At 43.8% G+C, this 144,179-nt stretch overlaps 2 protein-coding genes and 2 pseudogenes across 5 annotated transcripts; 3 read left to right on the forward strand and 1 right to left on the reverse strand.

The window, feature by feature from the left end:
• Window positions 1–22,094: 22,094 nt before the first annotated feature.
• On the forward strand, window positions 22,095–37,177 carry LOC147464021 (photosynthetic NDH subunit of subcomplex B 2, chloroplastic-like). Its single transcript, XM_086492443.1, has 4 exons — window positions 22,095–22,616; window positions 36,103–36,253; window positions 36,363–36,395; window positions 36,469–37,177. The coding sequence occupies exons 1-4, from the start codon at window positions 22,110–22,112 to the stop codon at window positions 36,522–36,524; spliced, it is 747 nt and encodes a 248-aa protein (XP_086348569.1). The 5' UTR covers window positions 22,095–22,109; the 3' UTR covers window positions 36,525–37,177.
• A 3,873-nt stretch (window positions 37,178–41,050) lies between these two features.
• LOC147464022 (uncharacterized) lies at window positions 41,051–42,121 on the forward strand (annotated as a pseudogene).
• Window position 42,122: 1 nt separating this feature from the next.
• LOC147464023 (putative pre-mRNA-splicing factor ATP-dependent RNA helicase DEAH5 pseudogene) lies at window positions 42,123–43,099 on the forward strand (annotated as a pseudogene).
• A 2,727-nt stretch (window positions 43,100–45,826) lies between these two features.
• Window positions 45,827–90,343, reverse strand: LOC147464024 (uncharacterized). Of its 4 annotated transcripts, XM_086492404.1 has the most exons (11): window positions 90,182–90,341; window positions 89,602–89,669; window positions 89,376–89,490; window positions 78,864–78,962; window positions 78,686–78,751; window positions 78,475–78,591; window positions 78,176–78,250; window positions 77,483–77,585; window positions 77,317–77,364; window positions 46,515–46,636; window positions 45,827–46,321 (listed from the first exon to the last, which is right to left on the reverse strand). In XM_086492404.1, the coding sequence occupies exons 1-11, from the start codon at window positions 90,290–90,292 to the stop codon at window positions 46,220–46,222; spliced, it is 1,026 nt and encodes a 341-aa protein (XP_086348530.1). In that variant the 5' UTR covers window positions 90,293–90,341; the 3' UTR covers window positions 45,827–46,219. The 4 variants fall into 4 exon arrangements, with proteins under 4 accessions (XP_086348530.1, XP_086348544.1, XP_086348538.1 ...); XM_086492418.1 differs by lacking the exon at window positions 90,182–90,341 and having other exon boundaries at window positions 89,376–89,461; window positions 89,540–89,662; XM_086492412.1 differs by lacking the exons at window positions 78,686–78,751; window positions 78,864–78,962 and having other exon boundaries at window positions 90,182–90,343.
• Window positions 90,344–144,179: the final 53,836 nt, after the last annotated feature.

Genomic DNA, 144,179 nt, shown 5'->3' on the forward strand with positions numbered 1-144,179 from the left:
AGTAGACCGCTCTCGCCATAGAGAGTGGAGCCTTCGGAGGAGGGTTTTACAACGTCCCTAGTGTCGTATTTCTCTTCGCTCTCTATCTCTCAGTCTCATACACTTTCACGCACAGTGTCCATTCACTTTGTTTGTGATCATTGCACTCTCTCACTAAAGGAACGGAAGGCTCTCCCTTCCGTAAGTAAAAGGAATCTATAAGCACAGTTCGGAGCACTCATATTGAGCAAAGTTCAAACATTCATTCCGCTATACCTAACATTGGTATCAGAGCTTTGACAGTGTTATGTATCACTCAAGGAAAGAACCACAAGAATCACAAGAATTTTTTTTTTGCTTGTTGCGGTCGCACGAACCAAGTTCGCTTGGGCGTGTCGATTCCTAATCGTGTTTTTGAAGAGTGACAAGAATCCCAAGAAAGAAGGGCTTGTCCAGCCTCCCCTTGTGCCTCTTTTCACTCATCGAGAGCGGACCGTGCACTTAGCGGCCGGCCAATCGATATAAGGTTGGAAAAAGCAACCTTGGTGTGAGCGCAAGGCCGCCAAGGGGTGCGCCCGCGGAAAAGAGCAGAACTCGGGTGAAGAGAAGATCCTTCTCTAACACAGATTGCATGCGAAAGAAGCACCCAAGAACCTCAAGAACCGCAAGAACCTCAAGACACTCAAGCACCCAAGCACCCAAGACTCCCAAGAACCCAAGTTCCCCGTGAACTTAAGAACCCAAGACCACAAGAACCCACAAGAACCCAAGACTTCAGTGGATGGTCATCTCTCGAAGCGGAATGGATACTTCGCTGGGAGGTGATGAGCATGAGGAGGCGAAGAAGAATTTTTTCCCTCTAGGAGGGTTTTCCGACCCTCCCTCTTCCCCATCTACACCAAGGATTGCACTAACTCCTATGGAGGAGTTGGAGCAGATGTTTATGGACAGGAAGTTAGAACGTGAAGCAAGAAGAGCAGAAAGAAAAGCAGAAATGAAGCGCGAACACGAAGAAAGAATGGCAGCCATAGCGCGTGAGCGCGAGCAAGCACGCTTGGAAGCCAAAGTAAGCAAACCAAATTGGATCGTGAGTGCGACGGAAGACAAGCAGAAAACAAAGAAAGACAAGCCGAATTTGATCGCGAGAAGAAAGCAAGAAAGGCAATGAATGACCGACACATGGAAGAGATGTTGCGACTATTTTCTCAAGTGCAGGCGCACTTTGCACAGAATCAGGAGAAGGAGACTCTCTCAGTCTCTTCTTCTCCAAACCATGACACACATGATTTGCATGATGATGATTTGAATGACAATGATAAGCATGATGATTGGATGACAATGACAAGCATGATGATTTGCATGAAGATGATGTGATTGTTCACAAGGATGATGTGTTAGTTGATACTGTTTCTAGCGAAGCTAACCTCGTTGCAAATTCGATCAGTCACGAAGAACCGATCTTGGCTCTCGAGCCTAGGTCCAAAGAACCCTCACAGGAAGTACTATGTGTTCGCATGATTGGTCAACATGCATTGTTCGAGTGTTTCATTCGCGATCGTTTCCTATATTTTCGTCAGCATCTTTATGTGATCCCTTTTCCTAGGCATGACATATTGTATGTTGAGCACGTTTCACTCATGGATGAGCAAGGATGTATACAGATTTTTCATGAAAAGCTGAAACGTATGTATGTAAGGAAGTCACATTCCATGTCTCTTCCTTGGCATGACACATTCATAGAAAGAGCACATAAAAGTATGAGCACCAAGCATGGGCATTTCCGTTGTGAATTGCCACAGTTGATTGCTTTAGATCAAAAGAGACAGATTCGATCTCATTGTTTGCGTGTGTGTGGTGAACGGTTTGGCACTCCGTCTATTTGTTTATCTACATTGCATGCACAGTCTTTGAGGAAGACAAGATTTTTTCCACTCACTTTACATGGAATAGGTATGTTCATGGTTTTGTGTTGGAAATGGGTTCAAGAATTTTCAGCCATGGAGATTCTTGAAGAAGAAAGAAGCATGACACTCGACGAAGTTGAAGCATCGAAGGAGCCACAAAAGACTTTGTCGCTTTCGGCGCGGCCCAAAGAAGCAAGCGTTGCAGACCTTTATGAAGTTCAAGTACCGCATGACCCACACATCAGAGTGGGCCTGCGAAGAGTCTCTTCCAGGATTCCGAATACTATTGGCAATCTCCCTCGACGCCATACAGTTCGGTACCAGTACCTCACTTTGAAAAGGAGGGGATGTCACGTGACACATCCAACCCTATGTGTCCGTGGACAAGCTACAACATAGCAAGAGTTCAGTTCAGTCCAGTCAGTCGAGATTAGCAAGTGATCTGGCACTTTTGTGAGTTTGTTCGCGGACTGTGCATGTCCAGTCACTTAGTGTAGATGCATATCCTCTGGTTGCACACAGCATGATCACAAGCATTCCCATCAGAATCCATCGGGGGAAGTGATTTTAGCCTATTTTACCTATTTTTGACATTTTTCACTTATTATTTTTAAGTGACTTTTGTTGGAAAGTAGGTAGGGAAAATCGAGTAAGTTTGTATATAAGCAAACCTAGACTAGCACTTTTTGGAAGAAGAGGCAGCATGAGCACACGCTCAATAGGCAGCTTCTCAGCAGAACCCCAAGCCTAGCGTTTTTGCTCCACAGCAACCACCTAGCGTTTTGGACCAGATCAGCCAGCGTTTTTGCACTTGCAGATCCCTGGCGACAGAAGACTCAACAAGAGACCTAGCGTTTTGCAGTTGCAGGCCATCCGGCGACAACAGAGCCATTTTCAGCCCTAGCGTTTTTTATTTGCAGATCAGTCCAGCGTTTTGCAGATTTACCGCGACGGAACATCAAGAACCATAAGCATTTTCAGTTTTTAGCCCTTAGACACCGCAGATCAAGTCCCGAACCTCGTAGACCTCACCTTCCCGCAGTAGTTCCTCGCTGTAAGGTGCAGCGGAATGAATGTTGTATTTTCTCAAGATTAGTGATCTTTATTGCTCAAGGTTCCTTTTAGTTCTTAGGGAAAGAGAGCTTTCTGGCTTATGGAGAGTGCTATGATCACGAACAAAGTGAGTGGATATTGTGCGTGCAAGTGAATGAGACTGAGAGAAGGAGAGAGAAGAGATACGACACGGAGAGGTTGTAAAACCCTCCTCCGAAGGCCCCACTCTCGTCGGCGAGAGTGGTCTACTTGATTGCACAAAAATGTACAATGCGAATGCAATGGACTGATGCAATGGGACTATGCCGATGACGACGACGGTGATGACGACGGCGACTTAGGCTGAAATCTGTGACTTTCTTGGTGGCTAAAAATGACTGTTTCTCGCTGTTTTAATGGCTGAAAAAATGACTGTTTTGTCGGGGTCGAAAAGATGATGAAAAACGCTGCTGTCATCTGCTCTTTGGCTGCGTTTTTGGGGGAAAATTCCTTGCTGAAAAACGCTGGGACAGCAGAGTTTTTCTTGCTGAAATTTGCAGGTTTTCAAGTGCTTAATAACTCCTTACCGGCTATGGTGATCTGCTGCAAATTGCTTGATGAAAACGTTGAATTGGCTGAGGTTTGTATGGCGTTAGTAGTTGCTAAAAACGTTGATCTGACCAAGGCGAAAACGCTAGCTCTCACTGCTTGCTGGCGATCTCTGCATGGGAGGAAAAACGCTAAGGCAACCAGAGAAATGGGCGATCCCAAGTTGAGGATGATGCGGGGGAAATGGGCCTCACCAAGATGCTTGGAGAGGGTCTTGCTGAGAGAGGGAGGGAACACATGTTGCTTGGTAGCCTGCTGTGCTCCTTGGCTCATCTGCCAATTTGTGCTAACTTGGGTTTGCTTATAAATTAACTTACCCAATTTGCCCTACTGAGTACCCAACAAAAGTCACTTAATAAATAAGTGAAAAATGTTAAATATAGGGAAAAAAATAGGCTAAAGTCATCTGAAAAATCCCCAAACCGACTCTGATGGAAATGCTTATGCTTATGCTTATGCAACCAGAGGATATGCATCTACTCTAAGTGACTGGGCATGCACGGTCTACGAATAGACTCACAAAAGTGCCAGATCACTTCTAATCTAACTTGACTGGACTTTGACGGAAACCCTGTTATGGTGTAGCTTGTCCACGGACACATAGGGTTGGGATGTGTCACGTGAAATCCCCTCCTTTTTAAAGTGAGGTACTGGTACCGAGCTGCATGGCTTCCTTGTAGTCTGCCAACAACTCTGGATAATCCTTGAAGAACTCTTCGTCTACCCACACCGCTTCATGGGTTCCTCGATCTTTGAACTTCAAAAAATATTGTCGTACTTGTTTCTTCGAACCATGACGAAACCGATGCAACAAGACTTGCTCCGGCTCCATGACTTCTACTTCATCGATGATCTCCGGTTCTTCTTCTTCCGAAACGTCCTTTGGAGGTGTTCCGTGAAACACTTTCAACCAAGAAACATGGAAAACGTTGTGCATTGACCATGAGTTAGGCAACTTCAATTTCATTGAACCTCATTAATCTTTTTGATGACTGGAAATGGACTATACATACGAAAAGATAACTTAGGACATTTCTTTCCAACTTGCTTGAGACGTTGTTTCATAATTCGTGTAGATACACCAATCTCCTTCCTTGATCGAGACCTCCTGACGATGCTTGTTAGCCTATCGAGAATAAGATTCTTGAGCCTTGCTTAGCCGAAGCTTCACACTCTCAGAAATCTCATCCAATGACTGACTCTCAGCATTGGCATCAGGCATTTGACTGACCGATCGAGTCAACAATGACTGGAATCGGCGGCCAAAAGCTGCCTCATACGGAGTTCGACCAATAGCAGAAGAGAATGAATCATTGAGAATAGCCTGTACCAATGGGAGATAGAGCTCCCATTGAGACTGCTGATCATGAACATAAGACTTCAACACATCAAAAGCCAATTGATTATAAATTTTCGTTTGACCATCTGACTGTGGATGAAAAGCGGATGAAAAATTTAACTTTGTGCCAAAATTTTCAAAGAGTGCACGCCAAAAGTTGGACGTAAACTTAACATCCCTATCTGAAACAATGGACTTTGGCAAACCACAGAGGGGGTACCAATGCTTTATGAACAATCGTGCAACATCTTGTGCAGTAACTGTGGCCTTACAAGGAATCAACATGCAGAATTTGCTGAAACGATCAACAATAGTTAAACATTGAGTGTTCCTTGAATGCTGACTTGGTGGTAAGTTAGTCACAAAATCCATAGAGATATCTTGAAAAGGTCACTTGGGAATAGGCAGCGGAAGCAAGAGGCCTTGCTGCTTACCCGAGGAGCTTTTACTTTTTGACATATAGTGCAATGTGTGACATAACTAAACACATCTTTTCGCATTTTAGGCCAATAGAAAAATCGTTCAATCTTTTCCAATGTGTTCATACCCCTGTGCCCACCCGTGAGAGAGTCATGTGCATCATGCAATATGACTGGCCTGAGAGAGGGCAACACACATAGATGCTGACGAAAAAATAACAATCCATCACGAATGAGATTGTTGCTGGGCCCTTGGGAAGCAAGAGCCTGCAACCAATACTTATCAAACTCCGAATCTGCATACTGATTCTTCATGCTGTCAAAAGACTCACCCTGTATACAAAATATGGTTCTTGACTCAAGAGCCAAAATCTGTCCTTTGCGACTCAACGCATTTGCAACAGGGTTAGCTTTTCCAGGCACATACTCAATCAAACCGCCAAATTGCTCAAAAAATTGTGTGACCACCGCGCTTGGCGATCACTCCAATGTGCACTAGGCATAGACTGTAGCCACTGAGGGCTTGATGATCTGTGCGCACTGTAAACTCTCTACCATACAAAAAATGCTTCCAATGCTTAAGAGAGTGAATGACAGACAAAAGTTCTTTATCATAAACTGAATAATTCTTTTCCGCACTATTGAGCTTCCCGCTAAGGAAAGCTACAGGACGACCATGCTGCTGGAGCACAGCGCCTATGGCGACATTGCTCGCATCCGTCCATACCTCAAAGGGATCATCCCAAGAGGCTAAGATAAGACACGGTGCTTCTGTCACCGCAACCTTGAGAGTTGCGAAAGCCTCAATGGCTGCCTCGGGCAAGTCGACGCGTTGACGACGAGTCTTTACCCCTTTCAAAACATCAGTCAGTAGGTGCAGCAATGCGTGCAAAATTCTCTATGTGCGAACTATATGCTTGACATAAACCAAGAAAAGAACGCACATCATATGCAGTTTTGGGCAAATCCCAATTACGAACCTGTTCCACCTTCGCGGGGTCTAGCTTGACGTCTTCTGTAGAAATGATATAACCCAGATAAGTGACTTCAGTAAGAAAAAATTCAGACTTCTTAGCTACAATGTACAACTGACACTCATCCAAACGAGTTAATACCCTTTCAACATCCATTTAATGTTGTTCCCACGATGCAGAAAAAATGAGAATATCATCTAAAAAGATGAACACACATACACCTACCATGTCGCCGAAATGACCTACCATGAGACGATTGAATGTACCCACGGCTCCTGTCAATCAAAAAGGCATAACAATATACTCCCATTGCCCTCGCTCGGTGCGAAAGGCGGTCTTGAAAATGTCGCCTTTGAATACCCGTACTTGATGGTACCCACTTTTGAGATCGACCTTGCTGAAAACCTTTGCCCCATTGAGCCTATCCAAGATATACTCAATGCGAGGCATCGGAAACTTGTTCTTGACGGTCATCTTGTTTAATGCGCTGTAATCAACACACAAACGAGACGAACCTTCCTTCTTGCGAACGAACAAAATAGGGGCAGCAAAAGGACTTACACTAGGACGTATGAATCCTCTAGCCACCAACTCCGTGAGTTGTCGCTCTAACTCTTCCTCCTGTGACTTGTTCAAACGGTAGGGAGTCTTACTGACCGGCTACGCTCCCTCCATAAGCTCGATGCGGTGGTCCTCCGGCCGCTTTGGTGGGAGACGAGGTGGAAGATCATCTTGCAAAAAGAGATGTTTAAATTTCGTAAACAACTCCGAATACTTACCTGGAGCCTGAATGCTCTGGGAATCTGGGGCGGCATATATGAATGCCGCTTGTGCTCCTCGTCGTAATTCACGCTTTACCTGCACATGCGAGATGAGAGGCAAAGAATGCAAGCCCTCCTTAGCACGAATGATGAGGGGGGAATCTGTTTTGGCATGCAAAGTGAGAGTTAGAGCCTCCCAATCAACGAGAGGGTTCAGTTCACGAAACCATTTCATGCCTAAAATCATATCACATCCTGAGAGAGGAGACACAAGAAATTTCCTACGAAAAGAAGCTTGTTGAACGGTAAACATCACATCAAGGCACTCCTTCGTGATGAGAGAGTCCATACCAGGAGCGAAGCCAGAAACCTCGATAGGAGATTTCTGACTAACCTCTAGGCGGGCTCTCTCAACAAGAGGGGGACATCATGCATACTGCCTGGATCAAACAATATGGTAAAACGCTGTCCTTTTACATGACCATAACACTTCATGAGAGATTCATCAATGTGTGTGTCAGAGTCATGAGAAGATGCAGGTTGTGTTGTGATAGAGTTTGTGGTAGTTGCGGGTGCCTTTGGTTCTTTAGGTGGGACTGTCTTAGGACAGTTTTTCTTAATGTGACCCTTAATGTGACATTGAAAACATCTACCTTCTTTAGCATAAATCACTTGTTCTTCAGCTGTGATGTATCCTCCTATAATTCCTTGTGAAGCTTTTTCATCATGGGTTAGCTTAGGTTTTGCAGGTGCTTTAGCTTTACCCTTAGATTCATTGTTAAAGTTCTTTTCCGAGGAATTAGAGGAAGAAGGGCTAGAAGAATTACCATTCTTACCGTTCTTTCTGTTCTTACCATTCTGTGTGTTCTGAGACTTCTGCGGGGTTCATTGAGAAGTCTTGTTTTCCTTAGGCTTTCCTTTGTTGTGCTTCATCTCGTGGGCGAGAGCAATTGCTACCGCTTTGTTGAGATCGATGGGATCGAGTACCTCGACATCATACTTGATACTCGTCCAATCCGTAAAGAAATGCCTCCTTGCGTTTCGCATCCGATTTGCGTAATTGAGTGCCAAGCTGCAAAACACGATTAGAGAAAGACATAACCGGCATACCATTTTGCTTGAGAGCTCGCCAATCGTCCTTCAATCGTGCAAGATACTGAGGTGGCATAAACCGCGCCTTGAGCTTGTCTTGGAAATCAACCCAACTAAAAGAGGGGCGTGAGATCGTCGGCTGCCTCTAGGTGCGCGGCTAGCTGTGCCTCTTGCCATGCCTGGTACCAATTTATGGCATCAGCGACAAGGTACATAGCTGCCGTCAAAACTTTGCTATTGCTTGTTTTCTTAGTTGTCGCAAAATAAGCATTAAATTGATGCAACCAAGAATGAATAACAGTAGCATCCATCTTACCGTCATACTAACTGAAAGTCAACTTCTCTGTGACTGGATTGTGTGAATCCGCATCGTGGCTTGTGCCACTTGACGAACTCCCACGATCTTTGGGTGGTTCAGTCTTCGAGGCGAGGAGTTGGGCAATAAATTCTTGATTGCGAAGCTCCCTTTGAGCTTTACGCTCGGCCTCCTTTTCTGCTTTTCGTTCATTTCATTCAGCGCGTTCTCGTTTGAGAGCAAGCCGATTTTCTTCTTGTTGTGCGGCAAATCTTGCGTTTCTTTCGTCGCGCTCGCGGTCCTTGGCTGCTTGATCTGTGGTCATTCTTGCAATTTTGTCATCGCGCTCACGGTCCTGAGCAAGGCGCTCGCGTTCTAAGGCAAGGCGCTTGTCTTCCTGTCTATCCATCATGGCCATCATCTGCTTGACCATTGCCTCCATAGGGTCTGGTGTAGATGGCGAAGGGGGAGGGTTGGAAAAATCTCCTGGTGGGGAGAATCCTTCGTCGCCTCTCTCGTACTCATCACCTGAATGAGAAGTATCCATGCCGCTTCGGGTGACGACCATGCACTATGATCTTGGGGTCTTAAGCTCTCGAGGAACTTGGTTCTTGAGGGTCTTGAGGTTCTTGAGGTCCTTGATTCGGGAGAATCTTGGGTTCTTGAGGATCTTGAGGTTCTTGAGGGGTTCTTGAGCTTGCAAATCGTGTTGAGAAGGATCTTCTCTTCACCCAAGTTCTACCCTTTTCTGCGGGCGCACCCCTTGGCGGCCTTGCGCTCACGCCAAGGTTGATTTTTCCCACCTCACGTCGATTGGCCGGCTGCTAAGTGCACGGTCCGCTCTCAATGAGTGAAAAGAGACACAAGGGGAGGCTGGACAAGCCCTTCTTTCTTGGGATTCCTGTCACTCTTCAACAAAACACGATTAGGAATCGCCATGCCCAAGTAAACTTGGGTTCGTGCGATCGCAACAAGCAAAAAAATTATTGTGGTTCTTTTCCTTGAGTAATGCAGAACACTACTAAAGCTCTCATACCAATGTAAGGTGCAGCGGAATGAATGTTGTATTTTCTCAAGATTAGTGATCTTTATTGCTCGAGGTTCCTTTTAGTTCTTAGGGAAAGAGAGAGCTTTCTGTCTTATGGAGAGTGCTATGATCACCAACAAAGTGAGTGGATATTGTGCGTGCAAGTGAATGAGACTTAGAGAAGGAGAGAGAAGAGATACGACACGGAGAGGTTGTAAAACCCTCCTCCGAAGGCCCCACTCTCGTCGGCGAGAGTGGTCTACTTGATTGCACAAAAACGTACAATGCGAATGCAATGGATTGATGCAATGGGACTATGTCGATGACGACGACGGCGACTTAGGCTGAAATCTGTGACTTTCTTGGTGGCTGAAAATGACTGTTTCTCGCTGTTTTAATGGCTAAAAAAATGACTGTTTTGTCGGGGTTGAAAAGATGATGAAAAACGCTGCTGTCATCTGCTCTTTAGCTGCGTTTTTGGGGGAAAGTTCCTTGCTGAAAAACGCTGGGACAGCAGAGTTTTTCTTGCTGAAATTTGCAGGTTTTCAAGTGCTTAATAACTCCTTACCCGGCTATGGTGATCTGCTGCAAATTGCTTGATGAAAACGCTGAATTGGCTGAGGTTTGTCTGGCGTTAGTAGTTGCTAAAAACGCTGATCTGACCAAGGCGAAAACGCTAGCTCTCACTGCTTGCTGGCGATCTCTGCATGGGAGGAAAAACGCTAAGGCAACCAGAGAAATGGGCGATCCCAAGTTGAGGATGATGCGGGGGAAATGGGTCTCACCAAGATGCTTGGAGAGGGTCTTGCTGAGAGAGGGAGGGAACACGTGTTGCTTGGTAGCATGCTGTGCTCCTTGGCTCATCTGTCAATTTGTGCTAACTTGGGTTTGCTTATAAATTAACTTACCCAATTTGCCCTACTGAGTACCCAAAAAAAGTCACTTAATAAATAAGTGAAAAATGTTAAATATAGGGAAAAAATAGGCTAAAGTCATCTGAAAAATCCCCAAACTGACTTTGATGGAATCTGATGGAAATGCTTATGCTTATGCTTATGCAATCAGAGGATATGCATCTACTCTAAGTGACTCGGCATGCACAGTCTACGAATAGACTCACAAAAGTGCCAGATCACTTCTAATCTAACTTGACTGGACTTTGACGGAAACCCTGTTATGGTGTAGCTTGTCCACGGACACATAGGGTTGGGATGTGTCACGTGACACTCGCTGCACGGTCAGTTTCAGCCCGGAAACGCAGATTTTAGCATCTGCGTTTTCAGCGCTTGGTCGTTGCATCGTCGCCCATCGACATCGTCACCAACACAGAGTCAGAATTCAGCAGATAGAAGATTTGCAGATTTCAGCCCTTAGCGTTTTCAGATTTCTGCCTGGTCGTCGTCGACATCGTCAGCAAGTCAAAGCATTGTAGAGATTTGTGCAATCATAAGTAGACCGCTCTCGCCATAGAGAGTGGGGCCTTTGGAGGAGGGTTTTACAACGTCCCTGGTGTCGTATTTCTCTTCTCTCTCTATCTCTCAGTCTCATACACTTTCACGCACAGTGTCCATTCACTTTGTTTGTGATCATTGCACTCTCTCACTAAAGGAACGGAAGGCTCTCCCTTCCGTAAGTAAAAGGAATCCTTGAGCACAGTTCGGAGCACCTAACAAACCTAGCTCTAATTTTTGGTGCAAGTCTCAAAATGGAAAGCCAGTCGTCTTTTCGAGTTCGATTGGCATTGAGAATGCGTTTTCATTTTGATTTAGCAGTTTTTTGAATTTTGTTTGAGAACTTATTTGGTGATTTTGTTTGAAATAAATGGTATCTATTTTAAACGTGTCTTGGTGATGATTTCAATTGTTCAATGCTTGGTGATTTACTCCCAATTGGAGTAGTGAAAAATGTTGTTTTGGTATTGTCTAAACCTTGGAACGACGCAAAGGGGATGTTTGGGGAGTGTTTCGTTGTATGCTTGATAACCTCGAAATGACGAAGACGGGATGTCTGGGGAGCTTTTGGTTGTATGCTGAAACCTCCAAGCGACACAGGCTGTCAACAGGAGGTGTATTTTTCCTGTTTCCTTCTCTAAATATGTGCTACTTATTTTTTATTTATTTATATTTTTACCTGTTTCCCCGAAACCCTTGAAAAGGTGCAAGTGGACATTGCATGGCCAGTGTGAAACGATTGCGGCCGAACAGGTTTCTCACATCGGGAGTCTAGGTCGGTTAGTTTGGGACTGGTCGGATCTGTTAGCACTGAATTCTGATGAGTATGGAACTCTGTGTGCCCCAAATGAAATCTGGGCCACTTGGAAAGTCACCTACAACTTTATAAGTGAGTGGGAACTAAGGAATTAACTCAAAGGGGCAAATTGGACACTTGGCAGTTGTAGAGCAACCTGCAGGGCACCTCAGCTGGAGGGGGCGCCCAAGAGAGAGAGGGGGCTGATTTTTGTTCATTCAGTGACCTAAAGTGTGTGTGTGAGTAGTGGGTGCAGGTTGACAGCTTTAATGGAAAGCTTGCCTTCTCCTCTGTCTCATGTAGCGCGATGATTTGCTCTCGTGCATCTCTCTCCCCCTTTGGCACATATGGTAATGCCTCACTAGTTAGGCTACTCAGATGAATATGTATAGTTCTGGGGGTTTATGCGCGTTTGCCAAGGCAAGAGCCTTTTGAACAGGAACCGGATTAGCTAACTAGTAACCCCCACAGGTATGCACAGTTCCATCGCGAAGATTGCGAGTTTGGAGAGTTCTCTCGCGTGAAAACTCGTCCAATTCACAAGGGAATTGTCCCATTGTGTGCGGGAGCCCTTGGGATACGTGTAGGCCGCTCCGCTAAAAATGATCCAAAATAGAGAATTACAGCCTGCTTGTTTTTCTGCAGGTTTAGGGTTTCGCACCTACATTGCAAGGGAACACCAGGGGAGCTTTGTGAGAGCCTTGGGATGCGTATACAGGGTTTTGGGCACCCGACAGCAGAAAAGGAGAGAATTACAGCACACTGAATTTCTGTGAGCTCACAAAAAAGCTCCTAAATTGCGAGGGAATCCGTCCTAGACAGGTGTTTTTTGACCTACAAGGGTTTTTGGGCCGTTGTGTTGCGACAATCAAGTCAAAAACCTACGTTTTCAGCCCTTGCCAGGTTTGGACAGCTTTGTGAGAGTTTGGCCTAAGTGTACGGATCGTCAACTGTTGATTAATAAAGAAGGGGCGCCAATTTTGGGCCCTAAAAGGTGTCGGTCTCGTGTGCACAGTGACATTCTAGTTGCTGGACGCAATTGTGTTCTGTGTTAACAGGTATTTGAAATAGTACCGTCCTCTACGTTGTACAGGTCGATTATACAAGCTACGTTCTGGGGAGCGTTTGGTTGTATCAATCCTTTGAGCTCATGGCCCGGACCTTTTTATGTTATTTGCGGGGGGGACTGATGAGGTAGTCATTGAGTAGCTTCATATCGTAGACCGTTTGTCTCGGGGGGTGTTATTCAAAATCTTGTAACATGCATATGTGAGCATTTGTGTTGCATTGTGATTTACCAACCATTGAATATTCCTAATTGGGTGAGATTGCCTAGCTATGTAATTTTAGTGCATCGACACACCTGTTTGAGATTGGGTGTGATGGCTAATTTTGCTATGCGAGAATATCAAGAGCTCCAATCTGGAATGAGAACATACTCCTTATTGGATGAGATTTTTCAGGGAAGCCAATGACCCAGGATATCAAGTGCTCTGTTCTGGAATGAGAAAATTGATTGTCTCTCGGAAATTTTTGAGCTAACTTGAGTTGTTTTGCAGATATATTGTAACCGCGAACGATTACTCTTCTTTCAAGAAGGGGGGATGTTACAAACTGTTGATGTGTCAAGCCACTGAAGAACGGAGCCAACTTGCAGATCTAAGTGGAGGGGCCTAAACCCTAAGAAGAAGCAGAAGAAGTTTTCACCAACTGAAACCGGCCCGTAGGGCGGTAGACTTTGGCTTTCACCCGTAACTTTACTTTAGACTTTACGACACAAAGGAACTTCACGAATAAGCTTCTCACTGGAATTCAACACTTCAAGACAAACCACGGCTTGGTAGCTAGAGCTCTACCAAGTAGACAACGACACCCTGTTTGCCCCAAATATTGGTGCCCCTTTCGGTATTTCTTTATTCTTATTATACTTGAGAAAAACCTGTAAACTTCTACAAGCTGTCCCACTTTTATCGGGCTGAAATTGCTCTACTCTAACCCGATTTCGGCAGCATAACCACAATAGAAGTCTCCACGGACAAAATCCCAAGTCCACTGTGACTTTCCACACACTTTAGAGCACTTTACAAAACCTGTCGAGAAATTACAGCTCTCTGAATTCTCTGTTTTGCGCTCCGATCTGCATGCCGATCACTTCTGTGGATAGCCCTCGAGCTCTCGCACTTGTAGGGTCACTTGTCCCTTGAATTAGACGAATTCCTCGCGCGAAATCTCTCTAAATTTTCTTGTACAGGCACCCAATGCTTTCCAGAGGCTCTCTTGGCAAATAAACGATCCAAACGCTTTTATCTAACCCTCACCAAGCTGTCCAAACCTGTCCATGGTTGTAATTGCAGGTTTTTGATCCGATTTCGCCAGCATAACGGCGCAAAACTCCCTGTAGGTCAAAAGTACACGTCAAGGACACTTTCCCCTATGGGAAGCTTTCTAGTGAGCTGCAGGTCAATTTCAGCATCTTGTGATTTTCTGTTTTGCCACTGTTAGGTGCCTACTACCTTATACACGCATCCCAAGGCCTTTCCGAGGCTCCCCAAGCGATTCCCTGCAGTTTAGGTGTGAAACCCTACACCTGTAGAAAAACACAGCAGGCTGTAATTATCTGTTTTGGACCGTTTCGAGCGGAGTGAGCACGCTTACACGTGTCTCAGTTGCTCGCGCACGCAATGGGACAGTTCCCCTGTAAATCGGACAAGTTTTCACGCGAGAAAATTCTCTGTTTTCGCATTCCTTGGCAATGGAACTGTGCGTACCTGAAGGGGATTAGCAATTAGCTAATCCGGTTCTTGTACAGAAGGCTCTTGCCTTGGCAAACACGCACAAAACCCCCATAATTGTACATGTTCATCTGAGAAGCCCAACTAGAGGGGCATTACCATATGTGCAAAGTGGAGAGAGAGAGATGCGCAAGAGCAAATCGTCGCGCTACATAGAGAAAGGGAGAAGACAAGCTTTTCATTAAAGCTGTGAGCACCTGCACCCACTACTCACGCACACTGTAGCACAAAAATCAAGTCAAATAAGCCCCCTCTCTTGAAATGGGCGCCCCCTCTTGTTGATGCTTTTGGCAGATGTATCTGGAGCCCCATGTGTCCCTTATGCTTCTTTTGAGTTAGTTTCCTAGTACCCATTGACAAGTGTAGCGGGGGCCTAAATAACTTTGAACTGAGCCTGGACACCCTTTTGCTGCTTGGATTCTAGTGCCGATCGGCCCGACCAACTCGTGGTGGCCCTTCCTGATTGCGGGTGAAACTCTCGACCATCAGCCGTTTCACACTGGCCATACAATTCCGGCCATTTGCAACTTCAAAAAGAGGGTCCCAAAAATTAAACAAAATCATCGGAAAGAAATCAACAACTCAAGTTAGCAATTGCCACGTCCTCGTGACACCAACTTACAGGTCCTGCCGAGTACGGGTGTCACGTGACAAGCTACAACATGATCAGGGTTCAATTAGTCCAATCAGTCTAGATTAGAAGTGATCTAGCACTTTTGTGAGTCTATTCGTAGACCGTGCATGCCCAGTCACTTAGTATAGATGCATATCCTCTGGTTGCACACAACATGATCATCAGTATTCCCACCAGAATCCATCAGATTCCATCAGGGGAATTTAGCCTATTTTACCTATTTTTGGCATTTTTCACTTATTAATTTAAGTGACTTTCCAACAAAAGTAGGTAGGGCAAATTGGGTAAGAAAATATATAAGCAAACCAAAGTTAGCACTAAATGGCAGAAGAGGCAGCAGGAGCTCCACCGCTCAACAAGCAACTTCTCAAGCAAGAACCCTTGGGGGCGACTCCCTCAAGCAAGATCCCCCATTGTCCTAGCATTTTTCAACAAGGAACATCGCCAGCCATCCTCAGTCACTAGCGCTTGTATCAGCATCGTCTTTCATCGCCGGAGGTCACAGAGAAGCTAGCGTTTTTTAAAAGACCAGCATCACTAGCGTTTTTGGTTTACAACAGCCTAGCGTTTTTGGTTTCAGCCTCAGCCTTGCAGATCCGGCACATGCAGTGATTGCAGCCCTAAAAGACCATCAAGATCAGCCCGAAAGGTAGCAGATTCAGCCCATGAAGAAGTAGCAGATTCAGCCCCAGAAAGACCTCAGTTTTCAACCCTAAACCTGCAGATTTTCAGCGTCAAAGACCCACAGAAAACAGCCCCAAAACAACGTTTTTGGCTCAGTCGCAGATTTCAGCCCATAGCGTTTTTGGATAGTAGTAAGAAGATTGCAGATTTCAGCCATTAGGTCGACTTCGTCATCCCCGTTGTCATCGTCGACATAGCCTAAACTTGCATCAGTTCCATGCATTCCATTTGTTCCAGGTTGTGCAATCATAAGTAGACCACTCTCGCCGACGAGAGTGGGGCCTTCGGAGGAGGGTTTTACGTCTCTGGTGTCGTATCTCTCTTCTTTCTCTATCTTAATCTCATACACTTGCACGCACAGTGTCCATTGACTTTGTTTGTGATCATAGCATTCTCTCATTAAGAACGGAAGGCTCTCTCTTCCATAAGAACAAAAGGAACCTTGAGCACAGTTCGGAGTACTCATCTTGAGCAAAGCGCAAACATTCATTCTGTTGCACCTAACATTGGTATCAGAGCTTTGGTAGTGTTCTGAATAACTCAAGGAAAGAACCACAAGAATCACAAGAATTTTTTTTGCTTGTTGCGATCGCACGAACCCAAGTTCTCTTGGACGTGTCGATTCCTAATCGTGTTTTTTAAGGGTGACAGGAATCCAGGAAAGAAGGGCTTGTCCAGCCTCCCCTTGTGCCTCTTTTCACTCATTGAGAGCGGACCGTGCACTTAGCGGCCGGCCAATCGATGTGAGGTGGGAAAAAGCAACCTTGGTGTGAGCGCAAGGCCGCAAAGGGGTGCGCCCACGGAAAGGAGTAGAACTCGGGTGAAGAGAAGATCCTTCTCAAACGCGGTTTGCAAGCGAAAGAAAACCTCAAGAACCCAAGACCCTCAAGAACCCAAGAACCCAAGTTCCTCGTGAACTTAAGAACCCAAGATCCCCAAGAACCCAAGTTCCTCGTGAACTTAAGAACCCAAGACCACAAGAACCCACAAGAACCGACGACTTCAGAATGGTCATCACTCGAAGCGGAATAGATACTTTGCTTGGAGGTGATGAGCATGAGAGAGGCGAAGAAGAATTTTCCCCACCAGGAGGTTTTTCTGACCTTCCCCATCTATGTCAAGGATTGCACTAACTCCTATGGAGGCTTTCCACAAGATGTTTATGGAAAGGAAGTTAGAACGTGAAGTAAGAAATGCAGAAAGAATGGCAGAAATGGAACGCAGACATGCAGAAGAAAGAAGAGCAGAAATAGAGCGGAGACACCAAGAAAGAATTGTAGCCGCCGTCAAAGGAAAGAGCAACCAATACAGGGAAGAGTTCTTGCGACTCGTTTCTCAAGCTCAGGCACAGATGCAAGAGATTCAAGAAAAGGAGACTCTCTCAGTCTCTTCTTCTCCAAAGCATGACACACAGGATTTGCATGATTGTGAGAAGCATGATGATTTGAATGACAATGATTTGCATGATGATGATTTGATTGACAATGATAAGCATGATGATTTGCATGATCAAGTTGTGATTTCTCACAAGCATGATGATTTGCATGATCAAGATGTGATTTCTCACAAGCATGATGAGTTGCATGAAGCTGATGTGATTGTTCACAAGGATGATGTGTTAGTGGATGCTTTTTCTAGCGAAGCTAACCTCGTTGTAGATTCGATCAATCACGAAGAACCGATCTTGGCTTTCGAGTCGAGGTCCAAAGAACCCCCACAGGACTATTCGATCATTCAGGAAGAACCGATCTTGGCTCTCGAGCCTAGGTCCAAAGAACCCTCACAGGAAGTATTATGTATTCGCATGATTGATACGCACGCATTGTTCGAGTGTTTCATTCGTGATCGTTTCCTATATTTTAGTCAGCGTCTTTATGTGATCCCTTTTCCTAGGCATGACATATTGTACGTTGAGCACGTTGACTCATGAATGAGCACGAATGTATGCGGATTGTTCATGAAAAGCTGAAAAGTATGCATTCAAGGAAGTCACATTCCATGTCTCTTCCTTGGCATGACACATTCGTAGAACGAGCACATGAAAGTATGAGCACGAAGCATGGGCATTTCCGTTGTGAATTGGCACCGTTGATTGCTCTAGATCAAAAGAGAAAGATTCGATCTCATTGTTTGCATGTGTTTGATGAACGGTTTGTCACTCCATCTATTTGTTTATCTACATTGCATGCACAGTCTTTGAGGAAGACACGATTTTTTCCACTCACTTTACATGGAATAGATATGTTCATGGTTGTGTGTTGGAAATGGTTTCAGGGATTTTCAGCCACGGAGATTCTTGAAGAAGAAGAAAGAAGCATGACTCTCGACGAAGTTGAAGCATCGAAGGAAACTCAAAAAACTTTGTGTCGCTTTCGGCGCGGCCCAAAGAAGCAAGCGTTGCAGACCTTTATGAAGTTCAAGTACCGCACGACCCACACATCAGAGTGGGCCGGTGAAGAGTCCCTTCCAGGATTCCGGATGTTGTTGGCGATCTCCCTCGACGCCATACAGTTCGGTACCAGTACCTCACTTTGAAAAGGAGAGGATGTCATGTGACACATCCAGCCCTATGTGTCCGTGGACAAGCTAGAGCATGATCAGGGTTCAATCAGTCTAGATTAGAAGTGATGTGGTACTTTTGTGAGTCTATTCGTAGACCGTGCATGCCCCGTCACTTAGTATAGATGCATATCCGTTGTTTGCACACAGCATGATCATCAGTATTCCCATTAGAATCCATCAGATTCCATCAGGGAAATTTTCCAGTGCATTTACCCTATTTTATCTATTTTTTGCATTTTTCACTTATTAATTTAAGTGACTTTCCAACAAAAGTAGGTAGGGCAAATTGGGCAAGAAAATATATAAGCAAACCAAAGTTGACACTAAATGGTAGAAGAGGTAGCAAGAGCTCCACCGCTCAACAGGCAACTTCTCAAGCAAGAACCGTTGGGGGCGACTCCCTCAAGCAAGATCCCCCGGGCCCCATTGTCCTAGCGTTTTTCAACAAGGAACATCGCCATCCTCAGTCACTAGCGCTTGCATCAGCATCGTCTTTCATCGCCGGAGGTCACAGAGAAGCTAGTGTTTTTGGAAAAACCAGCATCACTAGTGTTTTTGGTTTACAACAGCCCAACGTTTTTGGTTTTCAGCCTCAGCCTTGCAGATCCGGCACATGCAGTGATTGCAGCCCTAAAAGACCATCAAGATCAGCCCCGAAAGGTAGCAGATTCAGCCCATGAAGAAGTAGCAGATTCAGCCCAAGAAAGACCTCAATTTTCAGCCTTGAAGATCATCAGTTTTCAACCCTAAACCTGCAGATTTTCAGCGTCAAAGACCCACAAAAAACAGCCCCAAAAACAGCGTTTTTGCCTCAGTCGCAGATTTCAGCCCATAGCGTTTTTGGACAGCAGACAGTAGGAAGATTACAGAATTCAGCCATTAGGTTGACTTCGTCATCCCCATCGTCATCGTCGACATAGCCTAAACTTGCATAAGTCCCATGCATTCCATTTGTACCAGATTGTGGAATCATAAGTAGACCACTCTCGCCGACGAGAGTGGGGCCTTCGGAGGAGGGTTTTACAAGGTCTCTGGTGTTGTATCTCTCTTCTCTCTCTATCTCTCAGTCTCATACACTTGCACGCACAGTGTCCATTCACTTTGTTTATGATCATAGCATTCTCTCATTAAGAATGCAAGGCTCTCCCTTCCATAAGAACAAAAAGAACCTTGAGCACAGTTCGGAGCACTCATCTTGAGCAAAGCGCAAACATTCATTCCGTTGCACCTAACAACGGGGCAAATAAATAAAAGTCTACCAACTTATGGGAACCCCGTCTGATGGGGCCCAATCGACCCAAAGACAGTTAAAATTAAGCCAGACCCACCCACACACACACAAAGTCAATTGCGTATGAAGCCAATGATGTGGCAGACTTGTACGGATAGCCCGCAATTTGCGCTGACATGCTAACTAACACTGTACGGATTGCTGCAATTCGTGCTAACATGGTGACGCAGCACTGTATGGACTGCCACAATTCTCGCTGACAGGCTACTGACGTGGCGGTATGGATTTATGTGAAACGTGCTGACAGTTTTTTGGACTCCACCCTTTTGAGACCAGATGCTTTTAGAATTTGAATGCTTTTCATGTAAACTGCTTTTGGGCCTAGGGCCTTTAAATAAGACCCATGGGTTCTCACTCTAGCAGTCTACCCGCGGGAGATGCAGAGCAGAGCCATGGGAGTTGTACCATGTTGAAGAAATATAAAGAAACACTTGTAATGTGCAGTGGAAATGTTAAGGATATAGCTCGGATCTAGTACTCCACACAAACACAAGGTTACTTTACTTCACTTGGAAAGAGAAACTGAAACGAACACAATGAAGGAGAGAGAGAGAGAGAGAGAGAGAGAGAGAGAGAGAGAGAGAGAGAGAGAGGAGAGAGAGGAGAGAGAGAGAGAGAGAGAGGGACAGCACCATGTCAGGGGCCCCCTTGCTCTGTTGCCAGAGTGTGAGGATTAGTGGTGCTAATCCTATATTTAAGACTAAAACTTCATACTTAAGATCGAACTGAGACTCAAGAGACTGAATGTGTATTGATTGATTGATTGAATGCTTGAATGAATGAATAAAACTGAGCACAATAGGCTCCTTATATAGGAGACGAAGAGACACAAATGAAAAGACAGGTCTCATGGTGAAGAGACATGACTTTAGACGTAAAGACACATCCTTTCGGCAAAGAGCTGCAATCATTGGACGAAGAGTCGCAACAGTAGAGCAAAGGGTTGTGACAAGTCGTCGAAGGATTGTGGCTTTTGGCGAAGAGGCATGTCTCTTGAGCGAAGGGTCGTGACCATCCAAGCGTAGGGGTTCTCCTTGGCATAGCACTTTGTGTATCTGCAACTAGGAGTAGATGTAATACTGTAACATAGTCACAATCATGACATTCCCTCTCATTTAAAATGAGAGCCTCGGTTAAAGGAATGACTTGTGATGTTTATAGAACTCTGGAAAAGCATTGAATCTTCGAAAATCTTCAGTCTTTGACTGCTAGTGCAATTCAAACCCGCATGCAGTTTTAGGAGTTGGGGGGCTCAATGGCCGCTATAGTTCTTAAACGAAGCGTTTTTTGAGCCCTTGATGGGCTAGCCCACCCAATGATGGAGCATTTTTCTCTTGCTAGCCCAAAATTCCATTTACTAGTGAAAGTTGGTGCAGGTTGAGTGCTTTAATTTGCCTATCTACCATCGCAAAATTGGCCGGAACATAACTTGGCAACATAATTCGAGGATTAAGGTAGACTTTCATGCTGGTTTTCCTCGCTTTAGGCTTTTTTTTTCATACACCACAAAGTTAGGCAAAAGCTTGTGTTTACAAGACACTAGATTGTCCAATTAGAGGACAATCAAGTTGATTGTCCAATTACAGGACTAGTGTTTAAAAGCTATGAGATAGGGAGGCATCCTTTTAATTAAAAATCGATAGGCTGAATATGAGAGGAGCAGCAGCGTTAATAAAAGCGCAAGGTTGCTAGAGGGTCAACATTATCAAAAAGCTATTAGAGGGGATCAATAGAGCTAGTCGGCTGCAATTCCAAATTCCTCTTCGGGGGTGACCTGTGGTCTTGTCTGATAGAGCTGATCCAAGCCTGTGTTATCATCGTCTGCTTCACAAATGACCTCCTCCATCGTTGAGGATCACAAGCCGAAGACTTCTGATACCATGTCAGAATAGCGTGCGGAAGCATAGATGTGACACACATTCGGCACCGGACATGCACGAGAGAGAGAGAGAGAGAGAGAGAGAGAGAGAGAGAGAGAGAGAGAGAGAGAGAGAGAGAGAGAGAGAGAGAGAGCTCCAATCAACTCTGATCAGTTAGATACAAAGTAAGAGGCCCAAGGCCCTTATATATTTCCCACAGAAAGTTGCCCTATGCAACTCAAATAAATTATGTCAAATACATTGAGGCTCCCTTTAACAAGATTCTCCCCTTTTTTTCTTTTGTACTGTGTACCTTCTTGCTAGGGGAGATGTAGCACATTAGACAATTTCAAAACTCATAGAAGGATCTTTTCAACACAAAAAAATAAAATTAAAAAAATATGAATTATTGCTGCTGACTTTATATTGTTATTAAGTGGCAAAGACTATCATGTGAATCTCAAAGCTGCTCATAGGATGCAAATACTAGAGTTGTTCTATGTCTCAACTTAAAATTGTTTCATTGCGTGTGTGTTGCCATTATTCTTGCAGTCTGAGGGTTTCTACTGTGTTCTCTTCCTCTCTGGGTTAGTGATTTACAAAAGGTACATGGTTGAAGCTATGCAGGTGACTCTAAGGTGTGCCAATGAAAATCGAGATGACTGTCACTTCAAGCTACATAACATTATTACCCTTACTAATCAAGGACTTGCATCTGCTCTTACGCTCACTAATAAGGATAGAAGACCTTTGAGGTTTACTGCTTCTGTGTCAACAGCATTCGCAATCAGGTCTTCGCAAGCAGTTTGTTGTGTGGGATTGGATGGTTGCGAGTATTTTAGTCCAAGTGAAGCTGCTCTAAAGGCTGCTCAAGGCAATCAAAATGGGTCTTTCTTTGAGAAGCTGAAAAGGTTTGTGGTCCCATTTCAGCAGGATAAATCTAAACAGTCCGAGACACCAAACGGCATAAGTGAGGTGCAAAAACACAGTGAAGGCAACTCAAATGAAGATCAGATGCACTGGTTTACGGAGAAACCTGGGGAAATTATTTCTGTCACCAATGGAGTACATAAAGTCTACTCCAATCCTCCAAATAAGATGCGAATAACAGATGAGGTAAGAGTTTGATGTTTGTGGTACTGTCAAGGCTTCAGTACGGATTGACTCATGTACCTTTTGTTGGATGTATTGCAAATTCTTATGCTTTGTCTTTAGATTGGGCAAAGCAAAAGAGTTGCTTATTAGATAGTGTATCCATGTTACATATGAAAATCCTGAACAGATATATTATTGCATTGTTTTATTGAATCAAAGCATTGAAAAATTTGTTTTCACTCAACGTAGATAACTCTCGTCAATATCAGTGATCTCCATTTGCTTGAAGTGTATGTTTAATTATCAAAGCTTGTGTGTTTCTGTTTATGATGGTCAGAAATAGAGCTCAAGCTTTCATAAGCTATGATATGTACAAAGTTTAGGCTTTTTAGACCAGTGTGAGTTTGTGCAAGGTACACAATGCAGATCAGGCAGCTATTATATCGATATTTGTTTAGTGTATCAGTTATGCCATTTGGGGCATACCATTGGATGTAAGAACACCTTGAAGAGACAGAATTGTTGTATAAGTGATTTTACTCATGGCAATGTGGTGTGCTAGTGTTCTCGGGTCCTGTTTCTTGTGGGTGTATCGCCCATCCCCTAGAAATGGAGTTAGAATAGTAGTGTAATTCATTGCTAGCCACCTTATCTGTGTTTCCATCACCCCTATTGGGGCATTTTCTCTTGGACTTCATTGCTCTTTGACATCTTGGCTCGGCTTTATAGGCAAAATAGTATTTTAAAGATGCGTAGTCTGCCTTTTGCTGAATTGTGGGGCACAAGTAAGGCTCTAGGGATGGAACTCCGATGTTCCATGTGGACTCTCCTCTTCTGTCTCTCTCTATCCAAGTTCTGTTATTTGCAATTTTTATTTGTGTGTTGCGACTGATTTCTCGCTTGGAGTGTCCAAGCCTGTAACAGTGATATCAAAGCTCAGACGATTCTTCTTCTCCGAAGGATCCGATCCTTTTCTGCAGCACATGGGTTCTTGCAATGAATCCGATAGAGACAACACTCCTCTAACTCTTAGTCTACAGGGAGATGAAGAAAAGCAAAGTCCCAGCACGGGATTTCACGAGATTGTGACAAACACTAACCTTATATGTTGGTTTCCTTCCTTTGATTTTTATTTAATTTTTGGGACTCTTTTTGAAATCACTATACCCGAACATTGCATGGCCAGTGTGAAACGATTGATGGCCGAGAGTTTCACCCGCAAGAGTCAAGGCTAGGCAGCCACAAGACGACTGGGCCGATCAACACTGAAATCTGACTAGTAAAAGGGAGGCTAGGCTCAGTTAGTCATTTGGGCCCCTTGGCGAGACTTCGTAAGTTGGTGGGTACTAGGAATTTAAACCAAATGGACAAAATGGACACTTGGCAGTCTGTGAGCCATTTGCACGGACACCTCAGCAAGGGGAGCGCCCAAAATCGATTTCAACAAGAGAAGAGGTTGATTTAAGTTCATTGTGAGCTATTGTGTATGTGTGAGTAGAGTGTGCAGGTGATCACAACTTTAATGGAAAGCTTGGCTTCTCCTCTGTCTTATGTAGCACAACGATTCCGCTCTCGTGCACCTCTCTCCCGTTTTGAATACAGAATCGTGATGCCGAGCTCAAGGGCTATTCATCTGGCGAAATTTATGCTTGATTACCGAGGCAAGAGCCTCTTGCACAGGTATCGGATTAGCTAACTGCTAATCTAGAGCAAGTACAGGTTGATTTAGAGAGATTTCTTGCAAGAAATCTCATTTAAATCAAAGAGCAAGTAGCCCTACACCTGCAGGATCTCAATGGCTACCTACAGGTGCATTCGGCACGCAAAACGTAGCTCAAAACAGAGAATTATAGGTTGCTGTAATTTTTGCAGGCTTAGGGTTTTGACCCTTTTTTATGCCTAAAAGTCCAAGGAGCTTCGGGGAAGCTAGGGAACTGCTAAATAGGTGTTCTAGTGCATTTCAAAGGCTAAAACAGAGAATTCAGCGTGCTGTATTTTCTCGCCAGGTTTGTAAAAGCGCTCTAATGTGCGTAGAAAGGCACCTGCTACATGGCGATTTTGTCTCTGAAGCCTTCTATTGTCGTTATGCTGCCGAAATTTGACTAGAGTAGGAAATCTGCAGCCCAATAAAAGTGGGACAGCTTGTAGAAGATTACAGGTTTTCCTCCAAGTTCAATTGGAATAAAGAAATACCAAAAGGGGCGCCAAGCTTTGGGGCCAACAAGGTGTCATTGTCTACTTAGGAGCACTATAGCTACCAAGTTGTGGATTCCAGTCACGCTATTCGTGAAATTACTTTGTGTCATAAAGTACAGGTAAAGTTAAACACGTATAGATTGGGTGAAAGCCTAATTTTACCGCCCTTTAGTAAGGTTACAGGCCGGTTTCATGGTTCCCATCACGTTCCCCAGGCACCAGCCTGCGTGGTTCGAAGGTTTTCTAGCATACAACGGAACGTTGCCCCAGACAACGGCCTACGTTGTTCCGAGGTTTTCAAACATAGAACGAAACGCTCCCAAGGCATCGGCCTACGTCGTTCCGAGGTTCAAACAATACCAAAACAGTATTTTCACTTCTCCACCTGGGAGTAAAATCATGAATCAATGGTAGTAAAACCAAAGTCAAACATTTCAAATTGGCACCAAAACAGGTTCAAAACCGATACCATCCATTTCAAACAAATTCCAACAAGATCACCAAACAAGTTCTCAAACATTTTTCAAACTTAAAAAGCATTCTCAACATCAGTCGAGCTCAAAAAGTCGAATGACTTTCCATCCTAAAACCTGCACCAAAAATTAGGGTTAGGTTCATTCCATAAGGTCGTAGCCGAGCACAGCATGGTCCATCAGCTCTTGGACATACAGTGTTTTCTTTGGCGGCGATGGTAGTCCCAAGATAGCAATCACACTGGACCTCCAAGGTCATCTGCTCGTGAAGAGACATCTACAAAGAGATGTGGAGGAATTTTAAGTTATAATCTGCTAGGGTTTCCATGGCAAGCATTTCAGGATATCCCACTCTGCCAAAAGTTGCACTCCAAAGGAAGATGTCAGAAACCATATAACTTTGGGCAAAAATTTTCTTGAAAGCTTGCCAAGTCCTTGGAAGTGTGCAGCTTGGTAGCCATAGACATCAACATCTGCTTGGCACTGCTTTTGAGAAAAATAGTGACTCGAAACAAATCTTAAGTCCTCTTGCAAGTGATGTTTTTGGCTTATGCCCTGTAAGACATGAGCGGTGAAGACGGAAGCGCGCGTGATGTGCGATTTATGAAGGGTGGGAGTGGCGAATAAGTGCGGGGTCGAGGGCCGAAGATACTTCAAATAAATAAGCCCGGGGTCGGGGGCCGAAGATACTTAAAATAGAATTCCATCAGTCTTTGGTTTTCTTTGTCTCCTCTTTGGTAGGACCGGGATGCTTTCAGAGAAGCACACGACTGATGCTCTAATACCGTTGTCACAAGACGGGCACCGTGTGCCAATAGAAAAGAACAGATTGAACAACTTTAAGCACTACAAATAACAACTGAACAAAAAAAGAGAGACGACACGCGACATGGAGTGGCGGAATTCCACCCCAGAGAGTATTGGCCCCAAACCTTGGCGCCCCTTTCAGTATTTCTTTATATCGCATCAACTTAGTACAAGCCGGTACTCCAGACTTTGCACCTTCTCTAGGAGGCATGCCAAAGAATGAGCCCTTAGCACATATTTAAAGGCCTTTGGCCTATGAAAAGCAGTTTACATGAAAAGCCTTCAAACTCAAAAAGCTTTTGGTTCAAAAGCAATGCCAAAAAGCTGCCATCGTAAATCACGGAAATCCGTACAATTGCCACGTCAACAGTCAACGCAAAACGCGGAGATCCGTACAGTCTGCCACGTCATCAGCCATCAAAAAATCTGCAGTGTTCGTACAACTGCCACGTCATCAGCTCATGCGCAAGCCTTTGTGTGTAGGTCCTGCTTTATTTTAATCCGTTATGTCACTTGGGGCCCCCTCGGACGGGGTCCCCATAAGTTGGTAGGACTTCTTCTTCTGTTACTTGTTCTTCTTAGGGTATAGGCCCCTTGGCCGGCATCTGCAAGTTGGCTCCATTCTTCAGGGCTTTGACACGTCAGCAGTTCGTGACAGCTTCTTGATCTTTCACTTTGCCCCAAGCTTGGCAAAGTTCTTTACTTTCATCAATCGTGCTTGGGTGAGTATCCATGCAATTTGGAACCAGTCCTGCTTTCATCTTGCCTTTTCTGCCATGTTCCTCAGTTGCTCTTGAACTCTCTGACCTGTCTTCATTCTGTTCTTACTGTGCCTTTTTAGGGCACTTCGTGGAGATGTGCCCATGTTCCCCGCATCCAAAACACTTCCCCTCTTTGATGTAGTTGGCCCTCTCTCGAAGAGTGAGTCGGGGTCGTGAATCCTTGTCTTTCTTTTCTTGGGAACTCTTCCTCTTTCTACTTACATTATTAGAAGTCTGTTGGGTTCTCCGATCTCATCAGTGGGGTAAGTCAGATTGCTCGAATGTGTGGCAAAACCCCGTTTCGCATGACCCATCAATTCTTGAATAGAATTTGACTTTTGTTCCAAGCAGTAGTCTCGGATCTGTGTAGGAAGTTCGTAGCAAAACCGCTCAATCTGTTCTTTGAACGAGACCTTCTTAAATGAAGAGGCTGGTAGAAAAGAGCTCCGAAATCTATCGCAATAAGCGTCCAAAGAATCTCCCTTGGTCATTCGAAGATGATTTCAAGCAGTTCGTATATCTCGTTCATACTCCCGAGTCAGCCAAGAAGAAATTAAAAGCCTCTTAAACTTCAACCATTTAACTGGAGCTTCCTTTCTCAATAGAAGGGTGGACCACCATGTTCGAGCATTTCCCTTGAAGAAAGATGTAGCCCTCCGAATCTTGGAGTGCTCTGAGTAATGCCCTCTAGAGAAAGCTATGTCAAACTGCCGTATGAAGGCCAAAGCCCTTGGGAGCATCTCGAAATCCAGAAAAAGAGTCAAACTTAATTGATTGTCCACCTTCTTTGAATTCTCTTACTTTCTTGCTTTTATCTTCGAGGAAGTCATATTGGTTGGCTTTATGGAAATGCTTCTTCTTTGCATAAAACATGTGATCATCGGAGTCCAAACTGTCTGAGGACGAGTCCCCTATAGGACTGTCAGAAATTGGGCGAAATTTACGCTTCTTCGCCTTTTTCTTGCCCTTTTCAAAGCTTTGCTTTTTGCTTCGCTTTTTGCTTCGCTTTTTGCCTTTTCTGTCTTCTTCGCCCAAGTCAGGAGAGCTAGGACTGTCAGAAGAAGAAGAACCTGGGTAGTCCTTCAAATCGTACATGCTTCTTCTGCTTTCTCGCCGATGCAAAAGAAGATTGATGACCCAAACAACCCGAGAAGTCCATTCCTTTCTTATGCTTTTTATCGTGCTTTTTGGATTTTTTGTTTGCGTCCAAAAGTCGGCTAATCTGTGTGTGAACCACCTCTTCTAATTCTTGCTTTGTAAACATCGTTGGAGAAGGAGGTTTCTTGAGTGCCGGTTTGATGGGTGGCTTTGTGGCCTTCTGCCACCACTGGGTGTGTACTTCTGCGAGGGATTGCTGGGGCAAAATTTTGCAAATTTTGGATCCTTCGCAATTTTAATCATCTGCTTTGTTGCCTCGTCAACCAATTGTCGATGTCCCATCTCTTCAATCTCGAACTGAGTAGGCTGAGGTGGGCCGTACTCTTCCTCTGATTGCTCATAGAATCTTCTCCGTGATCTCCTCCCGCATTCGCAGATGCAGAAGAAGTCGATTGATTTCTGTTGGAATCCACAAGTGCCGCAAGTAAAGGATCGGATTTTCCGGTAGAAGAGAAATTGGCCGCGCTCTGATACCACTGTAACAAACTTGGACACATCAAGTCAAGATTCTACCGCGACATAACAGAGATCACTTCGAGACAATTTACAATCCACAATTAGGTCGACACGGCCCGACGTAGTTCCGTGCCAAGAGGTATTGGTCCCAAAGACCCCCTTTCCATATTTCTTTTTGTATTAATCTGTGTTCAAAGTACAAGAGAGTGGGTAGGTGCTCACTCTCCGACTCTGCGTCCAAATGCTCTGAGAAGTGAGGCCTTGCCCACTTATTTGAAGGTAAGGGATGCCCAAAAGCAAAGCCCCAAAAGCACTAACTCAAAAGCAGTTAGTGTTCAAAAGCAACTTGGCGTCAAAGTCTGCAAAAAGCTGTCAATGCAATTTCCGGCAAGCCGTACGAACAGTCAGCGCGAATTGCGGAGATCCATAGAGTCAGCGCTATATGTGGGATTTTGTACGCCAGCCATTTGCTTTAAGTTCCTTGTGTCCTTAGGGGTCCCCTCGTCACTTAGCCATAAGTTAGGACAACTTAGGGAGGTACCACGTCACCAGTTTGTGACAACTCGCCTGCTTGATCACTTAGAATACCTTTCCTAGTGATATGCCTTGTATCCCTCCTCTCTAGCTGCTCTGATCTTTGCTCATTCTCTGGGTGAAAGAAGATTGGGATCTGTCTGTGGATGTGTCTCCTGGTGTGTAGGCCTCTCTCTCTCTCCAGTAACCGTGCTCGATGCCACTAAATCTCTAGTACATAGAGTCATATACATCTCTGATTAGCTACTTTTTCGTGTTGCACGAGAGAGAGAGAGAGAGAGAGAGAGAGAGAGAGAGAGAGAGAGAGAGAGAGAGAGAGAGAGAGAGAGAGAGAGAGAGAGAGAGGTGTGAAGTCGGCAACTCGATAACTCAAGAGACAGATTGATACAATATGTCCAAATAGTGGAACCTCTTTAGATTACCTAACAGAGAAAATCCACAAAACAGTGAAAAAGGTATTAAATGGGCAAAATGCTTGATGCAGACCCTAAATGTGCATAGAATCCCTACCAAGAGAGTGAAAGGGTGGCCAAGCCACAACCTAGCGATCATTGCATGACTCGAGGTAAAGACCCATGAACCAACTATAGTTGAGCTTCAGTGCCGTATCCCCTTGAGGAGCTTTGCCTAGTAGAAAAACTTTGTAATGTGCCGCTACATGGAACAAGAACGTAAATGAACCAAGGGATTGAGGGCACATAAGAAAAGCCCCAAGCAAGAGTGAGAGCATCTGGAAGGTGAACATAAAATTCTAACACCCCTCTTCAACAACATGCGGAGAGAAGTTACTGAAAAAGGTATTAGAGTCCTAACAAAAAAAATACCCCTGTATTTGGGTGCTCTGCATAGGTGGATGGGGAGATAATGCTCCCCTTCCTATGCTGTTATTTTGAATCCGATCCCTTTCGGGGGAAATGACGTAATTCTCCCCAAGCGAAGCCAAATGAGTTACAAGAGCACCGAAGTGCCATTCCCCCCCGGGGGGGTCAACTTCACCTAAAAAGGGTTGGGAGGTGCAAAAGAGAGACACCACCAACCTCAGCGGACGCCACCTGTGAGCCGACGCCCTTCCAAGCGGGTGTCACGTGCCACATCCAACCCTATGTGTCCGTGGACAAGCTATAGCATGATTAGGGTTCAGTCAATCCAGTCAGTCTAGATTAGAAGTGATCTGGTATTTTTGTGAGTCTATTCGTAGACCGTGCATGCCCAGTCACTTAGTATAGATGTATATCCTCTGGTTGCACACAGCATGATCATCAGTATTCCCTTCAGAATCCATCAGATTCAATCAGGGGAATTTTCCAGTGAATTTAGCCTATTTTCCCTATTTTTGGTATTTTTCACTTTTTATTTTTAAGTGACTTTCCAACAAAAGTAGGTAGGGCAATTTTGCGAAGTTAATATATAAGCAAACCCAAGTTAGCACTAAATGGCAGAAGAGGCAGCAGGAGCACCGCTCAACAGGCACGTTCTCAGCAGGACCCCAAAGGCTTCTAGCGTTTTTGCTCCACAGCATCTTGGCTAGCGTTTTTGGACAAGACACCGCAGATCAGCCAGCGTTTTGCATTTGTAGAGCCACGGCGACAAGACCACAGCAGATCATCCTAGCGTTTTTGCATCTGCAGAATCCCGGCGACAGAAACTCCATTTTCAGCCCTAGCGTTTTTGCATCTACCAGCAACCTTAGCGTTTTGCAGATCTATCGTGACAGAATCAGCCCTAGGATCAGCGTTTTCAGTTTTCAGCGCGTCGTCGTCGCATCGTCGCCATCGACATCGTCACCGACATAGAGTCAGAATTCAGCAGATAGAAGATTTGCAGATTTCAGCCCATAGCGTTTTTGGACAGCAGTAGAAAGATTGCAGATTTCAGCCCTTAGGTCGACTTCGTCATCACCGTTGTCATCGTCGACATAGCCTAGACTTGCATCAGTCACATGCATACCATTTGTACCAGATTGTGCAATCAATAAGTAGACCAGACCACTCTCGCCGACGAGAGTGGGGCCTTCGGAGGAGGGTTTTACGTCTCTGGTGTCGTATCTCTTTTCTCTCTCTATCTCTCAGTCTCATACACTTGCACGCACAGTGTCCATTCACTTTGTTGTGATCATAGCATTCTCTCACTAAGAACGGAAAGCTCTACCTTCCATAAGAACAAAAGGAATCTTGAGCACAGTTCGGAGCACTCATCTTGAGCAAAGCGCAAACAATCATTCCGCTGCACCTAACATTGGTATCAGAGCTTTGGCAGTGTTCTGTATCACTCAAGGAAAGAACCACAAGAACCACATAATTTATTTTTATTTTTTTGCTTGTTGAGGTCGCACGAACCCAGGTTCGCTTGGGCGTGTCGATTCCTAATCGTGTTTTGTTGAAGAGTGACAAGAATCCCAAGAAAGAAGGGCTTGTCCAGCCTCCCCTTGTGTTTCTTTTCACTCATTGAGAGCGGACCGTGCACTTAGCGAGGTGGGAAAAAGCAACCTTGGTGTGAGCGCAAGGCCGCCAAGGGGTGCGCCCGCAGAAAGGAGTAGAACTCGGGTGAAGAGAAGATCCTTCTCAAACGTGATTTGCAAGCGAAAGAAAACCTCAAGAATCCCAAGAACCCAAGTTCCTCGTGAACTTAAGAACCTCAAGACCCCAAGAACCCACAAGAACCCACGACTTCAGAATGATCGTCACTCGAAGCGGAATGGATACTTCGCTTGGAGGTGATGAGCATGAGAGAGGCGAAGAAGAATTTTCCCCACCAGGAGGTTTTTTTGACCCTTCCCCATCTACGACACCGATTGCACTAACTCCAATGGAGGAGTTGGAGCTGTTGTTTATGGAACGGAATGTACAATGCAAAGCAAGAAATGCCGCAAGAATGGCAGCCATAGAGCGTGAGCGCGAGCAAGCACGCTTGGAAGCCAAAGAACGACAAGCCAAATTTGATCATGAAGGCAAAGAAAGAAAAGCAGAAATAGAACGCAGACACGCAGAAAGAAAAGCAGAAATGGAACGTAGACACGCAGAAGACGAAGCAGAAAGACAAGCAGCGAACAAAGCAAGACAAGCAGAATTTGATCGCGTGATCAAAGCAAGGAGGGAAGAGTTCTTGCGACTCTTTTCTCAAGTTTAGGCACAGATGCAAGAGAATCAGGAAAAGGAGACTCTCTCAGTCTCTTCTTCTCCAAAGCATGATAGACATGATTTGCACGATGATTTGAATGATAAAGATGTGATTTCTCACAAGCATGATGAGTTGCATGAAGATGATGTGATTGTTCACAAGGATGATGTGTTTGTGGATGCTTTTTCTAGCGAAGCTAACCTCGTTGTAGATTTGATCAATCACGAAGAACCGATCTTGGCTTTCGAGTCGAGGTCCAAAGAACCCCCACAGGAGGATTCGATCATTCAGGAAGAACTGATCTTGGCTCCCGAGCCTAGGTCCAAAGAACCATCACGGGAAGTATTTTGTGTTCGCATGATTGATACGCACGCATTGTTCGAATGTTTCATTCATGATCGTTTCCTGTATTTTAGTCAACGTCCTTATGTGATCCCTTTTCCTAGGCATGACATATTGTATGTTGAGCACGTTTCGCTCATGAATGAGCACGAATGTATGCGGATTTTTCATGAAAAGCTGACTTCATTTTAAGCCCTAGCGTTTTTGCATCTGCCAGCAACCTCAGCGTTTTGTTGATCTATCGCGACAGAATCAGCCCTAGGATCAGCGTTTTCATTTTTCAGCGCGTCGTCGTCGCATCGTCGCCATCAACATTGTCACCGACATAGAGTCAGAATTCAGCAAATAGAAGATTTGCAGATTTCAGCCCATAGCGTTTTTGGACAGTAGTAGAAAGATTGCAGATTTCAGCCCTTAGGTCGATTTTGTCATCACCGTCGTCATCGTCGACATAGCCTAGACTTGCATCAGTCACATGCATACCATTTGTACCAGATTGTGCAATCAATAAGTAGACCAGACCACTCTCGCCGACGAGAGTGGGGCCTTCGGAGGAGGGTTTTACGTCTCTGGTGTCATATCTCTCTTCTCTCTCTATCTCTCAGTCTCATACATTTGCATGCACAGTGTCCATTCACTTTGTTGTGATCATAGCATTCTCTCACTAAGAACGGAAGGCTCTACCTTCCATAATAACAAAAGGAACCTTGAGCACAATTCGGAGCACTCATCTTGAGCAAAGCGCAAACAATCATTCCGCTGCACCTAACAACGGGTATGGCATTTCCTAGGGGAAAACCGTCGGGTTTCAAAAGCAGTTTAGTGAGGTGAGCGATAAGTTACCTGGAGGAGGCAACTCCAAAGGGAAGACCAAAGCAAGTCCCGCAGTACCTGGGCCTCTGAACAGAGGTACTTGGTTGTTGTCACGCCCAAATCAAGTTGGTGAAATGGGTCTCTCAAGGGATTAGTCATGGCCCTAAGAGTGTAGATAATTCTGGCCTCTCGTAGTCCAGAGGAAACTAGTGACAAAAGTGTCTACCTTTGGTTTCCGGGTGCATAGTCCTGGTCGTTCTTCTACTATATTTTTTTGGTGTATGAGGGGAGCGGTCGGGCATGCCCTACCCGACTCCGAAAACAAAACAAAAAAGTCCTAACAAATCTAGAGAACCAAAATGAGCGCCAAGCTAGAAAGGACCCGGTGCTCAAAAACGACCGACCGTCCAACACCAAGTGAAGATGACCGTAGTGGAGGTTGAAGCTGAAAATAACGGCCAAATAGCAAAATAGATTGCGGAAGTAGATAATGGAAGTGCAAAAGATGAGCGTATCATACCCATTGGCTACTTATGAAGCCGGCGGAGAGAGGTGGAGAAGAGCTACCACCCTTTGAAGCATAACACTCCAACCAAATGAGAAAGGTTGCCTAGGTTGAGAAGAAACCGGCAACACTCCAAGTCAAAAGGAACTGACATAGGAGGTGCTAAAGGGGCAAATGAAGAGGCTAAAGGGCAGTGCTAGCGCTAAGATCTCGGCCTAGGCATTGGGAGCAGCAAGGTTAGAAGTTATCCTAGTTCGAGGTGAGCCATCACGATCTGCTTCTTTTGACGACCATGCCATCTCCAATAACATCTACCACTTTATGTCCATGTCTTCTACAATAGCTAAATGTACCATTAGGTCGATTTTCATGGGTAGTAGTTTGGGGTGTCGTTTTTATTGGCAATAGAGAGGATTCGTAAACCCCAAGTCATAGACCAAGATGAAGGTAAAAGCATCCAAGTATTCCAGCAATAAGAAGGGATCCAACTCAATTGTTAGTTAGAGGAAGATACATGAGGAGATTCAGCAACAAATGCAACAGCAGATGATGCATATGTGCACATGCAAACATGCAGGCTTTGTGGATAGGAATACAACGTTTTTTGATATGGCGATCAAGAGTTACCTTGCGACATCTCCCTGTGCTTCTGGGCCTTACGGTGCAGGTAGAGGTGCATATGGACCATATGACACTGGTGTTGGTGCTCTTTGGACCATATGGCATGGGTAGAGTGGTTCTGGGCCTTACAACACAGGGATGTTTGGTGCCGATGGAGCAGGGATGCCAAGACCCATGGGAGGGATGTATGGAGGTATGTCAAGATGCATGGATACCCTAATGGATATCCCACATGAGGGATTAGGGAGTACTAGGATGCATAAGGAGTTATGTCTCCAACCTTTGGGGCTACTTTTGCCACTGAACCTTGAAGGCGACCTTCTTTTGAGACCGAACATGTACAATTAGTTGACGGTTTGGGGGACAGAAAGATTTCAAGGAAGGAGGCCAGAACGTAAAGTTGGATACTTTTTTAGGACTTTTGAGATGAAACGAAAGCTTTGGCACAGCTTTCTCAGGAGGCAACTTCAGGGAAGCTTCCAAAATCAGAAACGCTACCTCTTTCCGAAGGGGAATGGGCGGCAGTGGTGGCTGACTTTATTGCTTCATGGACATGCACCAGGTACTTGGGTGGGATTCAAACAGTTGTTTGCGTCAGCCTGCCCTATGGTTGGCACCTGCTTATGAGGCACATACTCTCACAGTTTGGAAGCGCCCAGGGATGAAGAAGACCGACGCTCTTTTATTGTACAACCAGAGGTTTTGGAGTTCTTTTCTTCCCCTCGCTTCATTTTAGATGGGTCTCTCTCGAGATGGAGCTATACTGTTGCGGTCTGCTTCTGGAGTCGGAAAGGTATTGCTTGAAGTAGAAGGTCGCGAGCATACAAGGGATGATGGCCCATGCACAGGGCGGCTATGCTTTGCTCATGGGATCATTGGCTTTTGTAGATGAGGAGTAAGGAGAAGCCGTTGGATAGAGTTGAGGAAGTGTAGGAAGAAGGTGAAGAAGTTCCTTGTTTGACATCAGAAGAGAAGGCAGAGTGGGATCAGTAAGTGGTGAAAGTGCTACACTTGTAGAGAGACCAATCATATTGCAGCGAAGTGCTTGATAAAGGAAGAAAGTCCAGTGGACAAGGTGGAGACAGCGAAGGCAGTAGAGGAGAGACAAGAAGAGAAGGGTTAGACTAAAGGAGGATTGATCTCAGATTTTAAGGGGATACCACAGGATAAAGAGGACGAGAGTACTGAGCTCTTCCAAGCGTAGGGCAAAGTACGAGATCAAGAGGCTCTGATTTTCTTTGACAACAGTGCCAAGGCTTCATCAGAAACGGGACAGAGGCTAACTTCATTTCATCAGTGATAATAATGTATGTGTTTGTGGGCGTTTGCATGCTCCTTTATATAATATATACATCTGAGGCTTACATGGCAGAAACCTTAGTAAAAGTCTGTGTCATGATGATGGCATATAAAAACCCCTTTTATGCTGTGGTTCTAAAGTTGTGTCTAGCTGATAAGGAAAGAGACAACAGCTTGCAATGCAAAGCAAGGCAATCATTGGTTGCTGCAGCTTGTGAAGGGGTAGCAAAAATTTTCTCTCTTAACAAAAGCCTCAGGCAGGCCAGCAAGTAGTGTCTCTGGAGAATTGAAAGATATCAATATGGAGAGCTGTCTCTGAGCTGCTTTGCTTTAAGGTTTCTTTCCTTTGTTTGGTTCTGCGTTTCTAAAGAAATGCCTGTTATGAATGAATAAGGCCCATGTCCCAGCTGTTTACAATTTTGCAGGGTTTGCGAAGGTCCTTACTCTTTGAAAATCGTGGGTTTGAGAACCTGGTGGTGTCCAGTCCAGTCACGGATGGAGACAAGCCCTTCATATCAGTCGCTTACAGCACAGTTCTTTCTCCAATAACATTAGATAAGGGAGAGTCTTGGAGAGGTGCGCAGATTCTGCTTCCAGATGTGAATTAAGGAAGCTGTGAGCTTCGATACAATGCTGTAGAATGAGTTTGATGATCGGCTGGTTATCCAAACTAGCCTGACTTCAGGGGCCCTCACCAAGCCGAGTTTCACTTTACAAGGTGGCTTCACTGGTTTTGGTCGACTTTTTCTTTGCTTTTTGATATAGTTTCTAACATTGTCATGTTGATGCAGGTTTCTTCACATGTATAGTGTCGTATCGATCCAGATTTAAGGCTGTGATACCATGACGACGCCCCATTATCATGCACCTGCCGCATTTTCATCAAAAAAGCAGCCCTTTCTCTCAGCAGTCCTATGAGCACTTAATATCAGTCTACTCTTGTAAGTAATCAAAGTGAGAGTATGCGGGAAAAGAGCTGATTGTAGAGCAACCGATAAGAATTTCTCTTATCTCAACAATGCACCTTGTTGTTTGTGCAATCAATCAATCAATCTCTCTCTCTCTCTCTCTCTCTCTCTCTCTCTCTCTCCCCCCCCCATCGCCTACAGTACTTGTGCAAGCCCTGCATCTTATTGGTTTACAATAGATGGCTTCTAAGTTTCATATCTGCTACATAGAAGGACAAAATACGTTAATGTCTTCCAAAGTTCTCGGCCTAATAGCGCTACTGGCACATGCCAATAAACCATTCAGCTCAGCTATGGAAAATGTAGCTTGCAGTGCCAATTCGTTTCAAAGAATTACAGCTTTGTGTCACAACTATGCTTACTTTTGTGAGAGCAATCAGCTAAGGGAGCATGCTTGCTTCGAGTGGTGAATGCAAGGCTCAAGCGCTCTGATAAATTTGTGTGTGTGTGTGTGTGTGTGTACATTTCTCCTCTTGGCCCTTAAAGAAATTGTACCTAAAGGAGTGCGGATGGTGAAAAACTGGCTTGAATGTGTGTGTGTGTGTGAGAGAGAGACTTTCCTTGTACATCTTTTTGGTGGGTTTTCCTCTCTTTGTGGTTTCCCACAGAAAGTTAAATCAAATTGATTTACAAAAAAGTGTGTGTGTGTGTGTGTGTGTGAGAGAGAGAGAGAGAGAGAGAGAGAGAGAGAGAGAGAGAGAGAGAGGTTTGATTGCCCATGCGTGAGTCAGCAGTTAGGTACCTGCACGTTAGGATTTTCTGGTCGCAGGTTCCTGTACAGTCAGCCTGTGTGTGGGTGTGTGTGTTCTCAGCCTCTGCAAGCTTGATCGAAGCTGTATATTCCAGCTCTGCTTTGAGTTCTTAGTGTGCAAGAGGTGTGGGGCTAAGAGAGAGCAGTCTGTGTGGTGTTTCCCCTTCTATAAATTCTCTTTGGGTTTTCTTTTCATTCCATTTGTAAAGGGTGTGGTAGTGGTCTGTTCTTTTCATGGCAGAAGCAGTATAAAAATGTAGGAAACAAGTAGATTTCTCATCAATGGATGTGACAAATATAATCAAACAATGTCTCTCACAAGATTTTGCAGATGCTTGGAATGCATGGGATGGCCTAGAACCCACCACTAAAGTGGTCATGCCGGTTTAGTAACTTATGGCCCAATATGCTTTGAATGCCGTTGCCCTCTACACAAGCTGTCATAGGGGTATATTTCAATGTGTGAGGCTTGTATGAGGTCTTGGTGGTTCACATGGATGTTCATTTGCAATTATTGGAAAAAAAAAATTCAATATGCGACTGACACATGTATTGCCATGAGCACTTACTAAAGATTACCATAGTTTGATTCGCCATAGGTGTCCAGTTTGGATGCAAATAATGGGATCTTCATGCACATGGAAACACTTCCTAGCTCTTTGGTGGTTCATTTAGGACTTGGGCACTAACTCCAATAGATTTTGTGTGCTTTGGGATGCAAATAAGTCCACATCTACAAGAATCACAGTCAATTCTAGTGATCCAGTGGTAGGAAGAGACTCACGGTCAATTCTAGTGATCCAGTGGTAGGAAGAGACTCCTTGAATCATTAAATTATCCTCCAATTACTAAACAAGGAAACTCTTTTGAGCAAGATTGGCACTCTCTCTTGTAGATGACAAGGATAGTTCCATGACATCCAAGGTAAAGCTCAGACGGTGATTCATACATATGTAAATTGTCTTTCAAAGAAAGTGTAGAGGGCATCGTCATTCTTACATTGCTTGGAAGAGAGCTCGTCATCTAAAGAATTTCAAGGATGGAGGAAGGCAAATACCCTTTTTCTCCCATGATAGGACCTTTGGTGACATTGGCAAGGTCCTCAATTTTATGCCACTTTAATTATGCTTTCGAAGATGAAGACTTTTGAGAGACCATAAAGCTTCAATGTGTCTCTGCGTGCCTCCAAAAGTTGTATCATCAATGGCTAGCCTTCGGTCTAAAGAAGCTTCAAAAACATGGAAAACGAGAACCCAGCATGCAAAGTTCCCGCATTAGTGTGGTAATGTCCTCATCCACCTTGAGAGAGATACTTCCCAATTGAGTCATCAAACTCTAAATATAATTAGTATGAGATGCTAGAGGAATTTGATGCTCTTTCAAGCTTGGAGAACTCAATTCTAGTCTTATATAGAAGAGTCATAAATATAGTTTCTTTTGGAGGGGTAGCCCTCAATTGGTGTTAGGTCCTCTCTCTCTCTCTCATATCAATACATGCATGCATATGTGATTCATCTAGAAATTGTTATGTAAATCTTGCATGTCGCTAGATCGTGAATGGGTGCCACAAGAGTTCACCAAAGGTGCTTGGGTATACATGCAACCATTTATGATAGTCCCTACCATGTCAACTTGTGGAAATTTAAACCACCATTAGAGGGGAGGCTTCGTGGTTCCAAGAATTGCAAGGACAAGGGGATTGTAGCTATTGTTTTCTCAATCTCAAAAGGATGCATTGCAACAACCTACTCGAAAGGCATTTCCACCACATTGAATACCTTCTTGGCAATGAGGGGTTTCTTTTGGTGTCACAAGGGTCTTTCATACCTCCGATTGTGTTTCTACTTGCTTGTGTAGTCATTTTTTTCATCTAGATTGGTGAAAGAGCAACCACTTCATAGCCTTGAGAACATTCAAAGCACTACATACAGATTTTAGAGCGATAGTTTTCTTTCACTCACACGCATATGTCATCCCCACTACTACACATAATTATGGTAGACTTGAACCTATCCAAGTCTCGTCTTTGTTAAGTGTGGAGTGGCATGAGCCAGAATTGCAGTCGGTAGCATCTTTGAAGCAAAAGATGGTATGAGATGTCCAAAGCTCCTTGAAATATGATAAGAGCTTCTTGATTTGTAGCCTTGACTTCGTGCTTTCCTATTCATTGTTTTGTGCATGTGCTTAAAAAAACTTGCTTCTTTTGAAACTACCACAACGTTTATGTGCAAGAATGTGCACTACAAGGACTCAAGGAGGCTATGAGGAGAGAAGAGGCTAGCCCTTTTTTGGAAAGAGGGACGTTATAAAAGGTAGCCACCTACCTCTTTTTCATTTTTCACCTACACTTTCTTTTGAGCTCATTTAGTGCTTGCTTTTACACACTCTGAACATGGCCACATCCGTAGCCTTTGCAAGCGTCTCTCCACTCACACCCACCCCTCTATCACAATGCACCCTCTTCCTAAACACATTGAGAATGGTGTGTGTGTGGGGGGGGGGGGTTAGTGTATGGGTGGTAATGCTTTCTTCACTTGTGTCCCTGAACTTGGCTCTATCATTGACCTCAAGAGCAACAAATTTCTCAAAATTGTGGCATGCACGGAGGAGCACATCTTCAAGTATGTGGTAGCTATTCCACCACACACAAGGATTTGGGTGTCATAGAATTTTTAAGTTGTATTCACCAAGGATATTGCCCATATTCAAAGAGAATAACTTGCTTTCAAGAAATTTCTGGTGAGATGGGTACTTCTTTGATGAGCGGATTCAAGTGGTGGTAGCATTGAAGAAGCATGAAGACATATTGGGGCCATGAAGAACCTCTTACAACATGTCTGGCCGAGAGATTTTGGTGTTAAGCCATGTCCCCCCCCTCCCCCCCCAAAAAAAAAAAAAACATCTCACACCAAGACTAACATGAATGCTTAATTGTGTGTGTTTTGGAAAATGAAATTGCACTATAAACGGGCACTAATCGTTTACATCATGTAAGGGTACAAAACATAGGGTGGTCAATCACAAAGAAGATGCAACTTATAATTGCTCAAACCCTTGCCTCGATCTACATGCCATATTTGTCCCCTCAGGCTGGATAGTCACTCTCTTGGCATGGATGGACAAAAATTTAGTATCCTCTAGTAGACCTATAGGTGTGCGTTAGTAGGTTACTATGCAGCGTCTAAATTGATGGCTTGTATGCAATCTTCTATGTCATAGCTATGCAACAAATGGAGCTTGATGCCTCTCCATGATCCAATGTTCTTACTTCCTTCGCAATGTTAGACAATCACGCACTCTCCATGGCGAACTAACAAGCAAACCCCATGTGGTATCTAGTTGAATGCCTCCTTTAAAATATTTGGACTACACAACACCCCCATCATGATGGGTATTTTTAAATTGCACCCTGTAGCTCGGCAATGGGAGTTCTCCATGCCCTAGGTGCTCAAATTTTTGAGTGATCCATATTTTTCAATAAAAAATGCTCGATGCACAAATAAGATACAATGTGACCATAATCAAGAAATGAATAATACTTTTAAAGCATGTAATGTGTGCTGTTACTCACCATGTAAATTGTGATGTTGCTCTCCTCCCAAGCTAGAGTGAATGCTTTTCTGAACTCCACGAGCACTGGAAATATTGTTTATAATGCTCCTTTGTGGTGCTAATAAGAAAGCCATCTTTTTGTCAAGGGTTGGCCATAATTGCTTGTGTTGGTTTGCAAGCTTGGCATTTGCAAAGCTTCCTAAGCACTTCATTAAAAGTTTGCTCACTAGCATTTATGTTGTTCTTCCTCCTAAAAGCTAAAAGTAAGCATTCAGATTCAGCCTTCTTTGGGCTTTCTGACCCTCGTGACAGAGGGAGAATCAAACATTTGTAAAACGAGCTTGGAGCATGAGGCTAAGATGAAAGAAGAGGAACAACACAGAAGTAGTGGTGATGGTAGACATGATAGCAAAAGTGAATGTGATAGTCAACACGATGGCAAAAATCACAGAAGAGATAATGATGAAGATTACAGTAGACATGATCAACATGAAAATGGAGATCGCGATGGACATGATCTAGATGAGATAAGGTACGAAAGACAAAGAGACCATGATAGAGAGGATGAATAAAGAAGGGATCATAGCCACCAGGATGGTGATCGAAGGACTCAAGAGATCATGATGATCGCAAGGATAGATACAAGCAATGACAATGATGATAAACGCAGCGACCGGATCATGAGGGATCAAGATGATAGAAACCCTAGCTCTTCAAAAGGGCATCAACCACAAGAACTTAAGCTATGCAATGTTTACTGAGGTAGGGTTTCAAATGTCATGGAATACGGCTACTTTATGTAGCTTCTGGGCTTTTGTGATCAAAAGGAATGGATTGTGCATGTGTTGCAAATTACCACAAATATGATCAAGAGGTATGGGTTAAGGTTGTTTCCATGATGGGAATAAAATTAGCCCTTCCATGAGGGATGTGCACCAAAAGATAGGGCAAGATATTCTAATGATGAAAAGAAGCTCTTTGGATGAGGAATCTAATCCCTCTTGTATGATTCAGCCTTCAACATGATCAAAGGGCTTTTTGGGATTATCATCACAGATTAGAATGAAAATGGCCCTTCTAGGCAACCACTAAAGAGAACGAGTTTTGCTTGAGAGATGAGAAGCTAAGAAACTACTAGTGTCAGGGGTCTTGGATGTGAGGTATTACCCCAGTTGGAGCAGTCCATGAGAACCAGGTTTAAGTTGTGATTGGAGAAACCAATTCAAAGAAAACAACAGAGACTACACAATATCTAGCAAAAGCAGGGGTGCACAACAAAACGAAAGATTGGCTGCACACAATCTCAAAGAGTGGCCACAATGTCTGTGGTCAAGAGGGTTTCAAAAGAATTTGGGTGCAGCCTTGTTCAAGAACGGGCCCCGAGACAGTAATCAAGTATATGACAGATGGAATACTTCTCAGAATATTGCTCGTGGATAGCCAACTCTTCGCGCATTTTGTCATCATGCTTGATGAAGCACATGAAAGGACAATACACACTGATGGACTCTATGGGCTGCCGAAGGACCTAGTAACATGGCAAAAAGGTTTGCGTCCTTTAGTCACCTCAGCTACACTTGGATGTTGAGAAGATTTCTGGGCACTTTTCTAGATGTTGCACCTATTACTGTTACGCGGATACATTAAATTGAGCCAGAAGGTGATATCCTTCTCTTTTCAACTGAAGAGGACAAGAAGAAGTATAGTGTACCAGATTTTGTATGAGAGAATAAAGGGGTTGGGTCCCAATGTTCCAGAGTTGCTTATACTCCCAGTTTATAGTGCCTTTCCTAGTGAAATATAGACAAGAACTTTTTGATCGAGCACCAACAAGGAAAGTGTGGCTCCAACCAACATTGGAAAGGCATTTTTAATCATCAATGGAATCTAATGTCCCTTTTAGATCCAGGTTTTGCTAAGCCAAATGTCTATAATCCCAAGCTTGGGTTAGATTCACTTCTCATTATACCCATTTCTCAAGCCTCTACAAAGCAAAGCCCCAAGCAGGCAGAACAAGTCCAGGAAAGTGTTGTCTCTTGTACGCTGAGAGCATGCACAAGAATGAAATAAGATGTTACAACGAACTGTGCCTGAAATTCAAAGAATAAATCTGGCAATACAACTTTGCATCTGAGGGCTGTGTATTACTGATTCATTGACTTTCAATTTTTTTGGATCTACGGCCTCCACAGTCTACATGCTCTAATATCGGCTATGGAACAACTCTATACTTTAGATGCCTATGTGTCATCGTAGATTGGTCCACAACAGATGTGCCGACCTCTTGCCCTTTGTGCTACAACACGCTTCAACTCTATTCATGATAAAATTTGTAAATCGACAATGGGAGCTTCTACAAATTGACAGACAAAACCCTATGTCAACAAGTTGTAAAGGTTCGTTATTTGGATTCATATGCATTTGCTTGGATCACACAACCAAACTATGGGGCAAAGGCACAACTTGTGTTTCTTGTAATTTCCAAGGAGACACAGTGCCGACCCTCCACCATAGTTATGTATGGCCACTTCTGTTTTGCATGACTTCACTATATGGGCTTTAGTTTGCGTCATTTCCTCATTGCATGACGAGACGTTTAACTAGTCACAAGGTTTTTTGTAGTTTGAAAAACAATGTTCTTTGCCCTGCACTGTCGTACAGGATGCCTACTCAATTACCAAGTCAATATTTCAATTAATTTTTCTCCATTTCTCTAAGCAAGACTAGTTTTTCCTAATGTATTGCTATAATGGATTTGGAGAAGATATTGTCAAAGTGGATGCTACTATTGTGGAAGTGTAAATTGAGAGAAGTCTTTTCCAAGTTGTGGAGCTTCTTCGAAAAGGAGGGGAAGGCTATCGTTTTGATATGATCATAGGTGTAGGCGCTTTTATGTTGAGCTTTTGGGCTATGTTTATGAGTGAAGTGGGCTTGTCAAATTGCTTTTGAAGCGACGACTGCCCTCCAATCTTTGAGGGACTCTATATTAGTGTTTGGTTTTCATGAAGTTTCTTGATGCTATTGTTAAATGCTCTACTTCTTAGTTGTGTGCAAGACATGAAGAAGATTGCATTCAAGCTGTTGTTGAGGTGGAGCCTCGAGAGGATCTCATGAAACTGTCAAATAGGAATTTCAGCATTTGTCTCCTAAATGTATCAGCATGGGAATAATCCTGAATCACCCAAATCATTAGGGCTCACAATAGTTGATATCCTAAGAATAAAAAAGTAATCTAGGCAAGACTTCACTAGCTTGATCCCGAGATATGAATATAAATCAACACATGACCACTAGCTTGATCCGCAGATATGACAAACGTTACATGAATAATCTTAACCTTCTTGCTCAGATGAGAGACATGGGGAGGACTTCTGACTTCTTACAAACTTACACTTCGGTGGTAATGTAGGCTCTCCTCTTCCCTCCTTGAAGGTGTCTCTTGGTTATTGCAAGTCCTCTTCTCCACCCTCTTCTTCTTGACACATTTTTGAAAGATTGCACAAACTCGTACTATGGCTGCTCAGAATTTCACAAGCCCAATTATGATTTATGTTCACCGCTATCATTAGTTCAAAAAACAGAAGTTGGCTTACCCTACTTCGGCTCTATGCGAAGGAATTATAAGCAAAACAAGCTTCTGTTCACCTTCTTCTTGAGCTCAACTTCGCAATTCCTTCTTCAGTATGTGTCCTTTCTTGCTCTATAAAGCAAACAAAGGATATGCACACAAAGCAAGTCCAACTACTTGGCACACACCTTCTCTTGACTATTCAATTTATTATGAGCAGAGACTAAGAGAGCTGGGTGGTTAAGAGACTAGAGAAGCGAAGCGAGCTTCTACATGTGAACTAGTAGTAGTAGTAGGAAAGCACACAGATGCCTTGAGCAGTAGATAACATTGTTCGTCTGTGCTAGGTGATTCCCTTTTCTCCTATCAACGGTAATGCCTTACTGCTTCAGGAAAAACGTGGTTCTCAATGGTGGCACTCGCACTATGTTCCGCTGTTACTCGGACGCTTATGTTTCAGGCATAGTAGTCCTTCGGCGCATGTTCGCTCTGGTATGATTTCAATAAAGTGTTAATATTGAGTGAGAGAGAGAGAGAGAGAGAGAGAGAGAGAGAGAGAGAGAATGAAATGAAATGTAATATTAACGTCTTCAAAAGGCCAAAATGACCTATGAGACCAAAAGGTTACATATGGTGAATCTAATCACAAAAAGTACAAAGAATTGAAAAGAAAATAGTGGGTAGGGGTGGGGTGAAAGCTTAGAAAGGGTGAGCTGATACAATGGAGCTCTCTGACAGTCGAAGCATCATATACATATACATCAGTATCCAAAAGGCTATAGAGATTCAATGTCCTCCAACGTAGGCACTCTGTCTTCAAATGAAATAAAATGAAATGAAATGATATATTAACGTCTTCAAAAGGCCAAAATGACCTATGAGACCAGATCGTTACAATGTAATGTGGATCTGATACAAAGTCAGAATAACAAAATGAAATGACAAAATGATGAAATATAAATACTATGAAAAAGAGAGTCTTAACGTCGTAGGAAACTATTCCGAGAGACCTTGAAGATCTAAGGGGACAAGTCTGACAGCATTCCAACAAAATACAAAAATCACGATCTATCATTAACCAAATCATTAAGATTGCAACAGAACTATCTAAACTGATCTAATAACACTTTTCTCTAGTCAAAATGACATAAAGTGAAGCTTTAAGCACTCAAAATTGAAGATATAGCTCGTAGACACTTAGTCATGAATCATCAAAGAACTTGCAATGCTTACACACACACACACACACACACACACACACACACACAGAGCGCAATACATAGTTTTGACTGGCTAGCAGAGAAATGATCTACAGAGGAACATGGTCAGAAGGTTTCACAGTAAGGATTACATGATACTAAATCAAATTGTAAAGCTTCAAAACTTGACATTGCGCACCCTAAGTTCATTCCAAAAAAGGCTGAAGATACTGACTTTACACTCAATGAGTACAGGCAAGATATTACGAGCAACAATTGACTGACGGTTGAGAGAATCGACCACTGGTCCTTCCTAGTCATACAAATGAGACTGGAAGAGGCCAGCAACGGGAAGTCTGTGTTTGCACTAATATATGCAACAGCCCACTCCAGGCACTAATATATACAACAGCCCACTCCAGATTAAATTAGCTGGCTCGATCATAATATTCCTCAGCCCCTTCACAACTATCAGCCATGCTATTAAGGCCATAATCATACGCCTCATGTTCTGGAGGTCTGAAAGGCCTCTATGACAGCTTGTGCTCTTTCTTCTATCTCCTTCAGATACTCTAACACAACCCGTTGTTGGTATGATCCACTCTCCTGCATAACAAACATAAAATGCACAAGAAATGGGTTTACTGCCAAGTGATGAATGTATTCAACTGAGTAAACATTTTACGCATCATCACAATAGGATGGAATCATGTTCAAGTCTCTGGGATGCACAACCCGTGCTGTGTGAATCCATTCAAAAATATGTCTTGATTTCTTATGAAACGTAGAGAAAACTCACCGTGCGCATGTCAACTCGCTCCACCCTCTTTTTCACGACCTTGAACAGCTCTTCTGGCTCAATCTGGCCACCTCCATAGACAAGGCCACTCCTTATCAAACCTTCCCAGTTCTCCTCATCAGCTGAAAAAGAGACAGTTTATTACTCTTTGAACATCAATATGAAATTCTAGAACGTCTTCTATTTTGGTTCACTGATACTACTAATCCTTGACCAGAAACAATACTAAAATGAACCCCTGCAGAGGGGAGAGTTCAAGAGACAGGGTGCCTTCAAACTAGAGCACTAGGCCAGTCGAGTTAAAAGGGCCCGAGGTTATGCCAAGGCGACAACCTCTGGCCTCTCTACTTTGTGTTTGGTAAAAATCCCTGCGATGTGCAACAGAGGGCCATAAGCTATACAGAGAGAAAATAGGAACCCACCCACACCCCATTCCATGACAGCCAGCCTTAGAGAGAGGACTGTTGTTAGAGGCTTGGACACTCCAAGCGAGAAATCAATAGCAGCACACGATTAGAAATTGCAAAATCGTTGAACTTTGAAGAGAGAGAGAGAGAGAGAGAGAGAGAGTCGAGACAGCACGGCGGAGTTCTGCGCCCAAATGCACTAGCCCCAAAGGTTGGCACCCAGAGATATTTCTTTATTATTATGCATGCAAAGTACAACTCTCTGAGGGTCCTTTGCTCTCAGACTCTACGTCGAAAAGCTTTGCAGAGTGAGGCCCCAAGGTATATTATAAGTAGTAAAAGGGTTGCCCAAAAGCATCAGATCCAAAAGCACTTTCCCCCAAAAGCGTCTGCTACCAAAAGCTCACGCAAAATTGCCATCCATACAGATGTCCCATGTGGCAGCCAGTGCGATTTACAGAAATCAGCCTAGAGTGCAAGCTTTTGATACTTTTGGGTTTAGGCCTCACGGCCGGTGCTCCATAAGTTCTTGTTGTCGAAGGTGGCAGCGAAAGATGCAATGAAGAACAGAACAGGTTCATGAACCGGTGGGTACCTCGACTCCGATCTAGAACGCCTGCACTGCCAAACACATGAACAAGGCACACCTGTGGAGAAGAGAGATCACTGAGGTAGAGAGAGACGGGACAATTGAGAATGAGAGAGAAATGAAATGAAATGTTATATTAACGTCTTCAAAAGGCCAAAATGATCTATGAGACCAAACTGTTACAAAATTGTGAATCTGATACCATGTCTGGGTACAAAAAGAAGAGGAAGAGAGAGAGAGAGAGAGAGAGAGAGAGAGAGAGAGAGAGAGAGATCTGGGAAAGGCTCTCCATGTTGATAACAATCTGCTCATACAAGTGACCAAGGGGGGTAGAACTGACATGCATAATGGATAGACCCGAGAGGACACACAACTGCGACTACGACTACGACTGCTACTGCACACAAGACCACTGCCACGGTCTCAACATGTGCATCACCTCCGACATGCTCTAAGATCATAGATTTGGTGCATCTCCTCCTGGCTAGATCAAGATAAGGATCTAGATCTCGGACGAAATCCCTTCACTGCATGATCACAAGGCCTGCAGAAGGCCGCCGTGAGAAACCACTACACCGTAGAGGTGATAGCCAAGCAATGCATCTGCTGCACATCATCATGGTAGCTGCCCTCTGCATAGGCCAAAAACACTGACCTGCTGCCTGCCAGAAAATGCTAGGCTGCACCTGCTGAAAACGCAAGCAAATGAACCTCCTCCAGGCTGGTTGCACAAGGGAAGGGGCTGCCCTCAGGGGTGCCCGCCTGGGCTGGACCCTCTGCCAAAAACGCTGGGCTGCCCCTCTGGGACACCCAAATGGAGGGTCTGTACTGCATGACCAAAGGGTGTCCCCCCCTGCCCACATATATAGGACCAGCCCAAGGGCTGCCGACCCAGGGATCAGCCCTCCACGACCTGCCATAAAAAGGCCTCATGCTGGGTTAAATAGCAAAAGGAGGGACTGAATGCCTCTAGGGTCCTGGGAAGTCAATGGACTGCAAAGGGGGTGAATACTCTCCGGCAGAAGGAGCCTACTTGGCTATGGAACTGAGCCAAAACCCGAGCTAAACATGGCTAGACACGACCCGGCATTAGAGACCTACCTCACACTGGCGGGCACAGCCACAAAGCAGCCCCCACTCCCTAATCTTCTCCTGGGAGATACCGGAGCTACCACGAGACAGGAAAATGAACTCTAACAACCCCTCTCAGATCCTGGACGGGAACGAGTCCAAGGGGCTAGAGTGAGCAATCTCCAACTGTAAAGAGAGGGTTTCGTGGACGAGGATATCTGCTATAAGAACTCTAAGGTCGAATCAATACACGACCGTTGTATCATCCAACCACTACCCCCAAAAGACATCCAAGAAAAATAATGTTGTCCGCTAAAAGTAAATCTAGCTCTATCAAGAATCTCCTCAAGCCAACCGACTCACAAGTCGCACAACCAGCATTTGCAGAAGGTACTGCTGCTGACCGCTCCAAGAGTATGCATCCGAACTGAGGGTAAAAGGTATAAAAAGACTCGTATCCAGATCATTTCCCAACTCTAAAGTGCTCCACCCTCGAGGAAAGAGTCAGAAATCTGCACCTCCGTGCATATACCACATGCCACAAAACCCAAGCTGTCACAAGACGGGCACCACGTGCCAATAGAAAAGAACAGACTGAACAGACTTTTAGCACTTCAATAACAACAGAACACACACACACAGAGAGAGAGAGAGAGAGAGAGAGAGAGAGAGAGAGAGAGAGAGAGAGAGAGACGACACGCGACACGGAGTGGCGGAATTCCACCCCAGAGAGAATTGGCCCCATACCTTGGCGCCTCTTTCGGTATTTCTTTATATTGCATCAACACAGTACAAGCCGGTACTCGAGACTCTGCACCTTTGTACTGAAGCATGCGAGAGAATGAGCCCTAACCTCATATTTAAAGGCCCTTGGCCTAAAAAGCAGTTTACAGTAAAAAGCCTTCAAACTTAAAAGCTTCTGGTCCAAAAGCAAAGCCAAAAAGCTGCCAGCGTAAATCACGGAAATCCCTACAGCCTGCCACGTCATAAGCCAGAGCAAAACACGAAAATCTGTACAGCCTGCCACGTCTTCATGCCAACGCAATTTTCCGAAATCTGCCATGCTGCCCTTAGGGTTAGGGTTAGGGTTAGGGTTTCTGCAGTTTTTAGGGTTAGGGTTTCCAGAATTAGGGTTTCAGCAGTTAGGGTTTCTGGCAGAAATTAGGGTTTCCATTCTTTAGGCTTTGACACGTCAGCAGTTTGTTACATCTCCCCTTCTTGAAAGAGAGTAATCGTCTGAGGGACAATTCCGAGGGTCATTCCGAGGGACAATCAATTTGCTCTTTTTATTAAGGAGTTAGCTTCTCCTTTCAGCTGTTTTGATCAAGGAGTTAGCTTCTCCTTTCGATTGTTTTGATCAAGGAGTTAGCTTCTCCATTCGTCCATATCGGAACTCTTGATATTCCGGCGTAGTAAAATTAGCTATCACACCCAGACCGTACTGATCTTCCACGGGTGTCTTGATGCATTAAAATTACATACCCAAGCAATCTCATCCAATTAGGAATATTCAGTAATTGACACATCACAATGCAACACAAATGCTCACGTATGCATGTTACAGGACACAACAAACAGCGCCGTTGAGCACTCCCCCAAGACAAATGGTCTGCGGTATGAAGCTACTCAACAACTACCTCGTCACTCCTCCCGCTAATAACCTAAAAAGGTCCGGGCCATGAGCTCAGAGGACTGTACAACCAAACGCTCCCCAGACCGCAGTCTGCGTCCCTCGGAGTTTCAAGCATACAACCAAACGCTCCCCAGGCATCGGCCTGCGTCGTTCCGAGGTTCAAACAGTATCAAGACAGTATTTCTTACTCCTCTACTCGGCGGTAAAAATCACCAATCAATGAAACCAGTATTGAAACCAGAGTCAAACATTTCAAATCGGCACCAAGACACGTTTAAAACAGATAGCATCCATGTCAAACAAAGTTCAAACAATACTTTCTCAAACAATGTTCAAAAGTATCTAAGTAGAAAACAACTAGAGAGGTCATTCGGGGTTTTGTTCGGACAATCGAACTTTGAGGACAACGGGCTTACCCTTCTGCATCACGGTGATGGTTCGGTTCCGGACCTGGAGAGTTGCATCATTCTTGTCGTGCCAGGGCATGCCCAAGAGAACGTCGCAATTGCCCAACTTCATAATGTGGAAATCGGCTTTTCCATGATAATCTTGTATAGTCACTGGAAGTGCACCAATGAGCGGTACCACTTTCTGAGTTTGCCCCGTGGCTAGCTCAGCTTCAATTTCTCCACCCTCTGCATCATAATCAAAGTGCATCTGCTTCAAGAATTCTGGATGGATGAAGTTCTCCATAGCTCCGGGGTCAAAGAAAATAAGGTGTTGACTTTTCCATAAGCTCTGCATAATTCATTAAAACTCTCGAGGTGTATACCATAAATATCGGGTACTAGTCCAATAGCAGGTCTAGGCTTCCTGGCGGGAGGTGGCCGCGGGTATCTGTCTGTCGTGGGAGCAGAAGGTTGCATTGAGGACGTCGAGGGTCGCTCAGGACATGTATTGAACGTATACCCTGTTTGGAAACATTCGAAGCATCGGCCTTCTTGTAACAAGGCGTCTCGTTGAAGTTGTGTCAAATGAGGCCGTTGAGGTTGGTTTTCACGGGATTCTCGAGAATTTGTTCGTTGTTGCCGGGAGTTCTGGTTCTTCTATGGTAAACTCCAACTTTCCTTTCATGAGCTTGTAGCCGATCGCGGCATGGTCCATAAGCTCTTGCATGGTAGAGACTTGCTTGGAGAGACAACATTCCTACAATGGTGATGGTAGTCCAATGGTGTAGCGCTCGCACTGGTCCTCCAAGGGAATGAACTTAAAGAAGGACACCGGAAGATACACGTCGAGAAACCTTTGGTTATAGTCGTCCATGGTTTTGGTGGCAAGCATTTTCAAGTTGCCCCACTCTACCAAAACCCGGACTTCAAACATTGAAGTCATGTAACTACGCGCAAAAACTGTCTTGAAAGCTTGCCAGGTCCTTGGAGCATGCGGTTGTGTCGCGGTTGAACTCCACAATTGCATAGCATTATCTTTAAGAAATCCCGCTGCTCAAGAAATCTTGGATTCTTCTGTATAGTTCCCCAAAGCATAGATGTTGTCGAATCGCTGTAGGAATTGCAATGCTTTCTTGCGATCTTTCACCCCGGAAAAAGTGAAAAATTTGACTGTCGTGCCACCATCTTTGAAATCTTTGGGTTGGTTAGGCGCATGTCCCGGGTATGGATAATAGGGGTATCCATATGGGCTCCAAACATTGTAGCCTGGTGGCGGTGGTGGTGGAGGTGGGGGCAATGGCGGTGGCAAAGGCGGTTGCACTAGATCAGGGTCAGATGGCTGCACCATATTCCTGAAGACTCCCCCGATCGGAACAGACGGCTGAGAAGGTTGCCGATTGGAAGCTCTCGTACTTTCTGGTGCCGGAGGAGGAGGTACCACTTGGGGCATCAGAGGGGGTAACATGTAGTTAAAAAATTGTTGAAAACTTTGTAGCATCGAAAGATTCTGTTGAGGATGCCGCGAAAGAATGTCGTGAAGCTCGTTGAGCAAAACCTGCAAATATTCTGCTGAATCCATGAATTCCAAGTATTGGGTTCTTAATTGGCTTATGCCCTATAAGACACTGCGGTGAAGACGGAAGCGCGCCCGATGCGCGATGAAGTAAGGGTGGGAGTGGCTAATAAGTTCGGGTTGGAGGGCGAGGATACCTCCCAATAAAATTCCAATAGCTCTGTCTACTCTTTTGTAGGACCGGTATGCTTTCAGAAAAGCACACGCCTAATGCTACCACTGTCACAAGACGGGCACCACGTGCCAATAGAAAAGAACAGACTGAACAGACTTTTAGCACTTCAATAACAACAAAACTGAGAGAGAGAGAGAGAGAGAGACGACGCGCGACACGGAGTGGCGGAATTCCACCCCAGAGAGTATTGGCCCCAAACCTTGGCGCCCCTTTCGGTATTTCTTTATATTGCATCAACACAGTACAAGCCGGTACTCGAGACTTTGCACCTTCGTACTGAAGCATGCCAGAGAATGAGCCCTAACCTCATATTTAAAGGCCCTTGGCCTAAAAAGCAGTTTACAGTAAAAAGCCTTCAAACTTAAAAGCTTCTGGTCCAAAAGCAAAGCCAAAAAGCTGCCAGCGTAAATCACGGAAATCTGTACTGCCTGCCACGTCATCAGCCGGCGCAAAACGTGGAAATCCGTACAGCCTGCCACGTCATCATGCCAGCGCAATTTTCCGAAATCTGCCATGCTGCCCTTAGGGTTAGGGTTTCTGCAGTTTTTAGGGTTAGGGTTTTCAGAATTAGGGTTTGCAGGTTTTAGGGTTAGGGTTTCCAGAATTAGGGTTTCAGCAGTTAGGGTTTTTGCAGTTAGGGTTTCTGGCAGAAATTAGGGTTTCCATTCTTCTTTAGGCTTTGACACGTCAGCAGTTTGTTACATCTCCCCTTCTTCAAAGAGAGAAATCGTTCGAGGGACAATTCCGAGGGTCATTTCGAGGGACAATCAATTTGCTCTTTTTATTAAGGAGTTAGCTTCTCCTTTCGGCTGTTTTGATCAAGGAGTTAGCTTCTCCTTTCTGCTCTCTTGATCAGGAGTTAGCTTCTCCTTTCGGCTGTTTTGATCAAGGAGTTAGCTTCTCCATTCGTCCAGATCGGAACTCTTGATATTCCGGCGTATTAAAATTAGCCATCACACCCAGACCGTACTGATCTTCCACGGGTGTCTTGATGCATTAAAATTACATACCCAGGCAATCTCATCCAATTAGGAATATCCAGTAATTGACACATCACAATGCAACACAAATGCTCACATATGCATGTTACAAGACACAACAAACAACGCCGCTGAGCACTCCCCCAAGACAAACGGTCTGCGGTATGAAGCTACTCAACGACTACCTCGTCACTCCCCCCACTAATAACCTAAAAAGGTTCGGGCCACGAGCTCACAGGACTGTACAACCAAACGCTCCCCAGACCGCAGTCTGCGTCGCTCGGAGTTTCAAGCATACAACCAAACGCTTCCCAGGCATCGGCCTGTGTCGTTCGGAGGTTTTCTAGCATACAACGAAACGCTCCCCAGGCATCGGCCTGCGTCGTTCCGAGGTTCAAACAGTATCAAGACAGTATTTCTCACTCCTCCACTCGGCGGTAAAGGCAAGCATTTTCAAGTTGCCCCACTCTACCAAAATCCGGACTTCAAACATTGAAGTCATGTAACTACGCGCAAAGCTTGCCAAGTCCTTGGAGCATGCGGTTGTGTCGCGGTTGAACTCCACAATTGCATAGCATTATCTTTAAGAAATTTGGGTTGGTTAGGCGCATGTCCCGGGTATGGATAATAAGGGTATCCATATGGGCTCCACACATTGTAGCCTGGTGGCGGTGGTGGTGGAGGTGGGGGCAATGGCGGTGGCAAAGGCGGTTGCACTGGATCAGGGTCAGATGGCTGCACCATATTCCTGAAGACTCCCCCAATCGGAACAGACGGCTGAGAAGGTTGCCGATTGGAAGCTCTCGTACTTTCTGGTGCCGGAGGAGGAGGTACCACCTGGGGCATCAGAGGGGGTAACATGTAGTTCAAAAATTGTTGAAAACTTTGCAGCATCGAAAGATTCTACTGAGGATGCCGCGAAAGAATGTCGTGAAGCTCGTTGAGCAAAAACTGCAAATATTCTGCTGAATCCATGAATTCCAAGTATTGGGTTCTTAATTGGCTTATGCCCTATAAGACACTGCTGTGAAGACGGAAGCGCGCCCGATGCGCGATGAAGTAAGGGTGGGAGTGGCTAATAAGTCCGGGTTGGAGGGCGAGGATACCTCCCAATAAAATTCCAATAGCTCTGTCTACTCTTTTGTAGGACCGGTATGTGCTTTCAGAAAAGCACACGCCTGATGCTACCACTGTCACAAGACGGGCACCACGTGCCAATAGAAAAGAACAGACTGAACAGACTTTTAGCACTTCAATAACAACAGAACTGAGAGAGAGAGAGAGAGAGAGAGACGACGCGCGACACGGAGTGGCGGAATTCCACCCCAGAGAGTATTGGCTCCGAACCTTGGCGCCCCTTTCGGTATTTCTTTATATTGCATCAGCATAGTACAAGCCGGTACTCGAGACTCTGCACCTTCGTACTGAAGCATGCCAGAGAATGAGCCCTAACCTCATATTTAAAGGCCCTTGGCCTAAAAAGCAGTTTACAGTAAAAAGCCTTCAAACTTAAAAGCTTCTGGTCCAAAAGCAAAGCCAAAAAGCTGCCAGCGTAAATCACGGAAATCCATACAGCCTGCCACGTCATCAACCAGAGCAAAACGTGAAAATCCGTATAGCCTGCCACGTCTTCATGCCAGCGCAATTTTTCGAAATCTGCCATGCTGCCCTTAGGGTTAGGGTTAGGGTTTCTGCAGTTTTTAGGTTTAGGGTTTCCAAAATTAGGGTTTGCAGGTTTTAGGGTTAGGGTTTCCAAAATTAGGGTTTCTACAGTTAGGGCTTCTGGCAAAAATTAGGCTTTCCATTCTTTAGGCTTTGACACGTCAGCAGTTTGTTACACAAGCTGCTACGGAAGTCCAAGGAAGGGGACAACGAGGCTACTAAGGAATTATATGGCGGATGACAAAGATACAAATCGTGATCATTGTAACCATTTAGCAATCACATATCAAAGACATCAGTCACTGATCAATCGCATATCTGTCGAGGATTTCAAATACAAATCGTGATCGTTGTAACCATTTAGCAATCACATCCAAAACGCGTTGATCCTTTCACGGATGTCTTGATCTACTAAACCTTGTTACTTTCAGATTCATATGCTTTATTTTCATATCTCAATCAAGGAAAGCATGCCCATGACCATCCCCACCACACAATACATCCACATAGCATGCAGTCCACAAAATCACACTTAATTGACACTGAACATCGGTCATTCAATCTAGCCATCTCATTCCGCCCAGAACTCTTGATGCACCTAGATCACTTGTCAAAGGTGGAGGCGGAAGATGCAATGAAGACAAGAACTAGCTCATGATAAGTGGACACCTCGACTCCGATCTAGAACACCTGTAATGCCACACATATAAACAAGGCACACTTGTGGAGAAGAGAGATCATTAAGGTAGAAAGAGGCAGGACATCTGAGAATGAGAGAGAGAGAGAGAGAGAGAGAGAGAGAGAGAGATCTGGTAAAGGCTCTACATGCTGATAACAATCTGCTCATACAAGTGACCAAGGGTGGTCCCCCATAGAACTGACATGCCAACTCAATAGACCCAAGGTACACACACCTACGACTGATACTGACACTGCCATCTGCTCTTGTACACGAGACCATTGACACAGGCTCCACATGGGCATCACCTCCAACATGCTCTGAGAGCATAGATCTGGTGTACCTCCTCCTGGCTAGATCTAGATCTGGATCTGGATCTCGCATGAGAAACTCTACCATTCCATGATCACAAGGCCTTTGAGAGGCCGCCCTGAGGAAATACTGCAATAGAGATGATCTCCGAGCACTACACTTGCTTGTTGCCCGTGAAAAACATTGGGGCTGATCTCAAGCCAAAAATGCTGGCTGATCTGCTGTAACAGACTTGGATACCCCAAGTAAGGAATATGACATGACACACGAGAAATCACTTAAAATCACTTCACAAACTTTATCACAATTCAATATAGAGACGACACGCCCCGGCGTAGTTTCTTGCCCAGAGGTAATGGCCCCGAAGTCTGGCGCCCCTTTCAGTAGTTATTTTTATATTAATGCTTGAGCAAAGTACAAAGTCCGAGGGTCCTCTCTGCTCAATGCTCCCAAGGAAATCTGAGAGAAGAGAGACCCCAAATACATATTTAAAGGCTCTGGGCCTTCTCAAAAGCAACTACATAAAAAGCTTCAGTGTCAAAAGCATCCAAGCCCAAGAGCTGGCGCTGCCCAGCAGCCAGTGCAACTCACGAAAAATCCGTACGTTGCCACGTTAGCAACCAACGCGATTTGCGGGCTGGCCGTACAGCTGCCACGTCAGCATCCCTTCGCGATCTCTCTTGTTTTATTATGTCTGTGTCCCCAAGGGCCCCATCGGACAGGTACCCTATAAGTTGGAACAACTTATAATCTTTTAAAACTCTCAGTTTTTGGGTGGACATGCCACGTCATGGTTTTGTGACATCCCGCCCTCCTCAAAGAATTGTAATCGCCCTCAATTACGCCTGCAAATTCAAACATAAGCAAAAAACCAATTCAATAGACACTAACTCTATGTACTAACGCACTAGATGACATAAATCCAGCACTCGCACAAAGACAACAGTCACTGAACATTCAAATCACATAAAGTCCATCGAGATATCAGACATGATCTATCAGCAATGTGTTTAGCAATAGCATCTAGATCTATCCCAGATCTCATTCATGTCCACATTGACCTTATTCCTATCATGTCCATCTTATCTAGAATCACAAGACCGAAATGTTGCACTCATTTTGTCTTTCAAACATGCACTCACACACTAGTCACATGAGAGAGCACACGTAAATCAGATTCATTTCGGGAATTCCCATGTCAAAGTACTTTCATAAAGTCATACGGCAGAAAACTATCAGCCCATCAGTATCCCTGAAATCCAAAGGAAAATCAGTGACGGGAAACCTGTGACAAAGGAGCGGAATAACTCCACCCTTGTGCAATCCCGTCTGGACAGATTTAACCTTGTTGATCCACGGGATCTCTCGGATAATCGAAGCTAGAACGACAACCTCAAGGTAAAGTTCCAATATCTGAGGAGTATCTGCTAGGTCCTCCTCCTCCATCCACTTCGCATCTAATGCCAGATAGTTCTTGAATTTCACTAAGAACCGCCGTATCACTTTACCTTTCACTTTCCTTTCCTTGTGAGCTAGTCTCTATTCTGGAACGAGTATCTCCTCACTCTCTTCCACTTCAGGTTGCTCCTCAGGCTCCCTGTCGACTTGCACCTCACCGTTGAAAGGTTTCAAGAGACTCACATGGAAAGCAATGTAAATCTTCCAAGTATCAGGCAACTTCAGACTAAAGGATACGTCAATTATCTTTTCTTGAATCTAGAAAGGGCCATAATATCACATACTTAGCTTTGGAAAAAGCCTTTCCTTTCCTTTTCATCTCCTCATACGTGTTTTCTCAAACCGCAAAAACACCCAATCATCTCCCTTCAACTGCAAGTCGCGTTGATGTTTATCAGCTGCCTTCTAATGCCGTGCTTGAGACTTCTCAAGAGCCTCCCGAACCTTGCAAAAGCAGTGTCCAGATCTCTCGTATATTGATCCGCTTCAAAAATCTTATCCTTGGTGCTTAGAAATGGAGGAACCTTCTTAGCACCCTCAATTACTTCAAATGGTGCCTTCCCCGTTGATGAATGAACTGTGTTGTTGTAGGCAAACTCCACCAAGGGCAAGTACTTTTCCCATTAAGTCTTCAATAAATCCAAAACCACTGAATTGGCTATATGAGATTGCTGGTCTCTCTGTGGGTGGAATGAAGACGAGAACTGCAACCGCATGTCAATGTTCTCCCAGATTTCTCTCCAGAACAAGCTAGCGAATCAAGGGTCTCTGTCCAAGACTACGGACTCGGGCATGCCATGTAACCAAAAAATCTGTGAAACAGTCTCGCCAAATGATCAGGCTTAACCGTCTTCTTTACCAGAATGAAGTGGGTCTCTTTATTGAATCTGTCGATGACTGTCCAAATGCCATCATGCCCACTTTGAGTCTTGGAAAGATCAAAAATAAAATCCATGGCAATGCTTTCTCAGGGACGGGAGGGTATGGGTAAAGGCTGTAGAAGTCCTGGTGCCTTATGCCTGTCAAACATCATAGTAAACTTCAAATGGCTTTTGCAAGTCTGACAAGCCCAAAACTGGTCCCGTTGTCAGCTTTTCCTTGAGAGTGAAAGGCTACAATCTCTGTCTCTCCCCAAGTAAAAGGAACCTCTTTCTGAGTAAATTTTTGAATGAACCACCAATAATATGAGCACAAGCCCAGAAAGCTTCGAACTTCAGAAACATTCTTCAAATCGGGCCAATCACGAATAGTCTCAACTTTGGCCGGGTCCACCTTTACCCCTTCCACTGAGACAATGTGTCCCAAGAAATGTATCTCAGGCAAGAAAAGCTCGCTCCTTTTCGCATTTATAACCAATTTATGCTTCCGCAGTGCCTGGAAAACCTCCAATAGGTGGTGTCTGTGTTCTGCCTCACTCTTGGAGAAGACAATGATGTCGTCAAAGAAAGTGCCCACAAATGATCAATACTCTTTGAAAATCCTATCCATCATGCGGTTGAATGTGGCCGGAGCATTTGTAAGGCCAAATGGCATCACCAAGCATTCATACAAACCGAAAGTAGACGTCTCTAGGAGCGATTCGGATGTGATGATATCCACTCTTCATATCAATTCTACTGAAACAAGAGAACCCCTGAAGTCTGTCTAATATATCATCGATCCTTGGGATAGGAAATTTGTTCTTATGGTGATTTTATTGAGAGCTCTATGGTCAATGCACATTCTCCAAGATCCATCTTTCTTTAGTACCAACAACATTGGCGTACAGAAAGGTGAAGTACTAGGTTGGATAAGACAATTTTCAAGAAGTTCTTTTACCTGGTTCATTATTTCTTAATTTTGGGCTCGGCTAACTCGGTAAGGTGCCGGTTCGGTGGTGTACTACCCGGGATCAAATCAATCGTACGATCTTCACGAAGTGAAGGAGGTAACTCGCCTGGTAGGCCTTCAGAGAAACAATCCGCCTGCGCATGTAAAAATTCTTATCGTTCCTTTTCTAGATCAGACATATTTGACCTTTGTTCATCATTCAGTTATTTCAAGAAGATCGACTAAACAAAAAGACTGGATTTCATTAATTTGGAAACGGCCGAAGCCGATACAAGTGGGACGGACTCACCCTTCAACTTTACATCAAGTACAATCTCTTGGTCCTTTTCATTCTTCAAAGTAGCTTTCCTTGCCCTATAATCGACCACGGCGCTGTTCTTGTGGAACCAAGGGATTCCTAGGAGGACGTCACACTCTTCCAAAGGCATGATATAAAAGTCCTCATGCCCTAGATACCCCTGACAATGCAAACGAAGTTTGCTAATGACAGGTGTAATGGCAACATCCCCTCCATGTGCCGCTAGAACAACCTCCATTGTGGCCCCATTTCCTCGGGTATTATTCCAAGTCGAGCAACCAATTTGGTTGAAATAAAGTTGGCCTTGGCTACTCCGTCAAAGAAGAGTAGGGCTTCTTGGTCTCGCATTATGCCCCATGCGCGGCAAAGTTCAGTACTTTCATCCATCTAATCAAAGTCGGTCCCCACACAATCTAGTACCAATCTTGCTTTCGTCTTTCCTTTTCTCCTGCGCTCTTCGGCTGCTTTGGAACTCTCTGGCTTGTCTTCTGATTGTCCTCTGGGTGCCTTTTTGGGGCACCGTATTGACACATGTCCATGTTCCCCACATTTAAAGCACTTCCCCGTTTTGAGGTACTCGAGTCGTTGTTCCTCTATCGGTCGGGGAGGTGTAGCTTTCTTTTTCTAAAACTTCCCTCTTCTTTTGTTACCATTATTCGAACTCTGTCTGGTCCTTGTTGTCAAAAGTTGATCAGTTGGATACGTAAGAGTACCCCAATGCATAGCAAACCCTTGCTTAGCATGTCCCATCAATTGTTGTATGGACTCAGACTTCTGCAATAAGCACTAATCTCATATCTCTTTGGGAAGACCACAGTAAAATCGCTCGATATGTTTCTTAAAAGTTAACTTTTTAAAAGAAGAGGCCGGTAGGAAAGTATCTCAAAATCTCTCACAATAAGTATCCAAAGTATCTTCCTTGAAGCGCGCTGAGAGCTCGCTACAGCTGCTCTCCCCTCCGCCTCCCTGCTCGCCATCGCGCTCCCCCCTTCTTCCGCCCCTCCCCCTTGCTGCCTTCACCCGCTACCCACCTGCCCCCCCCCCCCCGGTTCCTGCTTGGCTGGTCTTGCCAGCACCTTCGACGTGCTCGGTCCAGCAGAAGGCCTTCGTTCGCCGACGTCACTTCGCCCCTTCTCCACAGCAACAGACACTGATGGAGGCTCATGCTCCACCTCAGAGGCACTCTCAAGAAGCCCCCTCGCCCGACCCAGAGAGCCCACCATCCGACTTGCTACTTTCGCCGACAAAGCAAGCGAGCCTCGCAACAGAAATGGAAAGCCTTCAGGCGAGTTCTGTTATCTGCAAGATTCTCGGCACGAGACCCAGCAGAGGAGAGGTGTGTGAATTTCTCCACGCCCGCCTTCTCGCAGAGGTGGGCAAGATCTTGGATGTTCAGTTCCTCGGACGCAGCTACTATCAGATAGAGTTCGAGACTTCCGAGATGGCATCCAAGGTCATCGCGATGAGCCCCTTGGCCATCCGAGCAGTTCGAGCTCACTTTCGACAATCGAGGCATGGTTTTGATCCAGCTACAGATGTTCTGGCAAAGGGGGCAGACCTTCCCATCTCTGTCTGCTTTCTTGGTTTGAGGAGAGAGTACCTCCCACTCTTATCCAGGATAGGCTCAGAGATAGGGCTAGTCCTGGAGACACCTCGCACGGCAGCCTCTATAGCTACCAAGGCAGCTGGCATCCCCTCAGTACGTGTTTTGGTTCGGGACACCCACACTCTCCCGAAGGTCATCCTGCTACCTCGGGTGAGTGGGGGTTGGTTTCATCAGAGCGTGGAGATTCAGGCCTCCCGAATTAGTGTTTCATTTGCAGACAGATGGGCCATTTGGCAAAGGTCTATCCTCGCAGGAGACCTCGACCCACAACGCATGCGCAGCCTCCCAAGGCTGAGCAAGCCCAACAGCCAGACACGCAGGACGCACACGCTGGTACTTCGACTGAGATCAGCGATCAGACAGCTGACGATTGGCAGCATGTGCCTGGCCGTCGCCGACAGGGGCAGGCTCGCCCCATTGCTCCCCGTGGTGGCCGTCCTTCTGCAGCTCAGCAGCATTGGGTTCCAATTGGGAACCATTTTGACCCCTTCAGCGGGTCCCGCCTGAGGAGGCCCCATCCACTTCAGTTCCTCCACCTCCACCCCTTCCTCCCTCAGACGCTACCTCCCCCGCCTCCTCCCCCTCCCCACCTCCACCTCCCGTCCCTCCTCTCTCCTCGGTGGGGCCCGCAACCTCATCTCCTGACCCCTCCACCACTCCTCCTCAGACGCAGGGGACTGGACACGCATCTGCCGCGAGGCGATCTCTTGGTAGTGCATTCCCTACGAGCCGTGTGGCTCGAGAGGGACAGCCCCACTTGAGGCCACCTTTTTTGGTGCAGACTTCTCCTTTTGCAGCAGTCCCTAGAGGTTTGACTAGCTTTGACATTCGCAGACGCTGGGACTTCTTCAACTACAGTTTCACACGGTTTCTAAGTGACTCTTCTCTTGACCTGGAGGAGGCTGGCTTGCCTTCGAGTCCATGTCCTCTTTCTTGTAGCTGGAGGAATTGAGGCTTTGGACACAACGCTGGGTTTCTCCTTTCCGCTGTGCGGTAGGCATCTCACATAGTGAACCCAACACACAGTTCTTGACTGGCTCCAAATTCAGGCTACTGAGTTCTCACACCAAACAGGGGAGTTAGGGGTGACAGATCTTGTGCATACACTTTGGCCTCTTCCCAAGTTCAGTGTGACGCCTCCGGATGCAGTGGGTTGCAGGCACATTGTGGTGCATTTGTTTGCTGACACTCAGAGCCCTCCTTGTTATGTATTTGTACATGAGGATTCTTGGACAGAGGATGTAGCCCTTCGGGCTGCACGCACGGCTTGGGCCTGGGCGGGACTTGCTCAGCTTAGTCAGCTATTCCTCCAGGAGTCTACGGTCCGCCTGGCTACAGCGAGAGAGGAGCAGTGTCTCTGACGGGGCGTTGCTTCCTTGCACAGCATGCAAGAGCAGCATCCAGACAGTCCTTGGTTGGAGGAGCAGTTGCCGCAGGCTCGCCAGGAGCTTGTCAGCACAGAGGAGAGGCGCCAAGAGTTTGCTTTTCATCAACAGGCATCTCAGTGGACCCAAGTGGGTGATAGAGTGACAGGGGCTTTCTTTGAGACAGTGGGGCCCCGACATGCGTATGCCAAGGTCAGCTAGTTGAGGAGGCCTGACGGATCAATTGCTTCAGAGCCAGAGGACATGCGTGCAGTTGCCACCGACTTTTACCGTGACCTATTGTCAACAGATCCTCAATCAGAGCGTCAGTATGCATGCAGAGAGCAGGTGTGGGCACAGATGCCTTGTCTTGTGACTCGGGAGATGCGCCAGAGGCTTGAGCTGCCTCTTCAATTAGAGGATCTCCACGCGGCCTTCAGAGCACTTCCCCGTGGTAGCTGTCCAGGTGAGGATGGTTTGACTCCCAGCTTTTCTTAGAGTAATGGGACTTGCTTGGTTCAGATCTCTGCACCGCTTTTCAGTACATCCTACACACAGGAGAGATGCCTGACAGCATGAGTGAGGGCCTGATTTACCTCATTCCCAAGGAGGGTGGCTCCTTGGATGAGATTCGACAGTGGCAGCCCATCACCATCCTCAACTCATCCTACAAAATTCTTGCCAAGGCTCTGAGTTTGAGGATCCAGCCACTTCTAGAGAGCATCATACATGGGACACAGACAGGTTTTGTCAAGGAGCGTAGTATCCTTGACAACATCTTTACTTTCTGGGAGGCATCTGTCCTAGCGCGCCTGTGTGGTGAGGATCTGGTGATACTTCTTCTCGATTTTGAGACGGCCTACCATACATTTGACTGGGATTTTTTGGAGGGCACTCTACGAAATTTGGGCTTCTCAGATGCCTGGATCAGAGGTGTGTCAGCTCTTTACAGACGGGCACACAGTCAGGTACTTTTGTCAGGTGGTAGAGGAGATAGTTTCATGCTCACATGTCCGGTCAGACAAGGCTGCCCTCTTGCCCCCTTCCTCTTTTTGTTCTATGTTGAGACGATGAGCAGGTTTTTCGTTTCACAGCAAGTTGGTCTCTATGGCTTGGCGCTCCCTATTCGGGGAGATGAGCTACTGGATGTTGAGTTTGCAGATGACTCAGCCTTGTACTTGAAGGGCCAGGAGGCCAACATTCACAGGTGTGAGCAGGCCCTTGAGACCTTTTGTTGTGCATCAGGCGCACTGATCAACTGGAGAAGAACATTGGCTTTCTCAGTTGGTAGTGCTCCTACGCCTGATTGGCTGCAAGGTGAGGGTTTCACAAGGATTCCCCCAGGGACTGCAGTTCGATACTTGGGCTGTCAGGTTGGCTTGGACTTGTCTCCTGAGCAGCAAATTGCTCCCCTCTTCCTGTCCAGCAGGAGGAAGTTGTTACTCTGGAGCTCCACACGAGTTTCTCTGGCTGGCAGAGTTGTAGTGGCCAACCAAGTGTTGTTGGCTACTATGTGGTACATCACTTCTTGTTGGATCTTTTCGAGTTCCTACATCAGCCAGGTTGAGAGGCTGATTAGGAACTTCCTTTGGCCAGGGCCTGACACTCGGAAGCCTAGGCCATAGTGGCCTGGCAGGTCACCACACTTCCTTGTTCTTAGGGAGGGTTGGGGATCATAGACCCAGCACAGAGAGTAGAGCCCTTCTTGGGAAGTTTGTTGTCAGAGGATTACTTCCGGGGCAAGAGCCCAGGAAGGAGTTTTTGCTTCAGCGGCTTAGTGCTAGAGTGCCTCAGGCTGGAGGCCCCTGGCGACCTTCGACCAGATGGATTTTCACAGAGATGCGCAGAGTTGGCCACAGCAGGAGACTAAAGGGCCGTTTCGCTGTGAGTCTGATCCGCTCCTGGGAACAACTACGGAGAGGCCTGGAGCAGCATCAGCCTAGTTGCACGGAGGAGCGCCTGAGACGGCTCCTTGTTTGGAACCCCATGCTTAGCATCAGAGAGGCCGCTTGGTTGGTAGTAGGTGTCACAAAGTGATGCCGTGGCTGCCCGAGAGGAAACCCTGATTGCTGCTGAAAACCCTAATTCTGGAAACCCTAACCCTAAAACCTGCAAACCCTAAAATCTGCCAAAAACCCTAAAAACAGCAGAAACCCTAACCCTAACCCTAAAAGGGCAGCAGGCTGAAATCCCAGAAAAAGCGCTGATATGCTGACGTGGCACCGTACGGCAAGGCCCGGAAATTCCGGAGTGCTTTTTGGCTGAATTTGTGTGGCTAGCTTTTGAATCTACGCAATTTGAGATAGAGAGAGAGAGAGAGAGAGAGAGAGAGAGAGAGAAAGAATATTTGCTTTATTTTCCTAAAGCTCTAGCGAGAGCTTGTGAGAGAAAAGAGTTTTGCTTTATTTTTGAAGCTTTTCGGGGCTCTACTTTTGGCATCCCTTGTAAACATTAAATAAGAGGTTTGGGCTCCCACTCTGCAGAGCATCTGGACGCAAAGTCTGAGAGTGAAACCCTAACCGCTCTCTTGTACTTTGAACACTGATTAATACATTAAGAAATACCGAAAGGGGAGCCAATCTTTGGGGCCTATATCTCTAGGCACGGAACTCCGTCGGGCCAGTGCAAATCTATTGTGAACTCTGAGCTGTTTTGAAGTGGTTATTTAATGCTGTCGTGATTGATTCTTGACTTGTAGTGTCCAAGTCTGTTACAATGCCTAGAGATATTGGCCCCAAAAACTGGCACCCCTTTCGGTAGTATTAATCAGTGTTCAAAGTACAAGAGAGCGGTTAGAGTTTCACGCTCAGCCTTTGCGTCCAGATGCTCTGCAGAGTGGGAGCCCAAACCACTTATTTAATGTTTACAAGGGATGCCAAAAGCAGAGCCCCGAAAAGCTTCAAAAATAAAGCAAAACTCTTTTCTCTCACAAGCTCTCTCTAGAGCTTTAGGAAAATAAAGCAAATATTCTCTCTCTCTCTTTCTATCTCAAATTGCGTAGATTCAAAAGCTGGCCACGCAAATTCAGCCAAAAAGCACTTCGCTGCTAGGGTTAGGGTTTAGGACAGGTTTTAGGGTTAGGGTTAGGGTTAGGGTTTTAGGGTTTGCAGGTTTTGGGGTCAAGGTTTCCAGAATTAGAATTTTCAGCAGCAGTCAGGGCTAGGGTTTCCCGCATGCTCTCGGGCAGACACGTCAGCATTTTGTGACATACCCCCCTCTTGAAAGCATAGTAATCGCCCTCGATTACGCCTGCAAAACATACAGAAGCCATAAACCGTCTTAGCAGACACTGACTATTAGTACATACGTACTAGGAACACACATCTAGCACATGTACCAATCGACAGTCACATCACACGACATCACAGGACATCACTAGACATCACAGGACATCACTAGACATCACGGGACATTCAACATTCATTCGGATCTTAGACCATGATTTATCGGCAATGTAGCTAGCAATCGCATCTAGATCCAATCGGGACCTCATCAATGTCCAATTGACTAACCCCTATTGCAACCATGTCTATTCGAGATCAATCAGACCAAAATGCTGCAGTCATTTCGTCTATCAGTTCCTGAACTTAAAAAAAGTCAAGAACAAATCAATATCATAATCAGGAATTCCATTTCATAAAGTCATACAACAGAATACTATCAGCTTTCAGTATCCCTGAAGCTCAAAGAGACATCAGTGACTTCTAGTATCTAAATCAAGGCATCTGTTGACAAAGGAGCGGAGTAACTCCCCTCTTCTGCATCCCACTGCACCAGATCTCTGAATTCTAGGTTCCATTTGGAGTAGACTATGCTAAACCAAAAGCATCAAGGTAAAGCTTCACAATCTGAGGAGTATCTGCTAGGTCCTCCTCCTCCATCCACTTCCCATCCAATGCAGGATAATTCTTGAACTTAACCAAGAACCGCCTTCGGACTTTACCTTTATTCTTCATATCCTTATGTGTCAAAATTTGTTAAGGAACAAGGATCTCCTCGTTTTCTTTCACTTCGGATTGCTCATCAGGCTCCCCATCATCAAGCACATCACCTTTAAAAGGTTTCAAGAGACTCACATGAAATGCATTGTGAATCCTCCAAGTATCTGGCAGTTTCAGTCGGAAGGAGACATCATTTATCTTTTCAATGATCTGGAAAGGTCCGTAGTATCACATACTAAGCTTTGGAAAAAGCCTCTCCTTTCCCTTTTTCTTTCTCAAGCGTGCCTTCTCAAAACGTAAGAGCACCCAATCATCCTCCTTCAATTTCAAGTCGCAACGATGGCGATCCGCTGTCTTTTTCTGTCGTTCTTGAGACTTCTACAAAGTCTCGCAAACCTTGGCAAAAGCCGTATCTAAGTCTCGCGTATATTCATCCGCTTCAAAAATCTTATCTTTCGTGCTTAGGAAGGGTGGAACCTTTGCAGCACCTTCAACAATCTCAAATGGCGCCTTCCCCGTCGAAGAGTGTATCGTGTTATTGTAGGCAAGTTCCACCAAAGGTAGGTACTTTTCCCATTGAGTCTTCCGATCCGAGATATAAGACTTCAATAAATCTAGAACCACTGAATTTGCAATCTCGATTGCCCATCAATCTGTGGCTTGAGGGTTCGAGGATATGATCGACCAGTATGCCACAGATACAGATTTTGCAGACGTTTTCACACGGATACGGGATGGGAAGACAGTAGCGGGATATTCCATTCGGGATGGCTACTTGATGAGAAAAACCATGTTGTGCGTTACACAGTCGTTGAGAGAAAAGGTTATGACTGAATGCCACTGTCCACCTTTCCGCGGCATTGCTACCACCACGAAAGGGGTAGAGAGATACTTCTTTTGGCCGAGACTCAAGAAGGATGTGGAAGAGTTTGTACGCAGTTGCTTAGTATGCCAGAAGGTCAAGTTTGACACGCATAGAGCACAGGGATTGTTACAGCCTTTACCCATACCCACCCGCCCTTGGAAAAGTATTACAATGGATTTCAATTTTGATCTCCCAAAAACACAGAGTGGTCACAATGGTATCTGGACTGTTATCGACAGATTTAGCAAACAGGCTCATTTCATTCCAGTGAAGAAAACAATCAAGCCGGATCACTTAGCGAGACTGTTTGTGGCCCAAATTTTCAGATTACATGGCATGCCTGAGACGATTGTCTCCCGACAGAAACCCCAGATTTACGAGTTTGTTTTGGAAGGCAATTTGGGAGAACATTGGCACGCGGTTGAAGTTCTCGTCATCGTTCCACCCGCAGACTAACGGGCAATCTGAGATTGCCAATTCAGTGGTTTTAGATTTATTGAAGTCTTATATCTAGGATCAAAAGACTCAATGGGAAAAGTACTTACCTTTGGTGGAATTTGCCTACAATAACACGATACACTCTTCGACGGGGAAGGCGCCATTTGAGATTATTGAAGGTGTTGCGAAGGTTTCACCCTTCCTAAGCACAAAAGATAAGATTTTTGAAGCGGATAATATACGCGAGACTTAGATATGGCTTTTGCCAAAGTTCGCGAGGCTTTGCAGAAATCTCACGAACGACAGGAAAAGGCAGCGGATCGCCATCGTCGCGACTTGAAATTGAAGGAGGATGATTGGGTGCTCTTACGTTCTGAGTAGGCACGTTTGAGAAGAAAAAAGGGAAAGGAGAGGCTTTTTCCAAAGCTTAGTATGCGATACTACGAACCTTTCCAGATCACTGAAAAGATAAATGATGTCTCCTTCCGACTGAAACTGCCAGATACTTGGAGGATTCACAATGCATTTCATGTGAGTCTCTTGAAACCTTTTAAAGGTGATGTGCCTGATGATGGGGAGCCTGATGAGCAACGCGAAATGGAAGAAAACGAGGAGATCCTTGTTCCTGAACAGATTTTGGCGCAGAAGGACACGAAGAAAGGTAAAGTCCGAAGGCGGTTCTTGGTTAAGTTCAAGAACTATCCTACATTGGATGCGAAGTGGACGGAGGAGGAGGACCTAGCAGATACTCTCGGATTGTGAAACTTTACCTCGATGCTTTTGGTTTAGCATAGTCTACTCCAAATGGAACCCAGAATTCAGCTTGGCCGGAGATCTAGTGCAGTGGGATGCACAAGAGGGGAGTTACTCCGCTCCTTTGTCAACAGATGCCTCGATTTTGATACTAAAGTCACTGATGTCTCTTTGAGCTTCAGGGATACTGAGAGCTGACAGTATTCTGTTGTATGACTTTATGAAATGGAATTCCTAATTATGATACTGATTTGTTCTTGACTTCTTTTAGGTGCAGGAACTGATAGACGAAATGACTGCAGCATTTTGGTCTGATTGATCTCGAATAGACATGGTTGCAATAGGGGTTAGTCAATCGGACATCGATAAGGTCCCGATTGGATCTAGATGCGATTGCTAGCTACATTGCCGATAAATCATGATCTAAGATCCGAATGAATGTTGAATGTCATGTGATGTCTTGTGATGTCTAATGATGTCCTGTGATGTCGTGTGATGTGACTGTTGATTGGTACATGTGCTAGATGTGTGTTCCTAGTACGTAGGTACTAACAGTTAGTGTCTGCTAAGACGGTTTTTGGCCTCTGTCTGTTTTGCAGGCGTAATCGAGGGCGATTACAATGCTTTCAAGAGGGGGGTATGTCACAAAGTGATGACGTGGCTGCCCGAGAGGAAACCCTGACTGCTGCTGAAAACCCTAATTCTGGAAACCCTAACCCTAAAACCTGCAAGCCCTAAAATCTGCCAAAAACCCTAAAAACAGTAAAAACCCTAACCCTAACCCTAAAAGCACAACAGACTGAAAACCCGGAAAAAGCATTGATATGCTGACGCGGCAACGTACGGCAAGGCCAGTGCTTTTTGGCTGAATTTGCGTGGCCAGCTTTTGAATCTACGCAATTTGATATATATATATATATATATATATATATATATATATAGAGAGAGAGAGAGAGAGAGAATATTTGCTTTATTTTCCTAAAGCTCTAGAGAGAGCTTGTGAGAGAAAAGAGTTTTGCTTTATTTTTGAAGCTTTCCGGGGCTCTGCTTTTGGCATCTCTTGTAAACATTAAATAAGTGGTTTGGGCTCCCACTCTGCAGAGCATCCGGATGCAGAGTCTGAGAGTGAGAACCCGACCCACTCTTGTACTTTGAACTCTGATTAATACATAAAGAAATACCGAAAGGGGTGCCAATCTTTGGGGCCAATATCTCTAGGCACGGAACTCCGTTGGACCAGTGCAAATCTATTGTGAACTATGAACTGTTTTGAAGTGGTTATTTGGTGCTGTTGTGATTGATTCTTGACTTGGAGTGTCCAAGTCTGTTACAGTAGGCCTCATGTTTCTTGGGGTCCCATGGCAGAACGTCCAGCACGCACTTTAGGTGACTAGCTACAGTTTTCAAGCTTATTAGAGGAGCTTTAGAGCATCCAGCTACAGGGCATGAGAGGGGTGTAAAGCATGTGTCAGGACATCACAGAGGCAGTACCAGCTAAGTGGCTCACACCTCTCGAGTTAGCAGCGCCCAGATGGATGGGAGCCTTTATGCGACTAGAGGTTCTCATCGCAATTCGGGCTTGCTTAGAGACTGTTCCCTCCCTATTTTTCGAGCTACAAGACGAGGGTCGTTTACACCGAGTTTCAATAGAGGCCCCACAGGTGGCAAAGTGCTGTTTTCAAAGGATCCGAGTTGTGGGCATCTGTGGGAGGACTTACGTCATAGATCTTGACCTAGCAGCTCTTGAGACTGGCCACTGGAGGTTGTGGGCTTGGGAGTGCTATCCACTAGCACGAGTGCAGTGGCATCCTGGAGAGTGGTTTTGGAGGGACTCTTTCTCCTCAGCCGACCATCTAGGTGTCCCTTTATTTCAGTTTTCTGTTGGACTGGGACGTCACATACAGGCAGCACGGAGAGAGGCTCGTCTTGCTGCAGCACCTCATTGGCAGGAGGAGGGTCTCACAGCTGAGTTCTTGTCAGTTTTTTGAGCGAGGTTGTGGGACTCCAGACAGCCGCGGCGAGTCGTTTGTTCCTATGGCTGGTTGCACATCGAGCTACAACAATTGGGAGCCAGCTTGTACATAGTGGTGTCTCGGCAGCATGCGCAGCTTGTGACCATCCTGTGGAGAGTCAACGCCATTGTCTTTGGGATTGTCCTTTGGCACAGTAGGTTTGGCTTTGTGTCCTTCAGCTGATGCCAGCTCTCTCCACGGCACGGCACTACACTTGGGGGGCAACTGCTTGGTCCACTCTCACGGGCCGGCACTTGAGTTTGAGCTATCCTCCACCAGCAGGATGATAGTGATGCAAGGGGATCGACCTACACTCCAGCCTGTTACAGAGCTTACTCCACAAGAGTGGTGCAGCGAGAGAGAGGAGTGTTGGGAGCTCATCTACGGCCTGACACTTTGGTTCATTTGGCGGGCCCGCAGGGTGTGCTGAGATGGCGCTACCATCCACCTATGTGGCTTTTCCCTCCTCCCATCTCTTGATTTAGCCTCATTGTACATATGTTGTTTTTCATTGGGAGAATCTCCCCCTTATGATTGTTGTAGCCCTCTCTAGTAGAGGTGGTTATAGCCCTATGGGCAGTTTCATTAAATAATAGAAGAATCTTTTTCTATTAAAAAAAAGTATCTTCCTCGATCATCCGAAGATGATTCCAATCGGTGACCACATCACGTTCGTACCCCTAAGTGAGCCAAGAGGAAGTGAAAAGCCGCTTAAGTTGCAGCCACTTCGTCGGTGCTTCCCTTCGTAATAAAAGAGTGGACCACCAAGTCTGTACATTTCCTTTCAAATAGGATGCTGCCCTCTGAACCTTGGAGTGCTATGAATAGCGCCCTCCTGAGTAAGCTATGTCAAACTGTTGAATAAAAGCGAGGACCTTATGGGTATCTCGGAAGCCTAAAACAGTATCAAACTTTAGTGCTTGTCCACCCTCCTTGAAATCTTTGGTTTTCTTGCTCTTGTCCTCGAGAAAGACATGACGGTTGGCTCTATAAAAATACATCCTGTTAGAATAAAACATAGGTTTATTGGAGTCTGAACTCTCTAAAGAGGATGAAGCCTCCTTAAAACTACCTGAATATTTACGGGATCTTCGGTAGAATTTGCTCTTCTTAGCCTTCTTCTTGTTCTTTCTGAGTCTTTGGGTCTTTCGTCGTTTCTTGTCCTTTCTGTCCTCATCACTGGAATCAAAGGAGGAAGAGCTGTCAAAACTATCAGAAGAGGATGAGGACCAACTGGACACATCCTCAAAGCGTGCATGCTTCTTTGTCTTTCGTGCATTTGCAAAAGTAAACTTGTGACCAAGTAGCCAAGGTAATCTGTTGATCTACTGTGTTTATTTGAACGCTTCTTGGTCTTCAAGAGTTGGTTAAGTCGTCTTTCGACTATGTCATCAAGTTCATCTTCAGTGTACACACACGGAATGGGTGCTTTCTTCAAAGCTGACTTCAAAGGTGAATCGAAATTTGGATGAATTTATGATAAATAAAGATTATGATTATGATTATGACTAAGATTAAGATTATGAGATTGGGTGTATGCACGACACCACAAGCAAGATCCAATGACCTTTTATAGGCATGGACTAAGACTGAGATCTTGGGCGTGTGATCGATACCACAAGCAAGATCCAATGACCTTTTATAGGTATTGGCTGAGAAACTGGCCATAAGACAAATCTTCAGACACACCCGAGGTGTCTGCAACTAGCTTTTATGTGTGCACGCCACACGGTCATCATGACACAAGAATGCATGACTGATTTTGAGATTTTAAGTTGCAAGTATGGGCATTTTATTGTATCCTGCAATCAAAGACAATTGCTTTGATTTTAGAAGTTGGTATGTGATGGGTTTTAGGGTTACGGCCTCTGCATCAAGGTCATAGATGCATCGGATCAATGCGTTCATTTGGCCCCGCCCCAGACTCACTCCCCCTAGAAAGGTGGTCCATGCTAATCTCTTGGTCAAAGCCAGAATCCTCTGTGCCATGAGTAGTTTTCTCTGTGTGGAATTTGTATCTAAAGACATCTGCCTCATGCTAGGAACATTTGTGTGACCTTCGGGTCATGGACTAACTTGATTGAGTTTTACAGGAACCGGCCGAGAGGCCTAAGGTCTAGAAGAAACAAAAGAAATCCCAACTTAAAAAGTCATGATGGGTGGCCCAAAGAAAATCAAGGGTAGGAATTAATAATCGTAACCCCTACCAACTTATGGAGCACTAGCCAAGGGGCCTAAAACCCAAAAATCAAAAACTTGAATTCCGGAGCTGATTTCCACAAATCGCGTTGACCTGCCACGTGGCACTGCTGTACGGATTTCCACGCTTTTTGCTGGCTGCTTCGCAAAGAGCATCTAGATGCACAGTCTCGGAGAGAGTTGACGCTCGGGAGTTGTACTTTGCGAAGTGTAATAATAACGAAATTCCAGAAGGAGCGCCAATCTTTGGGGCCAATGCGTCTTGGGCTCAGAACTCTGCAGTGCTATGTCGTCTACTCTCTCTTTAGTTCACAGTTATTCAAGTATTTTTAAGTTCTAAAAGTGTTGCCAAGTGTGTAGATTGCAGTTATTTCTGTGTTTTCGTCCGATACCTCATAGGAAGTGATTACACACACACACAGAGATCATTTTACCACCAAAAGGGATCTTGCCTCAAGCATCAAGTTACAAATGAGACTCACTTTGCAGGAAGTATAGTAAGACTTGGCAACAAGGGCTCCGGCAGTTTATACAAGAAGTTGCGCCATTATTTTACGAGTAATCGCAAAGATAAGGCATAATTTACGTGGGTCTAGGTATGATTGAAGAGTCGTAGACCACAAGAAGTTTCCATTTGTTACTTCCTACCCATCACATCTTATTATGCTCCTCCGAAGAAACAGTCGGCGTGTACAGCTGCGGATGAGGAAATCTGGGAGTTTTCGATGAATAGATATGTGATACTTCTAGGTGACTTTCACACTAGGAATGACCATCATTAGGTGCCCTTGTATGATACTTCAAAGGAGGTGCTGCAAGAGATAGAGCCACATGATGCGAACATTGTGAGAGCTTCACAAGATGCAAAAGAGGTGACAGATTATTGTAGATATCTATCAGAGATGGGAACAGCACATGGTTTTGCCATTCTTAATGGACTAGACAATGGCCACGGTTTGGGAGACTTGCTTGTCATCCTTTGCGACATGAGGATGAGGGAAGCATAGTGGATTATAATCTGGTCCCTCCAGAGCTGATTACATAAATTGGTGACTTTTGAGATATCATCTAGACAAATTGGAGAGGCTACTGATCACTCGTGTCTCTCTTCCACACTCGACTGTTCATACACTTAAGAGGCCACATGCAATACACACATCTCCTCAATATCAATTCAATAGAGAGACCAACAGGGTGTATATGATGGAGATCTTTTGATCTATATATTACACGGATTCTCACATATTGCTGGAGGAGCTGACACAGCAATTGTTTAAGGCCATACTACATAGTACGTACATACTTAACCGAGAGGGTGGCTTTTCCACATTCACATGGTTCAAAGAGACAGCAGCATAACATTGTTCCTCAAAAAAGTTGGTATGATGATGGGTGAGAACTATACTAGATGAAACCAAGGTAAGCCCTAATTCACCCTTATACTCAAGGTAGTCACCCACAAGACAATATAACCATCAGCTCCATCATGCATAGTATTGACTAAATACTACGACATTCCCACTAACGTCGTGAGTGCCCAATAGTGGGTGTAGAACTAGGTACCAATCTCTCTCTCTCTCTCTCTCTCTCTCTCTCTCTCTCTCTCTCTCTCTCTCTCTCTCTCTCTCGGATTGCTTTCCGACGCCTTGTGCGACAGAAGAAGCGAGCTTACCTAGCTCAGATGGAGGGAGACTTATATCAAATGTTCTTGAGTAGGGACTCAGGAGAGGCATGGCGACTCTTCCATGAGCACTCTCCTCCTCCAGTGATTACTTCACCTGATGTGTGGGGCCACTATGCGACATCATTATATACAGTTCCTGGACAGGAACCCCTTCCAGACCCTACCAAGCCTTGCCCAGCTATGAGCACTTTCTTTACCTCTAAGATGGTACAAAAGGCCATCGAGACAGGATGAGGACCGGGAAGGCATATGATCATGACGGTCTAGTAGCGGAGCACTTTATACATGCCAGGGATATGCTGATGGAGGTTCTCGCAGTGTTGTTCAATCGTGCCATGTGTGAGGGGTTACCTGAGACTTGGAGGTTGTCTAATATTGTGCCCATCCTCAAGGCTGGTGACCCTACAGAGCCTGGGAACTACCGCACTATTATGGTTGGACACACATTGGCACGGTTGTATGCATCTATTCTGGAGCAACACATGAGTAATTGGGCAGAGGGCGAGGGTGTACGAGCAAAGGGTCAGGCCAGCTTCAGGAGGGGTTTCTCCACTCTTGATCATATTCTGACACTCAGGACCATCATTGAGGAGGGCAGAGCACATGGGAGACGGATTTATTGTAGCTTTGTGGATTTTCGCAAAGCATTTGACATGGTACCAAGAGCTCGATTGATGCGCAAACTACAAGAGATGGGGGTGCCCATAGAGGTGATTTGGGGGATTATGGCTTTGTACAGATCAGTGATGGGACATGTACGCACTCCGGAAGGGGTATCTGATTTAGTTCACTCTACTATTTGGAGTGAAACAGGGCTGCCCATTGTCTTCTATTCTATTTGGTATGTATGTTGATGAGGTGTCTGATTACATTGACAGAGAGGGTGACAGGGGTGCCCAGCTGGCATGCACGTGGATCCCATTGTTGCTATATGCTGATGATATTGTGCTGATATCTGACTCACCAAAAGGTATGCAACGACATTTGGATGCACTACGCAGTTTTGCAAAGGATAGTGGATTGCCAAGGTTATGGTGTTTAACACCACAACGCAATGGGTCAGGAGATCAGTACCTACTTTCAAATATGGTCAGGAGATTGTGGAGTATACAGATGCATACACTTTACCTGGGGGTAGTCTTTACTGGGCCGAGATTTTCTTTGAGAAGAGCAGCAAAGACTAGACTAACTAGAGTTGGTGCAGCTCTGGGAGGAATGGAGAGGATGTGTTCGCAGGTTCAGTTCCAGGAACCTAGGACAAAGTTATGGCTCTTTGATACTTTGGTTGCCTCTACTATGTTCTATGGGGTGCAGGTTTGGGGACCTTTTGTAGGCCAGGATGGTTGGAGGCGTATGGAGAAGCCCTGGTATCTATGATCTCTCGGCTGATTAGAGCCAAGGCTTCCGTACCGCATGATATCATTCGAGCGGAATTACCTGCCCCCCCTATGGAGATTGAGGCGCTCACCAGATCAGTCTCCTTTGTACACAGTCTGTGGGATACTACTAGAGACAGATATGCCAGGGTGGCTCTAGAGTCCTCCAGACAATTAGCTCTTAATGGGGATACATCATGCTGGTATGCACAAATGGCATCATGGTTTCAAACACATGGTTTCACCATGGACATATTTCCTCTTTTTCAATACTCTCTACAAGCACCCTTGAGGTCTCTGACGCGGGTAGAGATTAATAGACTCATACGTCAGGATCTGATCCAGCTAGACACGAGGAGGACATGGATAGCTGATACACGAGTTGGGCACAAAGATGGCTTTCTATAGAGAGCATCTTCTCCACCTCACGAGGGATGGGTTTGTGATTCGACCTAGCTATATGGACACGCATCTTTCTCATGGTTTGCGTTGTGCCATTGGCCAGATACGCACGTCCTCACATCAGCTCGTGATTGAGACTGGCAGATTCAGAGGGACACCAGCAGATACAAGATATGCCGCTTATGCCATCTAGAGCCAGAGACAGAGGTACATTACATATGTCATTGCACAGTGTACTATGAGATACGAGGCTGTTTTCATTGTCTATTCAGAGAAAATTTTGGGCCTCTATCTAGGGTCATGAGTTACGAGGATCAGAGATGTCTTGGGCTATATCTACTTGAGTTACACACGCATAGAGAAACTTTACTGAGGAGAGCTGAAGAGAGACAACCCCAGAGACAGATCACAGATTTCTTTACACTAGATATTGTACACCCAGAAGAACAGATAGAGGAGCAGCCAACATTGGAGAGGTCTGCCCGCACTACTGACATTGTCATAGACCGAGCATTGGAGCTAGGGAGATCTAGACGACCCCGATAGAGAAGAGGAGCTACACAGTTTCGAAGGAGGCTACAGCAAAGGATTCGAGCCATACTTTTTCTTCATCCAGAGTGCAGATGAAGATGGATCTCTATGAAGTTGGATCTCTACTTCCCTCCCATATTGTCTACACATTGTACTGCTTAGTTCACACATTTCACGCCTTTCACCTTTCACACCTATCAGCTTAGTTTAGGATTCTGCAGTATTTATATTTTGTCACTTTGGCCTTTTGAAGACGTTAATATAACATTTCATTTCATTTCTCTCTCTCTCTCTCTCTCTCTCTCTCTCTCTCTCTCTCTCTCTCTCTCTCTCTCTCTCTCTCTCTCTCTCTCTCTCACACACACACACACACACACACACGAGCATACAATAATACAAAGATGAGAACTACTCTGTAAAGGGAAATGGCCTCAGGGCTCATGAGTACACAACTCTTTTTAAACGATAGGTAGAACACCTAACCAATTGGCTATACAGACTATAGTAGTCTCATCAGTAATCTGAAAACATGCAGTGAGCTTTCTCTAAAACAAAGTTAATGCATCAAAAGCTACCTGAAATTATTGTTTCCAAGAACTCCTCTGCCTGAACTACTTGCCCATCTAGACAACATAAACATGCAACATGAGTGTGTTTTTCAAGAAAAGATTTTTTTCATTAAAAAAAAACAAGATCATAACCTACTATTGCATTTGAAAAAGAGTATCTAAGAAAATCAACCTTTCAATGCATAGCTTCTTTTTGACAACATTTGTGCTGCATATAGCTGTAGCACTTTCTGGAGAATAGCAACCAGACCTGGTTTATCCCCACCTTCTCGTGCCTGAAAGAAAATACCTCATTGATAAATAGCTTAAAAAGTAAAGAGAGTAAAGAACAGAAATACAAAGCTAACCACAAGAATTGAAAAACTCAAAGAACATACACTGCCAGTCAGTAGACATATATTGCTGCCAAAAAGTTCTACTTAAGTCACTGTCCAGGTACTTGTTTAAGCCTGTAACAAGAGGTTACCTGGGTTTCACTTGTCATAATGTTCTCTACTTTTCTTTTCTAAATCAAGGCTCATGCAAAAGATAGACAATTGTCTTGTCTATTCAATTTGTTTCTGTTATTTACAGCTCTTGTAAGCATTCAATAAATCCATAAGCTATTAGCCCATGAACGCAGACTTAGAACATAAACAGTGTATTGAAATCCTCTAGATATTGGCAAATTTCAGATCAATAAAAAGCTGCACCAAAAGAGCCTTTTCTGGAACAAGCATGCTCGCTCAGCTTAATAAATACACAAAAAAAGAAACCTCCACTTAAACCTTCTCATGACAAGGGTCTTCAAGGAAGTGATTCACAGAAACCTTCTCAAATTATCCAGTGAGATATTAAGCCGCAGTTCCATGATCGTAAGACTTACTTGTCGTATCTGTGCAGTGACTGCTGATAGAAAACTCTCATCCAGAAACCCTTGCTGCTCTTTTCGCTCCACCTCCTAATCATCACACCAAAGCAAACACACCCAGATTAAAATATACAAGCAGCTCAAGAAGTTCATACTGTGGAGATCGAAATAAGAAAGAACAAAGTTCGTAATGCACAGCAAGAAAACGGAGAACCCTTAGTTTTAGTATTCACTAAAAAGCAGCTTTCTGCAGTCAGTATACAGCAATCTGAACACGTCTTGGATACTCACTGACCAAGATATATCGTCATCACCTTCTTCATTTCTACTAGTATACTTGGATCTCGAGGTGGCCAAATGATTTCTTCATCCTTCTGTGTGATTGGTTGTAAAATGGACTCCAGCACACCTGTAGATGATTCGATCTCTTCCTGAAAGCCAGAAAAAAAAAAAAAAAAACCTAAGAAAGTGAAACTGAATAAAAATAAGTTTAAAATAAGAAATTTTTAAAAATTCATTTGATACCTGTGTTTTCTGTATTACGCATTCAACTATAGTCATTATTGATGCAGCAAGCATTTCATAATCCTTCTGAAAAGGCACCTCCCATCAAAAGAAGGATCTCTTGGCCATCAGACAACATGCATACAAAAACAAAGAGTAATTTGTAATACTAGCAGATAGTGTACCAAAGCTCACTGACCTTATCATCATTGGAACCACAAATATCTGCTCTAGCTGCTAATCGCAACCAAAATGGTGTATCAAATGCTAACACATTCTTTGCAACAAGCACTGGGAGCTGGAAACACACTTTACAAAACTAAAAGTCAGCTCTCTCTCTCTCTCTCTCTCTCTACTCAAGAAAGAGCTTGCAGAGGTGTGATCGCAAAATGTCCTCGAAGAGGGAGAGCTTCAACCCTCAATGCTTGAAGAGCTCAACACGATTAAAGAACAAGTGCGGGACATCAAAGAAGGTGAGGAGCAACAAAAAGCAGACGGGCCAAGAAATGGATCGAGATTGTCAAGAAAGGAAAGGGCAAGGAAATAACCCCCACACCAACCATCATTAACCTGACACTAGAAGAGGAGCAAAGGAGACGTGTGCGGGCCTTACACGTAAGGATATGTGGCCTCAGAGACCAAGATAATGTGGATGAAGAGGTGAAAGAACTCATGACTGTGGTGGGGGTTAATGAGCAAAAGCATACGAGGGCTTGGAAATTAGAGCGGCAAGGGAAAAAGGGAAGATTGCTTTTTACCGTGATGGAAGGGTGGTGATAAGCGACGCTCCGCATGACGGTGCGAGACCTATGGGACCACACTAAAGATGGAAGCCTGGAATTGTAATGGGTCACTCAGTCTTGATGTAGGTGCCGTTGAGGATAGTTTCACTGGGAGAGACATTATTTCCTATTCTGAGACACATCAAGCCCCTGGGCAGTCCATGCCACAGGAGAACAGCTTGCAGACAGGAGACCACATCAGAGCATCGAGGACGGGGCTCAGGGGGAGTGGCAGTTTTATTCAGGGAGGAGTTGCAGCCATTGATATATATAGCGCGCAGGGATGAGCAGGCTAGGTACATGTGGGTGAGGCTAAGGGCAGAGACAGGCAGATACCGCTACCAGGGTGGTCTCGTACGGTCACGTACGTTTTGTCCACGTACGAAGACGTACGGTACTCATCGAACTAGAAAATTTTATGTCGTACGACATGGTTACGTACGTTCAAAAATAAAAACATGAAATTCTTAACCTAGATTTTAGACTTGGGACAATTAGACAATTGATTATCACATTGGACAAGAAGGCAACTTGCAAGTGCCAAGTGCCGACACTCAAGAGTTGAGAATCAAGACAATGAGACACAATGGGCAATGACACAATGAGACAATCAAGCAATGAGAGAGAGGGAGAGGGAGAGGGAGAGGGAGAGGGAGAGAGAGGAGTCTAATGGAATCCAAAGCAATGTGTGTGTGTGTGTGTGTGTGTGTGTGTGTGTGTGAGAGAGAGAGAGAGAGAGCTCAAGGCATGTGGGAGGTGGGGGGGGGGGGGGGGGGGGGGGGGGGGGGATCCTAGGCTAGGTGGGAGGGATTTTATGCCAAAAGGTAACCCAAAAACCTTCCAAAAAAAAGCGCAGTCAATGGACTAAAAAACCAGTCAAACGTACTAAAAAACCATCGGACGCAACGGACGCCTTGACCGGACGGGACGCCACCGTATGCCTCGTTCTGTTCGACGGACGAGAACAACCCTGCGCTACATTGCTATTTGTTATTTTCCTCCTAGTACGTCAGTATATGCATCACCTAAAGGACAGTCCCCCTTTGCTATTTTGGATAATGACATATGGGAGTTTTCCAAGGATGGTGACATTATCATACTAGGGGACTTCAATGCTAGGACTGCCCATCACCGGACAGTATTCTATGATACTTCCGAGGAGATGCTTAGGGAGTTGGGCATTACAGAGATGGGCCTAACAAGACTATCATAGGATGAGGAGTACACTGAGTATGGCAAATACTTGATAAATATGGAACTGCACATGGATTGGCCATTTTGAATGCCCTATAGAGATTTCCTACAGCTGGAGGTTTTACAAGCTTTCCACATCGACATGGTGCTAGTACAGTGGATATCTTATGGCCCAGCCAGGTCTCATTCCATTCTTTCAGGATTTCATGGTGGGCACTAGGCCAGTTGGAGTAGCAGTTGATCATGCTATCTTGTCTTTCAATCTTACGTTTCAGCTCAGCACAGCTCCATTAGGAGAGGTCCCCATACACACTCGGTATACCTTCGTGAGGGAAACGGATTCTGTGTATATGGATGAGATATACAAGCAGCCATGCACTCAGGACCCGGGACGGCCACTAGATGAACTCACTCAGATATTGACAGAGACGCTCCATGATGTAGCATCAGCGGCATACCCCCACAGCCAGCCTACACGGAGACAATCTGGGAGCATGCCCCAGAACAGTTGGTATGATGAGGAGTATAGAGAGACGAGGATCAAATTACAGAGGGAAGTGCTCATGGGTATTACCACACATAGACAGTCACGGATTATCTTTCGCCGCCTAGTGCGAAGAAAGAAAAGGGCTTATCTATCTCAACTAGAGCAGGATCTGTATCAGCTATTTATGAGTCAAGACTCGGGCGAAGCATGGAGGCTATTCCATGAGCATTCACCACCACCAGCCGTCACCTCCACAGAGACATGGGGGGAATATGCCACATCTCTCTACACAGCATCAAGGCAGCCACCTTTGTCGGACCCACTAGAGGCATGCCCTGAGACATGTACTTTCTTTATTGCCGAGAGGGTAAGGAAAGCCATGGGGGAGAGCACATGATAATGATGGTATGGTCGTAGAGCACTTCATCCATGCCAAAGATACGCTTGCAAAGCTTCTTGCTATGATGTTTAATCGAGCCATGTATGAAAGCTTCCTAAGACTTGGAATATGTCTACGATTGTGCCTATTTTCAAGTCGGGAGATCCCATGATTCACGGGAATTATCACACCATAATGGTTGGTCAGACATTGGCTAGCCTGTATCCATCCGTTCTTGAGCAGGAGCTCAGTAGATGGGCAGAGCGAGAGGGCATACGAGCACCAGGGCACGCAGGATTCAGGAGAGGTTTCTCCACTCTTGACCAGATTCTGACACTCAGAGCTATTATTGAGGAGGGTAGACACCATGGCAAGAGGATTATTGTAGCTTTGTGAATTTCCGCAAGCTTTTGACACAGTGCCGAGAGCAAGACTTATACGCAGACTACAGGACATGGATGTGCCTATAGAGCTGATATGGGGTATTTTGGCTTGATACAGGACAGTGATGGGGCAGGTACGCACTACTGAGGGAATGTCTCACATGGTTCACGCTACTATTGGAGTGAAGCAGGGATACCCCCTATCTCCGACTCTTTTGATGTGGATGAGGTTTCAGACTATATAGAGCCACAGGGAGACAGAGGGGCTCAACTAGCAGGGACATAAATTCCGTTGTTACTATATGTTGATGATACTGTGTTGATTTCTGACTCTCCAGAGGGGATCTAGCGTCGAATAGATGCTTTACACACATTTGCTCGTGACAATGGATTGTCTGTCAACCTTGGGAAAACCAAGGTTATGGTGTTCAACACCACATCACAGTGGGTCAGGAGGTCAGCACCCACATTTACGTATGGTCAGAAGACTGTGGAGTACACAGATGCATACACCTATCTTGGGGTAGCCTTCAGTGGACCGGTGTTTTCACTGAGGAGAGCATCACAGACTAGATTGACGAGAGACTATGCAGCCTTGGGAGGATTGGAGAGGATGTGTTCGCAGGTTCAGTTTCAGGAACCGCGAACAAAGCTCTGGCTTTTTGACACTCTAGTGACTCCAGCTATGCTCTACGGAGTTCAGGTATGGGGACCCTCAGTAGACCATCATGGGAGATCTGGCAGCACAGACGGATGGAGATATATGGAGAGGCCTTTAGCCTCTATGATCGCTCGGATGATTCTAGCTAAGGCCTCAGTGCCGCATGAGATTATCCGAGCCGAGCTAGCCGTTCCCCCCCCCCTCGTGGTCGGGCATTGACTAGAACAGTATTCTTTATACACAGTTTATGGGACCTCCCCAGAGACAGATATGCTCAGCTTGCCCTGGAGTCATCTCGACAACTAGAGCTACAAGGCGATATAGGATGTTGGTATGGACAGATGACAACGTGGTTTCAGTCACATGGTTCAGCATAGCTAGATTGCCTCCATTTCAGTACTCCCTGGATGCACCCTCCCTATCTCTCACACGGACAGAGATCACCAGACTCATACGTCAAGGTCTGATTTAGCTAGATACCAGGAGCACATGGATACAACCGACATAGGAGGTGGGCACGAAGATGGCCTTCTACAAAGAGCATCTTCTCCAACTCACAGAGGACGGTTTTGTGACTAGGCCTGCATACATGGATACGCACTTATCTCATGGGATACGATGCGCTATTGGGCAGATACGCACATCCTCACATCAGCTCCAGATTGAGACTGGCCGATTTCGAGGAGTACCAGCAGGGGCCAGGATATGTCACTTATGTCGCTTAGAGCCAGAGACAGAGTTGCACTACACATGTCATTGCCCGGCGTACAATGAGATACGAGGCCACTTCCACTGTCTGTTCAGAGAGGGTTTTGGACCATTTTCTAGAGTCATGAGATACGAGGATCAGAGATGTCTCGGATTGTTTCTACTAAAGCTGCGCAGACTTAGGGAGAGCTTGTTGAGGACATCAGGGGAGAGACGGTCTCAGAGACAGATCACAGATTTCTTTACACCAACTAAGGGAGAGTCAGAGGAGCAGTCATCACAGTAGATCTCAGAGCCTACCCACACTAGAGGTACGTTGATTGATCGAGCCATTGAGCTAGGCAGATCCAGACGCCCACGACCTTGGGGGGTCTTCCACCATCGACGAAGGATGCAGCAGAAGATCCAAATCACTCTAGCTCGACATGCAAGACGCCCAATCAGAGTACTTACCATGGAGGATATTGATGAGGTTCGACAGCGACCGATGAGAGATTTCATTTGAACCCACCACCCCCCTCCCTCTATCTCGTCTCAGTTCCGGATCAGCTTCAGATTCATTTCCTTAGTGTTTTAGTGTTTTAGTTCTTTGTACTTTCCGTACTCAGACATGGTATCAGATTCACCAATTGTAACTTTCTAGTCTCATAGGTCATTTTGGCCTTTCGAAGATGTTAATATAACATTTCATTTCATCTCTCTCTCTCTCTCTCTCTCTCTCTCTCTCTCTCTCTCTCTCTCTCTCTCTCTCTTTGCCAACGGAAAAAAACAGAAAGAACAGACTTTTAGCACTTCAATAACAATTGAACTGAAAGAGATGAGACACGAGACGGGGAGTGGCGGTGTTACACCCCAAGAGAGCATTGGCCCCAAAGGTTGGCGCCCCTTTCGATATTTCTTTATACTGCTTGAACTCAATACAATGCCGGTAGAGCAGACTCTGCACCTTCTCAAGGAAGCAACAGTGTTCCTATGGCGGTGATGGTAGTCCCAAGACATAGCAATCTCACTAGACCTCCAAGGTTATCAGCTTGAGAAGAGACACCTGTTGAGAGATGTCAAGAAATTTCAAGTTTTAATCTGCTAGGGTTTCTCTAGCAAGCCTTTCAGGATACCCCACTTTGCCAAACGTTGCCATCCGGAGGAAGATGTCTGAAGGCATGTAACTTCGGGCAAAAAAAATTTCTTGAAAGCTCGCCGAGTCCTTGGAGCGTGCGGCTTGGTAGCTATAGACATCCACCACTGCATGGAGTGCACTGCCTCTAAGAAAAAAAAAACAGTGGCTCAAAAAATCTTTGATCCCTTTTGGGATTTTAAATAAGCGTATAAGTTAGGGATAGGCCCCTAATAATTTCTCCTTCATTACCAAAATGTAAAGGACTTTAACGGGAAAATAAGGGGTGTTTGGGGGTAGTGGAAGATTTTAATAGTAAACAAGCCAACTATTGGTAGTGAATTACATGTGGTTACCCAATTACATGCCCCTATAAAGAGAATAAAAGCCAATATGATTAAGGTATTGACTTTTAAAATGAAGCTTGTATGGCATCAAGTTTTGTGTTTTTAAACTTGAAGGTGAGAAACTATATCAAACCCTATGCAAGCGATCTTTATGGCTTATGCCCTATAAGACAGAGCGATGTAGACGGGAGCGTGCCCGATGCGCGATGAAGGGTGGGAGTGACTAATAAGTCCGAGGTCGGGACACGAAGATAACCGGGGTCCGGACACGAAGATATCCTGTAAAATATCCTCTAAAACTTGAAAGCGCCATCTTGCTCTGTCTGCTCTTTGGTAGGACCAGTATGCTTTTAGAATAGCACACGCTTGAAGCTTTGCTACCACTCTCACGAGATGGGCACCACGTGCCAACGGAAAAGAAGAGATTGAGCAGACTTTTAGCACTTCAATAACAACTAACTGAAAGAGATAGACGACACAACGGGGAGTGGCGCTATTCCAACCCCAGAGAGCTTGGCCCCAAAGGTTGGAGCCCCTTTCGATATTTCTTTATATTGCTTGAACTCAATACAACTACCAAAGAATGAGCCCTTGGCTCATATTTAAAGGCCCTTGGCCATGAAAAGCAATTACATGAAAAGCTTCAAACTCAAAATCAATTGGTCCAAAAGCTAGCGCCCAAGAAGCTGTCAACGTAATTTTCGGAAATCCATACAGCCTGTCAACGCAAAATCAGGGATTGTCTGTACAGTCTACCACGTCATCATGTCAGCGAGAAATCCAAAAATCCGTACTACTGCCACGTCATCAGCTTCTACTCAAATGAGCTTGTGTGTGTGTGCGCGCACGTGCATGCGTGCTAGTCTTGCTTTATTTTACTATCTTTAGGTCACTTGGGCCCCATGGGACGGGGTCCCATAAGTTGGTGGGAACTTCTTTTGCTTCTTTTTCTTCTATTGCTGCTGCTTCTTAGGGTTTAGGCTTCTCGACCGAGATCTATAGGTTGGCTCCGTTCTTCAGTGGCTTGACACGTTAGCAATTTTTGACTCTCTCTCTCTCTCTCTCTCTCTCTCTCTCTCTCTCTCTCTCTCTCTCTCTCTATTTGGGGCAAGAAAGGGGCTATATTCTGTGTACACAAGAGACCTCTAGAGATGCACAATGGCCTATCACCCAAAGGAAGTACAAAAGTGGGCTCAAAAGGTGTGAACTATATATACATCCAGGTGGCCTATATGATGAATGTAAAAGGAACCATTGTGGGGGTGCATAATGCCATGTGATGTGGACATAATCTTGACGGAAAAGAACTGACGATCTCACGCACCTGTGAAGAAAGACACATCGACGCTGCTTTGCTGCCTTGGAGGAGCCGGCTGAAGAATCCCACTGACTGCGAAGAGTATGTAGCAGCTCTGTCCAAATGGCTGTCAAAACGGTGGACATTGGGGAGAATTGAGATCCCAAAATGTGGACACATCGAGCCTTCCACATGGTCCAAAGTGTGATGCTGCATATAGTGGTGAAAACTGTCTCGGTGGCAGAAATTCAACTCATGATCTGCATCTCGTATCATTTGTAGAGTACCTGGTCTATATCCTAAGTAAGCAGGAAAACCGGATCTATCGGCAACCCCTGAAAAAAAGTGTGAGACCCCAAAAATTGCAAAAGCCATGCAATTGCCCCCCACGTCACAAACCCATCATGGATGCCCACTCTAATCAGCAAACAACAAACTGCCATCCACACTAGCTACGCATATGGACAAACCCAGAAACAGTGCCTCAAAGACTCGGGCTCCATAGTACATCTCTGACAAATCGGATCATGACCAATGACTACCGACCAAGCCCCTACAAGCAATCCAGCATGTGCTATCATCCACATGAAAAAACATACCTTGCGGCTGATCTGGAGGGTCCAGATGCAAGACCAAAACTATTGCTGGAACGCTGGAAGGATGCATTGATCCTACCACTCCTCAGACTGGCGTGGACGATGAGGTGGATGCCAAGTTCGCAAAGAAAGCCTCCTCCCAAGGAAGACTGTGTATTCAAAAAGGATAGAGGGGCGTGATCATCGTTCAACGAAGGCCGGTACCACTCTCCAGGATCCCAGTCCAACTGAAGAAGGGGCTTGCCCTGCCAAATCCATAGTCTCCAAAGTGGCGCCTCCTCAACAATGAAAAAAGGGTCAACACATGATCTCCTCTGGAAAGAGCCAACCACTCTAACAAGTTGCCAATGGGCAGTCAACCGGATGGAGTAGCAATTGATCATGCTATCTTGTCTCACTCTCGCGTTTCAGTTCAGCACAGCTCCATTAGGAGAGGTCTCCACGCACACTCGGTATACCTTCACGAGGGAGACGGATTCTACGTACATGGATGAGATATACAAGCGGGTAGGCACTCAGGAGCCAGGACAGTCACTAGATGAGCTCACTCAGATACTGACACAGACGCTCCATGATGCAACATCAGAAGCATATCCCCACAATCAGCCTACACGGAGACGATCTAGGAGCATGCCCCAGAACAGTTGGTATGATGAGGAGTGTAGACTCTAGAGAGACGAGGATCAGACTACAAAGGGAGGTGCTCATGGAATTACCACACATAGACAGTCGCAGGTTATCTTTCGCCGCCTAGTGCGACGAAAGAAGAGGGCTTATATATCTCAGTTAGAGCAGGATCTGTATCAGCTATTTATGAGTCATGACTCAGGGGAGGTATAAAGGCTATTTCAAAAGCATTCACCACCACCACCCACCACCTCCACAGAGACATGGGAAGAATATGCCACATCTCTCTACACAGTATCAGGGCAGCAACCTTTGCTGGACCCACCAGAGATGCCTAGAGACGTGTACTTTCTTTATTGATGAGACACCTTTGCTGATCAGGGTAGCCACCAGAGACATGCCCAGAGACGTGTACTTTCTCTACTGATCAAGGCAGCCACCTTTGCTGGACCCAGTAGAGACATGCCCAGAGACGTGTACTTTCTTTTACTGATAAGAGGGTAAGGAAAGCCATTGACAAGATGAAGACGGGGAGAGCACATGATCATGATGGTCTGGTAGCAAAGCATTTCGTCCATGCCAGAGATATGCTTGCAGAGCTTCTTACTATGATGTTTAATCGAGCCATGTATGAGGGTTTTCTTGAGACTTGGGAGTATTTCCACGATTGTGCCTATCTTCAAGTCAGGAGATCTCATGATTCCTAAGAATTATCACACAATCATGGTTGGTCACACATTGGCTAGGCTGTATGCATCTATTCTTGAGAAGGAGCTGAGTGGATGGGCAGAGAGAAAGAGGGCATACAAGCATCAGGGCAGGCACACACACACACACACACACACACACACACACACACACACACACACACACACAGAGAGAGAGAGAGAGAGAGGGCATACAAGCATCAGGGCAGACACCATGGCAGGAGGATCTATTGTAATTTTGTGATTTCCGCAAAGCTTTTGACAGGAGTGTCAAGAGCCAGACTTATACGTAGACTACAGGACATGGAAGTGCCCACAGAGCTGATTTGGGGGATCTTGGATTTATTTAGGACAGTGGTGGGCTGAGTACGCACTACTAAGGGCATGTCTAACATGGTCCCCTCCACCATTGGGGTGAAGCAGGGATGCCCCCTATCTCCAACTCTTTTTGAGATGTATGTGGATAAGTTTTCAGACTATGTAGAGCGAGAGGGAGACAGAGGTGCTCAACTAGCAGGGACATGGATTCTGTTGTAGTTATATGTTGAAGATATTGTGCTGATTTCAAATTCTCCAGAAGGGATGCAGCCTCATTTGTATGCATTACGGATGTTTGCCCAAGATAGTGGAATGTCAATGAACCTTGGTAAGACCTAGGTAGTGGTGTTAAACACCACGGCATAGTGGGTTAGGAGGTCAGCTCCCACCTTTATGTATGGTCGAGAGACTATGGAGTATACTGTGGAGTATACAAATGCATATACCTATCTTGGGGTGGTCTTCAATGGCCCAGTATTCTCCTGGAGGAGAGCAGCAGAGACGAGACTGACCAGAGGTTACGCAACATTAAGGAGACTAGAGAGAAAGTGTTCGCAAGTTCAGTTTCAAGAACCTCAAACAAAGCTCTGGCTTTTTGACACTCTGGTGGCTTCAGCTATGCTTTATGGAGTTCAGATATGGGGACCCTCGGTGGATCACCATGGAAGATCTCTAGTCTCTATGATTTCTCGGATGATTCGGGCTAAGGCTTCAGTTCCATATGACATTATTCGAGCCGAGCTAGCTGCTCCTCCCCTCGTGGTCGAGGCACTTACCAGATCAGTATCTTTTATGCACAGTTTATGGGACCTCCCCAAAGACAGATATGCTCGGCTGGACCTTGAGTCCTCAAGACAGCTAGCGATGCAAGGTGCTACTGCATGTTGGTCACTCATAAACATGGCTTAGGTCAAGCGCACAAATCACCAACTATGCACCCAGACTACCAGCTTGCTGGGTCATCTTTATAGAAGTACGTGAAGCCCCATAATTATGGAAAGCCCATAGACAAAGGGATATTTGGCCACAGAAGGTACAAAAAGAATTTATAAAAGAGAAAAGAAATATAGTAGAGGTTAAGGTAGGAGAAAAGATTAGCATTGTAACATACTTCTTGCTGGTCAGCATAGCGCAGCTCGTCAATAAATTTATCCAGCTCAACAGTTGTTTGAAAAGCCTTCTCTGTATCTGAAGTCTCTGCACGAATGGAATTCCTCCTGGCTGAACTGATAGAGAAATTCAAGGGACTTCCTTATTAAAGAACTGGGCACTCACTGGTAACAATCTTTGCATGCCCTTGCATTGGCATTCAACCAATTCGGGATCAATGAAAGTACCTGCTTCTTCCGCTGACCCTATTGTGCATACATAGAAACCGATGCACAACGCCAGATCCTTGCCTTCCCTGAACAAACATTCCAAAAAGATTCCACTCACCAAAACAACTAAGAAGTTGAGATAAGAACAATTGCGTACAAAGCAACTAGCACCAAAGCAGCTATCGGATACTGTATCTACAATGCTCATTTATCTGGATGAAACCTCCAGACTCTCATCTATGTCCACAAAAAGAGCAACAATAGCTCGCCAACAAAGAGCTCATCTGCGGGAGTGACAATCAAGTGAACTATTACCGCAGGATGCCAGCTCTTGCAGTAGATGCTTGAACCATGTGCTGCTATCTCCCAGGCAATCTGAGTTCTCTCTATGTCTGGGAGAGGTGAGCCTAATGTTCATTCCTGAAGGTTGTTTTATGTGCTAGAATGGGTTGCATCATGTCATTGTGCAAAACGAAATATAGGAGGGCTGAAGATAGTATTCCAGTAATTCTGTCTCTTGCCTCATAAAAAACTGCTGAGAGCTCTACGCATGAAATGCCGGGTGCTATTCGCCTGAAAAGAAAACGATGAGCCATACCTGAGAGAAGAAGCGAGGTCTGCTGCATTGTTTGTGAGAGAGTGGGAGCTTTGGTGGAAGAGAGTCCACTACCCAAGCAACAGCCGCGGCGATTGCTGTGCAAGCTGCCATTCAGGTAACGTGATAACGAACAATGCCCAAAATATCGAAAATGATGAGAAGCTAGCCTATGTGTGCACGATTTTAAACGAACCTCGAGAGTTCAAGCTTTGCCACGCCTCGTCTTAGAATTCGCTAAAATTCTAAGTGACCCTTCTAACTGACACCTCCTATTGGGAGGTGCTCACGATCGATGATCGATTGTGACTGTTGGATTGCCTATGGAATGCAGAAGATTCCCACTTGTGCGGATCTTAGATTTGAACCTGCTACCCTCTCCCCCATAGAATTGACTCTAACCTCTAGGCTAATGCACACTCATTGAAAAGAATGTATGTGGTAAATTTATAGATCACAGCATCACGGACAAGTTTACATCTAGTTCACACCGTGTTCACGTTGAGTTCACACCAAATTTGGTGTGGTATGCAGAACCCCCCCCAATTCACACCTAGTTCACATCGTGTTCACGTTGAGTTCACATCGAGTTCACACCAAATTTGGTGTGGTGCACATACCTCCAAGTTCACTCTTAGTTCACACCTAGTTCAAATGACGATCGGACGGCCCGGATTGTACCCGCCTCGCGATGCCTACTGTGGGCCATTGATCCCACGTCCCTAGGGAGGTGTCAATTAGTGACGAGGACACACCACCTCAAAAATAGACATAACTATGGCTATGGTCACACGAGGCTTAGTTTGTCGTAACAATTCTGATAGCGTGGTTGAGCGTGCAGCTTTATATCAGCTTAGTTTTTGTTACTATGTCAAACTATGCCCTTTTTTTCCGGTTAGCCCATTGTTTCTTTCTCATGTCTGCACCTCACCCTCTCTCTCTCTCTCTCACTACATATTGCTCCCCGTCGCCTTCTAAATTGTCGTACCTGCCATCGTCAGGTCTGTCAAGGCTTACAGATAACTAAGCCTCACGTGAACATGCCCTATGTCTAAAACGGGTGTAGAGTGGAAGCATACCATCCAATAGATGCAAACAAACATTATAGTCATTTATGCATCACATAGTTTGTACATATGCAAGAACAATCATATATTTGATTGTGTAATCAAAACGTATGTGAATTGAGCAAGAAAACCAAGACACGTGTTATTGTACTAAACACCTTGTCACAATAACGTACGTGGAAATCGTCCAAGAGTGCTTGACAAAAAAACATATCTTAAGCAAGAGTAAATGTTTACTCTACTTGCATATCATGTAAGACCTTGGCTCCTGTCGTGTTGATCTCCTCTCATCCAACCCCATTAAGTAGAGCTCCTTGTTTCAACTAGTGGGACCCCTTGGTCGTCGTGACGGACGTCCATAGCATAGCCTTCTGGCTCTAACATACTCTTGTCAATTCTCAGGGAAGTGACTCGGATTGGGCACGGGGACTCTTTGAAGGTGTCAACCTCAAGAAGTGAACATAATAAGCAAGGATGTCAATTTCCATAAGCTAATCAGCAACTCAAAGACCAGAAAATATGTATATGTCCTATCTCACCGCTCTCGATCATCACACTATTTCAATGACTAAACACATTCGGATAACCACAAGACTTTAGGGGAAGCTATATTAGGTCTAAGGGGGAAGTCTACAAGATCTGGCAGCATTCCGACAAGGTACAAAAATTATGATCCATCATGAACCAAGTCATCAAAACTGCAACAGAATTATCCAAACAGGTCGCCCTGAGGTCTAATAACACTCTCCAATAGTCAAAATGACACCAAAAAAAAATCAGCACTCAAAAATGAAGATATGGCTCACAGACACTTAGTCACAAACCACCACAGAACTTGAAATACTTACGCTTGAAAGAAAGAGCAAGAGAAGAGGAACTGTTATGTAATTGATATTTACCCATTTATTGCAGCAGACTGGTGGCAAAAGCATCAACAAATAATGGATTATGCAGAAGGATATTACATTTTATGTATATTTGATTATTCAAGTGCTCTTTATGAGCCTTTTCCATTTATGTCCGGTCGGCGAGTTTGTACTCATTTTTGGGCATTCAAGAAATCTATAAATAAATACGTGCAAGAGGGAAATGCTCACTCTTGCACGGAGGGAGATTGCACCCAGTGTTTGCGTTATTCTTCTCCTCTCCTCTCCTCTCCTCTCTTCTCTCTCTCTCGTTGTGCCGGCGTAGCACTCCACTCTAGGAGATGCGCATGCACGTGCGCTATCTCGCTCTTGCTCTCTCTCTCTCTCTCTCTTCGCTTATGGATTCGATTATGTGCTACGAGACTCATCAAGTATGCGGATTTGTTGATTTTATGGTTGCAACGTGTTATTTTACTATTTTGCAGGGAACTCCACGCCTCTGTCTGTAACAGTGGTATCAGAGTTGTGGCTACGCTCCAATCAACCTCACACGAAGAAGACTACATACGCAAAGATACATCGGTAATCACGAACGTTGTGACTAGCTAGCATGAACACGAGAAGCCTTGTTGTGCATAACAACACAAAGATATGCGACATGAAGAGTAGACACGCATGCATCATGAGGACACAACCGGAGACCGTATACCTCTTGCATGGAGCAAGACGCAATTGCGAAGCTAAGTAAAACTTTGAAGCTTAATAGCAAGTTTATGAGTAAAATTTTGTTGGATTATCATCGACAATATGGAAAATTGATTAATCCCCTTCAATGACATTATTTACGTTTGCGCATTTGTTAACCCCATTGGGATTAGAACCCATATCTCCCTGTATAACACAAGAGCACGACCATTTGTGCTATGGAGTTTCAAGCATAGTACTTAGGCATAAAGAGGCACATGCATGCAAAAGCGGCCAACGAACACTCTCTAAAACTAGATCTCTCGATGCTAATGAGACATAAGAGAGCGTTGGTGGAATCGGAGATAATGAGATCATCCATGGTGAGTTGAGGTGCTCTCGCAAAGGTTCGCTACTACAAGCTGATGGAAAGCAGGCCATTACAGAGCCGCGGAAACCAAACCCAATGATTATAGCGAAGAGTAGTGCCGGGATGTGGGAGCGGACTTCCAAACTTAAGATTTGGCAAAGAAGTGCATGCCACCCCATATAGTACGCCAAGCCACCTCAGCAAGGGACTTGGTGGACATGCAGCAAGGACAACCGACCCCCCCCCCCCCGCCCCCCCCCCCCACCCTTTTTAGAGCGTGACATGGACCTGCAAACCACCCCCCCCCCCCAAGCCTCCTATGACGATTGGCTAGCCAACTGTCCCGGCTCAGTTTCTAGCTCTCGCCATCACAACCACCCAACCTTGCATGACCTTGCATGGATTTTTTTTGCTTTTTTTCCCCCTCCCATAACATTCTGTGGTGCCAACCTTTTCTGACTCAATTTGGTGCTTGCCAGACCAGTGCTATCTACTAAAGTTCGGTTAATGGCTCGTGGCCTTCCCTGCCAACCAACACATCCTTCAGGTCGCGCTCTTGCGAGACTACCTTGCATGCAACTCAAGTAAGTGGCGCAAATTATACACAACAGCTAGTACATAGTTGCTACCATACGCCATTATCCAGTCTCTGCGCATATAGCACACCAACCACAATAGCCGCAGGGGCTCGTGCAGCTCCACAACCAGTGCATGCCGGCCGAGATGGCGGCCCAAAATACACGTAGAGATAACAATATCTCTCACGCATGCTAATTGCGAGCACCCATTGGTCGTGTTTGCACCTACCAAACCCAAATATGAGGTTGGAGCACCTCATGCTCCACTTATGTGCAATCCCTAACCATCAGTAGAAACGCATATTGTTGCGCATGCAAAAGCAATAAAATTTGCACAAATTAATCTAGCTTTTCTCTTGGATTTGATGGCCTGCGCTTCTTTGCCCTGCTCATCTTTCTCGCAGGCTCCCATATAGCCAGAACCACTACAGTCATTGAGCAATCATCGCGTTGTCAATTGTACTAGACAGCACTACCTACCATATGGAACATGCGAGCAGCTTTGAACTATTGCGAGCCGTAATGCTTGCATGTCGAGCTAGTGTGAGAATTGAGCTGGATCCAACAAGCGGCCATCAGCAATGGCAATGGCGGCACTATAAAGCCATAGAAGATGATGACCTCGAAGAAGGAGAAATTTGGGGGAAAAAAAACAAGACGATGTCGATCTTGATGACGGCGAAATTTGTCATGGCAAAGAAGATGGTGAAATTCGTGATGTTGAGGTAGACGATGATCAGAATATTCCAAACGACAAAATTTGTGAAGCTGAGCCAAATATGATAAGCTCTTCATTTGCTATTGTTGCAAAGCAAAACTGGAGATTGAGTACTGCAGCCCAGAGAGTGTTGATGATGGAGATGGTGTAGATTGTTGTGTGAGAAAGCAACTCGCAATTAGCTTTGATGCCATCTCGCTCTGCGTGGCCGTGTCCAATGTGAGCCGCAGTTACCGGCCTTAATTCACTCAGTAGCAGTGTCGTAGCAAGATCAAAGGCGGCTATTTCAATCCTCACTCCATGAAAATCTGAATGATAACAAGCATACATGCATATGCATCCGGAACGATCATGGATCATGACTGCCTCCTAGCTACTCAACCTCACCCCCTTCCTTGGTCCGGCTCTGCTCAACCTGATCTCCCTCTCCTGGCCCTGACGTGAATTGTAGAGAGACGAAGGCTAGGGAAGAGCCTGGGAAGTTGTATCTCTCTCCCGCAGTCGCAAGTTAGCTCAATACAATCGGCATCGAGGCTTTCTTACTTTCTCTCTCTACCCCTCCCAGTTAGACTCCCTACAGAGGAGGATACTGTCGAAGCTCTTCTCTGTCGCTCTCGCTCAAATCGACTTTCTACAACTATGAACTTTGATGATGATGATGAATTCAGCCTTTTTTTTTTTTCAACCTTTTACTTTAACTCATTTTGATTTGTACCCAAGCATTGGCTTACCTTCACACGGATCCTCGGGCATTGACGATGACGATAATGATTTTAGTTTAGTTTCACACTTTACTTCATTTTAATTTTGTACCAAAACATTGGATTCGATCCATAAGGATCCAATCACTCTACTTCATTTTAATTTGGTATCGGGACATTGTATTAGATCCATACACATTGTGTCAGTTTGGTCCCCTAGACCATTACACTGTAACTAAGAATGCTTCTCATATTTTATTTTATTTTTTAATTTTTTTAAAACTTTTTGTAGCTTTCTAGAGCTAGAAAACGATGGTAAGCTTTACCTACATACAGTGAAAGGGGGGAAAGTCTTGCATGATATTACAGTTGTTTACAATTGCTCCTGTTTATAATCGATTCACATTTGAAGAATTGATGGTAGTTGTATTTGGTATTGGGGCTACATATGATTCGAGTAATATGGGTTTCATGCAGAGTGTAGGGGCACAACAATATAATGTTCCACTGGCATGTAGACTTAAAGATTGTCGAGGGCATTAGTTTATGACATCATTATCTAGAGAACACTAAACACACCCACACACACTCACTTATCAATTCCGATGATATACGTACGCACACACACACACACATTCAAGATCAAACAACCATGGGCTCTGGTGATTGCAAGGCTTTCCTAGCCCATTCTTGTGCTCTCTCTCTATCTCTATGGTTTTTGGTTTCTGAGCAGATTTGTATGGATTGTTGTCTACAATAATTGACAACTAGATTTTATCTTTTAGGCTTTAGATGTCTATCGAGAATACCCTCCTTATAAATTTTGGAAGATTTTATTCTTTTCTATTATACACAAATAATCACACTCAACCATTGATTAACTGACGATACATCTGGCTTTTGTAGAACTCTTCAAAGCTATCCTTACATCTGTAGCACTTTAAATTTGTGACATTTACACATCTGTAGAAAATTTTCATGATTTTAATCTTTAACTCATTCTTATATTTTTCTAGTTGTTGCTTACTTCAAAAGTGGTTTAACATCCGTATCTTGAATGACACTAACCAAATGATAATTTTGCTGTTGAGCTTCAATTTTAACAACTTGTTTAGTATTTGATAGTCTGTGCATATATTTAAGTCAAGCAATTTGAAACTCTTGAGAAGATTTTTCATCAAGCTATTATACAGCCACACACAAGAGCTACGACGCTTTTGGATCGTGAGAAACGGTTCGTAACTACTTTGACACCTAAGCATACTCCAATTTTGTGTCAAAACAAGTAATAAATGTTTTTGTAAATTTTATGTCTAGTCTAGTCCATCGGTCACTTGCACACAGATTCGTCGGTTTAGGCAGTGTGTCAATGCTCATCCAACAGGAGACATCCTACGCGTAGGATGTCTATTGGGGCATACTGCAGAGAAAATTTGACCTGGCCTAGACAGTGAGGTTCCATTTGGCTTAAGGGTTCCAGAACTTCTTTCAGAAGTGAAATTGGACCTTGGTTGCCCATTTGACAACGCAAAGACTGAATTCAGACTTTTTCGCGTAAATTGGCCAACATCAGAGAGATGTACCATTTCAGATTAGCAACCTAATCCAAAATATCAGCAGTGTATAAAATACAGTAGTGGTTGAGATTAACTCTCCAGTTATAGCAATCATTACTAAGATAACCTCTATCAGATAAATGCTTTGATTCAATTGCCGAAATTAAAACTCTTGTGTACAGGTATATTCAGCAACAAGGCAAGAAGTTGTGCAGAAACTGACCCGTTGCCAGGTGAGTGGTTGAATTTGTGCTAAATTGCATTAATAAGTTTGATGAATTTAAGATCAGGAAGATATATTGTTAGAGACCAGAAGGTGGCAGGTGACCAAGGTAGCTTAGTGTCCACCGAAGAGAGTGTAGCTCAGGCAAGGCTAGATCCGCTAGCACCGATTATTGAGGAAGGAAGTGATACTGACACTTCGTCAGACAAATCTTTCTTCATGATGGGTAGTCAACGGCCAGAAGGTTTCACCTATGATGGACCTATGCGAGGAGGAAGCACCTCCCAAAATCCTTTGAATGATTCCAGGCTTACGGTGATCTTCTTAGAGGGAACAAACTCAAGAGGAGCCCTAGTCTATTCTGACTATCGCGGTCGCAAGTGCATTTGTATCGAAGAGAGGCCAGCACAAATATTGGAGATAATCAGCGTGTATGATGATGGAGATAGATTCCGAGACGAAAAGGGAAACCACTATTTAATAGTTAGCAACCCTGAAGATTACAACAGATATGGAGATAACGTGGCTAAAGGGGAAATGGTTTCAGAAACTCAAGAGCCGCCACCAAACATTGATCGGCACGGAGCTATTTTTATATACGATAAGAAAACAATCAGGATTCCAACTTATGATGAGAATGTGGGGATCTACAAACACGAGAGCGAGGGTATTGTCTCTTACTTTCGCAGCAAAGAACCATACGTAAACGAACTAAGCAAAGACAAGGTTCGTTACTTATTCTCTTATGAAACTGCTACGGGGAAGGGCATAGTTTTTGTTGATAGATACGGGCGAGAATACCAACGTATTCTCCCAGAGGCAGTAGAAAGAGCAACAGGTCCAGGAGCATCAGCATATGCCCCTGAGGAAAATCCGAGAGCCGTCCACACCCCAAGCAAGTCAACAAATCCATTTTTAGATGAGTATGACATTACATTCCACCAGACAGCAAGCATTCAATAACCAAGACCAACCAACAAATCAGCCATCATTGCAGGCATGGCTTTGACAGAGTGCAACAATGGAACCAGACCAAAACCGAGATGGTTATCCAGCCGCACGAGGGCTCAGGGATTTGCAAGAACCACCACACTATTCAAGGTATCAAGCAGAGAGTAAGCAAAAGACACAAGGGTCGACCGAGCTTGGAGGATCACCCATCGAACGAGTCCGAAGAGAAGAACCACCTCCTGCGAGAACCGTTAGAAATTATGGCTTAGGAGCATCGTTGGGCGAGGAACCAGCCTATTACAGAAGGCCTGAGGAGGTGTATAGACTTGGACGGGGTGATCCAATGATGAGGTTTGTAGACCATCGCAGAATTAGACCTTCTCAAGTGAAAAAATGGGTAAACAAGAAATACACAGGAAATAGAGACCCAAGAGATCATGTAGCAGCCTTTGTGCGTGTAATAAGAGCAGAAGAGGTGTTAGACTTTCCTATCCAATTTGCAGGGTTTGGACTAACCCTAGAGGATGATGCTGCAACTTGGTTTGACTCTGTGGAGCGTAGAGACTTTGAGTCGATGGAGGAAGTGTTTGACGAGTTTATTGAGGAATTCTCTCAAAGGGGAATAGCTCATAATATTGTCTCACAAATCCATAAGTTCAAACAAAAAGATGGAGAATTTGTACGGAAGGCAACCCTAAGACTAAAAAGATATGTTAAGTTCTGTCCTGTTGAAGAACTGCCAACTCAGTCCAGACTTATGCTGATATTCATCCAAGGACTAAGGAATGCAGATCTCCAAAAAGACTTACATATGAAGAGGAGCACGACGTTGAATGAGTTGACCAAGGAGGCTCTGTACCTTGTGGACAATTGTGCGGTCTACAAAGAAGGGGAGTTCAAGGACCTTGATGACGATTCATCTTCACAACAAAGTGGGAGCAAGTATTCCAAAACAACACTGAAAGGAGAAATAGATGTAAACCAAGAGCATCTCGTAGATGAAGTGCTAAAAAAGATCAACTTGTACGCCAAACCCCAGGCTAAACAGCCCAAGTGGTGTGCTATTGAGAAAAAATGGACAAACCATGGGAGCGAGGAATGTTACTATAACAAGGGATATGTGAGGGAGAGGCCTTATGCTCCCCAAGCTCCTGTAGTTTCCCCTCAAATTCCACCGATGCCTAGATATCAAGCAGGCAACTTACCAGGACCTGTAGGTGTAGAAAGACCACAACCGGTGTTGGGGCAACAACCACCCCTACCAGGTTTACGACCAATTGGTATAAGATACACACCAACGGTAACTGAATCAGAAGAAAAGGCTTTGGTGCCTATGCATGCATATTATGAAGATCCCAATGAATATGCGGAAAACCCTGTCTATTATCCACCGGAAGAACCCTCGACACCAGAACCATGGAGCATGATAGGAAATCAAGGACCTCCAATTGCTGCACAGGCCGCAGGAGAAGGAAGACATAGCTTAGATGAACGAACATTGTTGTTCATAGCCAATGGAGGCATGGGCGGACAGAGACAGGCTTACCAGCAAAGAGGGGCTCAAGGAGCACCTCAACAACCCAAGGGCCCCTGTTACAAGTGTGGCAGAGACCATTGGCTGAGAAATTGTCCTCATGATGAAATCATTAGAGTCAATGCGTATTGCCCAGAATGTGGAATTACTCATTTGATTCCCGATTGCCCTAAAAACCCGAGCAAAGAAGCAAAAACCACCTTGAACCTATTGGAAACAGTACCTTCTAGCGGAGGATCGAAAAATGAAACAATCATACCTATTTAGGCGGTAACACGAGCACAAGCCCAAAGAAGGACGAACGAACCCATAATAGAAGAACCAAAAACAGATGCCCAAGGTTCAGAAACGAAAAATCAGAGAAGCACTTGGAAAGCGAGAAAGGCACGTAGGAAAGCCAGGAAAGAACGAGAGCAAACAACCCTATCCGATGAGTTGAAACATACAAAGAACAGATTGGAGCGGTTAGAAGATCTAGCTAGCTTAAGCTCACACACCACAGCAGCCATAGCACCCAGGGAAATAGCAGAGCCCAAAAGTGCAAAACCTAGCAAACAACGTCCTTATACATATAATGACACGTTTGCCAAACGAATCAAAGAAGAGATTGATAAAATGATGGAAGCAGAGTTCATCTATGAATTTGAACATACAGATTGGGTTTCACCCATTGTGGTAGTTCCCAAGAAGAATGGAAAACTGCGAGTGTGTGTAAACCTCAAAAAGGTGAATGCAGCAACCATAAGGGATAATTATCCCTTGCCAATTACAGAACATGTCCTTGAGCGAGTGGCCGAGAAACAGGCTTATTCCTTTCTGGATGGGTTTTCAGGATATAACCAACTGGCAATAGCAAGGGAGGATCAACACAAAACAACGTTTGCCACAGAATGGGGGATTTATGCATATCGAGTTATGCCATTTGGCTTAACAAATGCACCAAGCACTTTCCAGAGGTTAATGACTCACGCTTTCAAGGAATACCTAAGAACATTCTTAGAAATTTACATGGATGACCTGTGTGTACACTCTTTTCAGCGAGAGGAACATATTGAACATTTGCAAAAGGTCTTTAAAAAGTGCAGAACATATCGAATCTGTATAAACCCGGAAAAGTGTGTATTTATGGTTAAGCAAGGACGAATCTTAGGAAACATTGTCTCAAGAAACGGCATAACCACAGACCTAGACAAAGTCAAAGTCATTGTAGACCTGCCCAGACCTACTAATGCGAAACAAGTGCAATCCTTCATGGGGCACTGCGGATATTATCGAAGATTCATATACATGTATGCTGTTATCGCACAACCTCTGTATCGGTTGCTAGTCAATTTCGAATGGACCAAGGAGTGTGAAACCTCATTCCAAAGGCTAAAGGAAAACCTTATATCAGCACTTGTACTAAAGGCACCAGATTGGGAAAAGATATTCCATGTGCACATTGATGCTTCAACATATGCCATTGGAAGTATTCTAGCTCAACCTGGAGACGGAACAATGATTTTCCGGTTTGCTATGCGAGCCGACAGTTAAACAGTGCAGAAAAGAACTACACAACCACCGAGAGGGAAGGGTTAGGAATGATTTATGCTGTAAAGAAGTTTCGGCATTATTTGCTTGCAAACAAATTTGTGTTCTTCATGGATCATCAAGCTCTTTTATACCTAGTAAATAAACCTTGCAATATAGGGAGAATCGTACGCTGGTTTATTATATTGCTAGAATTTGACTTCACAGTGGTGGTCAAAAAGGGTAAAACCCATCTGCGAGCTGATCATCTTTCAAGAATACATAACGGGGAAGCTTCTCAAGGGGTAGATGATGACATACCAGTTGCTTATCTTTTCAACATTGAAATGGTACCCAAATGGTCTCAAGAAATAGTTGGCATTCTCTCCTTCGGAAGTGAGTTTGATAATACATAATGTAGATCCAAACAGCAAACAATTCGACAAATAAAAAACTTCCAGTTGATAGCAGGACGGCTGTATCATCTTGAATCTGACCTAATCCTACGATTATGTATAAATCCGGAAGAATTTGAGTGCTACCTTGAAGAGGCACATGTCCAGGGTTGTGCACTTCATTGTTTGACAATGAAAACACACCAGAGACTGAAACAGTTAGGGGTTTATTGGCCAACTATGTATGCGGATACACATTCTTATGTCACCAATTGTACAGTATGTAGTGCCAAACGACCAGTGGATCACGCAACTTTGTTTCGGGTGAACATAGCACCTGCATGGAGTCAATATATAATTGACTTCATAACCACTAGAACGTTCCCTGAGAACATTACAAGAGCACGCGAAAAAGCTATAGAGCTGGAAGCTCGTGACTTTCAGTTAATTGGAAATCAACTCTATAAGCGGGGAAAGGACAATCAACTTAGAATCTGTGCAAGTGAAAGCAAATACCTGCTGATTCTAAAACATGCACATAGCGGAGTAAGTGGAGGCCATTTTTCGGGCGATAAGACAACAAAAATTGTCTTAACCGCAGGAATTTGGTGGCCTACATTGCACATGGATGCCGATGAGTTTGTAAAGCGTTATGATGCATGTCAACGCACCAAGATACCAATAAAAAGAGATGAGATGCCATTACGGCCAATGATGGGGGCAAGAGCATTTGCAAAATGGGGCATTGATTTTGTGGGACCTATATCACCCCCTGCATATCGCACCCATACCCAATATATCATTGTGGCTACGGACTATCTCAAAAAATGGGTCTAAGCCAAAGCAACACAAAAAGCTGATGCACGCACCACGGCTCAATTTTTGTATGAGAATGTTTTTGTACGTTACAGGTTACCAATAGAAATTGTCAGTGACCGTGGAACACACTTCCTCAATGAAGTCATTGAATATCTACTAGAGGAATTTATGGTCATACATAGGAAATCAGCACCATACCATCCACAGGCCAATGGACAAGCTGAGGCCACAAATAAAACACTATGCACGGTTCTCACTAAAATAGTGTCAGAATCAAGAACCGATTGGGATCAGCAGCTACACTCAACACTATGGGCATACAGGGTATCTTACAAAACATCAATAGGAACAACAACATACAACATGGTGTTTGGGTTAAATGCTATACTACCCATAGAGTTTTTAATCCCAACTCTACGAGTAGCAACAAGCTTGGAATGGATAGGGCATGAAATCTCTTCAAGAATTAATGATCTTGAAAAGCTAGATGAACTCCGATTACGAGCTGTCGCTTCAATCTATGCTAAAAAGAGAAGACAAAAGGAATTTTTTGACAAACATGTGCGTACCAAAGAGTTCAAATCAGGTGATTACATACTTGTTTATACCTTGAAGCAACATGCTAAGAAACTTAAAAAGCGAGGGATGGGACCATTTGTGATTAGTGATCAATCACAAAGTGGAGCTGTCAAGCTTGCTACATTAGCAGGTGAAGAAATGCCAAACTGGATTAGTGGGTGTCGACTGAGGAGATATCTTCTACCCCTCACACAAGAGATGCTCCAACACATTCATCAAGGAAAACAAAGAATGAAGGAAAAAGAGAGAGTATGGGAGGAAGCTCAAGCCGAAGCACAAGAACGCATTGCAAAAAGACGGCTTCTGCGACAACAACAGAGTAAACCACCATTGAGAGTCAATGCCATTCGACTGATGAACTTGGAGGAGGAAACAGTAGAGCCAATAATTACAGTCAAAGTGGGCAACAATCAAGTTGAATCAACAGCCTTGCTTGATTCGGGTGCTCAAGCAAATTTGATCTCTTACGGATTATACCAACAGCTCAAAGTCACAGATCAACTTCATCCTACTCCCCAAGTGCTGGAAAGTAGCACATCACACCCATTGAAAACATTAGGAGGGACTATATTGCATGTACAACTACATCAATATATTTACCCACACAAATTCTATGTGGTGACAGATGAAAGCACACAACACCCAATGATGCTAGGGCAACCTTGGCAAAAAGCATACAATGTCCAGATAGACTGGAAAGCAAAGGCGGTCAAAATTCAGCACGAACATGAACAACAGGTGATAGCTTTTGCTCAGCAATACCATCATGATGAACTGCAAGCCATGCAATCACAGGCAACAGAGACAAGAGAACAAATACCATCAAAGACCACCATGAAACCTGAGACCAACAACCAGGTAAAAGCCAACACTGCTAATCACAGCCAGATGAAGTCACTGGCCACAATGCACAAATCTAGGCTACCAACACAAGGTAAACAAGTATGGATGCGGAAGGATAGAAATGCCATGGCAGGAAAGAAACAATGTAACAACCGGATTCCAACAAAGCAGACGGTGCAACCCAAAACCAAGGTCATAAAACAGATATGGATCCCAAAGAAAATGCTTAGCCATAACCCAAATGTCACTCACATTTGGATACCAAAGCAAAAGACAAAGGAAATACCTACGGTACAAGCAACAATGGAAAACAGACATCTGCAGGTCAACAAGGAGAACCGATATATGTGGATGCCGATGACAGACAAACCAGTGGCAAACAAGAAAGTGCCAAACCATTTACAAAAGTCGGCAGCAATAAACTACCAATGGAAAGCCAAGGCCATAAGGCCCATAGCTATCATGTCCCAACCAATTCTATCCTCAGAAACAGCTACGACTCCATCAAAAGTGTCGGCAAAGCACTTGCCTCTTGCCACAAAGACAATTAAATAGAGAGCAGTAGAATTACAGCTGCTACTTGCAAAGAAAGCAGGAAGCCTCGACGGTGAATGCCAATAAGCATCTTGCTTATTCCCTTCTCTTGCACAACATTAATTTTTCCATGCATTGATCGAGTATGCATAAAATAGGGCCACAATAATCGGCCAGGCATTAGCACAACTTTTTCAACCTATGCATGGCACATACTCCGAGGCGAAACCTTGTCGTCCGGGAGGACTCCGGCTAGGAGGGGGGGAGGCATTCTCAATGCGGAACCAATAACAGAAACAACGAAAAAGGGCATGATTTTTGACTATTTTAAGGGTTGACGTTTGATTGCGAAATTTTCTGGAAGTAACCCAAGTATATATGCCCTTATACAGCATGAAGCTACGGGTATATGGGGCCAAACGCCAAATCAAGCCCCTAGGTGTGTGTATATAAGTAGAAATAGCCATTTTTCAGGCAAAATATTGGTAAAACGGAGAAATCCGGCCATAAAAATTACACATGAGTGTATATAATGTGTTGCGGTGATGTTTGTGATCTATTATGATTTTTGGGAATTTTCTGGGTTTGATTTTCTATTTTCCTTTTAATTTTGCTAATTTTCGGCAGAAAAACTTCAAAAATACAAAAAGCAGGTGAAAAACAGTCGTAATGAAAAACAAAAAATATGGGGATGACCAGTGACTAAAGGAAAACCTATGGTACAGTGGGGGTCCAATTATGAGATTGGAACGGAAAGCATGTTTTGGCCAGGTTTTGACCGAAATGACAAATTTCTGGTAAACAGGGCAAATGGAGTCCAAATCAAGAAATTTTTGAACCTAAACTGCATCTCGCAGAAAGATAGAAGCACAGGTCAAATTTCATGAAAAATGGTTCGGGGACCTCCATTATAAGAAATTTCCACCCCATTTTTAGCTCATTCTCGCTATTGACCTTGTGGAGAGAGCTTCTACGACCTAGAGCGGATCGACCTTCCAGCAGCTTCTACGACGCGCACGTCTACCCGACCAGCTCCAGACATGAGAGGTAGGCTCACCACCTTGAGCTTTTCGCGCATGTTTATCATTATGTCGCGAAAACTAGCGTAGAGGTCACACACAAAGCGAGCGGTAGAGACCTGCAAGTAGAGACGGCGGCCTAACGGCTAACCCGAAAGCAACAAAACTTCATCGACAGCTTACCCTAGTCTAGGAGACCAGTCCTGGATAGCCAAAGGCAGTGGGAAACCATCGGGAAAAACCCTAATTCCCAGAAACCCGCAAGAGGCCACCAAATGGGAAATCGGCGAAACGGCGACCAAATGCTACCAAAAATTATGGGTAGGAGCATCTCGGCATGCTCGACAAGTCCATATGATCCGCATGACCAAAAAGTGACCCGAAGCGGCACTAAACCTCAGAAACGGCTTCAGACACACAAAGCGTCAAAATGCACTTGCGGCCAAACCACAAGTCCGTTTGCCACCAAACTTCACGAGCGGCTTTCCTAGACCATCAACAACCAAGTCCTATGGTGGTAGACCACCACAAATCATCAAAGGTATGTAAATGCAACCACGGGTGCTTCTAGAGCGACAAATTGCCAAATGAAGCTCCGGTGAAGCCAGAGTCGACGAAAACCATACGGCGAGGATCCCCAAGGGATTGGGAAGCTATGGAGACCAACATCGAGAAATTTCATCGCCAAAAAGCACTCCAAAAGTCAGAAAACGGCTCGGAGGCTCCGAAGTCCACACATGGAGTTATACTCTATCCATTTGACTTTTTTGTTGAAATTAGGCTCAAAAGGGACTTAAGGGGGCAAAGGGCAAGCACTTGGAACACTAACACTGAAAAAATCATCAGGAGACATCCTACGCGTAGGATGTCTCAAGGGCACTTTTTCGCACAAAACCCAACAATTTTTGTCATGCACATGTTCTGAATGACATTTGCAAGCCCTACACCAAGTTTCATCACATTTGGATCAGATTTGACCTCATATGCATGGAAAAACGCAAAGTTAGGGCATAGAGGCAATAATGGGCCATTGACCTACCAAATCTTGTCCAAATCTCATGAAACTTGCACAACACATTCACATACACATCAGCAAACCATCTGTGTGGTTAGGGAGTAAAAATGATGAATTAGACATCCTATGCGTAGGATGTCTAATGGACCTTTTTGGCATGGAAGGGAAGCTTTGTCATTCCAGATGTAATTACCTCATCAGCAAGAGCCCATATGTCAAGTTTGAAGCCATTCTAATGACTTTTGACCCCCAACACCTTCAAGATACACTTTTTGGGCCCAAAAACACCTCACAGAGTCCTACAGGCATCAAATCTTATCCAAATTCAAATCCAAGAACAGGGCCATGTTCCATAGGCCAAGGACAACCCATAGAACAAGTTTCATGCAATTCTGATGAAAAAGACATCCTACGCGTAGGATGTCTTCAGCATAAATTTATCCTTCTGTGCAAGAAATGACATCATAGGAGCCAATACCATGATGCATTGAGCCCATATACCAATTTTCAACCCATTTGGACATCAATTGCTACCCATGATGGACAATCTACCCAAATTGTGACCTAAAGCCTAAATCAACCCAAAAATCCACTTTTTGTCATCCAAATTAAAATCCAAGCTTATAACCATGTTCCATGAGCCTTACACTACCTGCATGTCAAGTATGAACCAATTCTAAAGAAAAAGACATCCTACGCGTAGGATGTCTAGATGGATTTTTTTTTGCCAGAGTTGCACTGTGAGCACATGCACAGCTTCACAAGTTCCTTTTAAGCTATAATTTCAATTTTCAAGTCATTTGGATAAGTAAAACTCAGTTTAGCAGCTGATATGGAAAAAACACTAACTTTGGATTGCTGAGTGCAATAGGATCTATGGCAGCCTCGAAGTCACCGGCAAAGAAGAAGAGAATGACAATCAAAGATTATCTGGACGAGGTGGACCCTTTTGTCATTCCAGAGGGAACACTAAAGCCCACCAGCACCTGGATACAGGAAGATCTGTTAGAGTCAAACGACCTAAAGATCTACCAGGGGGTGTTCAAAGACAATGAAGGCAATGTAATAGAGCTGCCAATGCTGCCAAGAGAGCTCAATGAATTTGTCCGAAGCAAAATGGCCGGCTACTTGGAGAAAATTGACCTCCATAACTATTTCGAAGCAATACCAGCAGGGGTGGATGTCAAAAGAGTATGGGAGTTTGTAACAAGCATCAAAGAGGATGGAGTGGCCAAGGTGACAGATTTGCACGACAGACCCGATACAGAAATCATAATCACGGAGCGGGTTGTAGCCCATGCACTAGATCTCTCCAATCAGGGAGACAATGTGACAAAAAGAAGGGATGAAGTCAAGGTGTACAAAGAGAAAAAGGCCAATTACACCTTTGAGGACATCGCCAACCCAAAGGTGGCGATCATGATCCAATTGTACAATCAGTACTTCCACATGTGCACGAAGAGGCCACAGAAGTACAGGATGCCGCCAGGTGCAATTGCCACAACGTTTACTTGGGCAATGACAAAAGGCACCCCAAAGATAATCAACTATGCGGCATACATACATGACAGCTTGGTAAAAATGGGAAACAAAAAGCCAACCTACATAGTGCCAGGAGAAATGATAACCAAGGTAATTTATGCAACACTACACGCCAAGGGAAGGTGCCCTGACCCCCCATCTGAGAATGACTGGCTAAGGGTAAAGGAAGACAAAGAAGACGAGCCACAACGAGCACCAAGGGTGGCTACAAGGTTGAAGAGACGGCTAGAGCTAGTTGCAAAGGAGCAACCTGAGCAGAAGAAAGGAAAAAAGAAATCTACTCAAGTGCCGGCCAAAGAGACAAGATCACAAAAAGCGGCTAGACTCGAGAGGCTGATGGAGACTTTCCGAGCAGAAAGAGCCCTCAAAGGTGATTTAAACGAATTATGGAAGCCATTTCTCGTGTCTATGACCGGATCATCCAGAAGAGTGCAGAGGGACCGCTTTGAAGACTATATCAAGAATTTCGAGATCCTTGATGCTGCAGCGGAAAACATTCCCCATGTCCCTTTCACCGAAGAAGAAGTGGAGCAGATAAGGCAGACATTGCTAGATGAACAAGACAGCCAAGAAAGGGAAAGAAAAACGAAAGCGGACAGAGACTTAAAGGGCAAAACTGCAGCTTTACCAGATAGCCCAGCCCACAGCCATCACCGCCACCATCACCACCTCCTAGCAGCCCTCCGCCAGAGAATAAGGAGGCTGAGGACAAACAAGAAGAACACCAGGCTGAGGAACAAGAGCAAAGGCAAGAACCTGCGCCCAAAGAAGAGGCCAAGCCTGCGTCTGAGCAAAAAGAACTAGAGGAGGCATATTTGGACGTGCTAGCTACAGGCTATACAAGGGAAGAAGCCGCCACAGTCGCATTCAACTTGGCGAGGACACAACATAAAGAATAGATGCCAGGCATCCGGCTAGTTGAGCTAAAGGAAATTGCTACCGACACGGTAGACCTGCACCCGCCCTCTAATGATTGGGACATGGTGATGACAATGCTAGCTGGAATAAGAGCACAATCTGTGGCATCAGACGAAGAATTGATAACTCTAAAGGCCACCGAAGAAAAGACCAAGAGGGAAAGGGATACTCTGCAGGCACAAAACCAAGGAAAAAAAGAGAGAGAAGCTGACCTCCAGGCCAGCTTGGCAACGACTCTACAAAACTGCAAAGCAAAGGAAGAAGCAAATGAGGCAGTAGCAAAAAGATTACAAGCAGCTAAAGAAGAGTGTCTGCAACTCAGCAAGTCATTGCGAGATGCCGAAAAAGAACGGGATAATCTGACGCTCCAGCTAGTAGAAGAAACTAAAGAAGTAGAGGCCATGAGGAATGCCAAGGAAAAGGCGGAAATAGAACAAGAAGCAAGCCTGGATGAAGTCCTTGAGCTCAAGGACCAATTAAAAGTCAAAGATCAAACCATCCAGAGTCTGCGAGCATCACCTGCTAGAGTTAGAGCTATGAGCTCGACTCAAATCATTTTCAAGAGTCAAATATATGAGGAGCAGATGCAAGAACTCCAGAAGGAGCTGACTCTCGAGAAGAAGCAGAGGTTGATGATGGCTGAAGGTTCTATCGCAATGCAAACCAGAATGGAGGACAGCCAAAGAGCTCTACAAGAAGAATCGGAGAGCATAAAGATAAAGCTCGAGGAAGCTGAAAAAGTAAACGCTGAACTCAATGAACTCCTCGTGACTATGGGCAGAGAAGCCGAAGCGGAAAAGCAGACACTCCTCAAGCAAATAGAGGAGTTGAAAGGCCGGAAACAAGCAGAAGCAGAAAGCTCAGGGCCAGCTGCCAATGAGGGCATTGACCTCGACAATGTGGCAGATCCTGTGGACACACCCATGCCAGAGGTAAGCACAATAGGATCCTATCAAGAGCCACAGGATCTAACACAAGAAGAGGAGGAAAAATTGCGTAAAGCAATAGAGGCAGAGCTCAAAGAAAGCACAAAGTAAGCCTTGGAATGGGAACATAGAGTTTTCAAATCTATGACAATTCAAAAAATCGACGCCAGCAATCTCAGGCGTGAATGGATTCAACCCTCTCTCCCATATCCATTGCTGAAATATGAGGCGGCAACAATAAACAGGAGAATCAGAGAAGAGCCAACGGTCCCTCTCTACAATGCAGACACCTCGAGGCCAGAAGGAGTAAAGCTCATAGTGGTTTCTCAGCCAAAGTGGAGGAAGGCTTGGCATACCAAGTACCCGCAATACCTAATACACTTGGTAGAGGCACCTAAACACTGTCCTCTACCAAGGGTTAGGACGTGGAAAGCACAAGAAATCTTACAAACAAGCCAACCCACTTGGCTGAACTACCCAAAGCTGCCGGGTGTGAAGGCAGGTGAGAGAATAAGTGTACAATACATGGTGAAAACCCTAACAGGTGCCATAAAGTTGTTCACTGGCTCACCTGACCTTACATGCATTATGATGAGAAAGATCTGCAGAACCATCCTAGCAGTGTTTGAGACCTTCAAGCCCGACCAGGTGACTGACATCATATTCTTCTTCCAGGATACATACAGATGTGCTTATGATATGTCAGGTCAGCCTTCCAAGGAGGTGATACATGCGTTGTATCAAAGAATTATGTTTCTACCATCCTATCACCTCCAGGCTTTTGAAGAAGCATTCTACACGGGGTTCTTCACCATGCATACAGATATCTTTCGCCCAACAATGCTAAATCTACATGCACGGTACGAATCAATGCTAAAGATGCAGGAGACCATAAGATAAAGAAAAGGATCAAGGCCATGTCGGGGACGACATGAACAAGGAGGGGGGGGGGGTGTTAGAAGCTGGACACACCCCATGGCATCTAACTACTCGGCGGACTATTATTTTTGTAATTATTCATTCATTGAGGAAAACCCAATTTTTCACATTGTACATATTGGGACTTACAGAAGTTTCCACATTGTATCCCAGTTTTGATTGTTAGATTGAGTAGATGTTTGATTTTGGAACTTTAGGGTTTGAGAAGTTGTAAGGTATATATACCACTTTTTGACCTTAATGAAAAAACCTTTTTCATTTTAAAAACAAGTTTGAAGTCAGTGAGTGAGCGTACTGTGTACGTGAGAGAGAGTGTGAGCTTCGTCTTGACGCTACGTGTGCTACGGTGGTCGGAATCGAGTGCGGAGAAGTGCAGTGTGTTGCCCCCGACTAGAGCTACGAGCCGATACCAACATTGCGCGCGTACGGTCCGGCTTTGGGAGCTCCTTCTACAAGCTTCATTGGTTGTTTGGGTGAGCATACGTTATCTGATTTCGCATTGCAGCATATCCACTCGTTCACATTGAGTAGAGCTACACATTAGGCACTTCAGATTTTGGAAACAGAGACCTACAGATTTCGGCCAGACATCCTACGTGTTTCTGCACCGGGTGTTTTGGGTCGTGATTTTGGTTTATAGACCTGAGGGAGAGCAGCCTATAGGTATTAGTAGGGTCTCCTTCAAGTTCTATGGTGTTTTGAAAGTGTTTGATGTGTGTTCGGCTCTAACAAGCGTTGTAGGAAGATTCCTCTTTTGCACTTTTGAAGACTGTGACTTAGACAATTGATAGGGACCTCTGTAGTAATTAGTTAGGAGTCGGTAGAGTGTAGGTTGACACCTTATGCTTTCTTCCACGCGCCTACGGGTCGAGCTTCGTCCTTAGCTCACATTACTTGTTAGGTGAGTTCTTGTTGTGCCGACGTCCGTTGCGACGTACCCGTCCAACAATCAACATCCTTTTTTGCTTTCTCTAGCTCTGTTTGCAACTCTTGCTTTTCCTTTTGTAGCTCTTCCATCAGTTGCTTGAGCTCTACCACTTCTTGATTGGCTTTAGCTGTGGCTTCCTTGGCCTCTTCTCTACCTCTCTAATCCGAGCCCTAGTCATGATTTTATGATAGTCGAACTTCTAAAGTTCAAGCATCTCCAGGGTCTCTCGGAGATTGAACTTCTCAACTATTCTCATTGCCACTTTTTCATCTTTGGGTTGTAATGGAGGGATATCCCTCTTCCATATGTCCTCTTTTTTCTATGCTAGATCAGCATGCCAATCAGGATGTGGAGGTGGCATTGGTATGTCAATAATTGCTTCGTATGCAATGTGCTACTCTTCAGGATGTGGTGCGTCTGGATCAGGCATAAATTCTTCATGTTCTTTGGCTTGTGGTTCCAAAATTTGTTTCTCTAGCATAATCTCTTGTGCAACATTAGTGATATTTGTAGTAGCTTGAGGAATAGGTGGTGATGAAGCCTGTACTCATTCATTTACGGTAGTAGGTGGTGGAGAAGGTGGTCTAGAGGTGTGGTCTCCACAAGTCCCTCTTAAATGGGTGCAGTAGGCAGCACTATTTGGAGCAGGCTCCTCATGGGGTGCAGTTGTATTGAGAGGAGAATCCAGGATGGAGTCAAGCTCGATAGTCCCTCGGAGGGTTCACCGTTTAGTACCCCCTATATAACGTGCATTCGCGAGGTGTTAAAAAACACCTCTTTTAACATGTATGAATGAATAAAATGACCCCTTATTTTAGGAATTTTTTTCCAAAATTGAATATAAAAACCCCTTATTTTAATGTTTCTCTATTAAATTGCCTATTTTTTTGCATTTTAAAACCCCTCCTTTCGAACTCACGTTATATATTAATATGATTACATAGTGCACCCCCGAGGATAGTCCTCTGTCTTTTGGACTATGCCTTTCTCTGTTCAGATTTATGCATTAGCTCCTTTTTTATTTGTTGTCTTTGTTCTTCAGCCAGCTTGAGGCTGACTCTATCTTTTTGTCGTCTTTTCTCCTTGATCGTTTGCAATATGTATTCAATCCCTAATCATCTGTATCCGACGAAGACAAAACTTGTTGGGTCTTAGTAGCCTTTATTTGTTCTTCAACCCTCTTGGCTAGCCTTTCTTCTCTAAGCCTTTGAGCCTTTTCCATGGACCTTTGAGCTTGTGTCCTTGGAATATGTTCTTCCGGTTGTTGTCTCTGTTGGGATTAAAGCCCAAGTGGCCTCTTATGCGGATATGGCCGGCCGGCCGCCTAACTCACTTACCTCTAACTCTTTGTATATACTCACATATACTTTGTGAATACTAAGGTATTGGGAGATAACCCTTCTAACAGTTCTCTGCGTACTGTACTGTGTAAGCTCACTGTGTGTGTGTGAGAGAGAGTCGACCCACGCTCCGCTCCGCGACTTCAATTGGTATCAGAGCCTTGGTTCAGTGCGGTTTTGCGCAATCGCGCACGCGCACTTTTCCGGCAGATTCTGGATCCGGAGTTCGAAAATTCACACTCGGCGTTCCGGGAGCGTTTCCAGCAGGTGACCTACAGTTTTACCCCCCTTTCGAAGCCGTTTATGCCCTCAGAATTTCGTTCTGAGCACTACAGCAGAAGATAGATTTCAGCCGCAAAGAAATCCGTCTTGTGTAGATTGGCAAGCAGGAGGTGGCCGACATCAATATCGGCATCGACATACATCACTCATTAGTCTTCAGAGCATCATCCATAGACCAGGTACACATATATATCATCAGATATATATATTGCAGTCTGCATTGTTACTTCTTGTGCTTGCCAGGTTCCAGGGGAGGTGTGGCCATACGACGGCTTGACACCACTGGCATGTATTGCAGATTGATGTATTGTGATTGTGGGTCTGCTAGTTGTGAGTCACGCTAGCAGACAGACCGCCGCAGCGGTCATAGGACAGTGATTGGTTTATTATAGGATGTATGCTAGTTCTGGGCAGTTTACTGAGCCATCTGAGAGGGTCGTGTGTGAGGTTTTTTGAAGCCAAGCACTGGGGGCTGGGTTACCCAGTGTGAGGTGGATTAGGTTGCTGGAGTTCCCCTCTACACGCATCCTCTTCGGCGACTTTTATCCCTTAGGATGTATAACTTTGTGTAGACACTGGATTGCATCTTACGCGTCAGGCCGTTGAGGCATTGTTCAGGGTTCAGTCTTGAGACAGGTACAGGTTCTGTCATCGCCCAGAGAGGAGACAGTGTATGCTTACAGTACAGCATATTACAGAGATTTTTTAGATTTGTCACTGGTCAGCTATTTATGATTGTTTTTTGAGCTATCTTTTGGTTCCCAGAGCTCATTTTACAGGGGAGACTCTGTCAAAAATTTTCAAAATACTGACAGTTCCTGAGGAGAGGTGTTCAGCTTGTTGATTACAGCTTGTTTACTGTGTACAAAGGCCAGTTTACAGGGGAAACTCTGCCGGATTTTTCTCAGGAGTAAGCAGTTTGGCAGATATGGCATCTTCTCAAAGTGAGACTCTTTACAACATAAAGAAGCTGGATGGCACAAACTTTCCATTCTGGAAGAAGCAGATTTGGCAGGTTTTGGTGCAGAAAAAACAAGTGAAGCCACTGAAGCTCAAAGGGGAGAGACCAGAAGGTATGGCTGAAGATGAGTGGGAAGAGCTTGACGAGTTAGCTTATTCCACAATCATGCTGACACTGGCAGAAAATGTTTACTTCAACGTAGCAGAAGAGACTACAGCGTATGGCGTATGGCAAAAGCTATGTGGTATGTACGAGAAACAAAGTGCTGCTTCTCAGATTTACTGGCTCAAGAAATTGGTGGATTTGAAGATGAAGGAAGGGACAACCATATCAAATCATCTGAATGAATTTCACACAATTTTCAGCCAGTTAACAGCACAGGAGATAGTCTTTCCAGATTCAGTGAAGGCTATGTTTCTCTTAATCACTTTGCCAGACAACTGGGATACTTTTCGTACAGCGTTAAGTAATTCTGTCGCGCCAGAAGGTCTTACAAGTGCCAATGTAGAAGGCAGCTTGCTCACAGAGGAAGTGAACATGAAGAACATTGACAAAGGCAAAGGCAATAGTGCTTTGGTCGTTCGAGGGAGACAACAGTTTAAAGAGAAGAAGGGTAAGAAGGCACAAAACCGAAGTAAGTCTCGTGATTCGAAGTCAAAGGATGACATAGAATTCTACCATTGTGGCAAGAAGGGTCACATGAAGCGAGACTGTACGAAGTGGAAACAAGAAAAAGGAAAAACAAAGAGTTCTGAGCAAGATGAAAAGAAGAGTTCAGTGAAGATTGAAGAGGTGAATGTCACAGGATCTGGTTCAGACAGTGATTCTGGTATAGCAGCTGGTGACATCTTCCTTACAAGCAATCTTGATTCTGTTTTCTTGACTGCAGAGGATGGACATGCTATGAGTGATTGGATTATCGACTCAGGGGCATCTTTACATGGTTCTCCGCACAAAGAGTGGTTTACATCATATGTGGCTACTAAAGATTATGTCAGACTTGGCAATGAGCAGGTTTGTGACATACTTGGAGTGGGAGATGTGCAGTTGAAGTTTCAGAATGGCTCTTCTTTATGGCTCAAGAATGTCAGACATGTTCCAGCAATCCGAAAGAGCTTGATTAGTACAGGGAAGTTGGATGATGCGGGTTATGTGACAGTTTTTGGGAACAGCGCTTCGAAGATCTCCAAAGGTTCGATGACTGTAGCACATGGCAGCAAGTCAGGAACTCTATACACTTTACATGTTTCAGAGGTTAAAAACCATGTAATTAATGTGATTGAGCAGCCAAGTGTGTCAATGTGGCATCGTAGGTTGGGACATATGTCAAAAAGAGGAATGGAAATACTTTCTCATTATGGTTATTTGCCTGGCTTTTCATTTCAAGATTTCGAGTTTTGTGAGCATTGTGTTTATGGTAAGCAAACACAGGAACCGCACAGATCAAAGAGGAATCGTAGGGACGAACGGTTAGCTCTTGTACACAGTGATCTATGCGGACCAATGCCTAGTTTGTCACTAGGGGGAGCAGCGTACTTTTGTACATTCATAGATGACTATTCTCGCAAAGTATGGGTTTACTTCTTGAAGCACAAGGATGAGGTGCTCAAGGTCTTTAAGACATTCTTGCAGCTGGTGGCGAATCAGAGTGGTCAGAAGCTGAAGTGCTTGAGAACTGACAATGGTGGAGAGTACATTTCCAAAGCTTTTCAAGACTTTTGTGAAGCAAAAGGGATTAAGCGGGAACTTACTGCACCATATAATCCTTCACAGAATGGGGCTGCAGAACGTATGAATAGGACCATACAAGAGAAGGTCAGAAGCATGCTGTCAAATGCTGAGTTGCCTGATGGATTTTGGGCGGAAGCAGTGGCTACAGCAGTCCATTTGATCAACAGGTCTCCTAGTAGGGTTCTGGATAAGACTGCAGTGGCCGAGATGCTATGGACAGGCAAGGCACCTTCGTATAAGCATCTCAGAGTCTTTGGTTGTGAAGCTTATAGCCATATTCCTAAGGAGTTCAGAAATAAGTTAGAACCAAAGAGCAAGAAGTGTATATTTCTTGGCTACGGAGAATCGAGCGAGATGGGTTACCGGCTTTGGGATCCTGAGTCCAGAAAGCTTATTCGTAGCAATGATGTGCATTTCAATGAAGCCAAGTTTCACGCTAAGCTAGAGAAGACAGAGGAGATCAGAAGAGTTGTCTTCAGGGAAGATGGACCTAGTGCTAGCACATCAAGACAGCATGGTCAGGCTCAGGAACAGCCTATAGTGGCTAGAGAGGCAGAATCAGTTGTGGTGAGACGTTCTGAGCGTGTCTCCAAACCACCTGATCGTTATGTGCCATCTCTAAATTATGTCATGCTCACAAATTGCGGAGAACCATCTTGTTACAAGGAAGCATTACAAGTGGTTGACTCAAAAAAATGGCAGTTGGCCATGCAGTCAGAGATGACAGCTCTGCATAAAAACCAGACATGGAAGTTGGTTAAATTACCACAGGGCAAAAAGGCTCTACCTTGTAAATGGGTTTACAGGTATAAGATCACCGCTCATGATAGTCAGCCAAAGTACAAAGCAAGGCTTGTTGCCAAGGGCTTTAAGCAAGAACAAGGCATTGACTTTGATGAAGTCTTCTCTCCAGTAGTCAAGATGACTACATTGAGATGCTTTCTTGCATTGGTTGCTATATTGGATTTGGTGTTGCACCAAATGGATGTCAAGACAGCGTTCTTGCATGGTGATTTAGATGTGGAAATTTACATGCAGCAGCCAGAAGGGTTTGTTGAGAAAGGCATGGAACATTTGGTATGCCAGTTGTTAAAGAGTCTTTATGGCTTAAAACAATCACCGAGGGCATGGTACCATAAGTTCCACCAGTTTATGCTTTCTCAAGGCTACAAACGTAGTGAGTTCGATCACTGTCTATATACAAAGAAGGCTAAGGATGGCAGTTGGCTGATCCTTATTTTGTATGTGGATGACATGTTGATTGCTCGCAAACACTTGGAAGAAATTTCAGCTTTGAAGTCAAAGATGGCAAAATCGTTTGACATGAAAGACATGGGTGAGGCAAGTCATATACTTGGTATGCGCATTGAGAGAGACAGATCAAAGAAGTTGATTTGGTTATCTCAAACAGAGTATATTGACAAGGTTTTGCAACGTTTCAATATGGAGAAGGGAAAGGCATTGAGTGTTCCATTGCCACCATATGTGAAACTTAGCAAACAAGATTGTCCTGTGTCTGAGGAAGAAAAGGCTGAAATGGATAAGATTCCATATGCGTCTGCAGTGGGTAGTTTGATGTATGCAATGATTGCTACACGTCCGGATATTGCATTTGCAGTGGGAGTGGTTAGCAGATATATGTCAAATCCCGGCAAGAAACATTGGGAGGCAGTGAAAGGTATCATGAGATACTTAAAACATACAAAGAGTATGCGCATATGCTATGGTAGTCAGGATTTGAGTGTCAGAGGATACACTGACTCAGATTATGCAGGAGACTTGGATAAGAGGAGATCTACATCAGGCTATGTCTTTACATTGGCTGGAGGTGCCATATCATGGCGATCTCGATTACAAGATTGTGTTACGCAGTCTACTACAGAAGCTGAGTATGTTGCAGCAAATGAGGCATGCAAAGAAGCTATTTGGCTTGGTAGATTGGTTGCAGACTTGGGAATCAAAGTAGATATGCCAGAGTTATATTGTGATAGTCAAAGTGCTATACAATTGGCAAAGAATCCAGTGTTCCATTCGAAGACTAAGCATATTGATGTCAAATATCACTTCATTAGGGAGGTACTTGAAGACAAGCATATACAATTGCTGAAGATCCACACCAAGGACAATCTTGCTGATCTACTCACAAAGGGACTTCCAGGAGAGGGCTTTGTGCATTGTCGTGAGTTATTGGGCATTGGATAGATGGCAGCCATGTAAATCTTTGTACATTTATGTTCATAGATTTACAGTTACTTAAAGTGCCACATTGGACTTTAAGTGGGAGGTTGTTGGGATTAAAGCCCAAGTGGCCTCTTATCTGATGATACATTAGGGGAATTTTGAGGTCACTTTTGTGCCCTGTAAGAATATGTAGAGAGAGAATATATACTTTATTTAAAAAATAGTGAAATGTTTGTAAAAAGGTGAGTTTGCGTCCTTTTTACCTCCGCGGAAACATGTCATTATCAAATCTTTCTAGGATCTTTAGTATTCTAAAAAATACTCCCTCCAAAACTAACGAAAACGTCAGTTCTGGCCCAAAATTCAAAATTTCACTTGCTGAAACAAACCTTTTCTGTGTCGTCTTCTTCCTCGTATCTGCAGAGCTTTTCTCTATAGTACTATCTCTAACAAATACTGTTAATAGACTTCCATGGAGAAGAGAAGCTTATACTATCTACACATTGAGCTAAATGAAGAATATTGTCCAGTGTGCAAGAGAAACAAATGTGCAGAGGTGTCCTCGTCCATATTTGAAGCAATGCGGCAAGATTAAAAAAAACACATTGATCTCTGGACTGATGGAAGATTGTATCCAGTGGACCCAATGACAAAGAGCACTCCCCCATTATCAAATTGTTCATCTTTGATAAAATTTGTGGGTGATGGTCAAAGAGGGTTGCTGGGTTATACACAGAGTCTTGCAGTAGAGAGAGATATTCTTAAGTTAGAAGATCATTTGGCCAAACAAATGATAAATACTCTTAAACAACAGCTTGAGGAATGTAAAGAGAGCAACGAAAAGCTACAAACTCAGCTCAAACAAGCTAGAAGAAAGAATACAATGTTAGGAAACAGACAAAGAGAAAAGAAGTCAAAGAACATTGAAGCCTTGAGACGTGGTGGAGGAGGTTGCAGCAGGAGAATCAGAGTAGCAAGGTATATATGCTTATTTTATATTGTTAAGTTGCTACTATTCTTTGTTAATATGCTTAGGTTACTTTTCTTTGTTAATATGCGTAGGTTACTTTTCTTTGTTAGGTTGTTAATCTTTTTGTTAGGTTGTTATTAAGACCCTATTGCAGCTGTTCTTTATTAAATGATTTAATTTAGTTGATCACTGTTTGTTTATTTTGTTGGTGTCATTTGGAGAAGATCAATAATCAGTTAATTTTGTACCTTTTGATTTAGGACTTTGCTACAACCAAACTTTGCATCAAACATGGAAATGGCAGCTAAACATTATTGTGATGTTTTACCTCCCAAGGTTGCCAAAAAGATTTTCAAAGAGAAAGCCCAAGGAGCCTGAAGTAGGAGTTTTTGATATTACTGAAGAAGAGGAAAAGGAAAGGAAAAAGAGAGCCAAGTAAGACAAGGAAATTGCAGAGAGAAAGGAGCTTGACCTATTGGAACCTCAGCCAGTGCCCCTCTTGAGGAGTGTCAATCCTACTGGTTTTGTTGTCACTCTATTCAGTGGGGAGGATCCTAGGGAGGATTACAATTCACTTGACTCTGAGACCTTGGAAATTCTCAAGGACTGGACCAAGGAGATGAATTCTCCACTCCTTATCACATGCCTTAGGTTGTTTTTGTTTTCCTCTGTATTTTTGTTTATAGCAAGAACTCTTTATATAACAAGAACTCTTTACCAGGTTAATGATGCATTCATATGAGCTAGACCTTCAACAAAAGGTGGAGATTTTAGACCCTGCTATCTCCCAATTTCTTAGGACAGAGACAAACATTAGAGAGCTCACAAAGTGGTTGACTCATGTGGACTTGGAAATCTGTGAATTTTTCTTGATTCCTTATCATGAGAGGTAAGTTTTCTACCTACACCTTGTGAAGAGAATTTGCTAATTCACGTTAGAAGGCTAACTGAGGCTTGTTTTTATAGCTCACATTGGAGTTTAATTGCAATTGATATTGTGAAAAGAAAATGCTACTTTGTCAATTCTCTTGCTGGAGTACATGGTCAAGCAAAATTGTAAGTATAGCAGCAGACACATTTTGTAAACCATAAGCACATACTTTTAGTAAAGCAGAACCTCATTTATAAAGAATTTTGGATAGTGCTACTATAAGATTTATAGATGCTGAATGACATCCATTTTGTAGTGGTGAAGGTTGGAATTCTTTATGCTTTGTTCACTTCAATGGATTATCCTCAAAGATTTTTTCCCAAAAATACATGTAATGAATTGCAGGTTCCAATCCAGCCTGAAAGCCATTCATGTGGATGGAGGGTATTGACAAATGCCAAGCTCCTCTTGGACTTCATATACTGCAATGACAATCAGGATATAGAAGTATAGCATATTTCATATTTGCCAGTTGTATTTTTTCTCATTTTATTGTTCCTAAAACTTGCTTTCTATTGCCTTGTATAGATCAACAGAGAGTGCTATGGTTGACAAGAGCAAGGATTATCAAGTATATGATTGAAGCAAATGGAGAACTGCAAGAGGTATTTGAAGATGATGATGTTGAAGAGAAGGGGAAAGCAAAGCTGGAAGATGAAGATGAGAGTGGTGAGCAGGAAAAGGCAAGTGAAGAGATGGATGATAAGAGAAAGAGGAAGCAGCCTTCAAGCCCTCCAGTCAAGCCCACTTCAAAAAGAAAATCTCCCAAGACAAAAGAGCCCACTTCAAAAAGAAAATCTCCTGCAAAAGCACCAACCCCATTAAGGAAGTCCCCTAGGGACAGGAAAAATCCTGCCAAAAAACTATTCTAGCTTATTGTAGCCCACTTGTATCAAGCTTCTCAGTTCTCTATTGTATCCAATTGTCTATTCTATAGCCCACTTGTAACCAATTGGCCCTTGTATGGACCCTTGTATGTAAGTGCAAATATTTGAAATTGAATACTTGTTTTAAGACTCTGTTACAAAATCAAATCATTGGATGTTTGAAAAAGTTGCATTTCAATAACAAAATAAAGATCCTTTTAAATCATGTGATACAAAATAAGATCCTTGTAGGTCATGTGATACAAAATAAGATCCTCGCAGGGCATGTGTTACAAAATTGCCTTGAAGGATGTTTAAGGCACCAAATGTACAATGCCATCCAAGATGTCCTTGCACTGTAGACTGTTTTCATTCCTTTTTGATACCTACAAAAACAGTCAAAGTTAAATAAAGAACCAATAAGAGAACAAGAGACTTTTAGGCATAATAGTTACCTTTCTACCATTTACTTGAAAGCAGAATGTTGTGGGCAGTTCAATTTCATCATTTTGCAGGTCCAATCTCAATTGTTGTAAGCTACACATGCCTCTTATCTTTACAATTGACAGATGCTCATTGTTTACCCATATATCAATGTCTTCTATTGGGCTGTCAATGAAGTCCTCCATGTCTTGATCAAGTGGAGTTAGCTGACCACCAACATAGTGCCATCTTCAGTAATAAAATGACATAATGAAGTTTTGTGTCCCTATCATGTATTTGCAAGCAATTGAGCCAGCTTGCACATAACAAGTGATTCCATTCACTGTTTTGGTGTTCCAACCCTCATCCACAAATTCAAGTACATTTGCTGAGTCTAAAGTCTTCACTGAAAACATTGTTCTAGATTTTCTGACTTCAGCATTAGAGAACAAGTCTATAGAAACTACAATGGGCATGAATATAGAAATTCTACTCTGTCCATTTTGATCAGTCGTGTTGTAAGTGATAATGGCTTCAATGGAAGTTCTTGGTCGTTTTGATCGTGATGAAGATTCCATGGTGAAAAAAGAAATGAGCAGAGAAGTCTAGTCTGAGTTCAAGAGAAGAATAAGCAGAATGTGCAAAAAACGGTTCAAAACTGAAAAAGATCATGAGATATAATCCAAACGTTGTTTTATGATGGCAACGTGCAAAATGAAAACAATATAATATGAGAAGTACGTCTTTCTAAAAGCGACAGCTATTAAATGCCTTTGCACTTTTACTTGTTTACATTGCTATTTACCAGCTCAAAGTTGCGGTAAAGATAGACTATTTGCTTTTTTTGTGAGTTTTCAAAAATAGAGGTTCCGTAACGGAAGCTCTTCAACCATTGGTTGAGACCACTCTCTCTCTACACGCTAAAAGGCACAAAAATGACCTCAAAATTCCCCTAATGTGGCCGGCCGCCCGCCTAACTCACTTACCTCTAACTCTTTGTATATACTCACATATACTTTGTGAATACTAAGGTATTGGGAGATAACCCTTCTAACAGTTCTCTGCGTATTGTACTGTGTAAGCTCACTGTGTGTGTGTGTGAGAGAGTCGACCCACGCTCCGCTCCGCGACTTCAGTCTCTTCCTGTTGATGAGGGGTGCTTCAATTGCTTTCTCTTCCTTGATCATTTGATACTCTAAAGGAATGTCATCTTTTCAGATCTCACCATGGAGCTCCATATCTGATTTTGTGGCTTCACTGTCTGTGGGAGGTGCCTTGGAGCTTGAGCCGCGTGTCTTTCTTTTTGTGGGAGTTGTTGACGCGCCCCTTAGAGCTTGTATATTGTCTTTGGACTTGTGCAGTGGATCTAGCTGTGATTTTGATTTTGGGAGATCGTCGATCATACCAAGAGCTTGGAATGTGATCCGATATTGGACCAATATTCATGTAGCTTTTATTTATGTCATTACTCTTGAGGTATAGCTACCAATGTTGCACTTGATGACACAACATTCCGATAATCCGATGGCCATGACCACCACCATATGTAGAAGTGTCTCTGTGTATCTTGATGGCTTTTGTACTTTAATATGATGTGAAATCAACCTCAAGGGAGAGCTCTGGTTCTACATAAATCACGTGAACAAACTTCGTGGTGATTTCCCCCCAAGATGGTGGGGCTTGGTAGACCTTGTGAAACAACAACCTTCAATCTTTGACCAATTGTGGTTGCACATGGTTCAATTATATCTTGACCCCCTTCTTGTGCAATTGTTTAAACATTGTTAGCTGCTAGTCATCAGAGAGTTCTTTGTCACTAATGTCCTTTGGAAGGACCCCTTCCATACTAAGGCCATACTCCTTATGGAGCTCCTCAGTTGTATAATAGAACCCCAATAGAACCTAGTAAGCTGATGATATTCCTCCATTTTGTTCTTTCTTGCAATGTGAAATTGGCAAAAGCAGTCAGACATCTTATTTTATGTTTTTTTATGGTAGAAAAACATTTGGAAAATCTCAAACTTAATGTGGACACTGCACAACTACTTGGTGTCAGAGTTTATATATGGGTAGTACCAAATTTGGTGCTTCACACATCTATGTCCATAGTTTAGGCTTTTACAGCTATTGTTTGTTCATGTTTCAATAGACAATGGGACATGAACCCCATGCACAACCCTCACCTGTGTTTGTGGTAGACCGTGTGTTCATCCTCAACAAAAGACCTTTCTGAATGATTGACAACCTTGGGGCTCTTGCTTGTTCTTGTCTTTGGGGAGCTTCTTTCGTCCTCCGGATACCCTCTCCTTTATTGATGATGCGAGGAGATTTTGTCTCCATGCGGGGGGGGGGGGGGGTTTGAAGGGCGTCCTTCGTCTTGCTCTTCATTTCAAAGCTAGTCTTGGCAAGAGCCTTTCTCACAGGAGTCCTCCCATCAACAACCCTTGCACAGATAATGGCACAAGAAGAAGAGAGAGCAACAACACAACAAATGCAACTATGGAGAAAGGAGACAGTAATCCCTCTCTCACATGCACAAACCTACAACCCGCTCACGACTATGTGAATCTATTGCATTTCAATATCTCTCCATTGCCAGTCATAGTGGCCGCCCCACCCACATCTTCTTTCACATGAATGGGAGTGACTTTTACATTTCAAAATTACCTCATCAATAACTTTAATTCTATTAAAATTTCATTCAAATTACCCATTGAAATAGCATTGAAGCACCAAATAGTTAGATTTAAAAAATGTCCTTTTTTTGTACACCAAAGCATGCTTTTAGCCTTGGTCTAGTCAGCAATATGTCATCAACATGGGGCACAATGATACAAATACATCATCTACCCACCTAACATACAAAATGCTCTCAATTGTACTATTATAAATGTCATGTGCATCTATGTAAGCAAGAAACTTTTTGTATCAAGCACATGAGCCTACTTCAAACCATACAAAGCCTTTATAAGTTGGTACACCTTGTTTTCATGCCTTTTCTCAAAAAACCCACAAGACTGCACTATGTACACTTTCTCATGTAAATCACCATTCAAAAATTCAATCGTTATGCCCAACTGATGTACATTCCAACCAATAAGAGTTGCAAACTCACAAATGCTATGAATGGTAGACAAATGACAAGTGGGAGAAAAGTCTCTTCAATGTCAATGCCCTTCGGTTGGCATATCCTTTTGCTTTTGCAAAAAGACTAGCCTTTTAGCAATCATCAATACCATCATGCTTACATTTTACCTCTCAAACCCACTTAGTACCAATGGCTTTCTTTTCAGGAGGAAAGTCACTCACAAAGAACATGTGCTATTCCTCACAACAACAACATACTTGATCTACATTGTAGCCAACAGGTTTATTCAATTTTGTGTTATGATGAAAAACGTTCTTCCTATCATACATACTAAACACAGCCAAAACATAACAAATTGATACATAAGCATCATGCTGAGAACCTAAACGATTCAGACTAGACAAAGGTCCACCCAATTTACTATCATGTACGGTTTTCAAAAGCCATTTTGGCATATCTCTAGCTTGCTCATTTTTATCCTTATCAATTACATCTTATAAAACAATATTTAAAAATGACTAATCTACAATCATTAAAAATGTAAGTCCTCATTAGGACTTATATTTGTACTCCCATTAATAAACAAAAAAACATATGTTATATACATTTTATGAGGTCACATCTATCTCCTTGGTATTTGCCAACAAGGGTCAAACCGTATCTTCCACAAAAACAACATTTCAACTAATTAAAATATGATGTTTATGCAAATGATACATTTGTTCCTTTTTCTTTCTAGCCTATAGCCAAAAAAAAATGTATTCATAGCCTTATCATCCAATTTTGTGCACTTTTGCTTAGGCACCAGATATTAATCAAAGCAAGCAAACACATACAAGTGATGGTGGCTTCTTGACATGCCAAGCCTCATATGGAGTGATAGACAAAAAAATTATAGTGGGACACTCGTTTAGTACATATGCAACACACATAATAGCCCCGAGCCAAAACCCATGTGGAAAACTTGGCTTTTGACTATATAGTGTCATCCATCTCCATAAGTGACCTATTTTTTTGTCTAACCAATGCCATTTTTTAAAGGTATACAACAATGTACGTTGATGTTTTATCCTATGAATCACCAGAAATGCAATGAATTTTTCAGACATATAATGCCCCCCTTGATCAATACGAGGGTACCCACAATACAACTAGATACATTTTCAACCAAAGTTGAAATTTCTTAAAGAAGATACTTTGAAATTCCCTTAAGAAAATACACCCGTGCATGCCTAAATTAATCACCAATCTAATTCACAAGGCAGAAATGATTCCCAAAAGATGGAGTATGCATTAGATAACAAATGCCACTGTAAACAAAATGCAATTTGCAAGTAGCTTGCACAAAACTTGTTAAGGTTTAGGCCAAATGGCCGGATACCCATCACACTGACCATACTAACATTATCCATTCTTTGATCATATAGAACAATAAGGAGAGGTGAGGGGTCAATCCTCATGCTGAGCTCCACCAGCACTCTGTGTCTACTCTTCTTCTCCGTGCACACACCACGCACTCTACAAGTATCAAAGCTACAATGGTGTCTTCCTTCCCCGCGTGTGCATGAGCTTCAAAATGATCTAAGGCTTGCACTCTTAGGTGAAGGACACAACAAATATTTTACACTATGCAAAGCTTTTGGAGACTATGCAAAAGCTTGCACAAAAGAGCTTCAGAGCTTGAATCTAGTACACAATAGTGAAGTGCAAAGCTCAAAGCAGGTGAGAGAGAGAGAGAGAGAGAGAGAGAGAGAGAGAGAGAGAGAGAGAGAGAGAGAGAGAGAGAGAGAGAGAGAGAGAGAGAGAGAGAGAGAGAGAGAGAGAGAGAGGGCGAAAATTTGCATTTGTGTGTGTACAATTTTAGGCCAAATTTTGGTTTTGATTGTTGTTGTATCTTCTTCATTGTACCAAGAGTATTTCCATTAGGTGTCTCATGTTCTACCCCCTTTCAAAGTTGTTTACGCTATCAGAATCTCCATTTGAGTAGCACAATAGAAAATAGTTTTCAACTAGCATTTTTTGTATCAAATACACACACACATTTTGACTTCAAGCTTTGATGACTCCGACATCTTTGAGTAGGGAAGACACTTCCTACTCACAGCAAAAGTCAACATACTTTCGTGATTTTGCTTGCATACTTATTGCCGCTTGTTTGAGCGCATGTCATGCGGTCTTGTAGTGACAAACTTACATTTTGTATGTACACTGTGTTGCGGATACTACCATTGTATGTTGGTGTGGAATTGATTTTGGCTTGTTTTGGTAGTCCCAACCGTTTCTAAGACTTGATCCAAAAGAGCCCTTTCTAAGACTATGGCTAGTCGTGTCCGCATAGCCTTTTGTGAGGGTTGTTGTGTGAGGTTTTTGAAGCCGAGCACTAGGAGCTGAGTTACCCAATGTGAGGTGGATTAGGTTGTTGGAGATCTCCATTCATGGCCTCTCCATAAGACATTTATAGAAAGGTATAGGTGCTTTGATGCCAAGTTGGCAATCTTTTAAGTAGTATATACTAGTTTATGCCCTGTCATCACACTTTGTTGAATTATGCATTGTTTTTGGCTCAATTCTCCTTGAGATTTTGAACTCTGTACAAAGGAGACTCTACCAGATTTTTCACGCGAGTCCTCTAGTTTTCTTAAACCACTCTTTTGCATTGACATTGCATTGATTTTGCTGAGTTTTCTAGTTGAGATTTTGATCTCCATGCAAAGAGACTATCAAAAAAAAAAATCAATTTTTTTTCCATAAGTTCTTAGCGTTACTCTCTTGCAAATAGCTCTTGTCGATATGGCTCAATCTTCTAAGAAAGAAGATTACTACATTAAGAAGTTTGATGGCACAAATTTCACTATATGGAAGTAGAAAATGCTTGATGTACTAATTAACAAAGGACTTGCACTGCCATTGAAAGAGCGCAGAGAGGGTTTGTACACTAATGATCAGTGGAAGGAGCTTAATGTTACCATATACATGTGGAATTGATGTGTGTGAACACACTAGGACCGTCGGGGCATTTTTTCCCTCTTTAGGAGGTTTTCCCCCCGTGCATTGTATATATGCCCATCATTCTAGGGCTATCTATCTTTCCATTGCACGCTAAGTAATACACTCTCGGTTGTGTGCCTTGAGCTTCCTTCATCTTCTCCAAGTTGTATGTGTTTTCCTGCAACCCTAATTCCAACAATTGGTATCAGGGCAGGTTGCATCCTCCCGGGCTTAGTCCGCCAGCAACTCCAACACATACCTGCTCACTTTCTTCGATTTTTGTGAGCGAGCGTTCCAGGTCGACAGAAATTTCAGGTGAGCTCAAAGAGCTTAGTCTAATTAGATTTCTAATTCGGGCTCATTACGGCCTTCGTTTCCACTACAGACAGTACTGCACATGCTATTTCATCATTCTATGTAGAAATTCTTTCAGTAACCATTTTTTACATAACAGGTCCTTACGGTCTTCTACAGTTTGTGCTATATAGCACGTGTTGTTCCCGCTTTCCTTCTCCTCTTTTTGGGAAGTTTTCATATCAGGTGCAACATTTACCATGGCTAACAACAACACACATGTGTTCAAGATGTTTGCTCTAAGGACATATTGGATGGGGACAATTACCCTATGTGGGCTTATATGATGCAACATGTTCTTGTGTCAAAGGGCGTTTGGAACATTATGCAAGGCATTGATGTACGTCCTGCTTCTGAGGATACAGGCGATGTTGAGGATGTTGTAGGTCTTGCTGCAAGGATTGGTGATGTTAGAGTTGTTTTGCATATGGAAAAACAAGCACATTGGGATGTAAAGGATGTGTGGGCTCATGTGTTGATTGTGTTGTCTATGAAGTGTACTAGTACTCCTCACATTTGTTCAACAAAATTTGCAAAACAAGCTTAGGATATTTTGGCTGGTCTTTATGCAAGACGCAATGAGGCAAAAATTGCATTGCTGCGTAAAGAACTGGAGTCGAAGATTATGCATGACGAAGAGGACATGGACACTTTCCTTGCTGATGTCAAGGATATCAATGATCAACTTATTTTTGCAGGTGAAGTCATTTCAAATAGTTCCCTTGTGCAGACTGTTCTTGATGCCTTGCCAGATTCTTACCAGACTATTTCTAGTACTTGAAGACTTATGACCCAAGGAAATCCTGAAGTTTTCAAGTTTGATGCACTATGCACATTGCTGTTGCAAGAGTCGCTTTCTAGAAAAAATAGGACTATACAGCGTGCAATTGAACATGCCTTCATTGATGCTCAAAGAAAAGGTGGTAACATCAATGTAGCCACTTCTTATGGTTCTTTTGCGAGTGGAAAATCATATGTTCCTAATGATTATGCTGGTAGCAATTTGTCAGGGAATTCTGGTGAGATAAGATAAAAAAGAAGATGCGTTGCCATTATTGTAAAGCTAATGATCACTTGATCAAGCAGTGTCCTAAGTTGAAGGCCAAAGAGGCAAAGAATAAAGAGGGTGGTTCCACTGCAAATGCTGGTTCCACTACAAATGTAGCTATTGTTGAGTCTTCAGTGAAAGGAGACTATGATGTTGATGTTGATGCAAAATGGGCTTTTAGTGCAGAGTGTACGTATAATCCTGCTGCCCATGATGCATGCATGCCGGTTGCTACAGATTCATATGTGTGGTATTTTGACAGTGGTGCTATAAAGCACATTACCTCACATCGTGATTTGTTCACCTCTCTTGAGTCTGTCCCTCGTGGGAAAGTTAATTACTTGTGCCAATAATGCCTCTTATTTGGTTTAGGGAGTTGGGAAGATTGTGCTTACTATTGTAAATGACAGTTCTTTCACACCTATAGATGCATTGTATGTACCTGGGATCAAGAAGAATCTTTTGTCTGTATCTTCAGTTGCTAGACTTGGTCTTGTAGTCAAATTTGTGGATGACAGATGTATAGTACATGATCTCAATTTTGGCGATGAAATTACTTGTGCCAATAATGCCTCTTATTTGGTTTAGGGAGTTGGGAAGATTGTGCTTACTATTGTAAATGGCAGTTCTTTCACACCTATTGATGCATTGTATGTACCTAGGATCAAGAAGAATCTTTTGTCTGTATCTTCAGTTGCTAGACTTGGTCTTGTAGTCAAATTTGTGGATGACAGATGTATAGTACATGATCTCAATTTTGGCGATGAAATTGTTGCATCTGGCATTATATGTCGTGGGCTGTATAAGCTCACTTTGTATGACAAGCGTGGGAAAAATTTTGCAAATGCAGTTTTGGATTCAAAGGCTATTTCAGATGCAAAACTTTGGCATGCACGTTTTGGTCATCTGAATTTTGCCAGTTTGCTGCGTTTGCAGAAATCTGATATGGTTGCTTCTTTGCCGCCTCTTGAAGCACCTCTCAAACAAGTTTGTGAAGGTTGTATTTTGGGTAAGATGCAGCATTCGAAGTTTCCAAAGGATGGTTCAGTTAGGGCCACATGCAGGTTGCAGCTTGTGCATAGTGATGTTTGTGGGCCCATGCAAACTCCGTCCTTGGGCAATTACCTTTACTTCGTGACTTTCATTCATGATTACTCCAGGCATGCATGGGTATTTCTGCTTAAAGCGAAGTCCGAAGTTTTTATGTGCTTCAAACAATTTTTGGCTACGGTTAAAAATGTCTCAAAATGTATTATGGGCACCCTCCACTACAAGAGGTTGTGTGCTCTTGTGACGCTGTTAGCGACGGAAATACACTGGGTTTTTATAACCCCCGGCGTTGCTAAAACCGTCGCTAATAGCGTCGCTACGAGAGCATCGCTCTATGCGACGCTATAGGTGTCGCTATATGCATCGCTATATGCGTCGCTATATAGAGACGTTCATAGCGACGATCATAGTGACGTTTACACAGAAGTCTATAGCGACGCTCATAGCGACGCTACAGAGCCATAAATAGCGACGGTTATAGCGACGCCCGAGAGAATTTTCTTTTGGTGACAGGGCATTGAATGCCCTGCCACCCATCAAGCATATTGTACTTGATTCACTTTTTAAAAAAAGTGCAAGGGTAGATAATAGACCCAAAATAGTCACCCACAAGACGCATTGTTTGCAAAATTGACAAGCGTAAAATTGACAATTGTACACATCATAGTGATAGCCGTTTTCCGGCTCTCTGTGATTGCCATAGTGAGTTATTCCCCCCTATCAAATCACTCAAACACTGTGGTTACCCTCACCCTTTCACTGTATATAGGTGCGTGTGAGTTAGGGGACTTTTCCCATATCTCCTTACTGAAATAAAAAACCCTCAATTAGCTAGGCATTGGGCTAGTTGAGCCAAAAAAATAAAAAATATAAAAAATATAAGTATATTATGGCCCATGTGTATGTAAATATTTCTTTGTATATAGGGCCTAAATAAAAGATTTTTTCATAATTATTTTGGTATTTATTTAAATATTTTTACCTAAGTGTGTGTTATTTATGCTCTGTACATTGCCTCACCATTACCACAATTTTTCTTACTATTTTTCATACTCTTTAATCCATATAGAAATATTTTCATGTAAGTTTCTCTTATATTTGGTGTAACTCCACCCCAACAAAAATCCAAAAAAACTAGTTTTATTTATGTGTATATTTTTTCACTATTGTGATTTTTCCCTTTCTACATCTATTTTGTTTTTTTTCTAAAAAATTAGAACAAAAAAATATTTATCTTTTTATGGTAGCCTCATAATGAGAGAGATTTCTTTTGACCCCTTTATATTTTTTCCACTTATATTATTTATATTTGACATGTACATATTTTTTAGACCCCTCAATATTTGATTTTCTTAGTTGTACTATTCACTTATATCATGATCTCAACAATATCTTCAATTATAGACCTACCAAATAAGGTCAAGGGTAGGTGGCATGCATACATGCACTATGGAGGGCTCACTCTTGGAGGTATTCAAAAGAATCATCCAAAGAAGGACCCCACAAGGACCTTGTGCAGTGGAAAAAAACGGTCGGTTTTGCTGAATTTTTAAAGTTCACTTGCTCTCCGAATTTGAAAAGGTGATACAAACAAAAGTTGTAGCTCATGGGCTGAACTTTTGTCTCAAATTTTTTCATATTTTTTTGAGCTACGAGCTGTGAGCTATGATTTTATTAGTGGACCCCAGTTTTCCCATGCTATGCAGCCACACTCTCTCTTCCACTTTATCATTTTCCTCTTTCACACACACTTCTCCACTCATCATCCCCACCTCTCTCACCACTCCTCTCTGCACCCTACTCACCTTCTCCTCAACCTTGAAGAATAAGAGAAACCATGGTGAACTCATACCTCCCACACACAATTCCATTCCAAAATTGACCACCTAGTCTCATTTTTCCTCCTCCAAATTACCCATATCTATCAAAAAAACCACAAAATTCAGCCTCTTCTCTTAAAAGACAGCATCATGGTGGTTGATTACTCAGCTTCAATTACCTTGTCTCTCAAGGAAGGTCAAGAGTGGAGAAAAAATGTACCGTCAAAGCTAGTGGACCATCAACAAGCGTCAAAATTGGCCCTACTCAAGACACTTGGAGCATCAACCTTGTAAGAAATCCACCTTTTCTTACCTCTTAAGAGTTTTTCTTCCTTATTTGTATCCTACATGGATACTCCCATTGTAAATATCCAATTCTATTTGTAAATTAATACTAACTCTACTAACACTAACCCACTATGAAAAGTCCTATCACCTCCATTTCTCTCCTCTCTCTTTCCCCACCAACTTCTTGATAATTCCAAGCAAAAGAAATTAGATAAATTGTTGAAAATCTAACCCAACCATGGTTAGAGGAGTAACCCTAGCCTTCAAAATTGCTATAAAAGGAGGGTGTAGCTAGCACAAAAAGGGGGGAGAAGAAAGAGCCCTATGCTATAGCTTGAGAAGCCAAGCTCAACCTCTTGAAAAGGAGCTCTTGAGTGGAATATCATTGGCATTAGGCATATGTATGTGTTGTATTAGGGGTGATTAGCAAGGGAACTCTATGCCATTGTAAGAGAGAGTGATCATTAAATTGAGAGTAGGAAATCTATCATTTCTCCTACTAGAGTAAGCCCAACATTTGCTGAATCAAGGAGGGTGAATTTGGACTAAGCATGGATACCTTGTCTCCCTTCCAACGTGAAGTCATGGACAATAATGATGTGTAAGTGTCTTGGTGTTTTATTTAAGTTCTTGATAGGTTGTCTCCGGATATTGTTATCAATTTAGCCATAAATCCCACATGCTGTAAGAGGGCGACAGGGTGGAGAGGACTCCCCTGGCCTTAAGACAGTGATTGGGGTGGTTTTTTTTCTTGTGATGTGTTGTGGTGTAATTTACTCAGGCTATGTTGAACAAATACTAATCTCACTTTGATTGGTCATGACAGATTTGTAAGAAGGCATTAGTGCAACAAGCACCCCCTTCCCCCTTCTCTCTCTTTCTTACATATATATATTTATGTTTGCTTGATCATTAACGATACACTTCAAAGTAGCCCGAGCACCATCTCTCTCTCTCTCTCTCTCTCCCTCTCTCTCTCTCTCTCTCTCTCTCTCTCTCTCTCTCTCTCTTTCTTGTTTTAGTGTGTGAGAGTGTTCCATTGGTGTTAGGGTTAGTGTAAATTCCTTGCTTGTTGTGGGTTGCTCTAACGATTTTCCTCTTTTGTGTCCTAGTTCGCTCTTAAACTAGGTGGTGCCCCTTGTGTAGTTGGGATTTGGCTGGGGATTTGTTGTTTTGGTTTGTGTTGTGTTGTGCCCCAGCCCCATTGAGCAGCACGGGAGCCTTGAAGGGTGTCTAGAGGTTGCTCTTCTTGTTGCCCGCCCCGGATCGCTTCAAATTGGTGCCCCCACTGAGGACAGGCTTGTGTATGTTTTGTGAAGGCTCAACCTTTAGCATATTCAAGTAGCTTGCATGAATCACGAGAATTTGTATGATCCCTTCATTCCTATTGCAAGGCAAAAGGTACACATAATTGTTAGTACTAAGTTGCAATTTCAGCGAGTAATTCGTAGAATTTTAGGTCCTCTTAGGTTAGCCGAGATAAACACTTCGGTAAATCCTTTTATTTTGCCTCTCATTAGGTACGATATTAGCTTGTACGTCTATATTTTTGTGTTATTTTAAGCATTAGGACATGCATAGGCCATGGATAATGGCCCAGGAATAGAGGTTTTTCCCTTTCATTTTACTCCACATTAGAGTAAACGTTGCAATTAGTAAAAAGATCCATTTTCAACAACGAATGGTGTTCATGTTTGGTGCCCAAAGAGTAGGAGAAATTCTTGCATCACCAAACCCTGTCATTCTACCTCTCATCAACTACCACACTTCTTTTGATGTACATGTGTTCATTTTATTTTTAAAATGAAGTGTAGCCTGGCAAAATAGTGTGTATGTTTGTTTTTTCTTTGTCCAAGTTGTTACAAGAAACAAAAAACGATCATTTGTTCTAACAGGGAATGTGTGTGCAGTGAAAGTTCAATCTTTAGAGATCTAGCTCTATTACCAATTGAGTTGCAGGAGCAAGTAGTAAGGCGTCTCCCTCATAACAAGAGGGTGGTGAAGTTAAGACGAAAGGTCCTACGCGTGGATTCCATTTTCCTCTTGTTGTTGGGCACTAAGGAAGACCGCGTATTCATCCCACTAGTGTGTGCCCTAAGATTGGTAAATAGAGTGAAATTTGGCGTTTGGCGAGTGCATTTCACCATTGAGGAAGACTCTTCAGGAAACTTGCGGCCAGAGTTCATGCTTCATAGACTCACATTTGGTGAATTTTTCCCTCATTTGCGTCTTATTAATAGTCTTCCTTTCGCTTTCAACAAAGGAGATAGGGAGCTATTCAGAGCTTGTCTTAATAAAGAGAGCATAGAGAAGATTGCAAATTTGTATAAATTCTCATCCTTCTCTACTTTCTATGACACTTTGTTCATAGAGACATTGTAAATCTCTTTATGCTTTTGAATGATTTAACCATAATCCTAAGGAGTTTTTGTCCAGGAATTTTGTAGCACAAGTGGAGTCTTTAAATCTTGCAAACTTGATTGGACTTGATGAGGATGTTCTTTATGAAATTGTGAGAAGGTTGCCTCACTCCGACTGTGTGGAACTCGAAGGAAAGGAGCTCCTAGTCAATTGCTACTTTCTCACGGCCTTCGACGAGCATGAAGATCTGGTTTTTATACAAACCGCTTGTGCGTTGGGAATTGTAGAGCAAGTGCAATTTATCACTTGGGACGTGGTTGCTCTTTTGGATCCAGAAAATGAAGTTCTAGAGATTTCTGTTTATCGCCTTAGCTTTGAAGAATTTCAACCCTTCTTAGAGCTCATCAATAGTCTACCTTTTTGTTTTGATCAAACAAATCGAGACCTCATTGAAGCTTGGACAGCTGAAGAAGAAAACCTAGAGTGGTATTTTCTTACTTCTTCATTTGCAGGCTAGTGGTTCTAAATCTCTATTGTATCCCTTATTGTAACTCGTGTTGTAATCTTTCATAATAATGGAGAGCCAACGCCAAATGTCTGGATATCCTCTTTTCTTTGGAGAGCTTGGAGAGGATGCAGAATTATTTTTAGCAAATTTCAAGATGTCTTGCCGTATCAAGAGGATAGTAACCGATCAAGAACGTGTAGAAATGTTTGAGGTGGTCCTTAGGAAAGATGCTAGTACTTGGTTTGACTCTTTGCCTGAGGAAGTTAAGGGGAATTACACAGAAGTTTTGAATCGTTTTAAGAGATACTTCTTTGATCCCCAAAACACTCAAAAACTATGGCAAGACATTGTTTCTCATAAACAAAAAGACTTAGATGACTACTACTTGTACAAGCAAGAGTTTCTACGTCTTTGGGCTCTATGGATACGAAATGTTGCTAACCCTGGTGATGGTGCAGAATTTTTAAAGAAGGAGAGGTTCATAGCCGGACTCTTTCCTGACCTTAAGGTAAAAGTTGAGGCGGGTGCACCTGCTACTTTTGATGCAGCTGAAACTAGGGCTGCTGAGAAGTATAGGAAACTCAAGTGCTTAAGGGGAGAGGTTCCAATAGAAGGTCTTAGACCCAAAGGTAAGTCACAAGCATCAACATCTAGGGAGCTTCCTGAGGTAATGGCTGAAGTGATTGAGAAGTTAAATGAATCTTTAAGCAGCCTGTCAATTCACCTTGCACAAGCTGTAGGTCCAAAGGGACAAGCAAAGAAGTCAGAAGAGAGAGAGAGAGAGCCACGAACTAGGAGAGTCTTGCAATGTTGGAATTGCGGAGAGTCTGGACATGGGATGTATAATTGTCCTTGGCCCCATGGAGAGCCAGGGAGACCTAACTTGAATTACCCAGTGATGAATGCAGGAGAAGGAGCTGGTCAACAACCAAGGCTTCTACAAAGGCCAAATGGACCAAGACCACCTCCAGAAGGGGTAGAAGGAGTTCCACCTTTGCCAGATCCAAATGTGCATGTGGTAGAGGTGACAAATTCAAATGAGGTTGACATGGAAGCCAATGGCATTAAGCGTGGCCGAGGGAAAGGTAAAGAGAAAGAAGGAGTCACATCACAGAGTGACCATGGACAAGGCAAAAAGGCAAAGGAGACCAAGGAAACCAAGAGGACTCGACGCCGTATCATCCTCCAAGACTTCCCTCTTGGACATGGTATGGCTCCGTACAACTTGTTGGAAGACATGAGAGGTAAGGGTCCTGATATTTCATGGCCTCAATTTCTTGCATTATGTCCACAAGTTAGGAGGGATTTAACAAGGGCAGTTAGCACTAGGAGAAAGGTAAAAGAGAGTGTGCCTGTTGTAAAAATTGCACAAGCTAAAATGAATGAGGACATTACACCGGTGCTAAACTGTTACATCAAAGGAAGATTGGTTAGGAAAGGTCTAGTGGATGGGGGTGCACAAATTTGCATCATGACAGAGGGACTCATGCAAAAACTAGGCATGCACATCCATGAGACACCTGAAATTAAGGTCAAGATGGCAAACAATAGCAAGGCTAGGTGCGTAGGCATTTGGCATTAAGAAGGCAGTGGATTTCTATGTCATGTCTACCAAAGGAAATGGTTACCCATTTATCCTAGGGAGACCATGGCTAATGAAAATGCGAGCTTTGCAGGATTGGGAGAGTGGAAAGCTAATTTGCAGGAACGACAATCATAAGAAGGTTGTCTTTGACATGAAGGAGCAACGCCAAGAGGAGCTCCATGAAGAATCATCTCAAAGTGAGACGGAAGAAGGTTGGACCGATAACACTTCAGAAGAAGAAAGTAGCGGCAGCATTACTGAAGAGGAGTCTTCCATCGAAGTCATGGGGGTAAGGTTTAAGCCAACCAACCAAGAGACCTCTTGTCAAGGTTTGGAGGAGGTAGGTTCCCAAGAGAACCAAAAAGTGGAAGATGAAAGAATGCTAAAAGGTATGCTATCTACAACACTTACAAAGGATGAACGAGAGGAGTTCAAATGTGTGCTAAGGAAATTTCCTAGGCTTTTTGCTAAAGACTACACCGATGTGCGTGGAGTAGATGCTGTTCAACACAAAATTGAGTTGAAGCCAGAGGCCACACCTAAGGCTCAGAAGCTACGAAGGCTAGCAGTCATCAAGGAGCAGGCTTTACTCAAGGAGGTAAGAAAGCTTCTAGCAGCAGGTTTCATTTATCCAGTGGAGAATTCAGAGTGGGTCTCTCCCGTTGTTGTCACTCCTAAGAAAAACGGAAAGTGGAGGGTGTGTGTGGATTACCGTCCACTCAATGAGGCAACAAAAAGAGATCACTTTCCCCTCCCATTTCAGGATGAGATACTAAATGAGGTAGCTGGTCATGAGAAGTACACTGTGTGTGATGGCTACTCAGGCTACTTTCAAATAGGTATCGCATTGGAAGATCAATTGAAAACAACCTTTATCACTCCTTGGGGTTGTTATGCTTTTAGAGTCATGCCATTTGGTCTGACAAATGCTCCTGCAACATTCCAACGTTTCATGAACATGGTGTTTCAAGCATTCTTTGGAAAGTCAATTAGGGTGTTCATTGATGATTTCTGCATTTATAGCTCAAAATCATTGCATCTACAAAGGGTAGAAGAAGGTTTAAAGAAGCTCTACGACATGGGAGGTCAACTCAACCCCGACAAGTGCCACATAGGTGAGGATGAAGTGATCTTGCTCGGTCACAAGGTTTCCTATAAAGGCATTGAGGTGGATCCTTCAAAGGCAAAGGCTCTTATTGAGCTCCCATCACCGAAGAGTCTTAAGGAGGTCATCTCTTTCATTCAGAAGGTGAAGTATATGTCACGCTTCATTCACTTAGCCTCGGAGTTGCTTCATCCTTTGCAAAAGTTGACACAACAAGTAGAATTTCCATGGTCTGATGAGCTTGAAGAGTATTTTTGTAACATTAAAGTCATTTTGTCAGAGCTACCAGCACTCATGCCTCCTTGTTGGGAGTACACATTCTTTGTTAGCTCTAGTGTTGGAAGGGAAACAATTGGTGCTGTGTTGCTACAAAAAGATCCCCACAGTACAAGGATGCGACCCATCTACTTTGCTAGTAGGGTCATGAATTCTTTGGAGAGAGACTACACAGAAGCAGAACTCATGATGCTTTCTCTCATGTTTGCGGTGAGAAAGTTTAGATCCTACCTGCTACCAAAAACTTTTGTAATTCTCACTGCAGAAAATCTGTTCCCTTGGGTGTCATCTCAAATGAATCTTAGTACTAGGATCTCAAAGTGGATTATGGAGTTGCAAGAGTTCCAATACTCTTTCAAGGTAGAAGATAGTGTGCGTGCACAATTGGCAGGGATTCTCACTTATAGGGTACATGAGAAGGAAATTAAGGTGCCTCAAGTAAAGACCCTACCATTACCACCACCAAAAAGTATTCCCAATGCTTTTACCTTGTTCTTTGATGGAGCTTTTCGACGAGCCACTGGAAAAGCAGGGGGAGGGCTAGTGTTGCTCAACCCAAGTGGAGAGGTGGTCATGAAAGAGAAGTTCAATCTACCAAGTTCAGCTAGCAATAATGAAGCAGAATATGACACACTACTTCATGGTTTAAAAATATGCATTGGCCATGGTATACAACGTCTCATGGTAAAAGGGGATGCACTTCTCATTGTGAAGCAGATTTTAGGCATTTGGGCATGCAAAAATGAAAGACTAAGGGCCAAAGTTCATACCATCCGTAGGCTATTTAATCAATTTGAGGAGGTGCAATTATATCATATTCCTAGGAAACAAAATGAAGATGCTGATTTACTTGCACAACAAGCCGTTGCATGTGTAAAGAAAGAAGTGCAGGTCATCATGGTGGCGGCTGCTGTGAAGCAACCGAGGTACTAGGGATTGGAGTCATTGGCTCCCATCATTGGCTACATTTTGGAGGGTGAGTTTCCACAAGACTTCACGAAGGCTCAGAAGAGGAGACTCATGAAGAAGGCAAGTTTCTATCTCTTCCTAGAAGGCTCCCTCTATCAAAGAGGGAAGGATCAAGTGTGCAGAAGAGTACCAACTATTGAGGAAATTCCAGCCATTCTAAAAGGTTTGCATGAAGAGGCATGTGGTGGTCATTTTGCCCAAGAATCAACTGTGAAGAAGATTTTGCTTGCGGGGTATGTTTGGCCAAGCTTGCATGTGGATGTTCAACATTGGTGTAAAAGCTGTCACAATTGTCAGATAAATGGAAATAGAAGGTTGGTGCATGGCCCGAGGCAAATAGTGCTTGCAAATGGACCCTTTGAAAAGTGGGGCATTGATGCTATGGGTCCTCTGCCTAGGACAAAAAATGGTAAACTCTACATTCTAGTGGCTATAGACTATATGACTAGGTGGGTGGAAGCACAAAGTGTGGCAAAGGTAAATGAGAGGACAGTGAGCAAATTCGTCTACACTCACATTTGTTGTAGATTTGGCACACCTTTGGAGATTGTTTCTGATAATGGTCCAGGGTTTAGAAAGGGATTGCTCACAGAAGTCTGTGAAGAACTTCGCATTCTACATCGTCACAGTACACCCTACTATCCCCAATCAAATGGTTTGGTAGAAAAAGCTAACGGTGTCATTGCAGGCATCATTAGAAAGATGGTGAAAAACAAGACAAAGTTGTGGGATGACTTCTTGGATGGTGCCTTGTGGGCGTATCGAACCACATATAGGGAAGCCACGGAGTTCACACCATTTCACTTGGTCTATGGTCAAGAGGCTTTACAGCCAATTGAACTAAACATTCCAACAATGCCACTTCATGGAAAATCAGCACAAGATGATCAAGAAGCATGGATGGATCGACTTCTTACCTTAGCTGAGCTTGAGTGGAAAAGAGAAGCAACATACGAGTGCTATAAGAGGAAAGCCACACAGACAAAGGAGAAGCTTGACAAGAAACTGAAGGACAAAGGCATCAACGAAGGAGATCTTGTGCTAAGGTATGACAATCGACTCGATAATTGTTTTGATGCCAAATTTGAAACAAGATGGCAGGGGCCATACATAGTCAAGAAGGCTTTCAATTCAAGTTACTATCAACTTATGGATTTGAATGGGAAAGAGCACTCCAGGAAGGTAAACGGCTATCGCTTGAAGCCTTACTTGAGTCGCCTTCTACCAAAGGATCTACCAGAGCAAAAGGCAACTATCCCATGTAAGTATTGTTCCATGAAGCATGAGTGTAACACAAACCAAAATTCCAAGGGGCCAAACAATGAAGATCTTGTCAAGGACTCTGAAGCACTCTCTTTGGAAAAGATTCTTTATGATGGTACATGAATATACCATCATCCTGGGGGAGGGCTAATGATAGCCGTTTTTCGGCTCTCTGTGATTGCCATAGTGAGTTATTCCCCCCTATCAAATCACTCAAACACTGTGGTTACCCTCACCCTTTCACTGTATATAGGTGCGTGTGAGTTAGGGGACTTTTCTCATATCTCCTTACTGAAATAAAAAACCCTCAATTAGCTAGGCATTGGGCTAGTTGAGCCAAAAAAATAAAAAATATAAAAAATATAAGTATATTATGGCCCATGCGTATGTAAATATTTCATTGTATATAGGGCCTAAATAAAAGATTTTTTCATAATTATTTTGGTATTTATTTAAATATTTTTACCTAGGTGTGTGTTATTTATGCTTTATACATTGCCTCACCATTACCACAATTTTTCTTACCATTTTTCTTACTCTTTATTCCATATAGAAATATTTTCATGTAAGTTTCTCTTATATTTGGTGTAACTCCACCCCAACAAAAATCCAAAAAAACTAGTTTGATTTATGTGTATATTTTTTCACTATTGTGATTTTTCCCTTTCTACATCTATTTTGTTTTTTTTTCTAAAAAATTAGAACACCAAAAATATTTATCTTTTTATGGTAGCCTCATAATGAGAGAGATTTCTTTTGACCCCTTTATATTTTTTCCACTTATATTATTTATATTTGACATGTACATATTTTTAGACCCCTCAATATTTGATTTTCTTAGTTGTACTATTCACTTATAACATGATCTCAACAATATCTTCAATTATAGACCTACCAAATAAGGTCAAGGGTACGTGGCATGCATACATGCACTATGGAGGGCTCACTCTTGGAGGTATTCAAAAGAATCATCCAAAGAAGGACCCCACAAGTACCTTGTGCAGTGGAAAAAAACGTTTTGCTGAATTTTTAAAGTTCACTTGCTCTCCGAATTTAAAAATGTGATACAAACAAAAGTTGTAGCTCATGGGCTGAACTTTTGCCTCAAATTTTTTCATATTTTTTTGAGCTACGAGCTGTGAGCTATGATTTTATTAGTGGACCCCAGTTTTCCCATGCTATGCAGCCACACTCTCTCTTCCACTTTATCATTTTCCTCTTTCACACACACTTCTCCACTCATCATCCCCACCTCTCTCACCACTCCTCTCTGCACCCTACTCACCTTCTCCTCAACCTTGAAGAATAAGAGAAACCATGGTGAACTCATACCTCCCACACACAATTCCATTCCAAAATTGACCACCTAGTCTCATTTTTCCTCCTCCAAATTACCCATATCTATCAAAAAAACCACAAAATTCAGCCTCTTCTCTTAAAAGACAGCATCATGGTGGTTGATTACTCAGCTTCAATTACCTTGTCTCTCAAGGAAGGTCAAGAGTGGAGAAAAAATGTACCGTCAAAGCTAGTGGACCGTCAACAAGCGTCAAAATTGGCCCTACTCAAGACACTTGGAGCATCAACCTTGTAAGAAATCCACCTTTTCTTACCTCTTAAGAGTTTTTCTTCCTTATTTGTATCCTACATGGATACTCCCATTGTAAATATCCAATTCTATTTGTAAATTAATACTAACTCTACTAACACTAACCCACTATGAAAAGTCCTATCACCTCCATTTCTCTCCTCTCTCTTTCCCCACCAACTTCTTGATAATTCCAAGTAAAAGAAATTAGATAAATTGTTGAAAATCTAACCCAACCATGGTTAGAGGAGTAACCCTAGCCTTCAAAATTGCTATAAAAGAAGGGTGTAGCTAGCACAAAAAAGTGGGGAGAAGAAAGAGCACTATGCTATAGCTTGAGAAGCCAAGCTCAACCTCTTGAGAAGGAGCTCTTGAGTGGAATGTCATTGGCATTAGGCATATGTATGTGTTGTATTAGGGGTGATTAGCAAGGGAACTCTATGCCATTGTAAGAGAGAGTGATCATTAAATTGAGAGTAGGAAATCTATCATTTCTCCTACTAGAGTAAGCCCAACATTTGCTGAATCAAGGAGGGTGAATTTGGACTAAGCATGGATACCTTGTCTCCCTTCCAACGTGAAGTCATGGACAATAATGATGTGTAAGTGTCTTGGTGTTTTATTTAAGTTCTTGATAGCTTGTCTCGAGGTATTGTTATCAATTTAGCCATAAATCCCACATGATGTAAGAGGGCGACAGAGTGGAGAGGACTCCCCTGGCCTTAAGACAGTGATTGGGGTGGCTTTTTTCTTGTGATGTGTTGTGGTGTAATTTACTCAGGCTATGTTGAACAAATACTAATCTCACCTTGATTGGTCATGACAGATTTGTAAGAAGGCATTAGTGCAACAAGCACCCCCTTCCCCCTTCTCTCTCTTTCTTACATATATATATTTATGTTTGCTTGATCATTAACGATACACTTCAAAGCAGCCCGAGCACCATCTCTCTCTCTCTCTCTCTCTCTCTCTCTCTCTCTCTCTCTCTCTCTCTCCCTCTCTCTCGTGTTTTAGTGTGTGAGAGTGTTCCATTGGTGTTAGGGTTAGTGTAAATTCTTGGCTTGTTGTGGGTTGCTCTAACGATTTTCCTCTTTTGCGTCCTAGTTCGCTCTTAAACTAGGTGGTGCCCCTTGTGTAGTTAGGATTTGGATGGGGATTTGTTGTTTTGGTTTGTGTTGTGTTGTGCCCCAGCCCCATTGAGCAGCACGGGAGCCTTGAAGGTTGTCTAGAGGCTGCTCTTCTTGTTGCCCACCCCGGACCGCTTCATTGCTAAGAACCTCTTGCAGATGTCATAGGGAAAGAAAAACTAGAAGATAACTACAAACCACATTACCGCCTGGGAGGTTTGAGAGAATACCCTGTCATGAGAGTTGAAAGAATATATAGAGAGTTGGCTCCGAGGCATCCGTAATATTATAATGAAATCATAAGAATCAAATTTGATGAATAAAAGAGGCATAGACTCAGTTTTGGTTCACATGTGTACTAAGTCTTCTCTCTCTTTGTCTTGTTTTTAGATGGATCTTCTTAATTGTCTAGATGAACTCCCAAGTGATTTTGCACAAAGGGTCGTTTTCAATTACTCATGCAGATTCAATATCCATTGGGAAATTGAGTGGTTCGAGCTTCAAAGGGATCTAGAGATAACTTGTTCAGAACATTTACGTAGCATGGGAGTTGTATGTTGAAGCCCAACCTGAACATCGAACACAAGTGCCTGATAGGTGTATGACCGATCCATAGCTTTGGGTCAAGGAAAAGATCCAAGGAAGGTGGAGTCAAAGTATAGGGATATGTTCTTTACCTTAACTTGTGTTCGATTTTGGACATACTGAGTTGAGAGCTAATACTTAGTAAGAAGTCCCTTATGCTAAACCAAAGATATGGCTTTTGTGAAAAGGTCATAATTAGAGTATGGAAGAAGTCAAATGGCGGCAATCAATTCTAATATGTACCCCAAGATTGGTTCAATAGAGTCTATGGGCCTATTCTTAAATGCAATCCTCACAATGTTACTATTACCTTTGATGACTACGAGAAGCCCAGATGCATTAGTTACTTTTCTCAAGCGCAACCAATGGCTGTAAACTCGAGTAGATATTTCTACAAAGATGATGTAAAATGAATGGCATGCTCATGTAAACTGCTTTAATAGGATACCGCCCATGAATGTATCATGAGGAGAGGAATAGTACAAAAAGGAAGACGTTAATTTTAGTGCGCATGTAGAAGTTCTAAACTTCAAAACTCGAGATGTGAACAAATATAGGGGTAGAACCTCGGTTGTAGGAACCAAGAATTGGTTCATAGGGCCCTTTCATGTTAATGTGTCTTCCTAAAGACACTATGTATCTTTTTGGTTTTCTACCGTTATAAAAATTTGATTTTGATATGACTCATATTCTTTTGAGGTCATAACATTTGAGTTTGAATCTTGGTTTTATCATTCTATATAACGTGATGGGGTGTGTGTATAGATGACTGACATCTTACCTCAAGGGATATAGGCAGATATACTCTCCTGCCTTATGGTGGAGGAGTATCTTCAAACAGGAGTGGAAGTGCAATGGCTTGTCACTACCACGCATAATGGGGAAGATAAGAAAAGATTAATGTCCACCAATTGTATTGTACCTAATACATTCCAAGCTTGGTACCACTACGGTGCAGAAAATCCCGAGTTTAGACCACCTGAACATAAACCCTTGCCCATTGGGAGTATCGAATGGATACAATCCAAGTTGAGAAAGGAGATCATTGCCACTAACCAAGTGTTGTACATAAACGCTTATGAACTTACCTTGAGACCGA

The sequence above is a fragment of the Adiantum capillus-veneris genome, chromosome 2 (genome assembly GCF_014529385.1).
Source record: "Adiantum capillus-veneris isolate H3 chromosome 2, ASM1452938v2, whole genome shotgun sequence".
Classification (NCBI taxonomy): Eukaryota; Viridiplantae; Streptophyta; class Polypodiopsida; order Polypodiales; family Pteridaceae; genus Adiantum; species Adiantum capillus-veneris.

Coding starts and splice junctions, on each gene's coding strand:
- LOC147464021 (XM_086492443.1), top strand. CDS start 22,110: ATGGTTGAAGCTATGCAGGTGACTCTAAGGTGTGCCAATGAAAATCGA. Junction 36,254..36,362: donor TAAGGGAGAGTCTTGGAGAG/GTGCGCAGATTC, acceptor GCCTGACTTCAG/GGGCCCTCACCAAGCCGAGT. Junction 36,396..36,468: donor GCCGAGTTTCACTTTACAAG/GTGGCTTCACTG, acceptor ATGTTGATGCAG/GTTTCTTCACATGTATAGTG.
- LOC147464024 (XM_086492404.1), bottom strand. CDS start 90,292: ATGGCAGCTTGCACAGCAATCGCCGCGGCTGTTGCTTGGGTAGTGGAC. Junction 89,491..89,601: donor AGGGTCAGCGGAAGAAGCAG/GTACTTTCATTG, acceptor TTTCTCTATCAG/TTCAGCCAGGAGGAATTCCA. Junction 78,963..89,375: donor GCTATGCTGACCAGCAAGAA/GTATGTTACAAT, acceptor GTGTGTTTCCAG/CTCCCAGTGCTTGTTGCAAA.